Genomic DNA, 144,179 nt, shown 5'->3' on the forward strand with positions numbered 1-144,179 from the left:
CCAAGGGCTTCGAACAGTATTATAGAACATGCCCTTACCAGAGATTCTATGATGAACTGGTTTCCTGCCCCCCCCTGGCAGGGAAGTCCTGGTAGACAATAGGAACATCTCGAAGCGATCATTGAAGAACTACTCACCCGGTGGAGAGATCATGCTGGACTTCGAGACAAGACAAAGGTTAATATTCGAGTAGGAATATTATTAAGCATAAGTAAGTATATAACATAATTAGGGAGGAGAGATCATGTTAGTCTCAGAGACAGGACAAGGGTTAATATTCGAGTAGGAATTTTATCAAGGCATAAGTGAGTATATAACATAATTACTTATATTATTCTTTTAGATCATCATTAAAGAGGTAAATGAAACTATAACAATCGTATATTTCTTGATAAGAAATAGGAGCAAAAAGAGGCGCACATGGAAATAAAATACATTTTATTTTTTGGATTGCAGATCATTATGGAAGTAATTACATTAATGATTATAGAATTTATTTACAATAATAAGAATAATGTACATAGAAATGAAAGACGGTAATCTTGATTCTAAAAAGAAAAGTTTACTTCTTAAGAACACAAGTTCCCAGAGGAACGCCAGTCTTTTAAAATTCAAAGAAAACACTCCATGCCCAAGGGCATGTGGCACTCGTGTAAAGTCTATGACATTTCACCTTGGTAAAGAACAGTCTATTAGAAACACTCAAATGTCCATTAAATCAATATGTATCACAATAAGGTCAACACAGGCACCCGTAGAGTTAGAGTCCCAAGTAACTCACTGTTCCTTGCAGATTTAAGCAGCAGGTTTCATAACACTACCTGCAGCTACCACGAAATGCTTCACTTCGTGCACTTGTTTTGCGTAGTGCTTGAAGAAAACGCGCGATGATTTCCAGCCTGTAAAGCTCTTGAGGCTTTCGAAATCCATACTCTGGAAGAAGTTCAGAGAAGAAGCGACTTTTCTAGGATCGTGACCTGCGGGTGTACTGTCAGGATCCGCTCTGCGAATGAAGTAGGTGATTTTCGCTCTTAGTTGTTTCAGTGACAGGTCGCTACCCGATGTTTCTCCTTTGAAGAGTTGTCCTCCACCGAAGTCTGAAGTTCTTCGAAGATAGACCTTAAGACTCCCCACTGGGCATAGAGAGACATCTTCCTTCAGGGGGCAGATTCTCCAAGGGCCCCATCTCTTGGTGGGTAGTTTGCGAGAAACGTCGGATCGGGGAAGAGGGTAAGATCTCCTGTCTCGGTGAACAGGATATGACCCACTTCTCTTGATAATGCCACTATTTCACTGACTCGGGCTCCCGAGGCGAGAGCAAAAAAGAAGATAACTTTTTGAGTCAGGTCTTTCAGAGGGCACGAATCGTTGTCCAGGCTAGAAGCAAAATGGAGCACCTTGTCCAGGGACCAGGAGATAGGTTTTGGTGGGGGTGCTGGGCGTAGTCTAGCGCATGCCTTTGGCAATTTATTGAAGATATCGCTGGACAGATCAATCGGGAATGTGTATAGGAGTGGTCTAGTCAAAGCCGATTTACAAGTGGAAATCGTGTTGGCCGCTAATCCTTGTCCATGAAGGTGAATGAAGGAGGACATGCAAAAATCAATGGCGATTTCCGTAGGATTTTTTCCCTTGACGAAGGAAACCCACTTTCTCCAGGAAGATTCGTACTGCCGTCTGGTAGACTCGGTCTTGTACTCCTCGAGGAAGTTTAAGCTTTTCTTCGAGATCCCAAACCTTTTCTTTGCGGCTAAGGAGAGAAAATTGAGATGAAGATCCCTGACTTTCAGTGATGAAGCGAAGACAGTCTACTTCTGTACTTGTTGAGAGAGAACTGGGCCCGGTAGGGGGATCAGCGTGGGCTGCAGCTCCAGGACCAGGGGATACCAATTGCTCCGGGGCCACTTGGGAGCCACTAGGGCCGCTGTCCCTTTGAAGGTTCTCAGTTTGGATAGGACTTTCAGCAGAAGGTTGGGAGGAGGGAACAGGTATATCCTGGACCATCTGTTCCAATCCAGGGACATGGCGTCCACCACTTCTGCCTTGGGGTCCTCGAACGGGGCCACATATCGAGGAAGTTGATTGTTGTCGCTCGTTGCGAAGAGATCGATCTGAAGTTCCGGGACTTGGTGAGAGATGAAGGAGAATGATCTTGCGTCTAGAGACCATTCCGCGTCTATTGGGCTTGTCCTCGATAGAGCGTCCCCCGTCACGTTGCGGAATCCTTGTAGGTGAACTGCAGACAGGTGCCATTTTTTCCTCTCTGCCAAACGAAAGATCGGGAGAAGCACCTGATTTATTTGGGGCGATCTCAAGCCCCGACGATTGAGACATCTGACTACCACCGAGTTGTCCAGAGTCAGACGGATGTGGATCGAGGGAGGCGGAGAGAGTTTCTTCAGGGTGAGAAGAACCGCCATGGCCTCACAGATGTTGATGTGGAACGTCTTGAATAGGGGAGACCATGTTCCTTGAACCTGTTGTTGGTGGGAGTGACCTCCCCAACCCTCCACTGAAGCGTCCGTGTGGATGTTGATCAATGGAGGCGGGTGTTGAAGAGGGATGGACCTTTTCAGGGCCTTTGCTTCTGACCACGGCTTTAAAAGTAAGCGAAGTCTGTTTGGAAGCCGTCTCTTGAGGTCTCTTCTAGCGATGGATGCGAATCGTCTCCAGACTCCCGCGGCATCCTTTAGCTGTGCGCGAAGCACTGGGTTTGTCACAGAGGCGAACTGTAGAGTCGAGAACTTGTTCCTGTTGTCGTCTTGAGATTTGTTTGGATTTTAGAAGCCTTCTGACAGACCCTGCTATTTCCTTCCTTTTCTTCTGTGGAATGGAAAGGCGGTGTGACTGAAGGTCCCAGTGGATTCCCAACCATTGGAACTTCTGAGCTGGAGAGAGGCGAGATTTTTCTGCGTTTGTCTTGAAGCCCAGATGCTCTAGGAACTGGGTGACTTTGTTGCAGGCTCTCACACAATCTTCGGGCGATGTCGACCAGACTAGCCAGTCGTCTGGGTAGGCCATCACTTGGACGCCCTGAAGACGTAGCTGTTGGACGATTGCGTCTGCCAGCTTGGTGAAGATCCGTGGAGCTACGTTGAGCCCGAAGGGCATGGCCCTGAAGGCGTAACTTTTTCTTTGGAGTCTAAATCCTAGGTAGGAGGAAGCATAGTGATTCATTGGAATGTGCCAGTAGGCATCCGCCAGGTCTATGAAGACCGTGTAGGCCTTGTGAGGCAGAAGGGTCCTTATTTGTTACAGAGTCAGCATCTTGAATTTGTTGTTCGCAATGAACTTGTTGAGGGGGGACAAGTCTAGAATGATTCTGAGTTTGTCTGAGACTTTCTTGGGAACACAAAAGAGTCTCCCTTGGAATCTGATTGACTTTACCCTCCTGATCACCTTCTTGTTCAAGAGTTCTAGGACATATTCTTCCAGGAGGGGGGTTGACTGTTGGAAGAATTGCTGGAAGGATGGGGGTAGTTGAACCCAGCTCCAGCCTAGTCCTTTCTTGACGATGCTGTGTGCCCAGGGATCGAAGGACCAACGATCCTGGAATTGGCAGTGTCTTCCTCCCACCGGAAGCACTTCATTGCTTCTGGTGTCCCGAGGGTTTGCCACCTCGGCCGCTAGCTCCCCTTCCTCCTCTGCCTCTGGAGGAGGCGAGAAGAATCTCTGCCGGAGCCTCTGCCTGAGCCCCTACCTTTGGGACGAAAGGTAGTAGAGTGTTGCTCATAGGCAGGGGTGAAGACCGGTGACTGCGACACCACCGGCTGGGGGACCAATTGAAAGGTCTGTTGTGGCTGCGTAGCCACTTGGAGAGTAGCGGGTCCCGGAAACTGTCGTCTCGGCTGACGTTGCTGGGGTCTGGGTTTCGAGGATTTTTTCTTAGGCTGAGGGCCATCATCCTGAGAGGACTTCCTCTTTCGGGACATGCCCCACTTATGGAGAAGGTTCCTGTTCTCCGTAGCAGCTTTGTCCACTATCTCTTTCATCAAGGTAGACAGGAAGAGATGTTTGCTCCAGATATTGGAGGAATTCAGTCTCCGGGGTTCGTGTTTCACCGTTGCACTGGCGAATACGAACTCCCTACAGGCTCTATGAGCCCTAGCGAAACTGTTTAGGTCCTTATTCACGGTCGCCAGGTGCGACTTAGCAAGGACCATGTAAAAGTACGGGACTCTGGTGTCCCCGGTCATGAGTTCTAGCTGTACCTGATGGGACAGTGAAGCGGCGAGTCTCTCCTCCGCATTCTGTTCCCTACGAAGGAGGTGATCGTTCAGCCGTGGGACCCTCTTAATGAGAGAATGCCTTGATGAAGTCATTGAGCTTCAGCACGGCATTTCATTCCCGTGCTGAATCTTGGTGACGGGCAAGAGGGCTCTCGAACTTGGGGAAATTGCTCCCCCAGTTCGAATCTAAATTTCTCTTTCATCTTTTTCTTCCTCTTTATATGGCTTCAACCTTCTCCTAATATTATAAACTTTCCTTCATGTTGCTGTCCCAACCCTATGAGTAAAATTTCCCATATGTATGTGTATATATTTACATATATATGTGTTTATTATTTTTTTTTTCTCTTTTTTATGGCATGGATGTTTCTACATCTGTTATTGCCACTTGGGCGGATGTTTATACATCCGGTATTGCTGCCTGCTTTGATGAATGGGAAAGGTGTCACGGTTGGGAGGTGTTTGTGCTCAAAGCTATATGTGAGAGTATTGGATGATCTCAGCCATCCCGAAGATGGTCTGGACCTTTTTGGCGGAACTATTCTCAAGTGTTGGGTCTTCGGAATCCAGGGGGATCCAACGCTTGGGGCAGGACTCTCGGCTTTTGGCCGGAAGCCCGTCATTACAGATAGGGGGAGGATGATTCCATAGTTTCTTGGTCTCAGTCCTAACAGGCGGGTTCAGCTTACACCTGTGCCTCTATATCTGTTTTGATGCTATCCTTCGGGTAGGGTATGGAGTGGACCATCTGGGAAGTATACTCTCACTGTGCCGGTAGTGGAGAGTGTAAATTTCCTTCCCAACATGTGATGCCTTAATGTTCTCAAGCAGGTAAATCAAACTTCAAAAAATCACTCTTCTCTCGTCTTTTTTATGATGGATTCTTGTGAAAATGACCCCACCTCCCCTGGATATGCTGACTCGCCCCCGGCACTGTTGACGACCTCTGGCAATTCATTTAAAGAAAACTCCGTTGACGACGTTGGAACTAAAAAGGACTATTCTTTAAACACTCGGAAAAAGGGTAATTTGGGCAACACAGAAAAATTGAATGTCCTGCACATTACCCAAATCCCATTAGAAACTAATTATGATATGCTACATAAAATATTTGAGTGTTATGGATTAATAAAAGAAATTAGAATGAAACTTCAAGATGATAATTGGGAATCTTGGTTTTCATTTAATTGTCATGAGGAAGCATTTAATGCAAGCCGTAATATTGTTGATATTAAAGTAGGTAATATGAGTGTTAAGGGTGCTCTGTGTGATGGGGCACCTAAAGATCTGGATGTCTACAGACCAGCAGACTGGGCTGATAAAGATATAGAGGCAGATATGCCATCCCAAAGAAAGCCAAAACCACCAATGTGGCTTCTTGCTCAATCTGTAGGAGGTACGGAAAATTATTTCAAGGTCTGCAAATTTCTTCAGAGGAAGGTAGGTACGATCGCACCTGGAGATATATCTCGATTCAGTAAGAAAAGTTACCTGATAAAGGCCAAGTCATATACACAGTCTGTTATACTGTCCAATTTGAAGACAGTAAATGATGATATAAAATTGGACATCAAACCCCATCTAAACTTTAGCTATGGAAGGGGAGTGGTTTTTAATAGGGATCTGTATGAATTTACTGAAGAAGAGATATTGACTATGTGTCCTCTATCAGTGTGGAAAGTACATAAAGTACCTGGAACATCAATGATTGTTCTTACTTTCCAGGATGCCGATGTACCTTCCCCCATAGACATAGAAAATGAAAGGATCAGAGTTCAACCTTTCAAGCAAAAGCCACTGCAATGTTATAATTGCTTTAAATTTGGACATCCTTCCAAAGTTTGCAATAGTGAAAGAATTTGTAATACTTGCTCCAATATTTACCATGGGGAATGTACATTTGAGGCAAGGTGCTTAAACTGCAACTCTAATCATAAATCTAATGATAGGAGCTGCCAGTTTTATAAGTTAGAAGAGGCTGCCCTCAATAAATCAATTATTGAACATGTAAGCGTGGGGAATGCCAAGAGATTATTAAATAAATCTAACACTTATGCAAAGACATTAAAAACAGGAGAAAAAGTTCCTCGGGAATCATCTCGCCCACCTACTACTGTAGGTAGTTCTCGAAAAAGGAATTCACCATCTATTGATAAAGTGCTGCATAAGACAAGAATATCTCCTCCTAAAGATTTATCATTGAGTATCAACCAAAAGACATTGCCCACCACTATCAAACCTTTGTCCCCCATTACAAAGGATAGTACTAACCTCTCCCAGGCCATATCCTTGCCTGATTTAATGGAGATTCCACCTGACACCAAGTTATCAGGTGTACCTATAGTGGGGAAGGTACAAAAACCTGGTAACTCACAACCTACTAATCGTAAAAGAGAGAGACCTCCATCTCTCTCACCCCCTTCCATAAGAAATACTAGAATTATGACATCAAATAAATATGATGTTTTGTCTGTTGATGTTGCCGATCAACCAGAAGATAATTTAAATAAATCAGAAATTCAAGTTAGGTCCACCATCCCCCTCAACAAATAGATAAAAAAGATACAAAGAAAAACACCAACGTAAAACCCAACATAACAAGACCACCTTTGAAGAAACCTACAGGTAATAATGTTAGATTAAAAACTGCTAATGGGAAGACCTCATCCAAGATGTCTTCCAGAAATAATCCATAGTTTTCTCCTCCATTTTGCAATGGAACTGTCAGGATTTGAGGGCAAAATATGAAGAACTTAAGCTCCTAATTCATGAACATTCCCCCATAATTGTATGTCTACAGGAAAGTATGCTTGATTCTAACACTCCTAGTCCTCGAGAGTATGTTAGCTATAGAACACCATATAATCAACAAGCAGGGAGCCATGGCGGAAGTCTCATGTACATTCGTCGAGATGTTCCCCAAATACCCATGTCTATACGTACAACCCTGCAGGCAGTTGTTGTACAAATTGATATAGGGAGAAAATATACAATATGCTCTCTGTACTTACCTCCAAATGATAATATTTTATATGATGATTTAGTAGAGGTCATTCAACAACTCCCTCAACCTTTTCTCTTACTGGGAGATATGAATGGTAGACATCCTTTATGGGGTGATATTTTAGCAAACACAAGGGGCAATATCTCATCAATTGTGGAGAATGAGGATGTGGGACTCCTTAATACAGGAGAGCCCACACACTTCCATGTTCAGACAGGTACTTTGTCATGCATTGACCTTTCAATTGCAAGCTCTAACTGCCTTCTTGATTTTGATTGGAGGACATTAGATGATTGGCATACTAGTGATCATGCACCAATCATTATAAACACCAACAAGGGTCCGCCTTTGCAAAGATCGCCACGTTGGAATCTAGACAAGGCAGACTGGGTTAAATTTTCCGAGCTAAGTGAAATCGAAGGGAGAGCAGAACAGTTTGAAAGTGTTGATGATGCCATAGACCTACTGAATGGAACTCTTCATACAGCAGGAGTCAATTCAATTCCCAAAACAACAGGGTTATTCAAACGACGACCAGTCCCGTGGTGGTCTTCAGAACTAACTGCACTCCACAGAGCCACAAGAAGATCTCTAACACGATTGCGTAGACGCAGAACTGATGAGAATTTAACTATGTACAAGAAATGTAGAGCACAGTTCCGTCGTGCCATGAAAGAAGCAAGACGCCAGTCATGGATGTCTTTTGTTTCCTCCATTAACAGTAGAACACCACCATCTTCTGTGTGGAGGAAAGTAAAAAAGATAGCTGGCAAATTCACCCCCAACCCACCACCAGTGTTGAAGGTGAATGGCCAGTATGTAACTGAAGCAAATGAAGTTAGCAATGCCCTGGCTAATCATTTTTCAAATGTATCCAGCAAGTGTGAAGGAGCCCCTGGTCACCAGTATAGGAGCACTGAAGAAAAAAAAATTTTAAATTTTGCAACAAGAAGGGAAGAGTCGTATAATTCTCCTTTCACTGAAAGAGAATTTGATTCCGCACTTGCTCATTGCAACGATACAGCCCCTGGACCCGATGGAATTCCATATGCAATGATTAAACATGTACATTTTAATACAAAGCTATTTATTTTAAGCATTATTAATAGAATATGGCATGATCATAGTTACCCAAGTGTTTGGGAACTAGCCATTATTTTAGCCTTTTTAAAACCCGGTAAAGACAAGTTTTTAGCAGCAACTATCGTCCTATTGCATTGACATCTTGTTTATGTAAAATCATGGAGAAGATGGTCAATGCAAGGCTTGGTACCTTGAAAAGAAAGGTATTTTATCACCGATTCAATGTGGATTCCGAAAAATGCACTCAACGACTGATGTGTTGATACGACTTGAGTCTTCTATTTGTGAAGCCTTTGCTTCCAAACAGCACCATGTTACAGTATTTTTTGACCTTGAAAAGGCATATGATACCACATGGAGATATGGTATTCTTAAAACCATTCATGAATTGGGATTGAGAGGAGAGCTGCCACTATTTATTCAGGCATTTCTTTCACGTAGAGTTTTTCAAGTGAGTGGGGGAAACTCTATCAGAGAGTAAGTGCCAGGAAGGAGGAGTTCCTCAGGGTAGTGTGCTGAGTGTAACCCTTTTTGCACTAGCAATTAATGGGATATCCTCAGCCATTCCCCAGGATGTTCTCTCAACATTATTTGTGGATGATCTCTCAATATCATTTGCTGGCTCTAGAATGGCAATGGTTGAGAGAAAAATCCAACTCTCTATTGATAAAATTATCCAGTGGGCTGACATGAATGGATTTAAGTTCTCGACAAGTAAAACTACCATTGTCCGTTTTTGTCGTATCCGGGGAGTACATCCAGACCCGGATATATACATTAAAGGTCAACGGATACCATGTGTATCGGAAACCAAATTTTTAGGTTTGATATTTGACTGTAAACTTACATGGGTTTCTCACCTAAAAGCGCTAAAAGCTAAATGTGTTGAAGCTCTGAATAACTTTGTCCCATATACATCATGGGGGGCAGACCGCAATACTATTTTAAAATTATACAAGGCCTTGATTTTTTCCAAAATTAGTTATGGTTGTGAGGTATATTCTTCAGCCACCCCAAGCCGGTTAAAAATATTAGATTCGATACATCATGCAGGTATTAGATTGTCTACTGGAGCTTTTAAAACCTCGCCTATCCCAAGTCTCCTTGTTGATGATGGAGAGTTACCTCTAGACCTTTACCGAATGTCTTCCATTCTTCGGTATTGGTTTAGATTGCAAAGACTCCCTAACTCTCTAGCCTTTCAGACTGCAAGCCTTGTAAGACACGCATCATACTTTGAGTTGCACCCAAAATCTCCTCAACCTTATGGCTTTCGGGTGAAACGATTATTAAATAGTCTGGATATAATTAGAAATAAGGTACTTCCATTCAAGGTATCATCAACGCCTCCATGGAAGTTACCAGAGATATCTTTTTGTAAATATTTTATTGGAGATAAGAAGAATATGTCAGACATAGAAGCCAGGTCTCTTTTTAATGAACATGTTAAAGAACATAGAGGATCAACTTTTATCTATACTGATGGCTCCAAATCTGATGCTGGCGTTGGATTTGGAGTACATAGTAATGGTTTTAATTGTAGAGGTGCACTTCCTCTGACCGCTTCCATATTTACTGCCGAACTGTATGGCATATTAACCGCTATTGAGAAAATAGCGTTGGAGAAGGAGGGTAATTTTACAATTTTTAGTGATGCAAGGAGTGTCCTTCAAGCTATGGAAGTTTTTAATTCTAATAACCCTCTAGTTTTAAAGATTTTAGAATGGCTTTTCATTATTGGACGGAGAGGTATAACAGTTGAACTTTGTTGGGTTCCAGCACATGTAGGTGTGTCCGGGAATGAGAAGGCAGATTCACTGGCTAAGGAGGCTGCATCCGAGTTGCTGCCAAGAAGGTATCCCATTCCCTGTAATGATTTCTTACCTGACATCAAGAAATTGGTTTGCAATAAATGGCAACAGCAATGGGATAGTCAAGATGGCAATAAAATGAGGGAAGTAACAAATGACATATCTCCTTGGAGGTATAATATGATGCCCCGAAAATGGGAGACGTCTCTTTGTCGTCTCCGTATTGGTCACACTCGGTTGACCCATGAGTTTCTGCTGAAGGGCCAACACCAACCGTATTGTGACAACTGTTTAGTACCTCTAACAGTAAGGCATTTGTTGACCGAATGCCCCAATTACAACATCTTGCGGAATAGATATTTGTTTGAGGCTCGAGGTGAGGGTGGCAGGTTCATCCTTACCAAGATTCTTGGAAATGATGTGTTCTACCATGCAAGTGGCATTTTTAGATTTCTTTCAGAAGCAGGTCTTCTGAAAAATATTTAACTTTTATGACATTCAATATTTATGATTTTAATTGAATACTCTTTAATCTTTTATTTTATTTAATTTTTTACTTTTGTATACATAAATTAAATGTTACCGGCGTCAATGACCTTAGATGTCAGGATGCCTGAAAACTTTAAATCAATCAATCAATCAATCAGCCGTGGGAGGTCCTTGTTGAATTGACGACCGGCCACATCAGGTTCAAGTTTTCCTACCGTGAAGGTCGACTGGATGTCTTTCCAGTGCCTATCATCGGGGGGAAGAGTAAGGGAGAAGGGTCTGCACTCCTCCAGTGCAGGGCAAGGCTTCCCTTCCTCCACAGCCTTCATGACCGCTTGGAAGGCCTTTTCAATGAAGGGGAAGGTCGCAGTAGCTGGAGCAACAAAGGTTGGATGCTTCTTACTCAGCGCTGGCATCTTGGAGTTTGTGAAACCTCGGCTCTTCACTGCCTGAGCTAGCATAGCTTGGGCCTTCGAGAGAGCGATCACAATCACTTCTTTCGGTTCAGTCTCTTCTTTTGAGGCTGGTTCGGACCTGAGCCGGACATAACAGTCCGGATAAGCCTCGAAATTCGGGAAGAACTCCACTTCTTCCAACGAAATAGAGCCAACCCTTTCACTAATGTAGATCTGGCCAGTAGTGATTGGCATATGCTCGGCGTATCTCCAAGGGTTAGCTTCCGAGCAGGTGGGGAGGTCCTTAACCGAAATCTTCTTCGGTTGTTTGAAGCCGACAAGAGTCGTCCGGAATTGTTCCCGAGTCTCGCGCAGCTTCTTGTCTATGAGGGCTTCAAGCATTCTGAAGACCTCTTGAGAAGCCGATGGAAGAGGGTCCGGGGTGGCAGAAGTCGAAGGAACAGGTTCCTCGGATGGTGCTGGGGGAGCAGGAGTGACCTCGTTCTCCGAGTAAGGGTATTCCACCTGATCTTCCTCGTAGTCGAGTTCCTCGCCCATGAGGTTCTTCTCCGTCTCTTCGGACACCTCCGACATGCGTTCCACGTTGTCGGAATCAAGATGGTACTCGCGCATGGACTGTGCCATGACGATGTCGGGTTCGACCACAATCTGGACGGTGGGAATTTGTTCTCGAGGGACCACCGAGTCCTTGGATGCTTTTGGACAAAGCAAGGCCCTCAAGTCTTCAGTGGGAAGATACGGTCCAGTGGCGTTCATTTGGAAGCCACGCACCCATTTGCGTAGCTTCTCTCTAGCGATGTCCCTTACCTCCGTGGTAGGAGGATCGTTGAACGCCTCGTCAAGAAGACTCTTGCAGACTGAACAGTTCTGCGGGTCCCAAAATTTAAGGTCGCCTTTCTTGGCGGCGCAGGGGGCGTGGGTCCGGCACGCCTTGTGCCCGTAGAAGTCCAGGCGCTTCACTCCACAGAAGTTGCTTTCGCACTTCATGTACTCCTCCTGTAAAAGAAAGAGATCATGAGTACATGGAAGGCATAAGAATGACTTACATTACTATAAAATTAAAAATAACTTAATCTATAATAGCATAGTAATGTTCGAGATTGATGAGCGGGAAAGGATGTAGATAGACACATACTTGTGAATCCCGCCCAGCCGGTTACCGTAACCTTATCCGTAAACAATTCCTTTGGGCCCGAGGGTCACAAATGAGGGAAATCCGTATGGATGAGCCAAGCTAGGGTTTTAAAAGGAATTGTCCGCTGAGTGTACCAGGATCTGAGACCACTCAGAGCCTTGGGTGAGGGGGGAAAATAGGATAGACCCCTTAGTAAAAGTAGGTTCCGGCAATCGACTGCACTGAGATACACAGAATATGCTGGAATTGTTGTAATGTGCAATCAAACAGCATAGCCACTATTTTAGTTGGTATAACAATACCTATATGGAGGTGGCCAGGCTATCTGGCTGCATCATATTGACCGAGCCAGGGAAGGGGTACATGTCCCTTAGCGTCTCATGAGGGGCCACCGGCAGACCGACGGCACACCGGAGTCCGGTCCTGCAGGGTGGAAAACATCAAGGCAGACACTGAGCAACCGAGATGGATAATACCACAGTGACGACCGTCGGCAAAGCGGCGGATCGCCGGCATAGGCAGCGGGCTTCGGCAGCCGAAGGCTGACGGCATGGCGAGCCTTAGTTCAATTCATAAGAGGTATATATATAAGGGTGGATACCTAGTTTGCCGGCAATCAACGCTGGCATGTGGGCGGCAGACTCCGAAAGTCGGTCGGCTGTTGCTAGGTAAATATAAGGGGTGGGACGTCGGCGGTATGTCGACGGAAGGCGGCATCCTCCGGCACTCGGTAGGCTGACGACTTAGAGGGGGAAGGCATCTTATGAATAAAGGTCACCTGAGGTAGTGGCGGTTATCGCCGGCAGTAGAGACGGCAAGGGACCGGCACCAAGATAGAGAGAGAAAGAGGTAAGGAGGGATGGGAGGGGTAATATCCTATACCCCTCCGGCATCCCCCCGGAGAGAGTGCACTCATGATAGGAGTAGATACTCCTAACATCCGGCGGCAGTGGGCCGGGAGCCTAAGGTAACCCAAGGGAGGGATAGGGGGCACTCAAAGAGGGGGAATCCCCCGCCGGCAACCACCCTTATAGAACGCCATGAAGGGTATGTGTACCAGGGCGGCCAGCTCAGTAGGAGAACAAGGTCCCTACCACTCCACCCAAGGGAGGAGTTGTAGGACCAAGGACAGGGGTGTGTAGGCAGGCCTACACCAAAGGGATAGAGTGGGGAGGGAGAAGTAGGGGTCTTTCTAAATGGGTAGACTCTGTATGAGAGCGGCCACCAAGGCAAGGGAGAACGCTCCCTAACCTAGAATAGGTAGACCAGATCAAGTACAGTACTAATGTACTGTCCCAAACTATAATAAGACAGAGTGTGCCACCAGAGCTTAACCTAGAGTAGGAGGACCAACAACTAGGCTAGGAAAGCCTGAAAGACACATCGCTAGTTGCAGGGAGGAAGGGTAACCCAACCAAGTGCCACTGGGGAAGGGCAGAGCCCTTCCTCATGTCTCAGGGGGGTTCATTCCCTTAGGGTAGGCAGAGAAGCGATAAATACTCCGGGTGTAGACAAGATCTCCCTATAGAGAAGGGAAAGCAAGTCTACCCGGAGGGAATTACCCGCAGGCAAGGGGAATAGGGAGCATACAAGGGTTCCTACATTAGGTTAGGAGGGGATGATACGCAACCAACTCAGTCCCTTGTATGGTCCCCGAAGGCTAAAACACTTACATCACAGTAACTAGTATATTTAATAATGCCAAATTCTTCATAACTTAACTTAGGAACACTATATATCATGCAGTAATATGAGCACTAGGCTGTCAAGCCTAGGGGCTAAGCTAGCGATCTAGTATGGGGTCGAACAGCGACCGTGGTCTGATGAGTGCTAAAACACGATATAATGATTTCCTAGCTATGAAGACTAAATAACTAATAATATTAATTAGTTAAAGAACCGGAGAAGGCTGTTCTGGCTAACTAAATAAGGCATGCAACATGAACAGCGACGCCGTCATGGCGCGTCCGGTATCGGCACAGCTCCGCCACAAAACACAATATTTTAAGAAAAGTAGAAGTTACTTTACAGCCAGAGCTTATTTAAACAATACTGGGACCTGGTACTCAACTTTCCAGAAGAAGGGGAGGCTGAAGGCTGCGACATTACGGCGATGTAAGCAGATAAAGAAGTCACTTGGGAAAAATCCGACTTAGCGTAGAAGCTACAGGTGAAAGGATAAGGACGGACGTGACGTCATTTAGCAATGGCGCCCGTTTGTTTATGTCTCGAGTACCAAAAGTAGCCATGTATGAGAGTAACTTTCGAACGGCTCCTCAGTTACTCAGCCACTTTTCCATATCGAAGTGTTAACTCTATATGGGGTGCAGATAGCTATGTGGCGTGTTAATACATGCGTCTCCTGTTAATATACGATATCCTAGAGGGAAATCTTTAGGGTACTCGCACCAGAAGTTGGAATTCTGTGATAACCTTTAGTTTAATTCTCTGGGAATATCCACTGTAGTTATATATACCCTAGGAAGCTACTCAAGGAACCTTCCATCAGGACGTCATGGCTTGAGCCCAAAAATAATTTTAAAGTATAATTGTATAAAAAACATTCAACATAACATACATTACATTTAGTTTCCCTTAATATTTCTAAGCTATCACTATATAATTACCACCAGACACACATCGTTTTCTACTTTACTAACTCATTATTAACAGTTTAATCTTTACCATTTAGGAACTAACGGTAGAGTACAACTTACAGGATACAGAACTTTATTTTATGGTAGAGTACAAACTTACAGGATACAGAACTTTATTTTATGAAACTTTTGGCCAAGTCAATTAGTGCAATCATGAAGTATTTTCTGAATATTACCAGAGTATAGTAATTGAAAAAAATATCCATGTATTTTAAGTACTGTGAAAGTATACTAGATTTATCAAGTATGAAGACTTAGACTATCTTTAGAATGTAATTAATTTGAAAATCCAAATGATTTAAATTTTAATTTTGTTTCGTTTCAAATTATTCAAGTACACAACTATATACAGCACTCATGAAGAAAATATATTTCAACATTAAATATAGATGTTTATAATACAAAGACTTAGTCTAATTTTTACAACAGTAAATAAGCTATTAATTCAATAACTTTTTGAAAACAAAAGTATTGTAGGCCAGTGGTTCAAAGCTTATGTATTTTTCACAAATATACAGAGAACTTTATTAAACTTGGCTTTAGAAATGTAGTACTTGAGAATTATTAAGCATTTGCAAACAACTTTTTTATTTTTTAAATGCTACTAAAAGTATTTGAAAATAATCGAAAAATATCTTAATACTGATTGGAAATTAATTTCTTTTTTATTATATTTAGTGCAAGAAAGTCTCTAAAAGTACACAACATACATTGAAACTTTTGACATTTTAAATGAATCTCCTTTATAACCAGCAGGCAATTAATTTAACATTTTTTTCAGATAATTATGGAGAATATAAGGCTGCCAGCTGGAAAACGAGAAAAGAGGACGAGGGAATGTGCTGGAAGAGAAGGACAGGACAGAGAATGGAGATGACTAAAAGAGAAAGAAGGTGAAGTCAGAAGTGGAGTAGCCCTTTGGCTAAAAGAAGATAATGGAGCAGATTAGAAGAGGACAATGGAGAGTAGAAGTGGATGAGAATGTCAGCTAGACAGGACAATAGTAGCAGCTTAAAGAAAATTATGATGACTAGAACAAAAAGAAAGAGGACTAGAGGAGGAGAAGAGAGGACAAACCCACCTGTTAGAAGGGAAGGGATAGGATGAGACTGCTACTTCAAATAAGAGGGGGAGGAGAATAAAACAGACTAGAAGAGGAGAAGGGAGAGGATAAAAGAGCCTTGCTAGCTAAAAGAAGAGGGAGAGAACTAAAAGAGAAGGGAGACTACAAGCCCACCATTTAGAATAGAAGGTAGAGGATGAGCAACAAAGTTAAAAAGGAGGAGGAGGAGATCAAAGAGGATAAGCTTACTAGTTAGAAGATAATAGCGCAGACCAGAAGATTAGAAGTGGATGAGAACGGCAGCTAGAAGAAGAGAAGTGAGGACAAGAGTGCTAGCTCGAAGCGGACAAGGGAGGGTATAAAACTGTCAGCTACAAGAGAATCAAGATGACTAGAGGAGGAGAAGGGAGAAGTCAAAGGTCAAACCCACCAGTTAAAAGAGAAGGGATAGTATGTGCCTGCTACCTCAAATAAGAGGGGTGGGGGGAGATAAATACTACTGGAGCAGAAGAGCCTGCCAGCTTAAAAAAAGTAGAGGATTAGAAGTTAAAAGAGGATTAGAAATTAAAGGATGAAGACAAGCCCATCATTTAGAAGAGAAGGTAGAGGAAGAACTATCAAGTAAATAGTTTTGGACAATCTCACCAGCTAAAAGAAGAGAAGTGAAGATAACTGGAACAGAATAGATTGCAGCAGTGAAGGAAGAAGTCTCACATGACGAGAAGGAAGAGGACTATGGAGAGGAGGAGCCCACCATCTGGAAGAGGAACGAGTCAAGGGATCTAAAAAAAAGAAAATTCTGTTAGAGAAAGCATAAACTTTAAACTCAAGATACTTCTTATTGAGATGATAAACCAGTGTCTCCATCTTCTGTTCCAGGAAGGTATATGGGGGAACTACTACCAGTTTTCATCCCTTGTACCAGACAGAAACATCGTGCAATTATTCCTCCTGGTGTACAAATGTCATTGGTACATGTTCTGAAATAACATTAAATAATTTAGTTTTGTTTGTTATTACAGAAACAGTAGTATAGGTTTTTTTTTTATTAATTAAAACCCCGTGAAATATTACCACCGTATGATTTCAACACACCTTATCAATCAACCTTATAATACTTGCTAAATGAAATCGTTTAATAAATCAAATTAAGCAGTTAATAATGGAAAAAGTACAAGGTACTTAACTGTTTGAGCTAGAAATTCATGATAGTGAAACAGTTGTTATACCAGAGGTGGATACCAGATTTATATATATACTGTACAAAAAGCCAATGCAAGTTATACACTTAGTCTAACGAATCTACAGCACTACTTAAAAACCTGCTGGCACTACTGTACCTCCACAAACAGACTTGCAGTTGAAAATTCAATGACAGCAAAATTAGTGGAAAAATATAACCAAACTATTTTGAAGTGTATGCAAAAAGGTCAAAAGATTTTTCACACATCAATCAGTCTGTTTACAACCATACACTAAAAAAAAAAATCAAAATTTCTGGCAAATATACCAGCCTAATTATACCAAATCCCCTCAAAAAGTTACACAACCTAAATTGCCGGGACATTAGCCAGGCTGGTAAAAAAAAATCTCCAAAACCCAAATGCTGAAAAAGGGAGACTGGTATCAAATTACTTATTGCCTAGTTATACAAGAGATTTTTAACAAGTACTTAAACGACAAGTGGGAGCGAGCGAAGGCGAAGAATTCTGGTCCCTTACCAGGCAAAATATCTTCACGTATGACCTTTAAGCACTGGTTTGAAAGTGTTGATTGAGAAGGATAATTTAACCTAGAGGGGAAACTCACTACTTGATTGGTTGAAAGTTCCACTAGAACTGAACTAGTTACTTCTATTTTATTCCCTGGAAATGTCAATCTACCCTATCCCATAGATACAATTGGGGACTATGACTGTCCCGATCCCTTACAGAAGCAACTGGAGACTATGGCCAGAGTCTAAACCCCTGTCTACATGATCAAGCATGCCTGACAGGCAAACAGTGATACCAGACCTCAACAGGTAGTGAGAATGAGGGTTGATGACGTCAGAAGCGGTAAAACCACAGGCGACCAATAGTGTTGCCAGATCCTTGCTGTGGTTTTCCCGCTTTTGACGTCATCAACCCTCATTCTCACTACCTACTGTGGCCTGGTATCACTGTTTGCCCGTCAGGCATGCTCGATCGTGTGGACAGGGCTTAAGGCTCCATCCAGAGTGAAAACTTTGTGCAATCTGAAACAGCAATAGAAGCAAAAGGAGACATCTCTTGCAACCTCCTATCTGTCTATCATTTGGATGAAAGGCTGACAGGGCCTGGCCTAGCCTGTCCTGTCCATGATGATTGGTATGTGATCAAAGGAGGGATCCCTTCACCCGAAGGGGATAACAGTCCGGGATAATATACCTGGCGCATGATGATCAACAGGATGGTATATATTTCACCATTCTCCTCCTCATCTAAGGAGGATTTCTCTTAAGTTCTAAAGAATGGTCCTCAGTAGTGTAGTTAACCAACATCAAGTCACATCCAGCAATTAACGCCTCAACTGTTTCGTCCCTAAGGGATGGACAGAAAGAATGGAGGTGCAGAGCCAGCCATTCTGCCTCTATTTCAGATTTACATCTAACCATTACAATAGACAAGATGCTTACCATAATGTAAGTGATCTGGGCTTGTTACCCAACTACTTGAAGAGCCACCATAAGACCAAGCACAAAGGTGTCAACTGTCTTGTAGGTACTCCTCTAAAATGGTCTAGTGCACATACATTCAAACCTTCAACAACTAAGACTGCAAGATTCCTCTTAAAGGCAGGGGTGGAGCCTAGCCCCTGACTTTAGAAGTTCCAGTCCTTGCTGGTATCTCAACCCTCTAAACAGTTGAGGCATGTATATTACAGATTAATTCACAAAGTCCAAAAGAAAACGTTTCAGAAAACTCTTTCCTGGTTCTGCCAGTGCTAAGGAAGCGTCGCTGACATTCAGGTCCGAGGTGTCGAGGTCTCCTTCAGAGAGCAAGACAGAGCCCTCACGGGATTACAAAAGGTAGTAAGTTGGCCAAGGCACCATCCACCTGTTGAACTACCGCTAGAGTGTTATTGAGTCCTTTGACTTGCCAAACAGTACATAGGATCCCTCTCTCTGGTTACAGCTCATTTCATCTTTGCCTACACGTGCACAGAATAGTCTGGCCTATTCTTAACACATTCTCCTCTTAAATCATACACTTGACAACACTGAAATTATCAAACAATTCTTCTCTCAAGAGATTAACTACTGCACTGTAATTGTTCAGTGGATACTTTCCTCTTAGTAAGGGTAGAAGGGACTCTTTAGCTATGGAAAGCAGCTCTTCTAAGAGAAGGACACTCCAAAATCAAACCATTGTTCTCTAGTCTTGGATAGTTCCACAGCCTCTGTACCATGGTCTTCCACTGTCTTGGGTTATAGATCTCTTGCTTGAAGGTACACTTGAGCACACTATTCTATCTTGTTTCTCTTCCTTTTGTTATTTTGAAGCTTTTATCCTCTTGTTATTTTGTAGCTTTTTATCCTATTGTTATTTTCAAGTTTTTATAGTTTATATATGATAAACTTATTTTAATGGTATTATTGTTCTTAAACTTGTTGTAGTTTTCCTTATTTCCTTTCCTCATTGAGCTATTTTTCCTGTTGGAGCGCTTGGGCTTAACGCATCCTGCTTTTAGTTGTAGCTTAGCAAGTAATAATAATAAATCCTAATAAATGATAATAGATAAATAAATAAATAAATAAATAAATAAATGATAAATAAACAATAAATAAATAACAACAATAATAATAATAATAATAATAATAATAATAATAATAATAATAATAATAATGCCACTCGACGCTCCATGTAGAAAGGGGATGAAGAAGGGCTCGAACACAGGGTTGTGCCCTGGGAAGTTACAAGCTAGGCCATGTGCCCTTAGTACCAAACTAAGGAGGTCCCTCCCCCTCTCAAAGTGGGAGACTAAGGGAGATACCATGTAAATCGCCTATCACTTTACCAATACTACAGCAGCAGAGACAGTGTTGAGAGTCAGAACCTTGACTGAGGCCTTCTCAAAGGCTTGGACATGAGGTACCTACATCAGAAAGACTGTTCAAAGCTATTCCTAAACATAGGCAACTCTTATGAGAAGGAAAGGTCCCTTCCGTCAAAAGACAAAGCTAATGTATGAGCAGTAGCTCTGACAGTAGAGACCGAGAGGGTCTTCTCCCGGCAAGGAAGATGAAGAAATTCATAGTCTGGACTACAGATGATACAATTGGAGAAGAACCGCTTCTATCACCTTAACTGTAGAGAATGGCCCACTAATCCTGAGCGAGTGAGATCCAAAGGAATTCTCTTGGTATCACATCAAGGCAAAATGGGATAACATTTGGCATGTAGAGCCACCAGGGTCAATCACATGGAAGATTAGCAGACAAAACAGGTTTAATGGAGTTAGAACGTAACCATCCAAGTGATCCAATGGGTGTTGGAATGAAACTGTGAAATCTCTCCTATTTAGCCATATGGCAAACTCCCCAAAACCAGAAGCCTCTCTATTACACCGATATGAAGGAACAACTATGACACTGCAACCTACCTTGGGCAACAAAGCATGTCAACTAGTCCATTTCTGTTGTTTGGAATATCGGCTGACAAATCTACCGAGTATAATGCCGTCCAGAAATGCATCCATTTTGTCAGTTCTCAGAGCTACACAAATCACTATGTAGGGTGGTGTCACCATGACCGACTGCTACACTTTCTTAGAATGCCTGAAGTGCAAGAAAGGCTGCTAGCCTCAAGACACACGAGAGTAGATGTTTGTCATCTGACCACACCCCTGAGACGACTAAGTCATTCAGGTGTACGCCCCTTCCCTCTCGATGTATCTGACCATAGTTGCATGTTAGGAGGCAGAGATTCAAGTGGAACTCCTCTGTGAGGGTTCCTCGTTCACCCCTCATTCAGCCAACATGCAAGACCTACCCAAGCCTCCCATTCCGCTGACATGACGAGGGATAGAGATCCTAGGAGACTGACTAACGATTCTTCAAACACCACTAAAGACATCTCTGGCAAAGGTGCCTGCTTGATGAACAAGCTTCTTCAGAGAGGAAAAACTGGCCAAGAAGACTGCCGATGCCGAGAGGGTAGTCCTCATTTTTGATAGATCGGACGGGCTTCTCTTGTAATTACCACCATATCCAAGTGCTTCAACCTCGACTTTTGTAAGAGATTAGACTTTTTCTCAATTAGCACAATCCCCAGATCACAACAAAAGTGAGAATTCGAACTCGATCCTGTAGAAACTGTCACACGAAGGAGGCCAGGATTAGCTACCTCAAAGATACATCCTACATCTTATCCCTTGCTAGTGGAACCAAACTAATATCAAAGCAAACATTTGAATGAACACTTAAGGGGTAGTATTGTACTTAGTTTGGAGGCCATAAAGGTTAAAGGTGTCGAGTTTGTTTCATCAGAATAGGTACTCACCAGAATGTCAGCCTGGTAAGCCCAACCCCAAATGTGGTGTCCAACCACAGCATTGGCCTCCCCAGCAAACAGCTTAAACTTGAAAGTCCCGGGCAGGGATCTATCTGACGCCATGCGAATGCTAGGCAAATATGTTGCCACTGTACTAACCAGGAGGGTAGTACACAGGTACATCGTACCGCACAAGGAGAAGGGAGGTACTTTTAAATGGATTGATGCACTGGCACTAAAAGTATGCATCCTTTAGATCTACTGAAAGCATGAAGACTTCCTCCCTGTTGGAACTCGAAATAAGTCACACTGTTTCCATCCTGAACTTAGTTTGAGCACAAACTCATTCAGTGGTGGGAGGTTGATGACTGGCCTCCAGTCCCCAGTTAACTTTTTCCTCTGTAAGAGTCTACTGTAGAAGCCCTGAGATTTGTATCTAACAACATCGAGCGCTTTCCTTTCCAACATCCCTAGGGTTCTTGACTTTGTTGGAATAACGGGTGAGTACCCTCAGAAAAAAAGTAAGGCCTGAAGAGGGTATTAGGGTAGAAAGTAATCGTCCTGAAAGACTCGCAATACCCAAGGTTCACCCTTATGCCTGTGCTGGCTTGCCTAAAGGCATGACATGCCATACCCTACTCTCAGACGTAACAAGGGGGGTTGATTATTGACAACAACGTAAACTCCTTCATACCTTCTTCCGCTGCCCACTGCCTGAAAGAAACAGGTTGGGTAGCCCGCAAGAACTGCATGTACCGGTTCCTTCCGTGAAGTTCAAGGTGGTCTTATCAGGGTCTACTTAAGACCTAGAAGGCCCTCTTGCCAAACTCCACAAATGCGAGTTCCAAAGTAACAGCTACCTCTGAGCTAACTTGTTTTAAGAATATCAAGACAGCCCTAATGATGGCTCAGACCCTTAAGGGGCACAAAAGTGCCGCTCAATAACCAAGGCCCCCCATGTAGGCAGATCCCTGGTAGCCTCCTTCCAAACACTGCACCCACAAATGTGTGCATGGACATCCACCAGAAGCATTCTGAAATGGGATTGTACGGCTCCGTCAGCACCAGTCCAAGGTCAAGTGTCTTAGGGGCAGCAAATTCCATGTATCCTTACACCCAGCAAGGGAATGGGGTACAGTAAGTTACCCTAATATTTCATCAACCCTTCATCAACCCCCAAGAATACAATTGCGTCCCAAGGACAGAATTTTCCAGGTAATCCGGGCCAAATATGGCCTAGCAAGACCGATAATAGCAGGGGAAGGATCCCTGGCACTGAAAATGACAAGACATGGAAGGAGTATTCTTATTCTTCCCTTTGTGGAAGGAGCAAAGGGAGGCGCACTAGGAGAAAATCCCCCGACCACAATTCTTTGTCTTACTTTGCATGCAAACATGCAATGAAAGATGCTAATTATGCTATCCTCTCAACTTGTTCACTGAAGTATTGCAGGTTGAGGGAGAAGCAGGAATTCGTTGTCCCGGGAGAAAATGAGACGGAGAATGAATAAGCTCTTTCATTAACGTGGGGGGGGAAGCGTATGGGGACGTAATCTACTGTTCCTCCTGGCTATGAACTCTAGGCGAGGGCCGTGACACATGGCCAAACAAACCTTTCCCACCTGGAAACTGGGAACTCCAGCCCGAGGCATGGAATATAACGCTTTTATCAAACCAGGGGGACCCAAACACGAGTACAACACCAGTCACTCCAGCCACAAGGGTAGCCAGGGAAACAACCCAAGCCGTGGCCATGGGGTTCCCGAGGCCACGGGCTCACACATTAGCCTCTGGGTGCTAAAAATCATGACTGAAACACCTGTCTTGCTTGGCTACCGAAGTAAATGGGGACCCGCAGGCAGTGCGGAGCTGTGACACTGGGCCACGGACCCAGTCCTGTGCATTAGCCCTGGAGGAGTCGGAACATGAGGCCGACACCAGTCAACTTGGCCACAAGAGTAGCCGTGGACCCAGAGGGCACCAAGGCTTCTGTGCATCAGCCCTGAGGGCCTGGGGACATTTCCAATTTGATTACTAGGATATCCTGGGGGGGTGTGGAGCCATGAAACTGGGTTACAATTCTGCCCTGATGCATTGCCCTTGGGGGGCTGAAACACAGGGCCATAACTTTCTTGCTTTGTTCCCAGGGTAGCCCGTGGGGATAAGGCATGGACCTGCAACACAGGGTCACGGCTTTCGGGGTCTTAACACAGCGTCATGACTACTCAGGTGCTGCCCACCTGGACTTCCTAGAAGCAGCAAACAGAATCAAAAGCTAAGAGAAAAGTGAAGATGAGGAATAGGAAGAGAAGAAGAACGAGCAAGTTTCTTCCTTTTTCCTTCCCTCTCCTCAGGCTCTGCAAGCACAGGAGTCAAAACCTGAGACACACAATGATGCTTCCCCCAAGGAAAGAAACCATAGGGGTTGCTCCAACAGGAACCCCACCCCTATCATAGGGAGGGGTAACACTTACAGGGGAGTGGAAGCCCCAGATCCCAAGGCACCCAGGAAAGGGGGAACAGGTACAATGAGTGATCGAGTCAGAGGAGATGCACAGGGAAACTCCCTAGCATTGAGGAAACTTTCTTCCAGCCAGGGGCCACACTACGCTCAGGGTGGAGGTATCACTGCAGACATCACAGGATTCACCGAAACCTGGGACACACTTATCCACTGGGAAGCCTACCTTTGCCTCCATAGGTCACACTTGTCTGCAGAAGCATAAACAAAAGAGCCCCCAACCTTTAATGGAGTCCACTGAACATGGCCGGAACTCTCCACACCACCATAACCTGAAAGCCCACCAACGTAGCTCTGAGAGCTCTTTGCTCTGATGCATACTCCCCACTGGACAAAGCCAAGGATGTAGGACGAGGAGGGGCAGTAACAGACATCCAATTAAGCGGACGCAAAGTTTTCTTCTTCCCTCTCAAAGCATATACAGTATCGGCACATGAGGATGATTGCAAACAATCATGTGAATCTACACAGCCAGTTTAACAAAAACTAGATGTAAAGTCCATCCTCCCACATGAGTGTCTTGCTCACATCGTATCAATCAACAAACAGCATACTCCGGATAGCAAGGTTGGTAGAGTCGCGGATTTCCGGAGTTCGGTCCCCGCTAGGGACGCGAATACCGTGAGACCTTCTACCGGGTGGTATTCCCAGGGTGGCGCCGGGGGGGGGGGGGGGGGGGGGGGGAAGTTAGAGGGGACTAGTGATAGTCCCTGCTGGCTAATGGTTGCCCGAGGAGAACGATGTAAATCGTCTCAGTGGAGACCTAAAACCCGCAACTTTAACTTTTAACTTCCTGAAAGAAAATTAAAATAAGTATGATTAATGGCGCACCAGTACATCTGTGTGTGATGCGTCCAAATACATAAGTGGAAACATTTTGACAGGTAGGGGGCAAGGCTCCTGGCCTCACTGCCACATGTCGCTTAACTGCTTGTTAAAACATTTCATGCCTGACCAGCTCACGTTTAAAACATTCCCTACCTAAAGGACGATGGTTTGTATTTTGCGTGGGAACAAAATTTCAAGGAGTCCAAAAAAAGGAAGAAAAGGGTAATAAGAGGAAGAAAAGACTAACAAAAGGAAGAAAAGAGTAACAAAAGGAAGAAAAGAGTAACAAAAGGAAGAAAAGAGTAACAAAAGGAAGAAAAGAGTAACAAAAAGAAGAAAAGAGTAATAAAAGGAAGAAAAGAGTTAATAACAAGAAAAGAGTCCACTATAAGAAAAGTCCCTTAAGAGATGGAAATAGCAACCCATTACAAGAAGACAGTTCCCCCTAGAAGAAGTAAAAGAGTCCCCTAGAAGAACACACGAGTTCCATAGAAGAAAAAGGAGAGCCTAAAATAAACCCCAATAGAAGAGAATGAGGACTTGTCCATAGAAAAGAAAGACTCCCAGTACAAGAGATAGAGACTGACGATGATGTCATATAAGGATTCTCAGCATAATATGAATACACAGTGGACATTGGGATATATGCAAATGAAGTTAATGCAGGTCACCTTATAACATGTTCCTGGGGAGTACGTAGTGAGTGAAAGCACCAATTTGGTTCAGTTTGCAGTGAATGATTTTCAGATGAGGGACAATGCATGTGAGGCTTACATAATTCTGTGTTATGTATTTCTGAGTTTATCTCTTGTTCCAGGGGGGTCTGTGGTTGAAGTAATCCCTCTGTGGTCATGGAAGGAATATGGTTGGTAAAATATCCTGTCAGAGAAATAATGAATTAAAAGTTTTCATAAATTTCATGTTAAATCTATGGCGAATGGTCTTTAAAAAGTTATAATTCAATCTAACTTTATGATTTCAACACATACCTTATCAATTAAACTGTGGTATTTACATGATTACAGATTACTGTTCAATTATACAGTTATGATTATACCAAATAAAGTAGTTTATCAGGGGTAAAATTATAATTACAAGCTACCATTTGATTTGTGTATGTAATACTTGACTACACTGGCATTGACATGTTACAATATCATCCATCCCCATATTCAGAAGAGATTGAATTTATGAATTTGGACCCCGGGCCTAGGAGACCACTCGGGCCCCATGTGCAACAGGTTAGACCTCTCATTTTCTTACTCAAGTTCAGAGAGATTGGACAGCAGGATAGGAGTGGGAAAAGAAGTTTAAAGCCTGTTAATACTAAATCATGAAAACAGCTTTACAACCTAGATTGCTGATAAAAACCCTTGCTATATAAAACCTAACCCTGAAAAAGGTATACAACATAGACTGTTGCTACAGTGTCTGCTAGTAAAATCAATACCTGGGAAAATTTATAATCCCTGCAACTCGACGATAGACATAATATTTGCTGTTCCCACAAATAAATAAGCTACGAGACCAACCTTAATATGACCATGACCACCTGCATCAGTGTTTTGATTATGGTTTCAAATTAATCCTTAGGCCTCTTGAGAACCACTATTATAGGGTATAGTACAACAACATAGTATAGGGTATAGTACAACAACAAAGGACAAACTCAACTCAAATCTCTCCCACTTCAACCAAGTCAGCTTCTCAAAAAAACATAACCAAAATCAATGACATTCTAGGTTCAGTAAGAAGATAAATCACAATACTAGGAAACAAGGAAAAATGGATAGGGAAGACTGTAAGAAAGCCCTCCCTAATTCCATTCACAGCAATCACATAGGTGTGTTATTATCATTTTCATTATTATTAATTGCTAAGTTACAACCATAGGGCTACAACAGGGAAAATAGCCCAGTAGGGAAAAAAAATAAGGAAATAAAATAAACTACAAGGGAAGTAATTAACAATTAAAATAAAATATTATAAAGGACAGTAACATTAAAATAAATCTTTCATATATAAACTATAAAAAAAACAAGAGGAGAAGAAATAAAACAATAGTGCACTCGAGTGTACTCTCAAGCAAGACAACTCTACCCCCAAGAAGAGCATGGTACAGAGGATATAGCAGTATATTTAGATTTCAGCTTTCACTGGATTTTCGTGGAGTAAAATTTATTCACTTTGAAAAACTTATAGTATAAGCAATAAAAAAAACCAAAGTTTCCACTTGCTCATAGTCCATATGGATTTTACAAAATGGCTAACATCAATTTTTTTTTTTTTTTTTTTGTCAATATCAAGTGTTTTTATATAATCTATATCTTTTATTTTGACAACGAAACTACCATCTTCAATGCCAAGAAATCCAAAGCTCAGTTTCAGATGTGATGAGAAATTTGTTACAGCATTTTTTTACAAATACTAATTCCATAAGACAAACTAGACATTCCTAAATATCAGGTGTTTTTAAATAATCTAAATCTTTCATTTAGACAACTAAATTACAGTACCATCTTCAAGGCCAAGGAATCCAATGCTCGTGTTTTCAGATGTGTTGACTCATTTGTTACAGCATTTAAAAAAATACTAATTTCATATGACAAATTGGTCATAAGGCCATACTAAGCACCTGCCACAAGGACATGTTCATCTAGTAGTCTGGGAGGATGGAATGTAGCCATGACTGGTGATCTTACTTTTGGTGCCTCCATGGAGAACTCTAATACTGATGATGCCTGGCTAGAAGCTGATGTCTATGGGTCAGCAATATGACAAATCTTGAAATGTACCCATAACAAGTGTCCTCTTCATGCCCACACCTATTCATTTGTAGCTCTCTTTGAAATGGATCTGGAGGAGTTCTTCAATGACAACCCACGCCTGAAAAAGGTCTGTCTGAAAGCAACAGAGAACTGTGAAACTGCCTGTTCAGAGGGGAGCAAGCGGACAAAAGCCAAGTTTGTGAAACAGGCAAACACCACCCTACTTGAGGCCTTGACCACTGATGATGTAATCAGGTCACTATGAATGGGAGAAAGAAATCCAAGAACAACGTTCAAAGCAATGATGAACAACCTCCTTCAAGTGGAAGCAGTCCTCTCCTTGTAACCTGGAATGCTGACCTGGAACTTCATCTTCAAGCCAGAGAGCCAGCTCTTCTTCACATTTATCCATATCAAATACAAGCAATTGGCCTACATACATCAAAGACATGCATAATCTGAGAACCCGTCACCCTGAAACCTGGTAAGAGCTGCAAGCAGGCAACAATACAGTCACTAAGAATGACATTCCCTTTGTATCTAGACCCAGCATGAGAGCATCTTAACAAGCTTATGAAAATTCATTCTGGACTCGTCTGCATCTGCAAAAATGCAAATGCTAGACAAGTTTTTCATGGTTATACCAGAACTCTACCGTGTTGCAAAAATGTTCGAGAGTAACATTGACTTGGAACCTGACAAAGCCTGAGAGCATCCTGACATTGGGCAAAGTGGTGTCAAGGAGCATTATGTTATCAAAAAGATCAAGGTAGTCATACTGAAATACTGTATAGAAACACATTTTCTGCTGAAGATGACAAGCTGGACTTATGTTTACCTCCTGATAAGTATGTACCAATGACCTTGAATGTAATGTGATGGATGAAAACCTGTATGAAGACTGTGTCCGGGCAAATCGATGGAGATATTAGCATACGGGCACCAGTAAAGAAAGATAAGTTATTCATGTCTGCAAGCAAGAAAACCACTGTAAAATTCCGAGACATGACTGTAGATCTAAAGGAGACCAAGGACTCGTATGGCAGACTGATGATCCTAGCTAGGTCCAGCGCATCAGTCCAGTATCATGTCAGATGACACACACACAAAACATCCCAATAACCAGGTTCCTTCCACTTAAGAAGAAGGCTGACCTGACCTACTTTCTTGCATTTTTCCTGACTATACAAGCCTGAATCCTTTAATGGGAAATAAAGGACTCAGATTTGTATAGTTAGGAAAATACAAATCATTCTTAAATTTTTTTAGTAGTTCCTACACGCGTACAAAATTTGTCCTTTAATAGGAGACTGATTTAAGCGCAGCTGAAACTTGGCAGTAGCCGGTGGTGGAGAAACTCTGGCTCCCTTGCTGATACACTAAATAGTAACTTTGATTGCATCTGGGACTTCTGAGGAAGGTGATGGCCAGAACTCGAGTTAAAGGACTTAAACTTCTTCTAATGTGCTGGGTGATCTAGGGCTACACATTTTTATACTCTGCCAGTGCTTACAAACAGGTTTTGTAACCTGGGTCTGACAGCTTGGGTTCTTTTAATGTAGCACCTACGTCAAAATCCCTTTTCTGGGCTCCGACCCGTGCCGCCCAGTGAAATCGTACCAGAGAAAGGGGACCCAATATGGCTAACTACCTGGAGAGGGAATAACACAAAAATAACATAGCTGATGAGTTTTAATATAAAAAAAGAGGGATGTGGAAACCCGTAAAAATAGATCAACATGTATATGACAGTGATAAATAGACATGGTAAACAATCAATAATGAAACCCGTAGGTAAAATTCAACAGATATGAATAGTGGTAATCCAGCTTGGTAATCAAAAATGCAAAGGTAAAAATTCAATCATAGATATGAATATGAGCATGGTACAAAATCCCATCAGGGGATGATAGAGAGAACCAAGCAAAAGTAAATCCATAACAAAGATTTAAAATAAAATAAAATCAGCTCGGGGATTTCAAGAACAAGTGAAATCAAAACAATTTGTGAAATTGAACAATTGAATAATAAAATAATACATCATAAGGGTGTATGGTAAACAAAACAGGTAGGAACAACAGGTAAGCCAGGCAGGAGGGAAAGAGGACAGAGCAAGATGTTGTGATTAGGACTCAGTACCTTCAGGAGGAACTATATTCCCTGCAGCTACTGTGGCAAATCTAAGAGCTTCTAAAGGTTTTAGGTAGTGGCGCTTGAAAACTTTAGGGGACTTCCAACCCGTATAATTTGAGAGCTCATTAAATTTCATATGGTGGAAAAATTTAATTGAGGTAGCCACAGCTCGAATATCATGGACATGTGGGAATGATTCAGGATTAGCTTGTTTAATAAAATAAAGAATTTGTTGCCTGATTCCCTTAAGGGTAATAGTTCCTCCATGTTCTCTAATAAATAAGGGCCCTGTGGTTGTAGTGGAAGTTCTACTTAAGTAGGATTTCAGAGTGGTAACTGGACACAGGGATGGATCCCGAGGAAGTGGAACAATCTTCCAGGGAGACCACCTGTTTTGGGGGTCCTCATTTTTAGCCAGGAAAACTTTGTTAGGGGAGAGAAGGACCTCACCGGAAGAGAGAAACTCTATATGACCTGGGTCTCTAGATAAGGCTGACAATTCTGAAATTCTGGAGCCAGAGGCGAGGCTCAAAAGAAAAAGGGACTTTCTTAATAATGCCATATAGTTACTGGATTCATTTGGGGTGTCAGAGACAAGCTTAAGAACATCGTTCAAAAACCAGGAAACTGCGCTAGGGCGAGTTGAAGGTTTTAGCCTGGCACAAGCTCTCGGAATGGATGAGAAATATGAATCCGTTAGATCAATGTCAAAACCAATATGGAAGATCTTTTTCAAGGCTGACTTGATTGTAGTAATTGTATTGGCTGCCAGGCCTGATTCGAAGAGAGTTCTAAAGAATGTCACAGTTAGGTTCATCGTCATTTTCTCAACTTGGGAATCTTTCAAGAACTTAGCTAATTTCTTGACAGCTAAGTCATATTGACGGAGAGTAGATTCCCTTTTGTCAGATTCCAAGAAAATAGTATTCAAAGGATCGATGTTTGCACCTCGTTGGGCTGTGAACTTCATGAAGTCCATAAAGTTAGGGCATTCAGAATCCTTGAGGAAGCGAACACATTGCGAGTTTGTACTGTCTGTATTAGCACCGGATTGGGGATCCTCCGGGGGCGGAGACCTAGTTCTAGCAACAAGGGGAACCAATTGCTCTTGGGCCAGTTGGGGGCTACGAGAGCCACTTGACCTTTGAAGGATCTGAGTTTGTGCAGAACTTTCAGCAGGAGATTCTCCGGAGGAAACAGATAAATCGTCTTCCAGGTATTCCAATCTAGAATCATAGAGTCCGTGGCATAAGCCTGAGGGTCCAGGTTGGGGGCTACGTAACAATCTAGTTTGCGATTGGATTCTGTCGCAAACAGATCCACCTGGAGACCCGGGACTTGAGATAGTATCCACTGGAAAGATCGATTGTCTAGTGACCATTCCGACTCTAGCGGAGTCGTCCGGGAAAGTGAGTCCGCTACCACATTCCGGACTCCTGCTAGATGGACTGTTGACAGGTGCCACTTGTGCATTGCCGCCATGGAGAAAATCTTCAACATGATGTGGTTTATTTGGGGTGATCTGGAGCCTCCTCTGTTGAGGTAGTGTACTATGACTGCACTGTCGAGAACCAGTCTGATATGGAGATTCCTGGCTGGATTGAGACGTTTTAAAGTGAGGAAGACTGCCATGGCCTCTAGGACGTTGATGTGCATTTGTTGGAAGACCGGTGACCATAACCCTTGGACTTTCTTGTGTTGGGAGTAACCTCCCCACCCAGTTAAGGAGGCGTCTGTGTGAACGACGAGTCCCAGGACCGGATGTTGTAAGGGAACCGACTTGGAAAGATTCTTGATCTTCGTCCAAGGCTGCAGACTTTTTCTCAGGATTGGGGGAAGGTGAGCACGTCTGTCTTGGCGTTTTGCGGTTGCTCTGGAGCACCCCACTCTGTTTATGTCCTCGAGTTTGGACCTTAATACGATGTCTGTCACGGGGGCAAACTGTAAGGAACCTAGGATCCTCTCTTGGTTCCTTCTGGAGGTCAACTTTTCCTTGAGAAATTGTTTTGTATTCCTCGCTATCTCCTTCCTTTTGGCTTTGGGGAGGCACAGCGTATGGGAGCACAGGTCCCATTGTAGTCCCAGCCATTGAAACTTGGTCTCCGGGACCAGGCGGGATTTCTCGAGGTTGACTTGGAATCCCAGTTGTCGAAGGAAGGTGAGGACTTTGTTCGTTGCTATGCGGCAATTCTGGGCATTGTCTGACTAGATTAGCCAATCGTCTAGATAGGCCACTACCTGTATCTCCTGAGTTTGAAGCTCTTGAATTACTGTCTCAGCTAGTTAGGTGAAGATTCTGGGTGCTATGTTGAGCCCGAATGGCATCACTTTGAATGCATAAGCTTGTTTGCCTAGCTTGAAGCCCAGAAAAGGACGAAAATGCCTTGCTATTGGAATGTGATAGTAGGCAGCTGTAAGATTGATGGAGGTGGTGACGGCCCCACGGGGAAGTAAGGTCCGCACCTGCTTGACGGTAAGCATATGGAATTTGTCGCAACGAATGAAGGAATTTAAACGAGACAGGTCCAGGATTACTCTCCGTTTGTCTGAGCCTTTCTTTGGCACGCTGAACAAGCGTCCTTGAAATCTTAAGCGACGTATGCTTTGGATTGCATTCTTTAGTAGCAGATCTTTTGTGAAGGAACGTAGTTCTTCCGTTGGTAGTTGGTAAAAGCTGTTTGGTGGAGGAGGTCCCTGTATCCAGCTCCACCCTAGGCCTTTTAAGATGATGCTGGAAGCCCAATCGCTGAACTTCCAATGGTCCCAAAATTTGTACAATCTCCCTCCTACCTGCAGTTTCTCAATGGTTGGAGGATGATTTGCCTCCTCTGCTTCCGCGGGAAGACTTGCCTCGGTGGTAACCCCTTCCGCCACCTCGGGCACGAAAGGCACCCCTGGAACCCCTGTGACGCTGGTAGCCACGGAAAGAGCCCTGAGACTTATAAGTGGGGTTAAAGGCGGGGGAGAAGGAAGTCGAGGCAATCTGAGACTGAGGGTCCAGGACGTATTGTTCTTGTTGTTGGCCCTTTGAGGTAGAAGGCTGGGGACCTTGAGGAGCAGGTTGGACTGAGACCGGTTGAACCACTTGCAGAGGTTGTCTGAATTGGGAAGATTGGAAGGGCCTCAATCTCTTCCTACCTCGAATTGGGGTACTAGTAGGATCATATTTCCTCTTTGAAACCAGGCCCCACCTAACCTTGAGGTTTTGGTTGGCTCTAGCTGCCTCGCTAAGGACAGAGTTAACTAAATCCTCTGGGAAAAGATCCGAGCCCCAGACTGGAGCTTTGATGAGCCTATTAGGTTCATGCCTAATCGTGGCTTCAGATAGGATGTGTCGTCGACAACAGGTCCTGGCGTTTGCAAAATCATAGGCGTCAGCCATAAAGTTTTGCAAAAGCGACTTAGTGAGGACCTTAAGGAGGTCCTCCTCGTTGTAAGTGGCGACGGTCAATTAAGAAAGAGCAACTGAATTAAGGGATCTGCTGAATCTACACCTCGACTCATATTCCAATTTAATGAGAGACTCCGGGAGTTTGGGAAGCCGTTCGCTGAACTGGGTCGAGGCACAGTCCGGGCTCAACTTACCTACCGAGAAGGTAGCTGGGGCGTTCCGCCAACATTCATTGTCTCCCGGAAAGAGAAGGGAGGTTAAGTCGGTCTCCCTGAGTTGAGGTAAAGGTTTCTCTTCCTTGATAGCCTGAAAGACCGTCTCTATGATCTTGGTCGCACATGGGGTAGGGGTCTGGTCGTCGGCCACAAACATAGTATAAGAACTTTTGTAGGCCGTAATCATTGTGTTTAAGCAGTCGCACTCATTGAACACGCGGACCAAGACAGACTGTGCCTGTTCTTTAGGAAAAATAACAGTTTCCTTTGGGACCTTATCCAATCAAATCAGAGCCTCTTCCGTGAGGCGAGCGTAGCCGGGGAAGGGGAATTCAAGACCCGGCGGGTAGAATTCATAATCCGCAAGAGGCCGGGTACCGAAACCTTCGATTGACAACATACCCTTCGAGAAGGGGGCATGCAATGCTCCAAGGGTTATTCTTATTGAAAGGAGGAAGCTTGAAGGCGTCGGGGATGGGGTATTGCTGTTGTGGCGGTGGCAGCCCCGAGCGCATGAGTCCCTGAACTAGGCTCTCCATAGAAGCTATTCTCTCTTGTGATTGCTGCGTATGAGACGATAGCATCGACTCAAAACGAGCAAACATCTTCTGGGAAAAATCCACCGGGTTAAATGATTCCGCCGGGGGGGGGGGGGGGGGGGACAGGTGCCGGAACGGAGGCTACTCCGTGAGAGGTTGAGGGCACAGCTATTGGGTCTTGAGAGACTCTGGTGGAGGAAGATTTAGCCTTCGAAGCTGATGATTTCGTCTTTGGAAGACTTGTGGGTCTTATATACAGTAGGTCCTCGGGTTACGACGGTCCCGACTTACGCGGTTTCGCCGTTACGAACGCGCCCCATAAAAATATAAAAATAATATTAAGCGTCGTTCCGTCTTACACCGTTAGCGTCGTAAGCGACGTAAACAATTGCGAACTAGTTTCTAGCGCGCGGTGGATGAATACGCTTTGCGGTGGTTGTGGGCGAGGAAGACGGCGTCGCTCAGTTCCACTCATATGCCATTTTTGGTTGTGATTGCCTGTTCTTTCTCTCACGTGTTTGATCGTTTTTTTTAACTTTTTGCCCTTCATTATGGCTCCAAAGCGCAAGGCAGATTCTTCTGATGGTAGTGCATCGAAGAAAAGGAAGGCCATCACCATGGAAGTGAAATTAGACATTATTAAGCGGTCTAAAAACGGTGAAACGCCAACGAACATTGGCCGATCGCTTGGCCTTAGCCGTTCGACCGTGGCTACTATCCTTAAAGATAAGGAGCGCATTGTTGAACACGTAAAAGGATCTGATCCAATGAAAGCAACAGTGATAACGAAACAGCGTAGTGGTTTAATTATCGAAATGGAAAGGTTATTAGTGCTTTGGTTGGAAGATCAAAATCAACGGCGTATTCCAGTGAGCTTAATGGTTATTCAAGAGAAGGCTAAAAGGTTGTTTGAAGCGTTGAAAAAAGAAAGGGGGGGAGAAAGTGAAAGTGAAGAGTTTTCGGCTAGTAGGGGTTGGTTTATGCGATTTAAGGCTCGGGCCAATTACCATAATCTTAAAGTGCAAGGTGAAGCTGCTAGTGGGGATGAGAAAGCAGCAAGTGAATTTCCTAAAGCGTTGGCTGAGATAATTAGGGAGGGGGGTTATTCTGCTTATCAGGTGTTCAATGCGGATGAGACAGGTTTATTCTGGAAGCGCATGCCTAACCGCACGTACATAGCAAAGGAGGAGAAGTCAGCACCCGGTCATAAAGCAGGCAAGGAGAGGCTAACTTTGCTTCTTGGGGGAAATGGTGCTGGCGACTTCAAACTGAAGCCCATGCTGGTCTATCAGGCTGAAAATCCAAGGGCACTCAAGGGAATTTGGAAGAGTCAACTCCCAGTCATTTGGAAGGCAAATAAGAAGGCATGGGTGACACTTGCAGTGTTTGAAGACTGGTTTATCAACCATTTTGTACCTAGTGTGGAGCGGTATTGCGCCCAAAAGGGTATCCCCTTTAAGGTGTTGCTATTGCTGGACAATGCCCCTGGACACCCTGCCCAGCTGGGAGACTTTCACCCTAATGTGAAGGTGGTTTACCTTCCACCTAATACCACGGCCCTTTTACAGCCTATGGACCAGGGAGTGATTGCTTCATTCAAGGCCTACTACCTCCGAAGAACAATTGCTATGGCATTACAGGCAACTGAAACGAAGAAGGACTTGACTCTGAAGGACTTTTGGAAGTCCTACAACATCCTTGATGCTATTAAGAACATTGCTGATTCCTGGGAGGAGGTGAAGGTTACAAACATGAATGGTGTTTGGAGGAAGCTATGTCCTCAATTTGTTAATGATTTTCATGGGTTTGAGGACACAGTTGACCATGTTATCAAGAACATTGTTGCCCTGAGTAAGGAAACCGATTTGGAGATGGAGGTTGATGATGTTACAGAGCTGCTAGAATCTCATGGAGAGGAGTTATCTGCTGGGGACTTGATACAACTGGAGAAGCAGATCATAGAGGAAGAGGAAGAAGCCCCCACCCCAGACCCTAAGGCTTTCACAAGGCAGGGCTTGTCAAAAGGTTGCAACCCTAAGGCTTTCACAAGGCAGGGCTTGTCAAAAGGTTTTGCCGAGATACAACAAGCATTGGCAACTTTCGAGGCTCAAGATCCCAACATGGACAGGTTCACCAGGGTTTCCAGAGGTGTCATGGACTTACTGCAGTGTTATAAGGAGATTTTGGATGAGAAGAGGATCCTCTCTGTCCAGTCTAACCTGGAGCGGTATTTTAAGAAAGTAGAGAGAACTGCACCCTCTACATCAGCTGCCTCTACTACTCCAGATTTGCCAGCAACAGAGCCTCTACCATCAACCTCAGCTGCCTCTATTGCTACAGAGCCTCTGCCATCAACCTCAGCTGCCTCTGCTTCTCCAGCTTCTCCACCACCTCTTGTAGGCTCTTCACCTCCAGACTCGCCTGCCCCAGCTTCTCCAGCATCTTCTGTCTCACTTCCAGAGAATCCTGATTCACCTGCCCCAGTTTCTCCAGCATCTTCTGCACCTTCCTCTCCACAATAAACCAGTCTCTCCGTCCCTTGCAACATCCCTTCCAGTGTGCAAGCCAACCATAGGAATAAGGTAAGGAATTGTTCTCTTTTTTTTTTTATTGATATTTACTTTAATTCATGTGGTAAGGAATTGTTTTCTTTTTTTTTTATTGATATTTACTTTAATTCATGTGGTAAGGAATTGTTTTCTTTTTTTATTGATATTTACTTTAATTCATGTGGTAAGGAATTGTTTTCTTTTTTTTTATTGATATTTACTTCAATTCATGTGGTAAGGAATTGTTTTCTTTTTTTATTGATATTTACTTTAATTCATGTGGTAAGGAATTGTTTTTTTTTTTTTTTATTGATATTTACTTTAATTCATGTGGTAAGGAATTGTTTTCTTTTTTCATTGATATTTACTTTAATTCATGTGGTAAGGAATTGTTTTCTTTTTTTATTGATATTTACTTTAATTCATGTGGTAAGGAATTGTTTTCTCTTTTTCTAATATTGTTTTTATGTCATTTGATACATTTTATTATAGTACAGTATACAGTAATACTTTACAGTACAGTACAGTACGTATATTTATGGTGTTCCGACTTACACGGAAATTCAGGTTACACCGCGTCTTAAGAACGGATCTGCGTCGTAACCCGAGGACCCCCTGTACAGGCTTACGATGAGCCTTCACCTTGGGGATAACAGGCCGGGGACTGATATCAGTCCCGGTTGTCCCCGGAAAACCTCGAAAAGAAAAGTGTTCTTAAGTAGAAGAGAAAGCCGGGCTAGGGAGAGGAATCTTAGCCCGGGAACCACCTGACTCACCTACGTCCCTACCTGCGTCGGGATCATCCAGAGCCATGGGTTCCACATCGAGGTTGAGGGTAGCGACGTCCTCAGTTAGGGTGCCGCCCGTCTCTTCTTGGTCCGGGGCCAGAAGAAGGGATTCGATCCTCTCGATGATAGGATCCGCCAACTCTTTGGGGACCGCAGCTGAAGTTTTAGCATGGGGGTAGAGACGGGAACACCATTCCTCAGAGAGGATATACAGTAAGGCTGTTTGGCATTCTCGTTGCGGGCGAACCCGCCAATCCAGATCTTGAGGGTAGCCTGAGCTGTATCTTTTTCAAGTTGGGAGCTCTGAAAGAGAACAGACTATTAGCGAGGGATATTTGTGCCAAAGAAAAGTGGAGAAGTCCAAGGACTTCGTAGACACGAAGTGAAAGGCATGCGGGAAGTCCAGAGGACTTGTGGCCTTAATAATTTTAATTAATGTAAACCATTGAAATTAATCCTAACTCCCTACAAGTCTGTATCTATGAAAATGCACTCACCGAGTCAGATGTTAGAGTGGAGGTCATTGTGTAGCAGACTACACAATTGTCCGGATGCCAAACAGCTAAGTCATCCACTTGGACAGAACAGTGGGCATGCGAACGACACACGTCATGGCCGCAGGGTTGATGGAAGACAGCAGCACATGCCGTCATCGCACAGCATACAGTCTGTAAGATAAAAGATACACGAGTATCTTAAAGGAAAGCAAATTAGGGGCCCGGAGGCCCCGGTGCTTAAAATATATATATATCTCAATATCATGATAAAATTGTTTTATATATATACATCAAGTATCTTGAATGAAAGCAAATTAGAGGCCCAGGGGCCCCGGGTGCTTAAATTATATCAATATCATGATAAAGGATTTTATTATGACTGTATTATGAATAAGAATAAATCAGTCCGTAACAGTAATCATATCAAAAGAGGGAAGGGAAGGTCGAAAACTAGGATCGTATATAAATATATAAATGTGACTAATATATAAAGTTAATCCAAGTAATAATGGGTAACGTTGGCTCTGGAGGCTCAACTAAACAACTCAACCAGATGGTAATGAATAAAAGCTACGTTCGGGGATCCCGTAATGAAAGTCTTTATATACACTATGTATCTATATGAGGTCCGTGAGGTGCGGGACATCAGAGGGGGAAGGAATCTTTAATGGGTCCGTGAAGTGCGGGACCGAGAGGGAGTAGCACGTACAAAACAAAATAAAATAATATAATCATGACAAGGTACCACGGACCGAGCAGAAAACTTCCCGTCAACCGTTGGCCAAACGAGCGACGGAAAGAAAACGACTACGACCGGGTAGAGTAGTACAAAAAGTGTAAGTAATGTACGTTAATGTATAATAATAGCAAGCCTCACAGATTAACGGGAACCGCCTGTGCAAAGAGAGCGAAAGGCCCCGGGAGGGGAACATAACGCAACATAGTGACTCTAACTCGGCATGGGAGAGAGAGAGGGAAGGTAACCCTGGGGTGGTATGATCACGCGGAAAGACTAATAACACTATAATAAACATAACACATGGTAAAAATGATATTTTGATTATAAAATAAATTTTTGAATATACTTACCCGGTGAATATATAATAGCTGACGTCTCGGACGGCTCGACAGATACCAAAAACTCGCGAGCGATCGCCATGAAGGTTGCGGGTGTGACCACCAGCGCCGACTATCGGCCAGATACCGCATATACTTGTCAACATCTCCAGTTCTTCTCATTCCGCTGGGTCTCTATCGGGGAGGAAGGGAGGGCCTTTAATTTATATATTCACCGGGTAAGTATATTCAAAAATTTATTTTATAATCAAAATATCATTTTTAAATATTAAACTTAGCCGGTGAATATATAATAGCTGATTCACACCCATGGTGGTGGGTAGAGACCAGTATTAATACAATAAAGGCGTATATGCTCATGAGTTTTTGACAATTATATCATAACAAAACCCACTTAAATATAGGTACCTGGTAAGGAAGCTGACTCTGACGATTACTCTGCCTTATTAGTCCGCTTTCCTCACGAAGCCCAGCCATCCTCTCAGGATGCTGAAAGACTCCCAGGAGCTGTTATATCTAGGGCGACCACCCATACAACAGGACCTCATCAAAACCCTTAATCTGGGCGCTCTCAAGAAACGACATTTGACCACCCGCCAAATCAAAAAGGATGCGAAAGACTTCTCAGTCTTCCGTACAACCCAAGACAAGATTAAAAACATTTCAAGAGAAGATTAAAAGGATATTGGGATTAAGGGAATGTAGTGGTAGAACCCTCACCCACTACTGCACTCGCTGCAACGAATGGACCCAGTGTGTAGCAGTCCTCATAAAGAGTCTTGACGTCTTTCAAGTAAAATGAAGCGAACACCGACTTGCTCCTCCAAAAGGTCGCGTCCATAATACTTCGCAGAGATCTGTTTTGCTTAAAAGCCACGGACGTTGCTATCGCTCTTACTTCGTGCGTCTTGACCTTAAGTAAACAACGATCTTTTTCACTTAAGTGAGAATGTGCCTCTCGGATTAAAAATCTTATAAAATACGATAAAGCATTTTTAGACATAGGCAATGAGGGCTTCTTAACGGAGCACCATAAGGCCTCAGACCCACCTCGTAAAGATCTGGTACGAGCTAAATAAAACTTAAGAGCTCTAACTGGGCACAGTACTCTTTCAACCTCGTTGCCTACGATCTCTGATAGGCAAGGTATATCAAAAGATTTAGGCCAAGGACGAGAAGGCAGTTCATTTTTGGCCAAGAAACCAAGCTGAAGCGAACATGTGGCTTTATCTGTAGAGAAGCCGATGTTTTTACTAAAGGCATGGATCTCACTGACCCTTTTAGCCGAAGCCAAGCACACCAAAAAAAGCGTCTTGAGGGTGAGATCCTTCAGGGAGGCTGAATGCAATGGCTCAAACCTGTCGGACATTAGGAACCTTAGGACCACGTCTAAGTTCCAAGTAGGAGTTGACATACGACGCTCCTTAGAGGTCTCGAAGGACTTAAGGAGATCTTGGAGATCTTTATTATTGGACAGATCCAAGCTTCTATGTCTGAACACAGAAGCCAACATGCTCCTGTATCCCTTAATAGTGGGAGCAGAGAGGGAGCGAACATTTCTCAGATGCAGGAGAAAGTCTGCAATTTGGGCTACAGAGGTACTGGAAGAGGAAATGGATGATGACTTGCACCAATCTCTAAAGACCTCCCACTTCGACTGGTAGACCTTGATGGTAGATGTTTTCCTAGCCCTCGCGATCGCTCTGGCTGCCTCCTTCGAAAATCCTCGAGCTCTTGAGAGTCTTTCGATAGTCTGAAGGCAGTCAGACGAAGCGCGGGGAGGCTTTGATGAAGACTCCTTACGAGGGGCTGCCGTAAGAGATCCATCCTTAAAGGCAGACTCCTTGGAACGTCTACCAGCCATTGAAGTACCTCTGTGAACCACTCTCTCGCGGGCCAGAGGGGAGCAACCAACGTCAACCTTGTCCCTTCGTGAGAGGCGAACTTCTGCAGCACCCTGTTGATGATCTTGAACGGCGGGAATGCGTACGCGTCCAGGTGAGACCAGTCCAGCAGAAAAGCATCTATGTGGGCCGCCTCTGGATCTGGGACTGTAGAGCAATAGGTCGGGAGCCTTTTGGTCAAAGAGGTCGCAAAGAGGTCTATGGTGGGTTGACCCCAAGTCATCCAAAGACTCTTGCACACGTCCTTGTGGAGGGTCCATTCTGTGGGGATCACCTGACCTCTCCGACTGAGACAGTCCGCCAAGACGTTCAATTCCCCCTGGATGAATCTTGTCAACAGTGAGATGCCTCGATCTTTTGACCAGATGAGGAGGTCCCTTGCGATGACGAACAGTGTGTGGGAGTGAGTGCCTCCTTGCTTGGAGATGTACGCCAAGGCTGTGGTGTTGTCCGAATTCACTTCTACCACTTTGTTTTGTAAAAGACTCTCGAAACTCGTCAAGGCCAAGTGAACAGCCAACAGCTCCTTGCAGTTGATGTGCAGGCTCCTCTGATCCGACGTCCAAAGACCCGAACATTCCAGACCGTCCAGAGTCGCTCCCCAACCCAAATCCGACGCGTCTGAGAATAACACGTAGTTTGGGTTCTTGACCGCCAGGGACAGACCCTCTCGAAGACTTATGTTGCTGTCCCACCAGTTCAGGCACGTCTTTACTGGCTCGGAGATCGGGATTGAAACAGCTTCCAAAGTCTTGCCCTTGTCCCAATGGGAGTCTAGATGGAACTGGAGAGGGCGAAGGTGAAGTCTCCCTAGTGAGATAATTTGTTCCAGGGATGACAGAGTCCCTAGGAGGCTCATCCAACTTCTCACTGAGCAACGGTCTTTTCTCAGCATGAGGCGGACTTTAAGCAAGGCTTGATCTATCCTGGTGGCAGACGGAAAAGCCCGAAAAGCTAGACTGCGAATCTCCATCCCCAAATAGAGGGAGGGATTCAGTTGAGACTTTTCTAAGTTCACTAACAGTCCCAACTCCTTTGCAAGATCCAACGTCCATTGAAGGTCCTGCAGACAGCGATGACGGGACGACGCTCTGAGTAGCCAGTCGTCCAGGTACAGGGAGGCTCGAATTCCCGATAAATGAAGAAATTTAGCCACATTCCTCATGAGCCTCGTAAAAACAAGAGAAGCAGGGCTGAGGCCGAAGCACAGTGCTCGGAACTGGTACACCACATTCTTGTATACAAACCTTAGATACGGTTGAGAATCCGGGTGTATAGGAATGTGGAAGTACGCATCCTGCAGGTCGAGAGAGACCATCCAGTCTCCCTCTCTGACCGCTGCTAGGACGGACTTCGTGGTCTCCATCGTAAATTTTGTTTTTACAACAAAAACGTTGAGCGCACTGACATCCAGCACTGGCCTCCAACCTCCTGTATGCTTTGGGACTAGGAAGAGACGGTTGTAAAATCCCGGTGATTGAAGGTCCGAGACTTTCACCACCGCTCTCTTCTCTAGCAACTGAGACACCTGCTGATGTAGAGCTTGTCTCCTTGACTCCTCTCGATACCTGGGAGAGAGGTCTAAAGGAACTGTTACTAGAGGAGGTCTCCGTACAAAAGGTATTTTGTACCCCTCCTTGAGCAACAACACAGACTCTCGGTCTGCACCCCTCTTCTCCCAGGCCTGCCAGAAGTTGTTCAGTCTGGCCCCTACCGCTGTCTGAGGACGTGGGCAGTCAGACTCTGCCACGGGAGGACTTGGATCCTCTCCTCTTGCCTCTTTTACTGTCGGCACGAGCGCCTCCCCTACTGGGGGCTCTGCCACGAAAGGGCGGGATAAACCTCGTCGCTGGGGTATCGATCTTGGGTCTTACGAAATAAGACGATGAAGGAGCAGCCTTGCGCGCCGACGTAGCCATCAGGTCGTGGGTATCCTTCTGCACCAGAGAATCCGCAATATCCTTGATCAACTGCTGAGGAAACAAGGCAGATGACAACGAGGCAAAGAGAAGCTCCGACCTTTGGCAGGGAGTTACTCCTGCCGAAAGGAACGAGCAAAGAGTCTCCCTCTTCTTCAGGACTCCTGCCGTAAAGGTAGCGGCGAGCTCATTAGAGCCATCACGGATGGCTTTGTCCATGCAGGACATAATAAGCACGGAAACATCACGGTCGGCCGAAGAGATCTTCCTGCTTAAGGCTCCTAGCGACCAATCTAAGAAGTTAAAAACTTCGAAGGCCCTGTAAACCCCTTTGAGGAGATGGTCAAGTTCCGAGGAGGACCAGTAAACTTTAGAGCGTCTCATGGCCAGGCGATGGGGAGAGTCTACGAGGCTTGAGAAGTCTCCCTGGGCAGAGGCAGGAACTCCCAAGCCGAGAACTTCTCCTGTGTCATACCAGACGCTCGCTCTAGAAGCCAGTTTAAAAGGAGGGAAAGCAAAGGCTGTCTTCCCCAAACTCCTCCCGGTGATCAACCAGTCGCCTAGCAAACGTAAAGCTCTCTTAGAAGAGCGAGAGAGCACTAGCTTAGTAAACGAAGGCTTCGAAGTAGCTAGGCCTAGCGTAAACTCTGACGGAGGCGAACGAGGAGCAGCAGTTACAAAATGGTCCGGAAAAAGATCCTTAAAAATCAGCATGATTTTTTTAAAGTCCATAGAGGGCTGAGCAGCTTTAGACTCCTCTCCGTCTGACAAAGTCCCCAAAGGAATATCAGTTGGAGGGGGATCAGCAACTTCCTCATCTGAAGGAACCTCGTCCGACAATTGCCGAGTCTCATGAAAAGGAGAGACCTGCCGCGGCGGCAACGCTTGACAGGCAATGTCAACAAGCAAAGGAGCAGCAGTAGCAGTAGAGGAAGCGACGTCACGCCGCTGCTGAAAGGACTGAAATCCTTGTGACTGACCAACAACAACAACTGAAGTTGATTGACGCTCGACGTCACGTCGGAACTGCCTCGACTGCATAGACTGAGCAGGCAAAACAACCTCCGACTGCAGTGATTGACGCTCAACGTCAAGTCGAGGCAACGGAGCCGGTCGGCGAACGTCAGGTCGGGGCTGCGGCGGCAGCGGCTGAACGTCAACACGAGACTGCGGCAGCGGCTGAACGTCAACACGAGACTGCGGCAGCGGCTGAAAGTCAACACGAGACTGCAGCGAGGGAGGATCCATGTCACGTGACTGACGTGAAAAACTACTGACATCACGTTTCAAAGTACAAGAAACGTCAGCACTAATGTCAAACGGACGAGTAAATACTCGTTTGGGCGGCTGACGGCCAGAGTCTCGTTCAGCGTAAAGGCGACTCGAAAGCAAAGGATCATCGCGAACCTGCTCAACGTCATACTCCACCATAAGGGAGGCAAGCTTAGTCTGCATGTCCCGCAGGACAACCCATTTCGGATCAACGGGAGTCGGAACGGGCCGAGACGACGGAAACGTCTGTGTTGGCAAAACATTGCCTTTACCGCGACCCTCGGACCCCGTGTTACGCTTGCGTTTAATAGGCGAACAGTCTTCCGACGACTGCAAAGGGTCAGAGCTGTCCCAATGGCTACAGCCAGGACGCTGGACCTGTCCTGAAGGGACTGACTTTGGCTTCAAGGGTCTAGAAACCTTGCGCCAAGGTTTCTTTTGCGAAAAGTCTTCGGATGACGAGGAGAACACAGTCTCACCCGTCTTATGGTAAGGGCGATCTTGACGAGAAACGTCCGATACCAAAGAGGGAACGTCTGTACGTTGGTTAAAGCCTCTCGTCCCCTTAAGTCCTACGACATTACTTCTCCCTAGTGCAGGGGAGCCTGAAAGAGGTCTCGGACTAGGGGAGCGACAAGCACGAACAGACGAACCCTCGGTCGCAACACTAAATACACTTTGCGCACTTATCACTTTATCACTAAAATTTTCTGATTTACCACTCTGACACTTCAATAACTTCACATCTGACATGAGTTGGTTACGGTCCGATGCTAAGGACTCAACTTTTTCGCCTACAGCTTGAATCGCAAGAAACATATCCCGCATGGACGGTTCATGAGTGCTAGTAGGGGGTTCAGGAACAACTACTACAGGGGAAGGATTAGGTTCAGGGGCATGGGACGAGTATATTTATCATATTCAAGCCAGTCGAATTCCGACAAGACCACGCACTCATCACACCGATCTCCTAATTGGCAGGATTTACCCCGGCAATTAGAACAAACGGTATGTGGGTCGATAGAGGCCTTGGGAAGACGTTTGTTGCAATCCCTCGCACACTTGTGAAATTTAGGTCCAGGGATAGGAGAAGGGTCAGCCATATTGAACAATCAGAGAAAATCCAAAACAAAACCAAAGTCATCAACAATAAACACTAGCCAAAAAAGGGTTTCAAGAGTTTTAATTGAAGAAAAAACACCCGTCACAGCGAAAGCTCAAAAACAACCAAAATAAATTACTTCACCAAAAAGGACGAAAACTCAAGGTCATCAGCGAGCGGAATCAACTTGTCGATAAGACCGACAGAGAAGAACTGGAGATGTTGACAAGTATATGCGGTATCTGGCCGATATTCGGCGCTGGTGGTCACACCCGCAACCTTCATGGCGATCGCTCGCGAGTTTTTGGTATCTGTCGAGCCGTCCGAGACGTCAGCTATTATATATTCACCGGCTAAGTTTAATATTTAAAATAAGATAGGAAGGCATGCTGGATGATAATAATAAAATAACGATACACCAATCGTAAAACAAACGAGGGAACGAACATGAGACAGGAGATTGATTGATTGATTTAAAGTTTTCAGGCATCCTGACATCTGAGGTCATTGATGCCGGTAACATTTAATTTATGTATACAAAAATAAAAAGATAAAATAAAATAAAAAATAAAAAATAAAAGAGTATTAATTAAAATCATAAAAGTTGAATGTCATAAAAGTTAAATATTTTTCAGAAGACCTGCTTCTGAAATAAATCTAAAAATGCCACTTGCATGGTAGGACACATCATTTCCAAGAGTCTTGGCAAGGATGAACCTGCCACCCTCACCTCGAGCCTCAAACAAATATCTATTCCGCAAGTTGTTATAATTGGGGCATTCGGTCAACAAATGCCTTACTGTTAGAGGTACTAAACAGTCGTCACAATACGGTTGGTGTTGGCCCTTCAGCAGAAACTCGTGTGTCAACCGAGTGTGACCAATACGGAGACGACAAAGAGACTTCTCCCATTTTCGGGGCATCATATTATACCTCCAAGGAGATATGTCATTTGTTATCTCTCGCATTTTATTGCCATCTTGACTATCCCATTGCTGTTGCCATTTATTGCAAACCAATTTCTTGATGTCAGGTAAGAAATCATTACAGGGAATGGGATACCTTCTTGGCAGCAACTCGGATGCAGCCTCCTTAGCTAGTGAATCTGCCTTCTCATTCCCAGACACACCTATATGTGCTGGAACCCAACAAAATTGAACTGTTATACCTCTCCGTCCAATAATGAAAAGCCATTCTAAAATCTTTAAAACTAGAGGGTTATTAGAATTAAAAACTTCCATAGCTTGAAGGACACTCCTTGCATCACTAAAAATTGTAAAATTACCCTCCTTCTCCAACGCTATTTTCTCAATAGCGGTTAATATGCCATACAGTTCGGCAGTAAATATGGAAGCGGTCAGAGGAAATGCACCTCTACAATTAAAACCATTACCATGTACTCCAAATCCAACGCCAGCATCAGATTTGGAGCCATCAGTATAGATAAAAGTTTATCCTCTATGTTCTTTAACATGTTCATTAAAAAGAGACCTGGCTTCTAGGTCTCACATATTCTTCTTATCTCCAATAAAATATTTACAAAAAGATATCTCTGGTAACTTCCATGGAGGCGTTGATGATACCTTGAATGGAAGTACCTTATTTCTAATTATATCCAGACTATTTAATAATCGTTTCACCCGAAAGCCATAAGGTTGAGGAGATTTTGGGTGCAACTCAAAGTATGATGCGTGTCTTACAAGGCTTGCAGTCTGAAAGGCTGGAGAGTTAGGGAGTCTTTGCAATCTAAACCAATACCGAAGAATGGAAGACATTCGGTAAAGGTCTAGAGGTAACTCTCCAGCATCAACAAGGAGACTTGGGATAGGCGAGGTTTTAAAAGCTCCAGTAGACAATCTAATACCTGCATGATGTATCGAGTCTAATATTTTTAACCGGCTTGGGGTGGCTGAAGAATATACCTCGCAACCATAACTAATTTTGGAAAAAATCAAGGCCTTGTATAATTTTAAAATAGTATTGCGGTCTGCCCCCCATGATGTATGGGACAATACTTTTAAGATATTCAGAGCTTCAACACATTTAGCTTTTAATGCTTTTAAGTGAGAAACCCATGTAAGCCTACAATCAAATATCAAACCTAAAAATTTAGCCTCTCTTGCACATGGTATCCGTTGACCTTTCATGTATATATCCGGGTCTGGATGTACTCCCCGGATACGACAAAAATGGACAATGGTAGTTTTACTTGTCGAGAACTTAAATCCATTCATGTCAGCCCACTGGATAATTTTATCAATAGAGAGTTGGATTTTTCTCTCAACCATTGCCATTCTAGTGCCAGCAAATGATATCGAGAGATCATCCACAAATAATGTTGAGAGAACATCCTGGGGAATGGCTGAGGATATCCCATTAATTGCTAGTGCAAAAAGGGTTACACTCAGCTCACTACCCTGAGGAACTCCTCCTTCCTGGCACTTACTCTCTGATAGAGTTTTCCCCACTCTCACTTGAAAAACTCTATGTGAAAGAAATGCCTGAATAAATAGTGGCAGCTCTCCTCTCAATCCCAATTCATGAATGGTTTTAAGAATACCATATCTCCATGTGGGGTTTGCTACGTTTCGGCGTAGCCCATTTGGCGTCGCCGTTTTGGCGTAGCCGATTCTCCATCAGAAAACTAGCAGCACTATTCGGCGTAGCCGTTTAGGCGTCAGATTGTTTCGGCGTCTTTGTTTTTGAAATCACTCAATGACTTATTTATTTATTTACGTATGGAAATTCAGATAAAAAATCAAGGAATAATTTAAATAAAGGCATGAATGGTAGCTTGGTCAAAATCACAAATTATTGAAAATGGTCTCAAATTTGGTTCGATAGTTTTAAGTAACTCAAATAAAGGAGAATAATTTAATTTTTGCTTGTTAGAAAGAAGAGCATAAACTATAGGAATAACTCCATCATGCTTCTTGGCCCATATAATATATAATTGGTAAACAAGACTAGGCGCAATGGTGAAAGTTCCGTCGGCAAACCAAACTTCTAGGAATACTAAATGTTGAAGCCAGCTTATTCTTCCAAATATTAAAATTCTATTATTGCCTTCTACTGTGTCTCCCAATAGGAATTTCTCTTCTACACCCAGTTGGGGAACACATAATGTATAGGACTTGGGTATAACTAATTGCTCTAAATTGGTTGGGTTAGGTGGTGCTTTGTTTAGAAATTTTCGTTTCCTTGCGATAGCTTTTGGCATTGCAGACAGGCCAGGCAATACGGCTAAAACTGATTGAGAGGCGCCAGTTAAGCATTCATTTACCACAACGGTTGGTGGCTCCAGAGTTTCAGCATATCTTTTCTTAATATTTGTTTTCAATTTTTCTACTACCATTGCAGCAGATGGTTCATGGGTATGTTAATTCAACTGTCGAATCACTTATCCATCCTTCATATGTAGTCTTACTTTACACCGATCTTTCTGTTCACATCGCCAGAATTTTAATTCAGAATCACTTTTGCTCGTTGCATCAAAAATAAAAAGGTATCCTTCGTGAATCACTTTGTTTCACCCACGTTTTGTTAGAATATCTCCTTCCATGTCGTGAAATAGGGCTTAGACAACTGAAACAAGTAAATCTAAACAAAAGAAGGAAATAACAAAAAAAATCTTAAATTGATTAAAGTGAGTGAGAACTAATTACAACATAACATCGAAGTAGTTATTTTATATAAACAGAAGAAAAAACATAAACAAATTTAATTTCTTAGAATGGTTAAAGTAAGTGAGATCTAATTATACTTTAACAAAAAAGTTATTTATGATTAGCGATATATATATATATATATATATATATATATATATATATATATATATTTTTTTTTTTTTTTTTACAAAGTAATAGTTGACGGCCAACAGTCTCTCCGCCGAAAAATTCTGATGCCGAATCGGCTACGCCTAACTGGCCACGCCGAAACGGCGACGCCAAATGGGCCACGCTGAAACGTCTCATTCCCCTCCATGTGGTATCATATGCCTTTTCAAGGTCAAAAAATACTGTAACATGGTGCTGTTTGGAAGCAAAGGCTTCACAAATAGAAGACACTAGTCGTATCAACACATCAGTCGTTGAGTGCATTTTTCGGAATCCACATTGAATCGGTGATAAAATACCTTTCTTTTCAACGTACCACATCAGCCTTGCATTGACCATCTTCTCCATGATTTTACACAAACAAGATGTCAATGCAATAAGACGATAGTTTGCTGCTAAAAACTTGTCTTTACCGGGTTTTAAAAAGGCTAAAATAATGGCTAGTTCCCAAACACTTGGGTAACTATGATCATGCCATATTCTATTAATAATACTTAAAATAAATAGCTTTGTATTAAAATGTACATGTTTAATCACTGCATATGTAATTCCATCGGGTCCAGGGGCTGTATCATTGCAATGAGCAAGTGCGGAATCAAATTCTCTTTCAGTGAAAGGAGAATTATACGACTCTTCCCTTCTTGTTGCAAAATTTAAAATTTTCTTTTCTTCAGTGCTCCTATACTGGTGACCAGGGGCTCCTTCACACTTGCTGGATACATTTGAAAAATGATTAGCCAGGGCATTGCTAACATCATTTGCTTCAGTTACATACTGGCCATTCACCTTCAACACTGGTGGTGGGTTGGGGGTGAATTTGCCAGCTATCTTTTTTACTTTCCTCCACACAGAAGATGGTGGTGTTCTACTGTTAATGGAAGAAACAAAAGACATCCATGACTGGCGCCTTGCTTCTTTCATGGCACGACGGAACTGTGCTCTACATTTCTTGTATATAATTAAATTCTCATCAGTTCTGCGTCGACGCAATCGTGTTAGAGATCTTCTTGTGGCTCTGTGGAGGGCAGTTAGTTCTGAGGACCACCACGGGACTGGTCGTCGTTTGAATAACCCTGTTGTTTTTGGGAATTGAATTGACTCCTGCTGTATGGAGAGTTCCATTCAGTAAGTCTATGGCATCATCGATATTTTCAACTTGTCCTGCATCCCCCTCAATTTCACTTAGCTCACGAAATTTATCCCAGTCCGCCTTGTCAAGATTCCATTGTGGCGATCCCTGTAAAGGTGGACCATTGTTGGTGTTTATAATGATTGGTGCATGATCACTAGTATGCCAATCATCTAATGTTCTCCAATCGAAGTCGAGAAGACAATTAGAGCTTTCGATTGATAGGTCAATACATGACAAGGTACCTGTCTGGACATGAAAGTGTGTGGGCTCTCCTGTATTAAGGAGTCCCACATCTTCATTTTCCACAATTGATGATATGATATTTCCCTTCGTGTTTGCTAAAACATCACCCCACAAAGGATGTCTACCATTCAAATCTCCAAGTAAAAGAAAAGGTTGAGGGAGTTGTTGAATCACCTCCACTAAGTTATCATACAAAATGTTATCATTTGGAGGGAAGTACAGAGAACAAATTGTATATTTTCGCCCTATGTCAATCTGTACAACCACTGCCTGCAGAGGTGTACGAATAGACAGAGAAACTTGGGGAACATCTCGACGAACGTATATGAGACTTCCGCCATGGCTCCCCACTTGGTGATCATATGGGGTCCTATAACTAATATATTCGCGAGGACAGGGGGTATTATGATCAAGTTTGCTCTCCTGTAGACAAATAATTATGGGGGAATGCTCATGAATAAGGAGCTTAAGTTCTTCATATTTGGCCCTTAAACCCTGACAATTCCATTGCAAAATGGAGGAAAAAACTATGGTTTATAATTTGGTAGACCCCTTGGATGGAGTCTTCCCATTAGCAGTTTTTGATCTAACACCATTTTTAGGTGGTTTTATTAAAGAAGGTCTTGATAGATTGGGTTTAGCATTTATGATTTTCTTTTTGTCTTTTTGATCTGATTGTTGAGGAGGTTGGTGGACCTCCACTTGAATTTCCGATTTATTTAAATTGACTTCCAGATCAGAAATATCAACAGACAAATCATCATATTCATTTGACGTCGTAATTTTGATATTTCTTATGGAAGGGGGCGAGAGAGATGGAGGTCTCTCTCTTTTCCGATTAGTAGGTTTTGAGCTACCAGGTTTTTGCACCTTCCCCAATACAGGTGCACCTGGTAACTTGGTGTCAGGTAGCATCTCCATCAAATCAGGCAAGGACATGGCCTGGGAGAGGTTAGTACTATTGTTGGTAATGGGGGACGAAGGCTGTACAGAAATGGGCAATGACCCATTTTTAATACGCTGTGGCAGAGCCTCAGAAGGCAATATGATTACCTTGTCATGCAATACTTTATTATTAGAGGTTGTATTTCTTTTCTTAGGATTACTGGCAGTGCTAGGTGGGGTTGCTGTCTCCTGTGGTAAATTTACCTTTGATTTTAAGGCCTTTGCATAGCTGGTTCATTTATTCAACAGTCTTTTTGCATGTCCCACACTTATGTGTTCTAAACTTGATTTGTTTAGGGCACCTTCCTCCAACTTATACAGTTCGCATCTCCTATCAGTTGATTTATGATTCAAATTGCAATTTGAACACCTGGCCTCAAGTGTACATTCTCCATGATAAGTTTTGGAGCAAATACCACACATTTTTCCATTTTTGCAAACTTTGGATGGGTGTCCAAATTTAAAACAATTAAAACATTGCAGGGGCTTTTGTTTGAAAGGCCGAACTTTAATCCTTTCATTTTCAATAAAAATATGGAAAGGTACATCAGCATCCTGGAAAGTAAGTATAATCATTGAAGTTCCAGGAACCTTATGCACTTTCCATACATTTAATGGACACATAGAAAGTATCTCCTCCTCTGTAAATTTGTACAGGTCCTTATTAAAGACCACTCCCCTTCCATAACTAAAATTTAGATGAGGTTTCATTTCCAATGTAATTTCATCACTGCCTGTCTGTAAGTTAGACAGTATTGCAGACTGAGTCGAAGATTTGGCATGGATGAGATAACTATTCTTCCCAAAACGAGATATATCTCCAGGTGCCATGGTTCCTACTTTTTTTGGATAAACTTACATATCTTGAAATAATTTCCTATTATCCCTTTAGGTTCAGCTAAGAGCCACATTGGTGGTTTGGGTTTTCTCTGTGAAGGCATGGGTACATTTCTATCTTTTTCAAACCAATCAGCAGGTTTGTACACATCCAATTCCTTTGGGACCTTATCACAAAGAGCTCCCATGATGTTCAATTCGTTAATTTTGATACTACTAATATTACTTATGGCATTAAACGCTTCATCATGACTTTCAAAAGATATCCAAGAGTCCCATTTTTCATCTCCAAGTCTCATCCTTATTTCCTTTATCAATCCATAGCACTCAAATGCTCTATATATATCATCATAATTTGTCTCTAATGGGATTTGGGAAACATGAAGGAATCGTAGTTTCCCTGTGTTACCCAAATTGCTAGATTTTTTTAACATCAGTTGAGTGGTCCTTTTTAGTTCGAAGGTCGTCAACAGAATTTTCCTTAATTACAGTAGCAGAAGTCGTCAACAGTGCCGGGGGGGGGGGGGGGGGGGGGGGGGGGGAGAGTCAGCAAATCCAGGGGATGGGGAGTCAGCATTTGAAGGGTCCATATTTAAGGGTGGGATTTTCATGTTTTTTGTTGTTGTTTTGTTGGGGTACCTGCTAGAGAATTATAAGAAAGTATCATACGTTGGAAAGGAAATTTGTATTCTCCACTATCGGCACAATGAGAGTATACTTCCCAGATGGTCCACTCCATACCCTACCCGAAGGATAGCATCAAAACAGATATAGAGGCACAGGTGTAAGCTAAACCCGCCTGTTAGGACTGAGACCAAGGTAATATGGAATCATCCTCCCCATATCTGTAATGATGGGCTTCCGGCCAAAAGCCAAGAGTCCCACCTCAAGGATTGGATCCCCCTGGATTCCGATGACCCAACCCTTGAGAGTAGTTCCGCCAAAAAGGTCCAAACCATCTTTGGGATGGCTGAGATCATCCAATACTCTCATATATAGCTTTGAATGCGAATACCTCCCAACCGTGATCCCTTTTCTCATTCATCTAAGCAGGCAGTAATAACGAATGTGGAAATATCCACACCATTTAAATAAAATAGAAAAAAAATTAGATAAATAAATGAACAAATAAAATAAATAAATATATATATGCATACATCTACATATATATATATAAGTAAGAAAGATAATAATCATAGAGATAGGCCAGCAAGATGAAAGAAAGTTGATAAAATTAGGAGAAGGTCGAAGTAATATCAAGCAGAAGAAAAAGATGAAAGAGAGAAATTTAGATTCGAACTGGGGGAGCAATTTCCCAAGTTCGAGAGCCCTCTTGCCCGTCACCAAGATTCAGCACGGGAATGAAATGCCGTGCTGAAGCTCAATGACTTCATCAAGGCATTCTCTCATTAAGAGGGTGAGACAGGAGAAAACCAAGCCTAACCGCGCTGGGAGTTAGGCAGGGCTACCAACATAACACAGAGTCAGTGAAGTGCTAACAAAATGAAAAACTAATATCTGACTCATGAAAGTCCCTCGAGCTAATGCAAGAAAAACAAATAACGTTAATAATGAGAAGCATGTCTGTGGCGTGCGAACGTAAAACAAAATAATGGAAATAGGAACGCCCGAAGGCGACCAGGCATGCCAACCTAACGAGAATACGCTAACGTATCGTAATAACTGTTATCGTAATAACAGGACATCAATATAATAAATTAATACGATGTGTGAACCGTGGATACCCATAAAGTTCATAACGAGAAACAATCAGTATGGAGGACTCATTGTAAAGCGTTAAGAACGACGAGAGAGAGATAGGAGGAGGCCGAGCGCCATGAAAGACTCACGCGGGGTCATGAAATATATAACTGTCATAATATAAGCAAAAAAGGGCAAGGCCCCCTCCAAAATCTCAAAACTCATAGATCTGGTACTTAACTTAGATGGAGTGACAGTAGAGTCCGACATCTTGAGGTAAATCCACGTAAAACCAGCAAAATTCACACACCGAGGCAAAATAAGTGTTGATAGCGCGTGCTATGAAAAGGAGTGACGTCACTGGCGTGGAATCGCTAGTAGTAGTAGGATGTTAAACGGCACCTCGCTGTTCGGAGATATTGACAGGAGATATCTAAATGGTGCGAGGCCTCTGGTTGTGATTTATTCAGCGCCCCAGTATTATACAGACACCTTATTAAGGTGAGCGAGCTGGGTTCAACCTAGCATTCCTATACAAATTTTTCTCTGGTAAATTCATAGCAGTTTTTACCTTAGAAATGATGCAAAAGGAACATTTCACGGGGCGGCACGGGTCGGACCCCATAAAGTAATTATTGGATCCCTTTCTCTGGCTCATTTCATCTTTGCCGACACATAAACAGAATAGTCTGGCCTATTCTTTACACATTCTCCTCTTTCCTCATTCACTTGACAATGAAATTACCAAATCTTCTTTTCACAAGAGGTTAACTACTGCACTGTAATTATTCAGTGGCTACTTTCCTCATGGCCAGGGTACAAGAGACTCTTTAGCTTTGGTAAGCATCTCTTCTAGAAGGACACTCCAAAATCAAACCATTGTTCTCTAGTCGAGTAGTGCCATAGCCTCTGCACCATGGTCTTCCACTGTCTTTGTTTAAAGATGTCTTTGTTTAAAGATGTCTTGCTTAAAGATACACTCGGGCACACTATTCTATCTTGTTTCTCTTCCTCTTGTTATTTTCAAGTTTTGATAGTTTATATATGGAAGATTTATTTAAAAGTTATTGTTGTTCTTAAACTTATCTTCTAGTTTTCCCTATTTCCTTTCCTCATTGGGCTATTTTCCTTGTTGGCGCCCTTGGGATTGTAGCATCCTGCTTTCCCATTAGGGTTTTAGCTTAATAAATAATAATAATAAAAATAATAATAATAATAATAATAATAATAATCCGTATTGTTGGTTACTTCCCTAAGTGAAGATCAGAATGTCCGTTCCTAATTTTGTACGCACGAATCCTTAGGCAATCCGTTCGATGATACAATTCTCAAGACACTGTAAAGAAAACCTGGAATCCAGGATCGATGGATTCTAAGTTTATGTTATGAAGTCAGGAATAAAAGATAAAAAGATCTGCCTCCAGTGCTCAGAACGAGAATGAATACGAGAGTCCATGTCATTTTCCCATATGCATCATCAAAGCCAAGGCAAGCAGGAAAAAAGTTTTCAGGTAAGGTCTCTATTACTTTCCTCAACAGTTCATAATGAGCTCTCTTCAAAAGACCACAACACACCTTGGTTACAGTCCAAGCTGGAGGCCGAATTTCATGGAGAGAACAGGTCTGTTCAACAATCCTGATAAGTAAAGATAATTCCCTTGACAATGAAATATCAATTCCACTCAGTCTCAGTACCTGGATCAAGGCAAAACAATGCCCTTTAACTGCTGAGATGGAGAGGCGTCTTCCCTTTCATAGGTAAGTTAAAATGTCTGCTACTGGCGGAATAAAAGCTGAGAGAGAAGTATTCCTTTGATGGCATCAACCACAGAAGATGGCCCACTTGCTTAATACATGTCAGTGGAGGATTTCCTGAGGACTCGTGACTTGTCTCGTGCTGTCTTGCTCGAAAATCCTTTCAATCGGAAGAGGTGCTGGATAACCTCAACTCATGAAGTGATAGGGATTCCACAGTTGTGGATCCTCTGAAGTGAGGCTGACTGAGAAAGTTGTGCCACATGAAAAGCTCCCTTGGAACCTCCATTAGCAGAAGCCATTTTGCAGCTACTAGAGCCAGCTTCATGTTTTGGATGCAAACCCCATTTATCACCTTTTGGATAAGTCAAAAGGGCAGAAAAACATAGATGTCGAAGCAGTTCCATGGATGCTGGGACACTTCTTAAGTGCTGCTGTCAGGTCTGGCACTGGTGAGCAGTAGACTGGCAGCTTTCTGTTGAGGCTTGTAGCAAACATATCTATTGTTGAGGAACCCCAAAAAGTAAGCAGCTTTATTGCTGCTTGGGGATGTAAAAACTATACTGACCAAACTGTCTGACCTTACCAACTTAACATGTCCACTATGACATTACTCTTGCCAAGGTGTCATTTTCAAGGTTAAATATCTTTCAGAGGACCTGCTTCTGAAATACGAGTTAAAAATACCACTAGCATGTAGGACACATCATTGTGGAAAAAATTAATAATAGTTAGGAAAAATACAAACCATTTTCACATATAACAAGCTTGGGTTATATATGTTTTAAAGTAACTCTCATTATCAATTCCCTTTTGTCATAATGTCTGATATTCTGCCCCAGTACTGCACTATAACATTTTATTCAATGTAAAGATTTCAATTTTTCTTAAATAGGTTTAAATGTTTTGCAAGCATAATGTATATGTTTAAGGGGTATGTATATATTTTTGTTTGGTCCTACCAACTGTCTTAACAACATTTGTTTTTGCAGCACGCCCTACTCTCTGTAGGGTTTGAATGTGTAACCAGAGTTTGAGTAAATAGAAGTACTGTACTTTACAAGAATAGGTTCCTTCATCAAGAAAAGAAAAAAGAACAGATACGGCAGACATTTATGTTGACAGAAGTTCCCAATTGTAAGGGAAATTTACTCGAGACCACTGTATGTATAGTATATAGGAACAGAGTATCTGTCTAGTACTGCTCATAACAATTATGAATGTGGTTGATGGCTTGTTACCAGTGTGTAGTGGTGGGTGTGTCTGCTCTGTATTCATTTTTCACTGCCTGTGAACTGTAAGTACCATCATGTGTTTGAATGAATAACACCACAACCAATGTATTATAACGCCATTGGCGATTGCTCGTGTTGTTGACAAAATTTTTGAGACATTGTTATTGTGGGCCTGCAGAGACCTGCACGGCATCGTATGCAGCCTTACCGTTTAGAGTATGATAATTTTAAGTGACTTTGCAGTTTAGTGGTGAACTGGATATTGAAAGGACAGTAGTGATTCAGGGGAAAGTATTGTAGTTCAGTAGTCTCACAGATTTATATATTTCTTATGGGTGGTTGGTTTGAGATGGCTTAGTAAACGTGAGTGACCAGTATGTGAATAATTATTTTATTCTTTTTCGAAATTTGTTTATCTGGTTATCCTGTGGCTGAAGCTTGATGTAAAGGGATGCTAATTTTGCCTTTAATTTTCTATTTGGATTGATGGGTCAATGAAATTGTAATCCTAACAGTTTTGGTTAAATAAATATTTTTTTTTTTGTTTTTTATAATACAGCATCTCATTCCAGTTCCTTAAACCACTGAGTTCCCCTACTCAGCCACTGTTTTTTTAATCTTTCAAGTAACTTATAATAATCCCTTTCACCTAATGTTCTTATACCTTTATTTATAATCCAGCTAGCCTAATGAAAGGTATGATAAAAATCAAGATTCAAGCTGGGTCCCCTTGCCCAGTATAAATCAAGGGGTGGTGCCCAGAGCTCCGTTCTCTTGACCTGTTACTTAGGTTTTTTTGGGTATTACACCATTGTATATTTGTTGTGTAGTGAACGTCGGGTTGTGGTCGGCATTCGGACACTAGGCAGTTCGGGTGCTACCTCTGGCCACAGTCCGCAAATCACTACATAATTTTTGGTGCCCAGACCCGGGAATACACCAACCTTTAGAGATGGCATCATCCAGTAAATGCCGAAAGGCTAAGAAGAGCCTGAGCCGGGATGTGGCAAGTCTGGTCCAGATTGTCAGTGACCTGGCAACTCAGGTCAAGTCCCTGACACTTCAAGTGGCGGCCCTGAAGACCGTTGAGCCGTCACCAACGTGCCACGTTGCCACTGGGGTCACAACCACAGTGACCACCAGTGCTCCATCTACGTCCCCTGCTTGGCCAAATTACAATGGTCTGGCAATTCCAGTGACTGGAGCAGAGCCACTGATTGGAGGTCTCCAACCCCCTCCAGGGTTCTAACCATTAATCTCCCCTGTACCAGGCTTTTGGGAGTCTCCTGTGCCAAGTGGACTGCTTGCTTCCTCACCGGTTCTGGCAACTAATTCTGTTAGTCCACCAGAGCCTGCAGCCAGTAGACTAGGGGAGCAGTTCCTGGACAATCCGGCTGAAGCCAGTAGGCCAGAAAAGGCTCAAGCAGCTACCGCTGAGGCAGTTCTTGCCCAGACAGGAGCTATCCCAAAGCGGAGATGCCAGGCCAAGGAAAGAGCCAGACCAGCCATACCCGAAATGACATCTTCATCACAGGAGTCTGCCAGTGAAGATTCTGGTAGTGACACTTCCAGCTCCTGTCTCAGTGTCAGCTCAGAAGACACTGTCTCCACCGACCATGTCCAGTCCCTCCAGACAGAATGTAGTCTGTCTGATCTTATCAAGGTCCTTGACTCCAGGAGGAACCTCAAGCCTGGAATCTTCCAGCTGGAAACTGGTCAGAGTTTTGCCCGATTCCTGAGGGATTTCGAGGCCTACTGTGCCAGTAAGTATACCGCAGGAAGCGCTGGTCGGTGGACTGTTGATCTCGGAAGAGTTCTGAAGGGAGAAATTCACGAGGCATTCTCAGCCATGGGGGGTCCCGAGATCTCATACCCCATCAGGAAGGAACGCCTCCTTGACTGGTGCCGTGAAGCCCGAGAGAGGCGTGATGCGGGTAAAAAGGCCCGGTTCAGCAGTGCTACCTGTGGCGAGAGCGAACTGCTGAAAATCTACGCTGTCCGGTTAGCCTCCCTGTACAAGTCTGCCTATCCTCGCCGTAGTTTGGACCGGAGGGAGCTTAGGCGGAAGCTCCTCAGAACTGTTCCAAGCAAAGCTGCGAGCTGGCTGGAACAGTCTCTGGCCACCATTAATGTCTCCGCTGGCCGTCAGGCCACTTGGCAGGATGTTTTGCACCTGTTGAGTGTTCTCGACGAGGCATCCCGTCAGCGAAGCCAGAAGGCAGAGGATTTGGCCATCAGTCGTGTGGGACAGTCATGGCACGGCTCGTATGCTGACAGGGTTGCCATGGCTGCCCCCAGCCATTCACCTGGACCTGACAGAGCGTATTTACGCACTCCTCCTCGACCGGTCCCCAAACCTGCACCTGTGGAAGTGCGCCTGCCACCATCGCGCACCCCGGATATATCTCTTCAGTTCCAGAGGAGGTACTGTGCCTGGTGCCGAAAACCAGGGCACTTTGTGGATGAGTGTCGCAGACGCCTCAACCTCTGCCTACGTTGTGCCTCGTCCAACCATCATGTGGCAGTGTGGACGACAGGCTCCGGTTATAAACAGATCACCTGTCCAGAACACAGCTAATGCTCGCAGCCCTGGGAGGGAGACTACCCCTGTCCAGACTCCTTCAAGGTGGAGAGCAGTACCGGTGAATGCTACTCCGACCCCGTCGTCCTATTCTGGATCAACCAGTAGCCGGAAGACCCGAAGTGGGAGCGAGTCCAGTGCTCCTTCTCGGACTGTGCAGAAGAAGAAGAAGAGCAGCAAGAAGGCAAAGCCCAGGAAGTCAAGAACTGAGGAGTATCATAGGGCTTTAAACAGCAGGCCTTCGGTGTAGAAGATGGGGCTACATTGAAGGAGGGTGTGAGTGCTAGGGTGCATGCTCCTAGTATTCCGGCAGCAGCCTCGGAAATCTCGATTTCCAAGGTTACCCCTCAACCTGAAAAAGTCATTGCACCTCCAATGGCTCTTTCAGGATTGGCCTGTGATAACCTGTCGTCGACACAGTCCAGAGCTTCTCCAACTGACTCCTCCAGGGAGAAAGCAGAAACTGAGGCTGTGTTGAAAACCCTTCGTAGGGTTAACCTGGCGCAGTTGGCTCCTGTACCACTCATGGTTGTCCCAGTGACCATGTTTGAGTTTCCATCGGGAGCGTTGGATGCTCTCATTGACTCCGGAGCTGAGGTCAACCTCCTGTCATCGAGAGTAGTACAGGATTACCAGCTGCAGATGGTACCCAATACCATTGGACTGAAGTGTTTAGGGCAAACAGGACCTAAGACCCTAGGTACTGTACTGTTGACCCCTATGCTGCATGGAATGACATTCGCCCCGGGTGTGTTCCATGTAGTGCCTTCAGGAACTATGGTTGAGCACGTAGTGCTTGGTTACCAGTTCTTGAGAGCAAATGGGGTGATAGTTGACGGAGCCCGAAATCGGCTGAGCGTTGGCAGTACTCCCCAAGAGCCTCTTTGAGAGTATTATGTCCCGATACGTGGAGCCTGTTGTCAGCAAGTGCTTTATGCACTTGATGTCCACGCAACCGATTCAATGAGGATTGCCAGTATTGAGCCAGTACTTGTTCCAGTTAGTGTCAAGTTTCCTAAGGGACCTGACACGTCTTTTAGGTGCCCTACTTGTCCGACCAACTGTTGGCCGGAAATGTATTATGATGGCGACATCATAACCCCCAGTCTGTCAAGGAAAGTTACAGCAATTCCTGGCATCCTCGAACTGAAAGATGGAAAAGCCTCAGTTTTAATCAAGGGTTCATCTGAAGAAACTGCCAAGATCAAGAAGGGCGATCTCTTGGGGAAAGTGTTCACCATGACAATGGTGGATGCTTCTCTATCCTGCCTAATAGCGCAGAGTGTGACCTGACTCCTGAACCGAGCGTATTGGAAGAGATAGACAATCTGTCTATCTCCGACGAACTGGACTCTTCTCAGAAGGACCAGTTTTGTCAAATGCTTCGACGTCATCTTCCAGTCATCAGTACTGGTGATGATGATGTGGGAGAGTGCTCAAGCACACCAATACGCATCCACCTGTATGACGAGACGCCCATTTATCAGAGAGTTCGACGGTTTGCCAAACCCGTCGCTGACGCCATCGAGGAACAGTGCAAGGAGTTGCATGAACTGGGTATTATTGAACCCAGCATCTCTCCTTGGGCTTCACCCATTGTTCCAGTCCGAAAAAAGGACAATAGTATACGGTTGTGTGTGGACTACAGTAGACTGAATAAGGTGACTGTCTCTGATAAGTTCCCGATGCCTAACATGGCCGATTCCGTATTTGGACTTCAAGGAGTCAAATACTTTACAACCCTTGACCTGGTTTGTGGATACTACCAGTTACCGTTGACAGAGGACAGTAAGGAATACACGGCTTTCTCTACCGCCTTTGGACACTGGCAGTTCAGACGCTTATCGTTTGGACTGAAGAATACACCTGCAGTGTTCCAGAGAGAAAGGCATTAAAGCATTCTAAAAGGGTTCTTGAAAGCCAAGCTGATTGTCTACATTGGTGACATCTTGATCCTTGGGACTAGTTTCGAGGAACAGCTAAAACTAGTAGAATGAGTTTTGGCTACTCTCCAAAAGCACGGGCTCAAGATAAAATTCGGGAAGTGTTCTTGGGTTCAAGGCGAAGTCAAGTATATTGGTCATCTGGGTGGACATTTTGGTATGCGTAAGCTACCAGAGTACATCCAGATAGTGGAGGACTTCCCTAAACCTACCACTGTGTGCGAGCTACGGGGATTCGTGGAACTGGTATCCACATAAATAACGAAAGGTTTGTTAGTATGGGAACAATATTCATTTATTCCATTTTTACTAATTTTATTAATTATATCTTTTTCTTATTCTTGGTATGCTTGTGTGCACTGTATTGTAATTTAATAATATAATGTGTCAAATTAGCCCTTAATAGGAGCATCCTTGGGTAGAATGAATGAATTAATGATTTGAAGTTCTCTGGCTTCTTGACACTGAAGATCATTGACGCCAATATCGTTTACTATAAATAATGATTAAAAGAATATTCAATTAAAACAAGAAAAGTAAATATGCTATAAAAGTTATATAGCATTAAGACCTGCTTCTGATATAAATTTAAAAATTCCTTGGGTAGAAGGCTTTCATTCATTCTTCAGGGGAATATTAATTCGATGCTAAAAATTTAGTTTTCGAACTTTTGAATGATTTATGTTTGGTCCCCAAGAGCTACACAGTAAACAATTATAATCAGCAACTAACTACTCTGATGTTTCTATATCTAAAGTATGAACTCTTTTAAACTTACCTATTCTTTACAAATTTCACCCTTTTCTCGATTCTTTATAAAAAGGAATCTTCGTCCTTTGGCTTGACGACACTTGCAATATTTCTTCCCAGACCTGTATTAACCGTTCTGATGATAAAACATTTGTAGTACCGATTTCTCTCCTTAGTCTATCAACTTCCACATCTGGCAGAACAAAGTCATCACTTGAATCTGAGGAAGACGAGTAAATACTGAAACTGATATGAGTTTCCAAAGATTCATTAGAAGCTGTACTGTCAAATAACTCGGGGGATCCACATGTAAATCTGTTAAATTCACTAATATCAGAGTTAACACTGGGCCCTACAGCAAACATAGCACTTCTTTGAGTTGCTTGACCCCCTTCTGTCTTCAAATTTTTCAGCTTCCCTGATCGAAGTAATTCCTCCTTTTCACTCAATTTATTTGGAGATTTAGCATTATCTGAAAGTTTTTATTCTTTTCTTCAAGCATTACACTGCCTTTCTGATAACGGAGTTGGAGTATAAAAACTTGATGAATCACAGATGAATCTTGAGAAACTCTGAAAAAAAAAATACAATACAATGTTCTCAGTCATTAAGATGATAAACTACTTTATCTAATCAAATACTTAAGAATATACAGTAGCAGTATCGAATGGTCAAGTGTATAAAGTAACATAACCACAATAATCGAAGAACAAATAAAATAATTAAGATTCATAAAAATAAAATAAAATGAAAAATTTGTAGATAATTTGTATTTTTCCTAACTATACAAACCTTAGCTATTTATTATGGGTATTACTTTCAGCGTAGCTGAAATGACGAGCCATTAAAATTTAGCGGGGGTTAACTACCCATACCGTTAGTTTGCGGGGGTAGGGGGAGAGGGAGGGTAGCTTGCTACCGCCCCCCTTACCTCACACACCTACGTTTGAGCTCACTTTGCTTGGAGGTAGGACTTCAAGGAGGATAGGGCTGGCGGGCAAATTTGTATAAATAGCTAAGGTTTGTATAGTATATATATATATATATATATATATATATATATATATATATATATATATATATATATATATATATATACATATATACATATATATATATATATATATATATATATATATATATATATATATATATATATATATATATATATATATATATATATATATACATATATAATATATATATATATATATATATATATATATATATACATATATAATATATATATATATATATATATATATATATATATATATATATACATATATAATATATATATATATATATATATATATATATATACATATATAATATATATATATATATATATATATATATATATATATATATATATATATATATATATATATATATAGCTTAGTCTCTGACGTTCGGCAGAATTTTTCAAAACCGCCTTGTGGTGGTTGTGCGGTTAGGTGGTTAAAAACCCTTACAGGGTGGTACTTGGAATCATTCCCGTTTTCTGTTCTTCAGATCATCTATGCCTGACCTGTCTCCTGAGGGGAGGTGGGTGGGCCTTAAAATATATATATAACTGCCAGGTAAGTATTCATAAAATGACAAATTCGTAGATAATTTGTATTTTTCCTAACTATACAAACCTTAGCTATTTAATAGGGGTTATTACTTTCGGCGTAGGTGAAATGACGAGCCATTAGAATTTTAACAAAGCTTTACTACCCCACCGCTAGTGGTTGAGCTCACTTTGCTTGGAGGTAGGACTTCAAGGGGGATACGGCTGGCGGGCAAGTTTGATTAAATAGCTAAGGTTTGTATTGTTAGGAAAAGTACAAATTATCTACGAATTTGTCATTTGTTCCGTAACTGACATACAAACCACGCTATTTAATAGGGGTGACTCACCCATTAGGAAGGGTGGAAAGTCCCTGCCAGTACTGGCTTTTGGCTTTGCCCGGGGACTCAATATTTGATTGTGTTCGCACTCAGTAATAAGGAGTCCCTGCACCTCACTAGAACCTTGCTACGCAAGGACTGCGGCCTACGCAAGCTGTGTGTGAAGGTATACTAAAGTGTGACTCGTCCTAGGAAGTTGACCTGTAGTCCTTTAGATGGAAACTTTAGGCTAAGACTCTCCCAATACCACCTCATCAGGGTATGGGGACGTGACAGTATTATCTTAATACTAGTAACACAAGAAAACATGGTTTACCTGCAGTGGTTTGAGGTCAGCTATGCAGAGAACCCAGGATGCTGCTTTCCCCAGGAGAGGGGAGATGAAGAAAAGAATAAGGGCCAGACAAACCTTTTCATTCATGCAGACTAAGACCGGGTAACAATGCCTTCAACCTTCTGCTACTTGTCCACTAAGGGGCCTGAGGTTTTAAACCAGCTGTTGTGCAGCCACCACAGGGCCGATAGAAAACGTATCGAGCCTCCTGTGGGTCACGTCTTGCAGGTAGTGGGCTGTGAAGGTCGTCTGACGCTTCCACACCCCAGCTTGAAGAACCTGTGTCACTGAGAAATTTTTCTTGAAGGCCAGGGATGTAGCTACGCCCGACATCATGTGCTCTAGGGTGACGTGATGAAGGAGGGTCTGGATTCAGGGACGGGTGGATCACTCTACGAATCCATGCCGAGATGATGTTCTTGGTGACCCTCCTCTCAGTCCTCCCAGTGCTAACAAACAATGCTTGCACATGGGGACGGACTGCAGCCGTTCTTTTAAGATATAGCCTCAAACTCCTTACTGGGCACAGTAGGAGATGGTCTGGGTCATCTGTTACAGAACGAAGACTCGAAATCTGGAAGAAGTCGAACCGAGGGTCCAGCACCCGCGGATTTTGAGTCTTAGCAATAAACTCAGGGACGAATTTGAACGTCACCTACCCCCATCCCTTTGAATGGGCGATGTCTTATGAGAGACCATGAAGTTCACTGACTCGCTTGGCCGAAGCCAATGGTAGCAGGAACACCGTCTTCCAAGTTAGGTGGCGATCTGAAGCCTGGCGTAATGGTTCATAGGGAGGTCTCTTAAGAGACCTGAGAACTCGAACCACGTTCCATGGAGGAGGTCTCACTTACGACTGAGGGCAGGTAAGTTCATAACTTCGTATGAGTAGGGAAAGTTCCAGCAAGGAAGAAATGTCCATTCATTTGAGCCTGAAGGCTAGACTTAAGGCTGAGCGATAGCCTTTCACCGCCGAGACTGAAAGGCGCATTTCCTCCCGCAAATACACGAGGAACTTCGCTATTGCTGGAATAGTGACATCAAGTGGAGAGATACCCCTTCAATGACACCAACCACAAAAGACTTTCCACTTTGCCTGGTAGACAGATGCAGATGATTTTTGCAGATGTCAAGACATCCTAATCGCAACTTGTTGCAAAAATCCTCATCGTAGCGAAGCTACGGCTTTGTGGAAGATGTTGGCATGTGGTTATCTGAGTAAATCGTGTCGCGGAGGGAGTTCTCTCAGAAGTTCCGTTAGGAGCTGCAGAAGGTCCGGAAACCATTCTGCGTGATGCCATAGCGGAGCTATGAGGGTCATTGAAAGATTGACCGATATTTTGGTCTTGTTGAGCACCCTCATCATCAGACAGAACGGGGGAAAGGCGTAAACGTCAATGTTGTCCCACCGTTGTTGGAAGGCATCTTGCCAGAGAGCCTTGGGATCCGGGACTGGGGAGCAGTACGGCGGAAGCTTGAAGTTCAGCGCTGTCGCGAACAGATCCACAGTCGGGGAACCCCACAAAGTCAGGACTTTGTTGGCTACTAGATGATCCAAAGACCACTCGGTACTCACTATCTGAGACGCTCTGCTCAGATTGTCGGCGAGCACATTCCTCTTGCCTGGAATGAAACGTACCGATAGTGGAATCCAGTGACTTCGGTCCATCTCAGTATCTCTACTGCAAGATGGGATAGCTGCTTCGAAAAGGTACCTCCTTGCTTGTTGATGTAAGCCACTACTCTGGTGTTGTCGCTCATCACCACCATAGAGTGACCCGCCAGGTATTGTTGGAACTGTTGAAGGGCCAAAAAGACGGCCTTCATCTCGAAGATTTATATGGAGGCACTTTTCTGATTCTGACTATAGGCCTGAGGTCCTGTGGTGCAGAACATGGGCTCCCCACCCTTTCTTTGAGGCGTCAGAAAACAGCATCAAATCCGGGGGAAGGACGAGAAGATTCACTCCTCTTCGTAGGTTCTCATCTGCCACCCACCACTGGAGGTCCGTCCGTTCCGCAGGTCCCATCGGGATCATGACATCCGGGGAATCCCAACCTTGATTCCACCGGGACTTGAGTCGCCACTGGAGGGATCTCATCCTGAGGCGACCGTTGGGAACTAGACGAGCCAAGGATGAGAGGTGACCGAGGAGACGTAACCACGATTGGGCTGGAAGCTCTTCTCGTCTGAGGAAAGGGCTTGCGACCCTCCTCAGCCTTGCTATCCTGTCGTCTGATGGAAAGGCTTTGTGGAGATTGGTGTCTATAATCATGTCTAGGTAAACCAGTCTTTGAGTGGGAAGCAGAGAGGACTTCTCGAGATTAACCATGATCCCCAGATCCTGGCAAAGTCCCAGAAGTTTGTCTCAGTGTCGAAGAAGGGATGACTCTGAGTCTGCTAGGATCAGCCAGTCGTCCAGATAACGGAGGAGACGGATACCGATCCTCTGTGCCCACGACGATATTATGGTGAACACACTGGTGAAAACCTGTGGTGCTGTGGAGAGACCAAAACACAGCACCTTGAACTGGTACACCTTGTTGTCTAGACTAAATCTTAAGTACTCCCTTGAAGATGGATGGACTGGGATCTGGAAGTACGCGTACTTCAGATCCAGTGTACACATGAAGTCTTGCGGTCTCACTGCAAGTCTGACCTTGTCTGTGGTCTCCATGCTGAACGGAGTTTGCTTGACAAACTTGTTAAGAGCCGAGAGGTCGATGACTGGTCTCCAGCCTCCAGACGTCTTCTTTACAAGAAAGCTTCAACTGAAGAAGCCTGGAGACCCGGTGAGGACATCCTGGAGAGCGCCCTTCTTCAACATTGTCTGGACTTCTGCCCGAAGGGCTTGCCCCCTTGCTGATCCCATGGAAAGGGAGCTCAATGACACAGGATTCGTTGTTAGGCGAGGTAGAGATGTTGTGAACAGGACGCGATATCCCTGACTGATTACGGAAATCGTCCAGGAATCGGCCCCGAGTTGCTGCCACTTGTCTGTGCAACTTTGTAGGCGGCATCCCCCCATTGGTCGACATGCAGGGGGACTGCCAATCCTAGCGATTGCGGCCTCAGCTGCTCCCTCTAGGATTCTTCCCTCCCCTGGAGGACTTCTTGCCTTTCCTGTCCTTGGCAGGAAAGGGGTTAGACACCACTGTCTTCGCTGCCGGTGTCGGTTTCGTGGTCTTGGTAAGACGTGGCTGTTGGGGTGCTGGAGGTTTATAGGGCTTGGATGTCAAAGCCCTATGTAGGAGGGAGTCTTGGTGGGACTTCCTCCACCTCTCAGCAGCATGCTCCACATCCTTAGGCTCAAACAGGTTCGTTCCCATCCAGGAAGAACGTCTGAGCCTGCTGATCTCGGTGCTAGGGACCTTCTGGTGGAACCTCTCAGACACCGCATCCCGATGTTTCAGGATGGTGTTTGTCCACAAGTTTGAGACTTGGTGGGTCAGAAACTCGATCGTGCGAGTGCCTGAGAGTAAAAAGGTCTCCATAGCTTTCCTGGTACGTTCCTTGGATAAATCCTCCGAACGTAACAGGATACCTAAGGTCCCTAGCCAGATATCTAGCCACGAAGTGGCCTGCATGGCACACTTTGCAACCTTCTCTTGACTAAGGATCTCAGTCGCCAAGAACGCGACCTGCCAGTTGGAGAGTCTCTCAAGAGGGACTCCCCTGGTAAGCTCTTCCAAAGAATGCTGAAGGGGAAGAGCTAAACAAGGCTCCTCTACGATCTCAAAGTACCTCCTCTGCAGTACACGAGGAGGTGGGAGAAGCTTGTTGCCGGCACTGGATCGGCTGGAGGCGGCAAGCTCGGAGAGCTGGACTGTGATCTTGTCCCTGGCACTCTTAACCCCTTGAGACCAGGGCAAAGCTGCACTGGCCTTAGAGGGTTTTCGAGTCCCAAAAACTCGGTCCAAGACCGTGTCTTTGCCCTCCCGAGGAGGAATCTCTGGGTCCGCAAACCCATTGGGAGTCCTCATAAGAGTCAGAACCTGCCAGAATGCATGTTCTGACTCCTGCAACTCTCCTCCGGAAGGACTAGCAGCGAAGTCTCCTGTCCCCAAAGGCTCTTCCTGGGGAGACTCGCGGACGTTCTCCGAGTGACTGGCTGGCTCTGGTCTAAGTCTTGCTGAGGACTTCGTTACAGTCTTGGAGTCCTTCGACTGCCTCCTGGGAGGGATGCAGGACTCCAACAACAACGGAGGTAGACTCTTCTCCACCCCTACCCGAGAAGACTTTTCAGCGCGAGGTGGGGTTTCCCTCAATGGTGCGATGGGGGAACGTCTCACCTTACGTGACTCCCCTGAGGACGGGAAGTCCTCGTCCGAAGGGGAGGGAGAAAAAGTCTGGAGGGGAGAGGGCCTGCCTCAAAGACTTACGAGGAGACAGCTTGTCCTCGGAGAAGTCACCGCGTCCGAAACTCCTCTCTTCCTCTTCAGGGGGTTAGATGCAGCCAAGGATTTGTGGCCCAACTCAGAGAGAACAGGGTTGAAAGCCTGTGCTACCGCTCTGATTAGAGCCCTAAACCAGGGCTGCTGGCTGACGGCTGCGCTGTCAGTCTCTCCCCCTGGAGGGACAGGGATCGACAGATCCCTAGGAGGAGTTTCCATAGGGGGGGTTGCCTGAAAAGAAAGAGAGGATAAAGAAGAAATGTCCCTGGACCTTTCTGGAACCTTCCCCCCTACCGGCGAGCGCGCTGTTCTGCACTTGCGAGGTGGGGGGGGGAATACGGCGATGGGCCCTTACCGCGCGTTGTCCTGCAGCCTCACGCATGGGAGTGTATTGGCGATCGCGTGCGGGAGACTGCTGGTGTGCGCGCGCGGAGACTGATGGCGCGCACACAAGGGCGATAGCGAGGGCACGCGCGGGCGAGTGATGGCGCGTAGGGTCGCGCACAGGAGACTTCATAGAGTGCGCAGGAATCAGATTGCGCGCTCGCGCGCGAAGCTGAATGTCCGCGCGGGCGCGCAGGATCGAGGTGAAGAGTCCGTGCGGGCGAGAGACCGTGTGCTCTAGAAGTCGATGGGCGCGCGCACAGGATAGATGTCTCTTGCGCGCGGGCCCGCAGCTGGAACCTGCGTGCGTTGGCGCGCCTCTTGTGGGCGCACATCGGGAGGAGATGGGCGTGGGCGCTTGTAGGTGACTGCGCGCGATTGCGCGCTGGCGAGGGATGGCGCGCAGGTAAAGGTAGACGGTGCGTCGGTGAGCGCTGGCGAGTAAGGGAAGTTCTAACCTTCCCTACTGCGCCCAGATCCGAAGATCGTTGGCGCGGAGAGTGCTGGCGCGCAGGCGAGCGCTGGCACGTCGGTGAATGCTGGCGCGTTGGTGAATGCTGGCGCACATGAGAACGATGGCGCATTGGTGAATGATGGCGCACATGAGAACGATGGCGCACAGAAGGTTGAGGGCACGCAGTGGCGCGTTGGCGAGCAGGTGAGCGCTGACGCGCAGGTGATCGCTTTATCAGGAACCTCGGCAGCAGGTGCGTGCTGGCACGCTATATCGGCAACAGTGCGCTAACTCCAAAACCTCAGAGAGGTCAGCTGAACGTTGGCGCGCATGTTTTGCATGGCGCATAAGGGACGTATGCGCTAATTTGCGCGTACGCCCTTGTTACCCCGAAGGAACCGATGCCTGTTTTATAAAAACAGGTGTCGTTGGCGCCCATAGCGCATCAGCAGCCAGGAACGGCAGGTCAGCAGGTCTGACGGGTGGAAGGTCGGCGTGTCCTTTGTAAGAACGACCTTCCACCGAAGGGGATCGCGAACGATCCGCAGAGAGGTCTAGGGTTGTAGCAGGAACAGTCGGAGATCGTTGACGAGGCTCCTCTGTGGCGGACTGCGGAGATGACGAGGAACCGAAGAGGCGCCTCCTCACACCCTTGTGAGGTGAAGGAAGACCTCTCCGGCAAAGAGGAAGGCGAGCCTTCCGGCGTATGCGCCCTCTGGAGGCCGTTGGGTCAGCAAGCTGACCATCAGCAGTCCTCCGAAGAGGAGTCTCTGTGAGTGAACTCCCCCGAGGGGGAGAATCACCGGCAGGAGAGACTGTTGGACTTAGTTCCTCCCTCGAAGGTTGAGCAGAGGGAGAAACTAAGCCTTCAGCTACAGCAGATTGAGCAGTTGCAGAGGCATTAGGAGATACCGCATCAGATACCGGTGACGCCACAACGTCGACGATAGACAGGATCTACCTCTGCAAACGTCGGCGATTGCTTGAGAGCGGCACCCAACCGGATGATGTCAAACAAGGCTTCCTTGGAGGGCAAACCCTTGAGCCCCAAGGAAGACAAAAGCTGAAATATGTTATTTTGATAATAAAATAAATTTTTGAATATACTTACCCGGTGATTATAATAGCTGCAACTCTGTTGCTCGACAGAAAACTCTAAGGTAAAATTCGCCAGCGATCGCTACACAGGTTGCGGGTGTGCCCAACAGCGCCATCTGTCGTCCAGATACCCAGTACTCAATGTAAACAAAGAACTCAATTTTCTCCTCGTCCCACTGCGTCTCTATTGGGGAGGAAGGGAGGGTCCTTTAATTTATAATCACCGGGTAAGTATATTCAAAAATTTATTTTATTATCAAAATAACATTTTTCAATATTTAACTTAGCCGGTGATTATAATAGCTGATTCACACCCAGGGGGGTGGGTAGAGACCAGCAAAATATGTTTACATTATTATGAGCTAAGAATTTTTATTTCATTTTAGAAGTTATCAAAATAACAAAAACAAAATAAATAGGTACCTGGTAAGGAAGTCGACTTGAACAATTACTCTGCCTTTTTAAGTACGTCTTCCTTACGGAGCCTCGCGATCCTCTTAGGATGCTGATCGACCCCTAGGATCTGAAGTATCAAGGGTTGCAACCCATACAACAGGACCTCATCAAAACCCCTAATCTAGGCGCTTCTCAAGAAATGACTTTGACCACCCGCCAAATCAACCGGGATGCGAAAGGCTTCTTAGCCTTCCGGACAACCCAAAAACAACAATAAAAACATTTCAAGACAAAGATTAAAAAGGTTATGGAATTAGGGAATTGTAGTGGTTGAGCCCTCACCCACTACTGCACTCGCTGCTACGAATGGTCCCAGAGTGTAGCAGTCCTCGTAAAGAGACTGGACATCCTTAAGATAAAAAGACGCGAACACTGACTTGCTTCTCCAATAGGTTGCGTCCATTATACTTCGCAGAGATCTATTTTGTTTAAAGGCCACGGAAGTTGCGACAGCTCTAACTTCGTGTGTCCTTACCTTCAGCAAAGCTTGGTCTTCCTCACTCAGATGGGAATGAGCTTCTCGTATTAACAGTCTGATAAAATAGGATAAAGCATTCTTTGACATAGGCAAAGATGGTTTCTTAACTGAACACCATAAAGCTTCAGACAGGCCTCGTAAAGGTTTAGTTCGTTTTAAATAGAACTTAAGAGCTCTCACAGGGCATAAGACTCTTTCTAGTTCATTTCCAACCATATTCGATAAGCTTGGAATATCGAACGATTTCGGCCAAGGTCGAGAAGGCAGCTCGTTTTGGCTAGAAAACCAAGTTGTAGAGAACATGTAGCCGTTTCAGATGAAAATCCGATGTTCTTGCTGAAGGCATGAATCTCACTGACTCTTTTAGCTGTGGCTAAGCATACCAGGAAAAGAGTCTTTAAGGTGAGATCTTTTAGGGAGGCTGATTGTAGCAGCTCGAACCTGTTTGACATGAGGAATCTTAGTACCACGTCTAAATTCCAACCAGGTGTAACCAAACGACGCTCCTTCGTGGTCTCAAAAGACTTAAGGAGGTCCTGTAGATCTTTATTGTTGGACAGATCTAAGCCTCTGTGACGGAAGACTGATGCCAACATGCTTCTGTAACCCTTGATAGTGGGAGCTGAAAGAGATCGTTCTTTCCTCAGGTATAAGAGGAAGTCAGCTATTTGGGTTACAGAGGTACTGGTCGAGGATACAGATACTGACTTGCACCAGTTTCGGAAGACTTCCCACTTCGATTGGTAGACTCTAAGGGTGGATGTTCTCCTTACTCTAGCAATCGCTCTGGCTGCCTCCTTCGAAAAGCCTCTAGCTCTCGAGAGTCTTTCGATAGTCTGAAGGCAGTCAGACGAAGAGCGTGGAGGCTTTGGTGTACCTTCTTTACGTGTGGCTGACGTAGAAGGTCCACCCTTAGAGGAAGAGTTCTGGGAACGTCTACTAGCCATCAAAGTACCTCGGTGAACCATTCTCTCGCGGGCCAGAGGGGAGCAACTAGCGTCAACCTTGTCCCTTCGTGAGAGGCGAACTTCTGCAATACCTTGTTGACAATCTTGAACGGAGGGAATGCATATAGGTCTAGATGTGACCAATCTAGGAGAAAGGCATCTATATGAACTGTTGCTGGGTCCGGGATTGGTGAGCAATATATTGGGAGCCTCTTGGTCATCGAGGTTGCGAAGAGATCTATGGTTGGCTGGCCCCAGGTGGCCCAAAGTCTCTTGCATACATCCTTGTGGAGGGTCCATTCTGTTGGAATGATTTGTCCCTTCCGACTGAGACAATCTGCCATGACATTCAAGTTGCCTTGGATGAACCTCGTTACTAGCGAAATGTTTAGACCTTTTGACCAGGTGAGGAGGTCCCTTGCGATCTCGTACAACGTCAGTGAGTGGGTCCCTCCTTGCTTGGAGATGTACGCCAAAGCCGTGGTGTTGTCCGAGTTCACCTCCACCACTTTGCCTTGAAGGAGAGACTTGAAGCTTTTCAAGGCCAGATGAACTGCCAGTAGCTCCTTGCAGTTGATATGCATTGTCCTTTGACTCGAGTTCCATATTCCCGAGCATTCCCGACCGTCTAATGTCGCGCCCCAGCCTACGTCCGATGCGTCCCCGAGAAGAGAACGTGGTTGGGAGTCTGAACAGCCAGGGGAAGACCCTCTCTGAGGCTGATACTGTCCTTCCACCATGTCAGGCAAGACTTCATCTTCTCGGAAAAGGGGATCGAGACCGCTTCTAGCGTCTTGTCCTTTTTCCAGTGAAATGCTAGGTGATATTGAAGAGGACGGAGGTGTAGTCTTCCTAATGACACGAACTGTTCCAGGGATGATAGCGTCCCTATCAGACTCATCCACTTCCTGACTGAACATCGTTCCTTCTTCAGCATCTTCTGGATGGATAGCAGGGCTTGATCTATTCTGGGGGCTGATCGTCTTGTTGTTCAGCAACGTCCTCATCAGAGGGTTCCTCATCCGAAAACTGATGAGGAAACGGCAACGGAGTGGGCAACGTCTGACTCGCTGAGTCCGGTCGCACTGGTGGATGCGTGACGGAGCCGGACGCAATATCATGGAACTGCTGCACAGTCTGTGAACTGTCAACAACCATGGGTGCGCGAGGAAGCACAGCGTCAACCCGAGACTGTCTAGACCGTCTGGGTTGTGCAGTCAACACCCTACCGGGTTGCTGAGGTTGACGCACTGCGTCAAAACAAGTCACCTCTGCTGGTTGTTGAACGTCCTGAACGTCAACAACCACCTCCGAGCGTCGCTTAACGTCAACGTGCGGCTGGCAACCCACAATGGGTCGCATCGGTGGAGGAACCACCTCAACTGGCAGACGCGAGTAGGTTACCTCAGCGTCAACAGGGCGCACAACCGACCGGTTGGAAGGTTGTTGGCCAGAAGGTTCGGTAGCAACCTTCTCCGCATTAAAGTCCTCTATCAAGGACGCAAGCTTGGACTGCATGTCTTGCAGCAAAGCCCATTTAGGGTCTACGGGAGCAGGTGTGGCAACAGACGGGGTTAGCGACTGAGGCGGTACCGTTTACCATCCCTGAAAGCCTTGTTATGCGTGACCTAATTGTACAGCAAAACTTCAAAGGCTCGAAAACAGCTGAGAAGTTGACCTGTAAACAACTTGGAGCGTCTCCTGGCCAGGCGCCAGGGAGAGTCTACGAGAATTGAGAAGTCTATCTGGGCAGAGGCATGAACTCCCAAGCCGAGAACTTCTCTCGTGTCATATCAGACTCTCGCTCTATAAACCAGTTTAAAAGAAGGGAAAGCAAAGGCTGTATCCCCCAAACTCCTCCTGGTGAAAAACCAGTCGCCTAGCCAACGTAACGCTCTCTAGGAGAGCGAGAGAGCACTAGCTTAAAAACAACGGCTTCGAAGTAGCTAGGCCTAGTGTAAGCTCTGACGTTTAGGCGAACGAGGAGCAGCAGTTACAAAAAGATCCGGACAAAGATCCTTAAAAAAATCATCATGATTTAATTAAAGTCCATAGGAGGCTAAGCAGCTTTAGGCTCCTCTCCATCTGACAGAGTCCTTAAGGGAATATCAGTAGGAGGGAGAACAGCAACTTCCTCATCTACAGGAACCTTGTCCGATAAAAGCCGAGTCTCAAGCAAGGGAGAGACCTACCGTGGTGGCAATGCTTTACAAGCAGAGTCCACACTCACTGGTGCATTAGTAGCGGACCAGAACGCAACGTCATGTAACTGCTTGACAGTCTGTGAACTGTCAACAACTGAACTGTCAACCACAACAGGTGCGTGAGGACGCACAGCGTCCACTCGAGACTGCTTTGACTGCCTAGACTGAGCAGTCAAAACAACTCTAGAATGCGGAGGTTGACGCACAGCGTCAAAACAAGTCAACTCCGATTGTTAGTGAACGTCTTGAACGTCAACAGGAGCATCAGCAAGTGGCCTAACGTCCAAATGCGGCTGAAAAACCACACGAGACCGCATCGAGTGTGGTTCTAAACAACCTGACTGACGTGACTAAGCTACGCCAACGTCAACAGTAAGCACAAAGGAACGTTAGGTTGGCTGAAAGCCAGGATATCGATGAGATAAACGGCTAGACTCAACGGACTAATCGGCAGAATAGTCTTCCATTGGGGAGGCAAGCATATACTGCATGTCTTGCCACACAACCCATTAAGGATCAACGGAAATGGTTGTGGTAAGAGACGAGGGTAACGTCTGTGACCGCAACACTTTGCCTACAAAAAAAGACTCTCGGAGTCTGTGTTACGCTTTTGTTAGGCGGCGAGCAGTTATCCGATGACTGCATAGGGTCAGAGCTGTCCTAATGGTTGTAACCAGGACGCTGGACCTGTCCTGAAAGGACTGACTTTCGCTTAAGGGCTTCGAAACCTTGTGACAGGTTTCTTATGCGAAAAGCCTTCGGATGACGAGGAGAAGCAACGTCTCTCTCGTCTTATGGTAGGGGAGATCTTGGTAAGATACACCCGATACCATAGAGGGAAAACGTCTGTTCGTTGGTCAAGGCCTCTCGAACCCATAAGTCGTTTGACATTACTTCTCCCCTGGGCTTGGGAGCATGTAAGAGGTCCCGGACTAGGTGAACGACAGGCACGAACAGACGAACCCTCGGACGCAACACTGTAACACTTTGCGCCTCGGACGCAACACTGTAACACTTTGCGCATATCACTTTATCACTTCGATTTTCTGTTTTGCACTTATTTCTACCTGAAACACGCAATTCTACCCTTCATTAAAAGGTAGTAATTGCGAAATCAATCGTATAATGCAAGCTCATTAATACCAGCAAAAAACAGAAAACATATTTTAAGATAAAAAAATCAGTGGCTGGGAAAGAGACTAAACACTAGTTCATATAACTACGTTTTCAATCTCTCACCGCACATAGCCTGGGGACGAGAATAAAAAACTAAAAACGTTTTATCCTTCCTCCCCGTACAGCGACTAGGGACGAGAGTAACTCGAGAACAACGTTACCCGCTTGAACGGAACGTTTTCTCTCCTCTCTCTCCCTCCGTCTCTATCTCTCTCTCTCTTTCTCTCTTGATTTCGCACCTAAGAGAAGAGCCCAATTATATTTCGTCAAAAAAACATGTTATTTGACTAAAGGAAAAAACTGAAAGGTTTTTCAAATAAAAAGTTCCTTTAAAATAGAATTTAAAACATTTAAGCTAAGAAAGAATGAACAAAACGTCAGAATCGATTTACTCTTACTGCAAAGTGAAACCGTGATACACTCTCTCTCTATCGTAACGATAGAGCGCATGTTGAACGTCCTGAACGTCAACAACTGCGTAGCATAAATAAACTAAACGTTAGTTCATCTTTGAAAACAGTACGAAGACTATCAAAGAAATTCTTTCATAAAATATTACATTTAAAAAGTTTTAAATCCTTAGCTCTTTAAAAGCTAATTACGATATAAAGGGCTCAACGTTGATTAACTTCGGTTTCCAAGTTAGGACCGCCTACTCTCAGGAAAGGTCTATATAAACAAAACATTAAAATTATTTTTATATGTTTATAATAAATGGAAAGTTAATCGAAGAGGCCTAATAAAGGCGGAGAGATATAAAATATATAGAGGAAAATCTATAACGTGATATAATTACTAAAAGCCTAAACACACTTCCTCTAAGGGAAGGGTCGGCCATTTAAAAGTGAAAGAAAGTTCATACTCTCTTTGTCACCATAATTAAATCTATCCAAAACGAGTTCAAGATTTAAGATGAAGATAAAACACCTGCATAGCGAAAGCTCAAAACTAGAATAGTGTACTTCACCAATTAGTTGTGAAAACAAAACCAGTTTAGCAACAGCGAATAAGCATGTCTTGTCGGGAGCACGACAGAGAGAAAATTGAGTTCTTTGTTTACATTGAGTACTGGGTATCTGGACGACAGATGGCGCTGTTGGGCACACCCGCAACCTGTGTAGCGATCGCTGGCGAATTTTACCTTAGAGTTTTCTGTCGAGCAACAGAGTTGCAGCTATTATAATCACCGGCTAAGTTAAATATTGAAAAAAATCAGTTACATTTACATTTAAATTTAACTCCTCCCCCGGGGGAAGAGGTGGAGCTGCCTCGTTAGGGGAGGCAACGCCATCTCTCGAACCTCGAGGTCGGGAAACAGAACCATGGTCTACGCTACCACTCGACAGTTTCTCGGAAGAAACCGATCGAGTGGGAGCTTCGGAGGAGGTTTGGGCAACGGAAATAGAGTCCTTGGGTTTTTCTCCTTTCAAAGAAATCTTCGAAGGAGAAATATCCCGCCTGGACTTTTTCTTCCGTCGCCGAGAAAACCTCTCCCACTGGGAGGTAGACCACTCCCTGCACTCACCACATTTATTAGTTCTATCACACCGTTGGCCCCTACAGTAAGGACAAAGGGTGTGAGGGTCCGTCTCGACGGTCGGGTAATCCAGGACATTTGCGCACGATCGCAGAGGCCAACTTTACAAACAAACCTGTAGGAGAGAAAGCAAAAAGACATCAATGGCTGTCAGAGAGGCGAGGGTGAGAGCGGACACGTCCGACTACCACCCGAGCCGAGAGCAAAGTGAGCTCAAGCACAGGTGTGTGTGAAGGGGGTGGTAGCAGGCTACCCTCCCTACCCCCTGCTAACAAGTGGTGGGGTAGTAAACCCTCGTTAAAATTCTAATGGCTCGTCATTTCAGCTACGCCGAAAGTAATAACCCCTATTAAATAGCGTGGTTTGTATATTAGTTATGGAACAAACTTTGTTTTATCATAAAAACTCCATTTTTATGAACAGAACTTACCTGGCAGTTATATATATATAGCTGATTCACACATTTGGAGGAGGGTGACAGACAGTAAACATCGTTGGGGAAACAACAAAAAGTTGTAGGAGAAAAAACACCATAATTCCTTACCTGCTAAGGTAGCTGACTTCAAAGGTTCCTGCCTCTTGAGTTGCTTTCCCTTAGGAGTGTCAGCCAGGAGTGGACCTGTCATGCTGAAAACAACTCAATCGAGTCTGTCAACGGGGTGAGACCAACAATTTGACTAGACTTCAGAACTACCTTCGACCCTTATATTAAAAACTGCAACCTTACTAAAACTAACCACCTAACCTTGCAGAACAGATATAAACTATCTATCTATCTAGACTGAGGGAACTGTACCACAAGTAGACGTCCTCAGACAACCATTAAAAACACCAACCCACATACAGGTATACAAAAACTAAGGTTGAGGGGAGGTAGTAACTCCTTTGCCTAATACAGAAGCCGTAGCTACGTATGGGCCCAAGGTATAACATCTCTCATAATCCACTCTCACCTCTCTGAGGTAATGAGAGGCGAACACAGAGTTGCTTCTCCAGAACATTGCTTCCATAATTTGCCTAACTGACATATTCTTACGATATGCCAGCGAAGTAGCAATGGCTCTCACTTCATGAGCCCGTACTTTCAAAAGGCCGAAGTGCTCTTCCTCACACAAGAGGTGAGCTTCCCTTATAGTCTCCCTCAGGAAGAAAGACAAAGCGGTCTTTGAAAGGGGTTTTTGCCGATCTTTCACTGAGCACCATAAGGAGCTAGATGCGCCTCTTACATTCTTAGTGTGAGACAAATAAGCTTTAAGGGCTCTAACTGGACAGAGGAGCCTCTCCTGCTCTTGACTCACTAGATTAGTGAGGCTAGGGACCTCAAAAGTCCTCGGCCAAGGCTTTGATGGGTTCTCGTTCTTGGCGAGGAAGTCCATCCTTAAAGCACAAACCGCTCCATTCTGATTGAAGCCCAGTTGTTTTTCAATAGCATGAACCTCACTGACCCTTTTAGCTGTGGCTAGGGCCATCAGGAAGAGGGTTTTCTTCGTTACGTCTCTAAGAGAAGCTTGCTAGATGGGTTCGAACTTCTTGGTGCAAAGAAACTTCAGAACTACATCCAGGTTCAAGAAGGGGGCTTTAACTGAACCTGTTTAGTTGTCTCAAAAGACTTCACGAGGTCTTGCAAGTCCTTATTTTGAGACAAATCTAAGCCTCTATGCCTACAGACCATCGAGAGCATAATTCTATACCCTTTGATCGTGGATACTGCCAGATTAGCATCCTGTCTGAGGTATAACAAAAAATCTGCAATTTGACTCACAGAGGTAATGGATGAAGAAAACTTGTGCTGCCTACACCAAGCTCTAAAAGTCTCCCACTTAGATAGGTAGACCCTCTGTGAAGAGACCCTCCTCGCTCTAGCGATAGCTTTTGCAGATTGCGCCGAAAATCCTCTCACTCTGACAAGCTTCTCGGTAGTCTGAAGGCAGTCAGTTTGAGCGAGGGGGTTTTGATGATATCTTTCGAAGTGGGGTTGTTTGAGAAGCTTTGGACTTGCAGGAAGGCTTCTTGGGAAGTCCATCAACATGTCTACCATTCCGTGAACCATTCTCTCGTTGGCCAGAATGGAGCTACTAGGATCATTCGTCCCGAATCAAGGAGAGCAAATTTCCTGACGACCAGATTGATGATCTTGAACGGGGGAAACGCATATGTGTCCATCCCTGTCCAATCCATCATATTTACCTATTTATTTAACATGCATATTCAGACTTTTAAAACCTTCCCTTGTGCGTAGTACTGTTAACAAACTACCCTTTAATGTACAGAACACTTAATGCATGTACTACAGTACCCTAAACTAAAACAGGCACAAATATTGAAGGCGATTTTATATCATGCGTTTCCTAAACACGCCAAAAAGCATGATAAAAAATGGCAACCAATGTTTTGTTTAAGTTTATCTCTGATCATAATGAAGAAACAAACGCATTTACACATCTGTGTATAGGTTAGTTTTTGCATCGATTATATTGATTATTCAGTACAGCATGTTGATTTTGTTATTAGCAATGTTTTACTTAATTTTTTTTAGGACTTCCAAATGAAATGTTTTTCTTTATGACGCCCCCTGAAACGACGGCGTCATAAAGTACGCTCAGTAAACAAACGAAGGCATTTCATGCGCATGATGAAAGTGATAAATAATGATATTACAGTAAAAGCTTTTAGAAAATATGTTATTACAAATATTATTTACCGTATCTACAGTATATAAAATCATACATACGTAGCAAAGCAAGAAAACAATTTACGAGAGAGAGAGAGAGAGAGAGAGAGAGAGAGAGAGAGAGAGAGAGAGAGAGAGAGAGAGAGAGATTGTATTAAGTACGTAAATGTAAATTTTAAACAAAAAAAATAGCCCCATTTCATATAAAATAGGCTATTACAAATATTTTACTTTATCATATTACAGTAGTCTGTATAATACTGTAAAGTTCAGTACAGTATGTTGTTGTTATAGTCGTGGCGATGAAATTCTCACGAAACAAAAAAACGGCATTCGATTACAACAGCTGATTCATTCTCTCTCTCTCTCTCTCTCTCTCTCTCTCTCTCTCTCTCTCTCTCTCTCTCTCTCTCTCTCTCTCTCTCTCTCTCTTCGTGTTATACAATACTTACATATATATGAAGAAACTAAAATTAGTTTTCTTAGTGTCAATTAAATACGAAACGAAAAAATTATGCCGAGTTTACATCCATTTCAATCGTTGCTAAAAATACGGCATCCGATTTCATCAGCAAACCACTATTTTTTGGGAAACATCATTTTATTCTAGAAAATTGCTACTCTTTAAATACTGTAGTTAATTGCACATTAAGAAAGCGTGTACTTTTGTTTTTAAATTTCGGGTGTTTTAAAAATCGAGTATTGTTGACTTCTTTTTGTTTTACTTTTGGCTGTGATTAGATCAGTTGACGTCTAGCTGCCGCTCTTGAGAGTGTACGAATACACTAACAAAGTATCGTTTATACCATTTCTTAACTTATTCAAACCGTCTACAGTATACAGTTGATATTACATAAGCACCAATGTGTTATAACCTATCAAATTTTTTTGTTTATTACATTTAAAACAACACTCTCTCTCTCTCTCTCTCTCTCTCTCTCTCTCTCTCTCTCTCTCTCTCTCTCTCTCTCGTGTTATACAATACTTACATATAGATGAAGAAACTAAAATTAGTTTTCTTAGTGTCAATTAAATACGAAACGAAAAAATTATGCCGAGTCTACATCCATTTCAATCGTAGCTAAAAATACGGCATCCGATTTCATCAGCAAACCACTATTTTTTGGGAAACATCATTTTATTCTAGAAAATTGCAACTCTTTAAATACTGTAGTTAATTACACATCAAGAAAGCATGTACTTTTGTTTTTAAATTTCAGGTGTGTTTTAAAAATCGAGTATTGTTGACTTCTTTTTGTTTTACTTTTGGCTGTGATTAGATCAGCTGACGTCTAGCTGCCGCTCTTGAGAGTGTACGAATACACTAACAAAGTATCGTTTATAACATTTCTTAACTTATTCAAACCGTCTACAGTATACAGTTGATATTACATAAGCACCAATGTGTTATAACCTATCAAATTTTTTTGTTTATTACATTTAAAACAACACACACACACACACACACACACACACACTCTCACTCTCTCTCTCTCTCTCTCTCTCTCTTTCTGGGCTACTTTTCACTACCTCCCATTCCTTACCTCTCTCTATCTCTCTAACAAATGATATCTTTGTTGCTCCTCAAAGTTTCATTTATATTGAAAATCAATCATGATTCAATTTTCCTTACTTTCTCCAATCTCGCACCATCGGTCACATCGCGGTATTTTCGAAAATTCCGGAAAATTCGCGATATATGTATATACATGCGTTATGAAAAAAATCCACGAAGTGGTGAATCCGCGATGGTCGAACCGCGAAGTCGCGAGGCATCACTGTATCTCTGACAAGGGCCTCAGGAAAGAGATGTTGCGACAGGGGGGCATAAAGGAGCTCATACTTCTGCGCAACAGTCACAGATCTCGACACAAAGGAGCATAGCAGGGCCCTCTTCTTCAAGACTCCTGCTGAAAAAATGGAAGCCAACTCATTAGCTCCAGCCCTAAGAGCTTTATCCATGCAAGACATGATACTCGTTAGGTCTTGTGTTCCCTCCATTTGCTCTGTCTTTCTGACCAGAGTCCCTAGAGACCAGTCCAAAAAACTAAAAACCTCAAAGGCTCTAAAAATTCCTTTGACGAGGTGATCAAGTTCCGACATCGACCACATAACTTTGGCCGAGTTGAGAGCATGCCTTCTGGCAGAGTCCACAATGCCAGAGAAGTCACCCTGGGAGGAGGCAGGCACTCCCAGACCCAGAGGCTCCCCAGTCTCGTACCACATGCCAGCCTTCGAAGCAAGACGAGCTGGTGGAAAAGAGAAGGTGGTCTTAACCGCTTGTCTCCGTTCCTTCATCCAATCGTCTATTTTAGCAAGAGCCTTCTTAGCAGAAATAGAGAGCTTCATCTTGATAAAGACCGACTGTTTCTTGGCCTTCTTCCTGCTAAACTGAGATTGAGGAGAACGAGGAGCAGAAGGTAGAAACTCCTCCTAATACAGTTCAAGGAGGGAGCGAGAGAGAACCTTGTAGTCGCCAGCAACATCAGCAGGTTTGTCTTCGTCCTCTGAGACATCATTGAGATCCTGTCCCACCTCTAATACAGCCTTGGTTCGGGAAGAAGGCTCACCTGAATCCGAAATAGGAAAATCGTAGGATTCGTCCTGTAGGAGAGGGCTGCAAGCAGCCTGACGCCGAGAACCGCTTGCGTCCTGGCGCCGAGCGCTAGAAGTCCTTGAGGCAGTAGGAGGAAGCGTCCTGGCGGAGAGAGAAGGAGGCGTCCTTACGCCGAGAGCTGCCATCGTCCTTGCGGCGAGAAGCAGTATCGTCCTGAAGAACAAGGCTGGAATCGTCCTGGTGCCGAGAGCGAGAAGCGGAAGAGTCTTGGCGTCGAGAGCGAGAGCTGTAATCGTCCTGGCGACGAGAAGCGGCATCGTCCTGGAGAAGCAGGCTGGAATCGTCCTGGCGTCCAGAGAGAGAGGCGGAATCGTCCTGGCCCCGAGAGCGAGAGGCAGAATCTTCCTGGCGCCGAGAGCGAGAGACAGAATCGTCCTGGAGGCGGGCAGATGAGGAAGCAGTGCGGTGTCGAGTCTTTGACGAAGCGTGCAAAGGTTCCTTTGGAAAGGCACTCCGTTTCCTCTTAGAAGCTGACTTCTTTACGGGTAACGAGTCGTCTTTACGTCTGTCGGACTGGGAGTGAGGGCGGCTAAAAGCTTGTACTAAAGAGAAAATCTGCTCCTGCATAACAGACATGAATGATTTAGCGACTTCTGCTGGATCCTGCGGTTCCGAAGGAGACGGCTGTCGAATAACACTGGTAGAAGGAGAAAGATCCTTTGCTGGTCTATCCTGGCTTTCGGCTCTTGATTTCGTCCTCTTCACAGGCACGGTATCCAAATCGTCCTCCGAAGGACAAGGTTTGTGGCTACTACAACCGGGAGAGTGAGAACGAGACTGTTCCTCTCGGTTCCACCTCCTCTTCGTCGGTCTCGAAGCCTCATACTTCCATTTGCGTCTGGGAGAGGGATTCGGGGAAGACACCATCACATCCGACACACTTTTTCCGTGGCGGTCAAGAGCAGCCTCGGAATTTGCAACAGGACTGTCCGAGGCGACGGCTGACCGAGGGTACGTACCTCTCACACCCTTTCGGTCGTCGACGTACCTTCTCCCTTGGTCCTGGGAGCTTGGTAGAGGTCTAGACCTAGGGTAATGATAGGTTCGGTCAGTCGCCACCTCCACTGCACTTTCACAAGCATTAACTTCACTCTCACTCTTACCTTTTAAGGCCGCAAGTATATCTTTAATGGCCTTCAACTTGGCAGCCATCCTGGCGTACCGAGGGTCATCCGCAGATACGGATCCTGTAGAAGGGGCAGGAGTTACTACCTCAGGGGAAGGATCAACTTCCAAAGAGGAATTAATTAAAGGTTCAATAGATAAATCAAGACTAGGTTCGCTAGCAGACTTAGATTTAGATTTAGAGGCTCTCCTTACTCTATCAAGCTCTGATTTGCACACATAGCGCTTCATAGCTAACCAATCCTTCTCATTCAAAACCTCACATTCTTTGCACCTATTATTCAGTGCACACTCAAAACCCCTGCAACCCAAACAAACAGTGTGAGGGGTTACCGACACTTTCGGTAACCTCACCCTGCATTCCTCATTCACACACACACGAAAATGAAGTTTCTCACTCATATTAAACAAAAACAAAAATCACAGAATAAACAGAAACACGATTGCCAAATCCCCAAATCAATGTACTCCACCAAAAAGAAGTCCGGTACAGCGACACAGGGAAAGCGAAAAGAAAAACTCTAATGGCAGACCAACGGTGTTGTTGATCCGGCCGGCAGAGATGATCTGAAGAACAGAAAATGGGAATGATTCCAAGTACCACCCTGTAAGGGTTGTTAACCACCTAACCGCACAACCACCACAAGGTGGTTGCCGCGATTTTTGAAAAATTCTGCCGAACGTCAGAGACTAAGCTATATATATATATAACTGCCAGGTAAGTTCTATTCATAAAAATACAAATTATCAACGAATTTGTCATTTGTTCCGTAACTGGAATACAAACCACGCTATTTATTAGGGGTGACTCACCCATTAGGAAGGGTGGACGTCGCTGCCAATCTGGCTTTTTGGCTTTACCCGGGGGCTCCTTATCTGAGTATGTCAGTACTCAAAAATAAGGAGTCCCTACACCTCCCTAAAACCTTTCTACGCAAGGTCTGTGGCCTACGCAAGCTGTGTTGAGGTATATAGGTGTGACCGTCCAGGTAAAGTTATTCCGAGTAGAAGTTAAATCTGTGTAACCAAGACTTTCCCAATACCACCTCGCTAGGGTATGGGGACGCAACAGTATTAGTCTTAATACTAGATACACAAGGGAACATGGTTTACCTGCAGTGGTTTGAGGTCAGCTGTGCAGAAAACCCAGGTTGCTGCTTTTCCCAAGAGAGGGGAGGATGAAGAAAAGAATAAGAGCCAGTCAAACCTTTTCATTCACGCAGACTAAAACCGGGTAACAATGCCCTTAACCTTCTGCTACTTGTCCAATAAAGAGCTTGAGGTTTTAAACTAGCTGTTGTGCAGCCACCACAGGACTGATAGATAACGTATCGAGTCTCCTGTGGGTCACGTCTTGCAGGTAGTGGGATGTGAATGTGGTCTGACGATTCCACAACCCAGCTTGAAGAAACTGCATCACTGAGAAGTTTCCCTTGAATGCCAGGGATGTAGCTATGCCCAACATCATGAGCTCTGGGGCGACGTGAAGGAGGAGGGTCATGTTTCAATGCATGGTCAATGACCTTGCGAAATCATGCCGAGATGGTATTCTTGGTAACCCTCCTCTTGGTCCTTCCTGTGCTGACGAATAGTGCAGGCACACGGGGATGGGCTGTGGCTGTTCTCTTAAGTTACAGCCTCAAACTCCTCACTGGGCATAATAAGAGATGGTCTGGGTCATCTGTTACAGAACGGAGACTAGAAATCCGGAAGGAGTCGAATCGTGGATCCGCTACTCTTGTGTTCTAAGTCTTACCAATAAACTCAGGGACGAAGCGGAACGTTACCTCTCCCCATCCCCTTGAATGGGCAATGTCGTATGAGAGACCATGAGGTTCACTGACTCGTTTGGCCGGAGCCAAAGCTAGCAGGAACACCGTCTTCCAAGTCAGGTGGCGATCTGTTGCCTGGCGTAATGGTTCATAGGGAGGTCTCTTAAGAGACCTGAGAAATCGAACCACGTTCCATGGGGGAGGTCTCACTTCAGACTGAGGACAGGTAAGTTCATAACTCCGTATGAGTAAGGAAAGTTCTAGTGATGAGGAAATGTCCATTCCTTTCAGTCTAAAGGCAAGGCTTAAGGCTTGAGCGACAGCCTTTTACCGCCGAGACTGACAGGCGCATTTCTTCACGCAAATACACGAGGAACTCCGCTGTCGCTGGAATACTGTAGTGGTATCGACAGGAGAGCTACCCCTCACATGACACCAACCACAGAAGACTTTCCCCTTTGCCTGGTAGACTGCTGCTGATGACTTTCGCAGGTATCCAGACATCCTGATCGCAAATTGTTGCGAAAACCCTCTCTGAGAGAGGAGGTGCTGGATAGTCTCCAGGCGTGAAGTCGTAGCGAAGGTACGGCTTTGTGGAATATGTTAGCATACGGTTGTTTGAGTAGATTCTGTCGTGGAGATAGTTCTCTTGGGGGCTCCGTTAGGAGTTGCAGAAGGTCTGGAAACCATTCTGCGTGATGCCATAGCGGAGCTATGAGGGTCATTGAAAGATTGACCGGCCTTGATGAGAACTCTTCTCATCAGACAGAACGGGGGAGAGGCGTAAACGTCAATGTTGTCCCACCGTTGTTGGAATGCATCTTGCCAGAGAGCCTTGGAGTCTGGGACTGGGGAACAATACAACGGGAGCCTAAAGTTCAGGGCCGTTGCAAAGAGGTCCACTGTCGGAGAACCCATAAAGTCAGGACTTTGTTGGCTACTAGATAATCCAAAGACCAATCGTTACTCACTATCTGAGATGCTCTGCTCAGGTTGTCGGCGAGCACATTCCTTTTGCCCGGAATGAAGCGTGCCTATAGTGGTATCGAGTGGATCTCGGCCCATCTCAGTACAGTATCTCTACTACTAGATAGGATAGGTGCTGCAAAAAAGTACCTCCTTGCTTGTTGATGTAAGCCACTACTGTGGTGTTGTCGTTTATCACCACCACTGAGTGGCCAGCCAGGATCCCTTGGAACTGTTGAAGGGCCAGAAAGACGGCCTTTATCTCTAGGAGATTTATGTGGAGGTACCCTTCTGAATCTGACCAGAGGACTGAGGTCGTGCAGTGAAGCACTTCCCGTTTTTTGAAGCGTCTGAAAACAGCATCAAATCTGAGGGGAGGACGAGAAGATCCCCTCCCTTTCGTAGAATCTCGTCTGCCACCCACCACTCGAGGTTCGTCAGTTCCGCTGACCCCATGGGGATCCAGAAGTTCCGGGAATCGCGAGTCTGATTCCATCGGGACTCGAATCGCCACTGGAGGGATCTCATCCTGAAGCGAACATTGGGAACTAGACGGGGCAGTGATGAAATTTGACCGAGAAGACCTAACCACGTTTGGGCTGGAAGTGCTTCTTGTCTGAGAAAACGTTTTGCGACCCTTCTCAGCCTTGTTATCCTGTCGTCTGATGGGAAGGCTTTGTGGAGATTGGTGTCTATAATCATGCCTCGGTTTACCAGTCTCTGTGTAGGAAGCATGGATGACTTCTCGAGATTTACCATGATCCCCAGATCTTGGCAAAGTCTCAGATGTTTGTCTCGGTGTTGAAGAAGGGTTGACAGCGAGTCTGCTAGGATTAGCCAGTCGTCCAGATAGCAGAGGAGACAGATGGCAATCCTGTGTGCCCAAGATAACACTAGGGCAAACACTCTGATGAAAACTTGATGTGCTGTGGAAAGACCAAAACAGAACACCTGGAACTGGTACTTCCTGTTGTCTGGGCTGAATCTTAAGTACTTCCTTGAAGACGGATAGACTGGGATCTGGAAGTACGCTTCCTTTAGGTCCAGTGTACACATGAAGTCCTGAGGTCTTACCGCTAGTCTGACCGTGTCTGCGGTCTCCATAATGAACGGAGTTTGTTTGACAAACTTGTTCAGGGCTGAGAGGTTGACGACTGGTCTCCAGCCTCCAGACGCCTTTCTTACAAGAAAGAGTCGACTGAAGAAGCCTGGGGACCCGTCAAGGACCTCTTGGAGAGCGCCCTTCTTCAACAGGGTCTGGACTTCTGCCAGAAGGACCTGCCCCCTTGCCGATCCCATGTCAAGGGATCGGCAAGGGAGTCTATTGACACTGGATTCCTGGTCAGGGGAGGGAGAGATGTTATGAACGGGACGCGATACCCTTAACGAATCACGGAGATTGTCCAGGGATCGACCCCGAGTTGCTCCCACCTGTCTGAGAAACTTTGAAGGCATCCCTCCACTGGTGGAGACACAAGGGGAGTGCTTATCCTAGCGTTTGCGGCCTCGGCTGCTCCCTCTAGGATTCTTTCCTCCCCTGGAGGCAAGGGCTTATTAGACACTACTGTCTCCGCTGCTGAGTTCGTCGTTGTGGTCTTGGTTGGACGGAACTGCTGAGGTGCTGGAGGTTTATAGGGCTTGGATGTTAAAGCCCTTTGGAGGAGGGAGTCTTGACGAGACTTCCTCCACCTCGCAGCAGCAAGTTCCACATCCTTAGGCTCAAACAGGTGCGCATCTCGACATTTCAAGATGGTGTTTGCCCACAAGTTCGAAACTTGGTGGGCAAGAAACTTGATCGTACGAGTGCCTGAGAGGAGGAAGGTCTGCATTGCCTTCCTGGTACGCTCCTTGGAGAAATCCTTGGATCGTACCAGGATTCCCAAGGTCCCTAACCAGACATCCAGCCACAAAGTAGCCTGCATCGCATACTTTGTGACCTTTTCCTGGTTAAGGACTTCGGCCGCCGAGAAAGAGACCTGCCCGGCTGGAGTCTCTCAAGAGAGATCCCCCTGGTTAGTTCTTCCAGAGTGGTGAAGTGAAAGAGCTGGACTGGGCTCCTCCAGGATCTAAAAGTACCTCCTCTGTTGTACACGAGGTGGGAGGAGCTTGTTTGTAGAGCCGGAACGGTTGGAGGAGGCAAACTTGGAGAGCTGTTGGGCGATCTTAGCCCTGGCACTCTTCAACCCCTGAGACCAGGGCAGGGCTGCACTGGTCTTTGAGGGTTTCTCAGTGCTGAAGACACGGTCTAAGACCATGTCCATGCCCTCCCAAGGGGGTATCTCTGGGTCGGAAAACCCGTTGAGAACCCTCATAAGAGTCAGGACCTGCCAGAATGCATGTTCTGACTCTTGTTGCTCTCCTTCTGATGTCGGACTTGCAGTGGTCTCCATCTTCCATCCCCAAGAGCTCTTCTCGGGGTGGATCGCGGACATCCCTCTAGTGGCTGGCTGTCTCCGTGCTTGTAGTCCTGGCAGAGGACTTTGGCAGGGTAAGAGTCTTTGGACTCCTTCCGAAGAAGGAGGTAAGACTCCAACATCGAAGGCCTGGATGTTGTGTCCCTCCTGATCTCTGACTGCGGGGAACTCTCAGTGTGAAGGAGGTTTCCTCCAACGATGGAACGGAGGAGAGCCTTTCCTCACGTGACTCCCTTGGTAAAGGGAGGGTGGGAGAGTATCCCTCGGGAGTTACTGGAGGGACTAGCCTTGATGGCCTGCGCGGAGTCAGTTTCACCCTCGGGGAAGTGCCCGCATCGGAAACTCCTCTTTTCCTCTTCAGTGGGGTAGAGGAAGCCATGGTTCTGTGTCGCGAGTCCAGAACTATAGGCTGCTTTGACGAGTGGCCGGACAGGGCAGGATTGAATGCCTGTGTTACGTCTCTGACTAGGGCACTAAACCAAGGCTGCTGACTGACTGAAGCACTGTCAGACATATCCCCTGAAGGGAAAGGGACCGAAGGTTCCTTACGAGGAGTCACCGTAATACGTGGGCCTGCCTTAGAAGAAGGCAATTTCGGGATCCCGAACCCCTCCGCTGGTGCCTGTTTCCCTTTTCCCGAAGGACGCGCTGAAAAGCATTTGCAGGGAGGGGAATGGGGCGACGGTGACCTGACCAGGTGTAGTTCCTGTGCACGTGCCTGTTGGCGCACACGCGTGCGCAGGAGAAAATTGTCGCGTGCGCAGGAGAAAATTGTCGCGTGCACGGGAGAGTATTGGCGTGCATGGGCAAAAGTTGGCATGCAGGTGATAGCTGGCGCGTAGGTGAGGGATGGTGCATGGGCGAGCGTTGGCTTGCGCGCACAAATGAGTGGTGGCGTGTGGGCGAGAGCTGGCCCTCTGACGAGTGCTGGCTTGTGTTGGCGCGTGCGTACGGGCGATTGCCGGAATCGCATGTCCTGGTGTATGCGCGCGAGAGATTTGGCGCGCAGGAAAGCGCTGATGCTTAGGAGAGCGTTGGCGCGCAGGTGAGCGTTGGATTGCGCGTGTTGCTTGCACGCACGTAGGGGTGGGATGGCGCATGCGCGTATGGGTGTGATGGCGCGTGCACGCAGGAGAGTGATGGCGCTTCGGTGAGGGCTGGCGCGCAGGAGAATATTGGCGTGCACGAGCTCGCTGACGTGCAGACGAGTGCTGGTGCGCGGGAGAGCGCTGGTGCACAGGAGAGATTTAGCGCGCAGGAGAGCACTAGTGTGTAGGTGAGTGTTGGCGTGCGGGAGAGCGCAAGCGCGCAGGAGGGCGCTGGCGAGTGGGCGACTGTGGACACGTGGCCACAGGGCACGCAGGAGTGTGTTGGCACGTAGGCGCATATTGTAGCTGCCATCTATGAGGGCGAGCAGGTGACGGGGCGCCGAAGCGTAGCAGCATGCTGAGGAGCAGGCTGGTGATGACGTGCTGCTGGTGAGCGCTAATGTCCTGTAGGAGGTTGGCGAGCAGCAGGGCGATGGCGTGCGGCTGTGCACTTCGGTAGGGCCTCAAGAGGCTTTACCGGGAACAGGAACGGTGATGGAAGGTCGGCAAGTCTGATGGGTGGAAGGTCAGGAACTGGGATGTGCCATTTGTAAGGGCGAGCATCCACTGATGCCGCAAAGAGGTCCAGGACCGAAGTCGGAAGACTAGTAGCAGGTTCAGGGACGGACGAAGGTCGAGGGTCAGATGACTGCAACGGAAGCTCCTCTTCAAAGAAAAGGCTGCGGCGACGAAGCAGAAGCGTCGAAAAGGCGTCTCTTCACCACTGGTAAAGGGAGACCTCTGAGGCGAAGTGGAGGGTGAGCCTTCCGACGAAGGCGCCCTCTAGGGGCCGTTAGATCAGCAAGCTGACCGTAGGCTGCAGCAGTCCTCCGAAGAGGAGTCTCTATGAGTGAACTCCCCTGAGGGAGAGAAACACTCGCAGGAGAGACAGACGTTGGACTTAAGCTTCCCTTTTTGAAGGATGTTCAGGAACGGGGGAAACTAAGTCGGCAGCAACTGCCGAGAGAGTCTGGAGGAGCAAAGGAGTCAGATGACATCAAGGATGACACCTCTGACACTACAACGTCGACGAGGGCCAGAGGATCTACCTCTGATGGCGACGATGACTGCTGAACAGTAGCACCCTTACGGATGACCTGCAGCAATGCATCCTAGGAGGGTGGACCCGAGAGCCCCAAGGACGACCAAATCTGCAACAAAGGGGTTAGTGACAAGGCCTCACCCAGGGTGATTGATTGATTGATTGATTTAAAGTTTTCAGGCATCCTGACATCTGAGGTCATTGACGCCGGTAACATTTAATTTATGTATACAAAAATAAAAGATAAAATAAAATAAAAAATAAAAGAGTATTCAATTAAAATCATAAAAGTTGAATGTCATAAAAGTTAAATATTTTTCAGAAGACCTGCTTCTGAAATAAATCTAAAAATGCCACTTGCATGGTAGGACACATCATTTCCAAGAATCTTGGCAAGGATAAACCTGCCACCCTCACCTCGAGCCTCAAACAAATATCTATTCCTTAAGTTGTTATACTTGGGGCATTCAGTCAACAAATGCCTTACTGTTAGAGGTACTAAACAGTCGTCACAATACGGTTGGTGTTGGCCCTTCAGCAGAAACTCGTGTGTCAACCGAGAGTGACCAATACGGAGACGACAGAGAGACGTCTCCCATTTTCGGGGCATCATATTATACCTCCAAGGAGATATGTCATTTGTTACCTCTCGCATTTTATTCCCATCTAGGCTATCCCATTGCTGTTGCCATTTATTGCAAACCAATTTCATGATGTCAGGTAAGAAATCATTACAGGGAATGGGATACCTTCTTGGCAGCAACTCAGATGCAGCCTTCTTAGCCAGTGAATCTGCCTTCTCATTCCCAGACACACCTACATGTGCTGGAACCCAACCGTCCAATAATAAAAAGCCATTCTAAAATCTTTAAAACTAGAGGGTTATTAGAATTAAAAACTTCTATAGCTTGAAGGACACTCCTTGCATCACTAAAAATTGTAAAATTACCCTCCTTCTCCAACGCTATTTTCTCAATAGCGGTTAATATGCCATACAGTTTGGCAGTAAATATGGAAGCGGTCAGAGGAAGTGCACTTCTACAATTAAAACCATTACTATGTACTCCAAATCCAACGCCAGCATCAGATTTGTAGCCATCAGTATAGATAAAAGTTGATCCTCTATGTTCTTTAACATGTTCATTAAAAAGAGACCTGGCTTCTAGGTCTGACATATTCTTCTTATCTCCAATAAAATATTTACAAAAAGATATCTCTGGTAACTTCCATGGAGGCGTTGATGATGCCTTGAATGGAAGTACCTTATTTCTAATTATATCCAGACTATTTAATAATCGTTTCACCCGAAAGCCATAAGGTTGAGGAGATTTTGGGTGCAACTCAAAGTATGATGTGTGTCTTACAAGGCTTGCAGTCTGAAAGGCTAGAGAGTTAGGGAGTCTTTGCAATCTAAACCAATACCGAAGAATAGAAGACATTCGGTAAAGGTCTAGAGGTAACTCTCCAGCATCAACAAGGAGACTTGGGATAGGCGAGGTTTTAAAAGCTCCTGTAGACAATCTAATACCTGCATGATGTATCGAGTCTAATATTTTTAACCCGCTTGGGGTAGCTGAAGAATATATTTCACATCCATAACTAATTTTGGAAAAAATCAAGGCCTTGTATAATTTTAAAATAGTATTGCGGTCTGCCCCCCATGATGTATGGGACAATACTTTTAAGATATTCAGAGCTTCAACACATTTAGCTTTTAACGCTTTTAAGTGAGGAACCCATGTAAGCCTACAATCAAATATCAAACCTAAAAATCTAGCTTCACTTGCACATGGTATCCGTTGACCTTTAATGTATATATCCGGGTCTGGATGTACTCCCCGGATACGACAAAAATGGACAATGGTAGTTTTACTTGTCGAGAACTTAAATCCATTCATGTCAGCCCACTGGATAATTTTATCGATAGAGAGTTGGATTTTTCTCTCAACCATTACCATTCTGGCTCCAGCAAATGAAATGGAGAGATCATCCACAAATAATGTTGAGAGAACATCCTGGGGAATTGCTGAGGATATCCCATTAATCGCTAGTGCAAAAAGGGTTACACTCAGCACACTACCCTGAGGAACTCCTTCCTGGCACTTACTCTCTGATAGAGCTTCCCCAACTCTCACTTGAAAAACTCTATGTGAAAGAAATGCCTGAATAATTATTGGCAGCTCTCCTCTCAATCCGATTTCATGAATGGTTTTAAGTATACCATATCTCCATGTGGTATCATATGCCTTTTCAAGGTCAAAAAATACTGTACCATGGTGCTGTTTGGAAGCAAAGGCTTCACAAATAGAAGACTCAAGTCGTATCAACACATCAGTCGTTGAGTGCATTTTTCTGAATCCACATTGAGTCGGTGATAAAATACCTTTCTTTTCAAGGTACCATATCATCCTTGCATTGACCATCTTCTCCACGATTTTACATAAACAAGATGTCAATGCAATAGGACGATAGTTTGCTGCTAAAAACTTGTCTTTACCGGGTTTTAAAAAGGCTAAAATAATGGCTATGGCTAGTTCCCAAACAATTGGGTAACTATGATCATGCCATATTCTATTAATAATGCTTAAAATAAATAGCTTTGTATTAAAATGTACAAGTTTAATCATTGCATATGGAATTCCATCAGGTCCAGGGGCTGTATCACTGCAATGAGCAAATGCGGAATCAAATTCTCTTTCAGTGAAAGGAGAATTATACGACTCTTCCCTTCTTGTTGCAAAATTTAAAATCTTCTTTTCCTCAACGCTCCTATACTGGTGACCAGGGGCTCCTACACACTTGCTGGATACATTTGAAAAATGATTAGCCAGGGCATTGCTAACATCATTTGCTTCAGTTACATACTGACCATTCACCCTCAACACTGGTGGTGGGTTGGGGGTGAATTTGCCAGCTATCTTTTTTACTTTCCTCCACACAGCAGATGGTGGTGTTCTACTGTTAATGGAGGAAACAAAAGACATCCATGACTGGCGCCTTGCTTCTTTCATGGCACGACGGAACTGTGCTCTACATTTCTTGTACATAATTAAATTCTCATCAGTTCGGAGTCTACGCAATCGTGTTAGAGATCTTCTTGTGGCTCTGTGGAGGGCAGTTAGTTCTGAAGACCACCACGGGACTGGTCGTTGTTTAAATAACCCTGTTGTTTTGGGAATTGAATTGACTCCTGCTGTATGGAGAGTTCCATTCAGTGAGTCTATGGCATCATCGATATTTTCAACCTGTTCAGCGTCCCGCTCAATTTCGCTTAGCTCACGAAATTTTTCACAGTCCGCCTTCTCAAGATTCCATCGTGGCGATCTCTGTATAGGTGGACCATTGTTGGTGTTTATAATGATTGGTGCATGATCACTAGTATGCCAATCATCTAATGTCCTCCAATCGAAGTCGAGAAGGCAATTAGAGCTTACGATTGATAGGTCAATACATGACAAGGTATCTGTCTAGACATGAAAGTGTGTGGGCTCTCCTGTATTAAGGAGTCCCACATCTTCATTTTCCACAATTGATGATATGATATTTCCCCTGTGTTTGCTAAACCATCACCCCACAAAGGATGTCTACCATTCAAATCTCCAAGTAAAAGAAAAGGTTGAGGGAGTTGTTGAATCATCTCCACTAAGTTATCATACAAAATGTTATCATTTGGAGGCAAGTACAGAGAACAAATTGTATATTTTCGCCCTATGTCAATCTGTACAACCACTGCCTGCAGAGGTGTACGAATAGACAGAGAAACTTGGGGAACATCTCGACGAACGTATATGAGACTTCTGCCATGGCTCCCCACTTGGTGATCATATGGTGTCCTATAACTAATATATTCGCGAGGACAAGGGGTATTATGATCAAGTTTGCTCTCCTGTAGACAAATAATTATGGGGGAATGCTCATGAATAAGGAGCTTAAGTTCTTCATATTTGGCCCTTAAACCCTGACAATTCCATTGCAAAATGGAGGAAAAAACTATGGTTTATAGTTTGATAGACCCCTTGGATGGAGTCTTCCCATTAGCAGTTTTTGATCTAACACTATTTTTAAGTGGTTTTATTAAAGAGGGTCTTGATAGATTGGGTTTGGCATTTATGATTTTCTTTTAGTCTTTTTGATCTGATTGTTGAGGAAGTTGGTGGACCTCCACTTGAATTTCTGATTTATTTAAATTGACTTCCAGATCAGAAATATCAACAGACAAATCATCATATTAATTGACGTCGTAATTTTGATATTTCTTATGGAAGGGGGCGAGAGAGATGGAGGTCTCTCTCTTTTCCGATTAGTAGGTTTTGAGCTACCAGGTTTTTGCACCTTCCCCAATACAGGTGCACCTGGTAACTTGGTGTCAGGTGGCATCTCCATCAAATCAGGCAAGGACATGGCCTGAGAGAGGTTAGTACTATTGTTGGTAATGGGGAACGAAGGCTGTACAGAACTGGGCAATGACCCATTTTTAATACACTGTGGCAGAGCCTCAGAAGACAATATGATTACCTTGTCATGCAGTACTTTATTATCAGAGGTTGTATTTCTTTTCTTAGGATTACTGGCAGTGCTAGGTGGGGTTGATGTCTCCTGTGGTAAATTTACCTTTGATTTTAAGGCCTTTGCATAGCTGGTTGATTTATTCAACAGTCTTTTTGCATGTCCCACACTTATGTGTTCTAAACTTGATTTGTTTAGGGCAGCTTCCTCTAACTTATACAGTTCGCATATCCTATCAGTTGATTTATGATTCAAATTGCAATTTGAACACCTGGCCTCAAGTGTACATTCTCCATGATAAGTTTTGGAGCAAATACCACACATTTTTCCATTTTTGCAAACTTTGGATGGGTGTCCAAATTTAAAACAATTAAAACATTGCAGGGGCTTTTGTTTTAAAGGCCGAACTTTAATCCTTTCATTTTCAATAAAAATATGGAAAGGTACATCAGCATCCTGGAAAGTAAGTATAATCATTGAAGTTCCAGGAACCTTATGCACTTTCCATACATTTAATGGACACATAGAAAGTATCTCCTCCTCTGTAAATTCATACAGGTCCTTATTAAAGACCACTCCCCTTCCATAACTAAAATTTAGATGAGGTTTCATTTCCAATGTAATTTCATCACTGCCTGTCTGTAAGTTAGATAGTATTGCAGACTGAGTCGAAGATTTGGCATGGATGAGATAACTATTCTTCCCAAAACGAGATATATCTCCAGGTGCTATGGTTCCTACTTTTTTTTTGGATAAACTTACATATCTTAAAATAATTCCCTATTATCCCTTTAGGTTCAGCTAAGAGCCACATTGGTGGTTTGGGTTTTCTCTGTGAAGGCATGGGTACATTTCTATCTTTTTCAAACCAATCAGCAGGTTTGTACACATCCAATTCCTTTGGGACCTTATCACAAAGAGCTCCCATGATGTTCAATTCGTTAATTTTGATACTACTAATATTACTTATGGCATTAAACGCTTCATCATGACTTTCAAAAGATATCCAAGAGTCCCATTTTTCATCTCCGAGTCTCATCCTTATTTCCTTTATCAATCCATAGCACTCAAATGCTCTATATATATCATCATAATTTGTCTTTAATGGGATTTGGGAAACATGAAGGAATCGTAGTTTCCCTGTGTTACCCAAATTACTAGATTTTTTAACATCAGTAGAGTGGTCCTTTTTAGTTCGAAGGTTGTCAACAGAATTTTCCTTAATTACAGTAGCAGAAGTCGTCAACAGTGCCAAGGGGGAGTCAGCAAATCCAGGGGATGGGGAGTCAGTATTTGAAGGGTCCATATTTAAGGGTGGGATTTTCATGTTTTTTGTTGTTGTTTTGTTGGTTTACCTGCTTGAGAATTATAAGAAAGTATCATACGTTGGAAAGGAAATTTGTATTCTCCACTATCGGCACAATGAGAGTATACTTCCCAGATGGTCCACTCTATACCCTACCCGAAGGATAGCATCAAAACAGATATAGAGGCACAGGTGTAAGCTAAACCCGCCTGTTAGGACTGAGACCAGGGAAATATGGAATCATCCTCCCCATATCTGTAATGATGGGCTTCCGGCCAAAAGCCAAGAGTCCCACCTCAAGGATTGGATCCCCCTGGATTCCGATGACCCAACCCTTGAGAGTAGTTCCGCCAAAAAGGTCCAAACCATCTTTGGGATGGCTGAGATCATCCAATACTCTCATATATAGCTTTGAATGCGAATACCTTCCAACCGTGATCCCTTCTCCCATTCATCTAAGCAGGCAGTAATAACGAATGTGGAAATATCCACGCCATTTAAATAAAATAGAAAAAAAAAATAGATAAATAAATAAATGAACAAATAAAATAAATAAATATATATATATATATATATGCATACATCTACATATATATATATATATATATATATATATATATATATATATATATATATATATATATATATATATATATATATATATATAACTTAAGAAAAATAATAATCATAGAGATAGGACAGCAAGATGAAAGAAAGTTGATAAAATTAGGAGAAGGTCAAAGTAATATTAAGCAGAAGAAAAAGATGAAAGAGAGAAATTTAGATTCGAACTGGGGGAGTAATTTCCCGAAGTTCGAGAGCCCTCTTGCCCGTCACCAAGATTCAGCACGGGAATGAAATGCCGTGCTGAAGCTAAATGACTTCATCAAGGCATTCTCTCATTAAGAGGGTCACCCAGGGTGAGAGGTGGGGCCGCTTCGCTAGGGGAAGCAACACCATTTCTCGAGGACCGGGGTTGGCCGACATTAACTTGGTCTACGCTACTACTCGACGGTCTCTCGTAAGAGGCTGAACGAGTAGGAGCCTTGGAGGAGGGTCGGGAGATGGTAGAAGAGGCCTTGGGTTTTCCTCCCTTCGAAGGAAACTTTGAAGGAGAAATATCCCGCTTAGACTTCTTCTGCTGTCGCCCAAACCTCTCCCACTGGGAGGAAGACCACTCCCTACACTCATTACACTGATTTTCACTATCACACCGTTGACCTCTGCATATAGGACAAAGGGTGTGAGGATCTGTCTCCACCACCGACATAAATGTTCCACGCGAGAGTACAAGGCAGGTGCGCATGGTAGCAGAAGTCAACTTCACAAACACACAATAGAAAAGAGAAAAAGTAAAAAAAAAAAAAAAAAGATTAATGGCTGTCCAAATAAGGCGCAGGATGAAGAACAGCAACGTATGTTCACCATCCGAGCCAAAAGCAAAGTGAGCTCAATCACAGGTGTGTGAGGGGGGGGGGGGGGGGGGGTAGCAAGCTACCCCCCCTACCCCCACTAATTAGCGGTGTGGGTAGTTACCCCTCCCTAAATTTTAATGGGTCGTCATTTCAGCTATGCCGAAAGTAATACCCCTAATAAATAGCGTGGTTTGTATTCCAGTTACGGAACAAAGACAGTTTCTGAATATGACCTTGAAAAAACTATCTTACTGTTAATTGAGTGCATTTTAACCAAGTTAGCAGAAAAGTGACCAAACCTAGAATTCATACATTCATTAGCAAAAGTATTCAACCTGGAGAAATTTCTAGACTTTTTTTTCATCGATCATTAATTTTGGGTGAAAATGTGCAGGCTAAATGAGGAATTTGGGAAATATGATATTTTAATTATAAAATAAATTTTTGAATATACTTACCCGGTGAATATATATAGCTGCAACTCTGTTGCTCGACACACAAAAAACAGTAAAAACTCGCCAGCGATCGCTATACAGGTTGCGGGTGTGCCCACCAGCGCCAACTGTCGGCCAGATACCATACTCGATGTAAACAAAGACTCAATTTCTTCTCATCCCACTGCGTCTCTATTGGGGAGGAAGGGAGGGTCATTTAATTTATATATTCACCGGGTAAGTATATTCAAAAATTTATTTTATAATTAAAATATCATTTTTAAATATTTAACTTAGCCGGTGAATATATATAGCTGATTCACACCCAGGGTGGTGGGTAGAGACCAGTTAAATATGTTTACATCGTATAAGCTAAGAGTTTTTATTTCATTTTGGAAGTTATCAATATAACAAAAACAAAATAAATAGGTACCTGGTAAGGAAGTCGACTTAGACGATTACTCTGCCTTGTAAGTCTGTCTTCCTTACAGAGCCCAGCGATCCTCTTAGGATGCTGACAGACTCCCAGGAGCTGAAGTATCAAGGGCTGCAACCCATACAACAGGACCTCATCAAACCCCTAATCTGGGCGCTCTCAAGAAATGACTTTGACCACCCGCCAAATCAACCAGGATGCGAAAGGCTTCTTAGCCTTCCGGACAACCCATAAAAAACAACATTAAAAACATTTCAAGAGACAGATTAAAAGGATATGGAATTAGGGAATTGTAGTGGTTGAGCCCTCACCCACTACTGCACTCGCTGCTACGAATGGTCCCAGTGTGTAGCAGTTCTCGTAAAGAGACTGGACATCTTTTAAGTAAAATGACGCGAACACTGACTTGCTTCTCCAATAGGTTGCGTCCATTATACTTTGCAGAGATCTATTTTGCTTAAAGGCCACGGAAGTTGCTACAGCTCTAACTTCGTGCGTCTTAACCTTAAGCAAAGCTCGGTCTTCCTCACTCAGATGTGAATGAGCTTCTCGTATTAACAATCTGATAAAGTATGACAAAGCATTCTTTGACATAGGCAAGGATGGTTTCTTAACTGAACACCATAAAGCTTCAGATTGGCCTCGTAAAGGTTTAGTACGATTTAAATAGAACTTAAGAGCTCTAACAGGGCATAAGACTCTTTCTAGTTCATTGCCTACGATCTCCGATAAGCTGGGAATATCGAAAGATTTAGGCCAAGGCCGAGAAGGTACCTCATTTTTGGCTAGAAAACCAAGTTGCAGCGAACAAGTAGCTTTTTCCGACGAAAATCCGATGTTCTTGCTGAAGGCATGAATCTCACCGACTCTTTTAGCCGAGGCTAAGCATACCAGGAAAAGAGTCTTAAGAGTGAGATCCTTCAGGGAGGCTGACTGTAAAGGCTCAAACCTGTCTGACATGAGGAATCTTAGTACCACGTCTAAATTCCACCCAGGAGTAGCCAAACGACGCTCCTTAGTGGTCTCAAAAGACTTAAGGAGGTCTTGCAGATCTTTATTGTTGGAAAGATCTAAGCCTCTATGCCGGAAGACCGATGCCAACATGCTTCTGTAGCCCTTGATAGTGGGAGCTGAAAGGGATCGTCCTTTTCTCAGGTATAAGAGAAAATCAGCTATTTGGGCTACAGAGGTACTGGTCGAGGATACAGAAACTGACTTGCACCAGTCTCGGAAGACTTCCCACTTCGATTGGTAGACTCTAATGGTAGACGCTCTCCTTGCTCTAGCAATCGCACTGGCTGCCTCCTTCGAAAAGCCTCTAGCTCTCGAGAGTCTCTCGATAGTCTGAAGGCAGTCAGACGAAGAGCGTGGAGGCTTTGGTGTACCTTCTTTACGTGTGGCTGACGTAGAAGGTCTACTCTTAGAGGCAGACTTCTGGGAACGTCTACTAACCATCGAAGTACCTCGGTGAACCATTCTCTCGCGGGCCAGAGGGGAGCAACTAACGTCAACCTTGTCCCTTCGTGAGAGGCGAACTTCTGCAGTACCTTGTTGACAATCTTGAACGGAGGGAATGCGTAGAGATCCAGATGTGACCAATCTAGGAGGAAGGCATCTATATGTATTGCTGCTGGGTCCGGGACTGGAGAGCAATAGATTGGAAGCCTCTTGGTCAGCGAGGTTGCAAAGAGATCTATGGTTGGTTGACCCCAAGTGGCCCAAAGTCTCTTGCACACATCCTTGTGGAGGGTCCATTCGGTTGGAATTACTTGCCCTTTCCGACTGAGACAATCTGCTATGACGTTCAAGTCACCCTGGATGAACCTCGTAACTAGGGAGATGTCTCGATCTTTTGACCAGATGAGCAGGTCCCTTGCGATCTCGTACAACGTCAGTGAGTGGGTACCTCCTTGTTTGGAGATGTACGCCAAGGCCGTGGTGTTGTCCGAGTTTACTTCCACCACTTTGCCTCGAAGGAGATACTCAAAGCTTTTCAAGGCCAGATGAACTGCCAACAGCTCCTTGCAGTTGATATGCATGCTCCTCTGACTCGAGTTCCACAGACCTGAGCATTCCCGACCGTCCAGCGTCGCGCCCCAGCCCAAGTCCGATGCGTCCGAGAAGAGAACGTGGTTGGGTATCTGAACAGCCAGGGGAAGACCCTCTCTTAGGTTGATATTGTCCTTCCACCAAGTCAGACAAGACTTCATCTTTCCGGAAATCAGGATCGAGACCGCCTCTAGCGTCTTGTCCTTTTTCCAGTGGAAAGCCAGATGGAATTGAAGAGGACGGAGGTGTAGTCTTCCTAGTGATACAAATTGCTCCAGGGATGACAGCGTCCCTACCAGACTCATCCACAGCCTGACTGAGCAGCGTTCTTTCTTCAGCATCTTCTGGATGGAAAACAGGGCTTGATCTATTCTGGGGGCCGACGGAAAAGCCTGAAAAGCTTGACTGTGAATCTCCATCCCTAAATACAGAATAGTTTCGGATGGGACCAGCTGCGACTTTTCCAAATTGACTAGGAGTCCCAATTCCTTGGTCAGATCTAGAGTCCACTTGAGATCCTTCAGACAGCGACGACTGGAAGAGGCTCTGAGAAGCCAGTCGTCCAAATAAAGGGAGGCTCGGATGTCCGATAAGTGGAGGAATTTGGCCACATTCCTGATCAGCCTCATAAATACGAGAGGAGCTGTGCTTAGGCCAAAGCACAGGGCCCGAAACTGGTAAACCACATCTTCGAAGACGAATCTCAGAAAAGGTTGGGAGTCTGAGTGAATGGGGATGTGGAAGTAGGCGTCCCTTAGGTCTAGCGAGACCATCCAGTCTTCCTTTCTGACCGCTGCTAAGACTGACTTTGTGGTCTCCATGGAAAACTTCGTCTTTGTGACAAAGACATTCAGAGCACTGACGTCTAGCACCGGTCTCCACCCTCCTGTCTTCTTTGATACTAGGAAGAGACGGTTGTAAAACCCCGGTGATTGAAGGTCCGAGACTTTGACCACCGCTCCCTTCTCTAGCAAAAGAGACACTTCCAGTTTCAGGGCTTGTCTCTTTTCTACCTCTCTGTACCTGGGAGAGAGATCGATGGGGGACGTCGCTAGAGGGGGTTTGCGTACAAAAGGGATCTTGTACCCCTCTCTGAGTAACTTCACAGATTGTTGATCTGCGCCTCTCTTCTCCCAGGCTTGCCAGAAGTTCTTGAGTCTGGCTCCTACTGCTGTCTGAAGTTGCGGGCAGTCAGACTGTGCCCTTAGAGGACTTGGATCCTTTCCTCTTCCCTCGCTTCCCTTCGGCACGAGCACCTCCTCTGCTGGAGGCTCTGCCACGAAAGGGCGGAATAAAGCGAGACGCTGGAGTGTCTAACCTCGGTCTAGCAGACAATGTAGGCAAAGGGGGAGCTTTGCGAGCCGAGGACGCAACTAGATCGTGGGTGTCCTTCTGAACTTTGGCATGGCGTCACTCCAGCAGACAGGAAGGAACATAGAGACTCTCGCTTCTTCAGGACTCCGGACGTGAATGAGGCGGCTAGCTCGTTGGACCCATCACGGACGGCCTTGTCCATGCAGGACATAATGAGCAAGGAAACATCCTTATCTGCAGAAGAGATTTTCCTGCTCAGGGCTCCTAGGCACCAGTCTAGGAAGTTAAAGACTTCGAAAGCCCTAAAAATACCTTTAAGAAGGTGGTCCAGGTCCGATGGTGACCAACAAATCTTCGAGCGTCTCATGGCAAGGCGGCGGGGAGAGTCTACAAGACTTGAGAAGTCGCCCTGGGCAGAGGCAGGAACACCCAAGCCGAGAACTTCTCCCGTGGCATACCAGACGCTCGATCTAGACGAGAGTTTAGATGGGGGAAAGGCAAATGCTGTCTTTCCTAAACTCTTCTTAGTCTCTAACCAATCTCCCAACAGCCGCAAAGCTCTCTTGGATGAACGAGAGAGAACGAGTCTAGTAAAGGCAGGTGTGGTAGCAGGCACGCCTAACACAAACTCTGACGGCGGCGAACGAGGAGCCACAGAAACAAAGTGGTCAGGGAACAACTCCTTAAATACAGCCATGACTTTTCTAAAGTCCAATGATGGTTGAGTTGCCTTAGGTTCGTCAAGTTCTGAAGGTTGATCCTCTTGTGGTTCAGCAACGTCCTCATCTGATAGTTCCTCATCCGAAAACTGATGAGGAAACGGCAACGGAGTGGGCAACGTTTGGCTCGCTGAGTCCGGTCGCACTGGTGCATGCGTGACGGATCCGGACGCAACGTCATGGAACTGCTGCACAGTCTGTGAACTGTCAACAACCATGGGTGCACGAGGACGCACAGCGTCCACCCGAGACTGTTTAGACCGTCTGGGTTGTGCAGTCAACACCATACTGGGTTGCGGAGGTTGACGCACCGCGTCAAAACAAGTCACCTCTGATGGTTGTTGAACGTCCTGAACGTCAACAACCACCTCCGTGCGTCGCCTAACGTCAACGTGCGGCTGGCAAGCCACACTGGGTCGCATCGGTGGGGGTACAACCTCAACTGGTAGACGCGAGAAAGTTACCTCAGCGTCAACAGGACGCACAACAGACCGCTTGGATGGTTGTTGGCCAGAAGGTTCAGCAGCAACCTTCTCCGCATTGAAGTCCTCCATCAAGGACGCAAGCTTGGACTGCATGTCCTGTAGCAATACCCATTTAGGGTCTACGGCAGCAGGTGCGGCAACAGACGGGGTGAGCGACTGAGGCGGTACCGCTTTGCCTCTCTTAGGCGGCGAGCAGTCATCGGATGACGGCAACGAGTCTGAACTGACCCAGTGGCTACAACCGGGACGTTGGACTTGTCCTGAAGGGACCGACTTACGCTTCAAAGGTCGTGAGACCTTGGTCCAAAGTTTCTTACGAGAAACACCTTCGGACGACGAGGTAAAAACGGGCTCTCTCGTCTTACGTTGGTAGGGGCGATCTTGGGGAGATACGCCTGGTACCATAGAGGGAACGTCTGTTCGCTGATCAAGGCCTCTCGAACTCATGAGTCGTACGACATTGCTTCTCCCCTGGGCTTGGGAGCTTGCAAGAGGTCCCGGACTAGGAGGACGACAGGCACGAACAGACGAACCCTCAAGCGCAACACTGTTCACAACACTTTGAGAAACACTAGGCACTTTATCACTTCCCGCGGCACTTTGGCACTTTAGTTCCTTAACATCCGCCATGAGTTGATTGCGGTCACTTGCAAGGGACTCAACTCTCTCCCCCAAGGCATGGATAGCACGCATCATGTCAGCCATCGATGGTTCCTGAGTGCTAGGAGGGGGGTTAGGAACAACCACTACAGGGGAAGGATTAGGTTGAGGGGCATGAGGAGAGGAAAAATCTACCGACCTAGAAGAACTTCTCCTTACCCTATCTCTCTCTAGTCTGCGTGTATACTTCTCAAATTCGATAAAATCGAATTCCGAAAGGCCCACGCATTCCTCACACCGATCTTCCAATTGACAGGTTTTACCCCGACAATTGGAACAAACAGTGTGAGGGTCGAGAGAAGCCTTTGGAAGACGCCTATGACAGTCCCTAGCATTGCATTTTCTAAACTTGGGAACTTGTGAAAGGTCAGCCATTTTGAATTGGTCAAGGGAAAATTCCAAAAAAACGATCTAAGTCATCAACAATGAATCCGATACAAAAAAGAGTTCAAGGATTTATTTGAAGAAAAACCCTGTACTGCGAAAGCTCATAACCAAATTAAAGTACTTCACCAAAAATGATGGGAAAAACTCCAGGTTTCAACAGCGAGTAAAGTACGTCTTGTCGACACGTCGACAGAGAAGAAATTGAGTCTTTGTTTACATCGAGTATGGTATCTGGCCGACAGTTGGCGCTGGTGGGCACACCCGCAACCTGTATAGCGATCGCTGGCGAGTTTTTACTGTTTTTTGTCTGTCGAGCAACAGAGTTGCAGCTATATATATTCACCGGCTAAGTTAAATATTTAAAAATTACTTCTTTACCAAAATTTGATTAAGAACATTTGGCAACACTGCTTTCATGTAAACAGCACTTGAAACGCCAAACGTAGTTGTGGTGGCAACTACAACTGCTTTAATGGTTTCCTATATACAAGGTCTATAGAATACATATGGATATGTCATAAAAATTGGGATAACAGGCATGCAGATTATTAATAACAACTTGAACATTTCATAATATGAAAAATTTTCTGTGCCAGAGTCACTGACTAGGAATTACTGCTAAGATACCTGGTAAAATCCTCAATTATTTTCCAAAAACTCTTATGACACGGGAAATACGGGACTTTGATTTCCGTCGCAAAGAAATAGCGAGATAAACACTAATACTGTATATTCTCTGGCAATGGGGGCCACCCAGTGGGAACGGGTTTATTTGGAGGGAAAAATTTACTGGGGGAATGGATAAATAATGGTATAACTAAAATTTTCATCTCTATACATTAATCTCTGAGATGCATAATAAATTCATGAAAGATTAAACAAATTATCAACATCATAGGATCTTAAAATAGTTTTCTTTTTCATTTGTTTGCTGACATTCTACGATTCGCACATTCGCCCCTCTTTATTTGTATGACCTGGGTAGGGAGGTTATGGGCACTTGGTCCTCGGTTAGGTCAGTGACCTGATAAGGGGAGTCCAAGGGAGCTAAGCCCACAGCTACGTCTGTGACCTGGGAACTACTAGGTTAGGTTAGGTGGGGGGGGTGTTAGATTATGAACCCCTTTGGATGTACTGCTATACTTATATAACTCTGGACGAGGCAACATTTTCTAAACAAAAAAAAATTTTCTCAATAATAAGTATTGCATTCATTTGGATTTTACCTTTATTTCAGTAGTAAATAATTAAATCTTTTCTCCGTTTTCCCATCCAAAACCACTGGTTCTAACCTGTGACCATTGAGAAAGGGGGGGGAGGTTTAATTGCGACGGAATAAAGGTAAAATCCGTTGAAAACACACCATTTCCTATAGGAAAAATGACAAATTCGTAGATAATTTGTATTTTTCCTAACTATACAAACCTTAGCTATTTAATAAGCGTATTGCTTTCAGCGTAGCTGAAATGACGAGCCATTAGAATTTTAACGAGGGTTTACTACTCCATCGCTAGTTAGCGGGGGTAGGGGAGGGTAGCTTACAAACCCCCCACCTCCCCCTCACACACACCTGTGCTTGAGCTCACTTTGCTTGGAGGTAGGACATCAAGGGGGATAGGGCTGGCGGGCAAGTTTGATTAAATAGCCAAGGTTTGTATAGTTAGGAAAATTAGAAATTATCTACGAATGTCATTTGTTCCGTAACTGACATACAAACCACGCTATTTAATAGGGGTGACTCACCCATTAGGAAGGGTGGACGTCCAAGCCAGTACTGTACTGGTTTTTTTTGGCTTTGCCCAGGGGCTCATTATTTGAGTGTGTCAGCACTCAAAAATAAGGAGTCCCTGCACCCCGCAGAAACTTTGCTACACAAGGACTGTGGCCTACGCAAGCTGTGTGTGTGAAGGTATAAAGAAGTGTGACTCGTCCTAGGAAGTTGACCTGAAGTTCTTTAGATGGAAACTTTAGGCTAGGACTCTCCAAATACCACCTCGTCAGGGTATGGGGACGTGACAGTATTAGCTTAATACTAGGAACACAAGGAAACATGGTTTACCTGCAGTGGTTTGAGGTCAGCTATGCAGAGAACCCAGGAGGCTGCTTTCCCCAAGGGAGGGGAAGATGAAGAAAAGAATAAGGGCCAAACTTTTTCATTCATGCAGACTAAAACCGGGTAACAATGCCCTCAACCTTCTGCTACTTGTCCAATAAGGAGCTTGAGGTTTAAACCAGCTGTTGTGCAGCCACCACAGGGCCGATAGAGTATGTATCGGGCCTCCTGTGGGTCACGTCTTGTAGGTGGTGGGCTGTGAAGGTCGTCTGACGCTTCCACACCCTAGCTTGAAGAACCTGCGTCACTGAGAAATTCTTTTTGAAGGCCAGGGACGTAGCTATGCCCCTGACGTCATGTGCTCTAGGGCGACGTGACGGAGGGGGGTCTGGATTCAGGTACAGATGAATCACCCTACGAATCCATGCCGAGATGGTGTTCTTGGTGACCCTCCTCTTAGTCCTCCTTGTACTAACAAATAACACTGGCACCTGAGGACGGACTGCAGCCGTTATTTTGAGATATAGCCTCAAACTCCTTACTGGTCTGCTACTCCCGGATTCTGAGTCTAATCAATAAACACGGGGACGAATCTGAACGTTACCTCCCCCCATCCCCTTGAATGGGCGATGTCATACGAGAGACCATGAAGTTCACTAACAGGCTTGGCCGAAGCCAAAGCTAGTAGGAACACCGTCTTCCAAGATAGGTGGCGGTCTGAAGCCTGGCGTAATGGTTCATAGGGAGGTCTCTTCAGAAACCTGAGAACTCGAACCACGTTCCATGGAGGTGGTCTCACTTCCGACTGAGGGCAGGTAAGTTCATAACTTCGTATGAGTAGGGAAAGTTCCAACGAAGAAGAAATGTCCAATTCTTTGAGCCTAAAGGCTAGACTTAAGGCTGAGGGATAGCCTTTCACCGCCGAGACTGAAAGGCGCATTTCTTCCCGCAAATACACGAGGAACTCCGCTATTGTTGGAATAGTGGCATTGAGTGGAGAGATACCCCTTCCACGACACCAACCACAAAAGACTTTCCACTTTGCCTGGTAGACAACTGCGGATGACTTTCGCAGATGTCCAGACATCCTGATCACAACTTGCTGCGAAAATACTCTCTCAGCGAGATGCTGGATAGTCTCCAGGCATGAAGTCGTAGCGAAGCTACGGCTTTGTGGAAGATGTTGGCATGTGGTTGTCTAAGTATATTGTGTCGTGGAGGGAGTTCTCTCGGTAGTTCCGTTAGGAGTTGCAGAAGGTTCGAAAACCATAGCGGAGCTATGAGGGTCATTGAAAGATTGACCGATATTCTGGTCTTGTTGAGCACCCTCATCATCAGACAGAACAGGGGAAAGGCGTAAACGTCGATGTTGTCCCACCCTTGTTGGAAGGCATCTTGCCAAAGCGCCTTGAGATCCGGGACTGGGGAGCAGTACAGCGGAAGCTTGAAGATCAGAGCTGTTGCGAACAGATCCACAGTCAGGGAACCCCACAAAGTCAGGACTTTGTTGGCTACTAGATGATCCAAAGACCACTCGGTACTCACTATCTGAGACGCTCTGCTCAGACTGTCGGCGAGCACATTCCTCTTGCCTGGAATGAAACATGCCGATAGTGGAATCCAGTGACTTCGGTCCATCTCAGTATCTCTACTGCAAGATGGGATAGCTGCTTGGAAAAGGTGCCTCCTTGTTTGTTGATGTAAGCCACTACTGTGGTGTTGTCGCTCATCACCACCCCAGAGTGACCCGACAGGTATTGTTGGAACTGTTGAAGGGCCAAAAAGACAGCCTTCATCTCTAGAAGGTTTATATGGAGGCACTTTTCTGATTCTGACCACAGGCCTGAGGTCGTGTGGTGCAGTACGTAGGCCCCCCCACCCTTTCTTTGAGGCGTCCGAAAACAACATCAAATCCGGGGGGAGGACGAGAAGATCCCCTCCTCTTCGTAGGTTCTCGTCTGTCACCCACCACTGGAGATCCGTCCGTTCCGCAGGTCCCATAGGGATCATGACGTCCGGGGAATCGTAGCCTTGATTCCACCGGGACTTGAGTCGCCACTGGAGGGATCTCATCCTGAGGCGACCGTTGGGAATTAGACAAGCCAAAGATGAGAGGTGACCGAGGAGACATAACCACGATTGGGCTGGAAGTTCTTCTCGTCTGAGAAAGGGGCTTGCGACCCTCCTCAGTCTTGCTATCCTGTCGTCTGATGGAAAGGCTTTGTGGAGATTGGTGTCTATAATCATGTCTAGGTATACCCGTCTTTGAGTGGGAAGCAGAAAGGACTTCTCGAGATTTACCATGATCCCCAGATCCTAGCAAAGTCCCAGAAGTTTGTCTCGGTGTTGAAGAAGGGATGACACCGAGCCTGCTAGGATCAGCCAGTCGTCTAGATATCGGAGGAGACGGATGCCGATCCTGTGTGCGCACGAAGATATTAGGGTGAACACTGGTGAAAACCTGTGGTGCTGTGGAGAGACCGAAACACAGCACCTTTAACTGGTACACCTTGTTGTCTAGGCTGAATCTTAAGTACTTCCTTGAAGACGGATGGACTGGGATCTGGAAGTACGCGTCCTTCAGATCCAGTGTACACATGAAGTCCTGCGGTCTCACTGCTAGTCTGACTGTGTCTGCGGTCTCCATGCTGAACGGAGTTTGTTTGACAAACTTGTTAAGAGCCGAGAGGTCGATGACCGGTCTCCAGCCTCCAGATGCCTTCTTTACAAGAAAGAGTCAACTGAAGAAGCCTGAGGATCCGTCGAGGACCTCTTGGAGAGCGCCCTTCTTCAACATTGTCTGGACTTCTGCCCGAAGGGCTTGTCCCCTTGCTGATCCCATAGCAAGGGAGCTGAATGACACTGGATTCGTCGTCAGGGGAGGTAGAGATGATGTGAACGGGACACGATATCCCTGACTGATTACGGAAATCGTCCAGGAATCGGCCCCGAGTTGCTGCCACCTGTCTGCGCAACTTTGTAGGCATCCCCCCACTGGTGGAAATGCAGGGGGACTGCCAATCCTAGCGTTTGCGGCCTCGGCTGCTCCCTCTAGGATTTTTACCTCCCCTGGAGAACTTTTTGCCTTTTCTGTCCTTGACAGGAAAGGGCTTAGACACCACAGTCTTCGCTGCCATTGTCGGTTTCTAGTCTTGGTAGGACGGGACTGCTGGGGTGCTGGAAGCTTATAGGGCTTGGATGTCAAAGCCCTATGCAGGAGGGAGTCTTGGTGGGACTTCCTCCACCTCTCAGCAGCATGTTCCACGTCTTTAGGCTCAAACAGAATCGTTCCTTCCAAGGAAGAATGCCTGAACCTATTTATCTCGGTGCTAGGGACCTTCTGATGGAACCTCTCAGCCACCGCATCCCGACGTTTCAGGATGGTGTTCGCTCACAAGTTCGAGACTTGGTGGGCCAGAAACTCGATCGTGCGAGTGCCTGAGAGGAGGAACGTCTCCATAGCTTTCCTGGTACGTTCTTAGGAGAAATCCTCAGAGCGTATCAGGATACCTAAGGTCCCTAACCAGATATCCAGCCAAGAAGTGGCTTGCATAGCACACTTCGCAACCTTCTCCTGATTAAGGATCTCAGTTGCCGAGAATGAGACCTGCCGGTTGGAGTCTCTCAAGAGGGACTCCCCTGGTAAGCTCTTCCAAGGAATGGTGAAGAGGAAGAGCAAAACAAGGCTCCTCCAAGATTTCGAAGTACCTCCTCTGCTGTACGCGAGGAGGTGGGAGAAGCTTGTTGCCGGCACTGGAGCGGTTGGAGGAGGCTAACTCAAGAGAGCTGGACCGCGATCTTGTCCCTGGTACTCTTAACCCCGAGACCAGGGCAGAGCCACACTGGCCTTAGAAGGTTTTTGAGTTCCAAATACTCGGTCCAAGACCGTGTCTTTGCCCTCTCGAGGGGGGATCTCTGGGTCGGCAAACCCATTGAGAGTCCTCATAAGAGTCAGAACCTGCCAAAATGCATGCTCTGACTCTTGTAGTGCTCCTCCGGATGTCGGACTTGCAGCGAAGTCTCCTGTCCCCAAAGGCTCTTCTTGGGGAGAATCGCGGACGTTCTCCGAATGACTAGCTGGCTCCGTCCTAAGTCTCGTCGAGGATTTTGGCACGTCTTCGAGTCCTTCGACTCCTTCCTGGGAAGGATGCAGGACTCTAACAAAGACGGAGACAAGTTCTTCTCCGCCCCTACCCTGGAAGACTTTTCAACGCGAGGTGGGGTTTCCCTCATTGGTGCGATGGGGGAATGTCTCACCTCACGTGACTCCCCTGAGGACGGAAAATCCTTGTCCGACAGGGAGGGAGAAAAAGTCTGGGGGGGGGGAGAGGGAACCTACCTCGAGGGTTTACGAGGAGACAGCTTAGCTCTTGGAGAAGTCACCGCGTCTGAAACTCCTCTTTTTCTCTTCAGAGGCGTAGATGCAGCCAAGGATCTGTGGCCTAACTCAGAGAGCACAGGTTTGAAAGCCTGTGTAACCGCTCTGATTAGTGCTCCGAATCATGGCTGTTGACTGACAACTGCGCTGTCAGACACTCCCTCTGGAGGGACAGGAATCGACAGATCCCTGGGAGGAGTTTCCATAGGGGGGTTCGCCTGAAAAAAAGAAAACGTGTTCCTGGACCTTTCTGGATGCTTCCCTTCCACCGCCGTGCGCGCTGTTCTGCGCTTGCGGGGAGGGGAATGTGGCGATGGCGACCTTGCCGTGCGTTGTCCTGCAACCTTGCCGTGCGTTGTCCTGCAACCTTGCCGTGCGTTGTCCTGCAACCTTGCCGTGCGTTGTCCTGCAACCTTGCCGTGCGTTGTCCTGCAACCTTGCCGTGCGTTGTCCTGCAACCTTGCCGTGCGTTGTCCTGCAACCTTGCCGTGCGTTGTCCTGCAACCTTGCCGTGCGTTGTCCTGCAGCCTCGCGCGAGGGAGGGTGTCGGCGCTCCGCCCTGGGCGGGGGAGCGTGTCGGCGCTCCGCCCTGGGCGGGGGAGCGTGTCGGCGCTCCGCCCTGGGCGGGGGAGCCTGTCGGCGCTCCGCCCTGGGCGGGGGAGCCTGTCGGTGCTCCGCCCTGGGCGGGGGAGCCTGTCGGCGCTCCGCCCTGGGCGGGGGAGCCTGTCGGCGCTCCGCCCTGGGCGGGGGAGCCTGTCGGCGCTCCGCCCTGGGCGGGGGAGCCTGTCGGCGCTCCGCCCTGGGCGGGGGAGCGTGTCGGCGCTCCGCCCTGGGCGGGGGAGCGTGTTGGCGCTCCGCGCGGGGGAGCGTGGTGGTGCTCGCGCGATTGGGGAACATCCGGGATCGCGCGCGGGGGACTGCTGATGCACATGCGGGTGTGCGCGGGCGATTGCGAGGGCGCACAGGCGAGTGATGGCGCGTAGGAGCGCGCGCGCGCGGGAGACTGTGGGACCACAGGAGAGTGTGTGGGAGGCTGATTGTGCGCTCGCGCGCGCGGGTGAATGTTCGCGTACTCGCGGGCGCACAGGATCAGGAGGTTGGACCCGTGGGCGTGCGGGCGAGAGTTCGCGCGCCCCAGAAGATGACGTAGGGCGCGTACGCGCAGGAGAGATATCCCTTGCGGGCGGGCGCGCATCTTGCGGGCGCGCGGCATGATGGCGGTGCATAACTGCTGGAGAGGATGGGCGCGAACGCGCGCGCGTATGCTCGTGGGCGCGAGCAGGTGAACGCGCGCGATTGCGCGATGGCGAGGGATGGCGCACTGGAGACAGCAGGTGGCGCGTTGGCGAGCGCTGCTGTGTAGGCAAAGTCCTTGACTTCTCTACAGCTCCCAGATCCGAAGATCGTGGGCGCGTAGGAGAGATAGATGCACGTGGGCGCTGGTGGGCGGGAGAGCGTTGGCCTGTAGGAGATCGCTGGCATGTTGGAGCGCGCTGGCGCGCAGGAGAGCACTGGCGCATTGGCGAGCGCTGACGCGTAGGAGAGTGCTGGCGCGTTGGTGAGCGCTGACGCGTAGGAGAGTGCTGGCGCGCAGGGGGTTACTAGCGCGCATGCTGGCGTGCAGGGGGTTACTAGCGCGCATGCTGGCGTGCAGGGGGTTACTAGCGCGCAAGAGGTTGATGGCGCGCAGGTGAGCGCTGGTGCGCAGGTGAGCACTGGCGCGCTACCTCAGGCAAAGCCTTGCGCACAGGAGAACATTGGCGCGCATGACCATCATGGCGCGTAAGGGACGTATGCGCGTACGCCCTTGTTGCCCCGTAATAGGGATCGGTGCCTCCTGACTAGCATGATAGTCAGGATTCGTTGGCGCATAAAGCGCATCAGCTGCCAGGAACGACGACGACAGGTCAGCCGGTCTATCGGGTGGAAGGTCCGCGAGCCCTTCGAAAGGACGACCTTCCACCGAAGGGGATCGCGAACGATCCGTTGAGAGGTCCAGGACCATAGCAGGATGAGCGCTGACGAGACTCCTCTGCAGCGGACTGCAGCGACGATGATGAACCGAAGAGACGCCTCCTCACCGATTTATAAGGTGAAGGAAGGCCTCTCCCGCAAAAAGGAAGGCGAGCCTTGCGACGGATGCGTCCTCTGGGGGCCGTCGGATCAGCAAGCTGACCTTCTGCAGTCCTCCGAAGAGGAGTCTCTGTAAATGAACTCCCCCGAGGGGGAGAATCACCGGCAGGAGAGACTGTTGGACTTAGTTTCTCCCTCGAAGGTTGTGCAGGAACGGGAGAAACTAAGCCTTCAGCTACTGCGGGATGAGAAGAGGCCGAGGTATTAAGAGATACCGCATTGGATACCTCTGACACCACAACGTCGACAATTGACAGAGGATCAACCTCTGCCAAAGTCGGCGATTGCTTGACAGCGGCACCCTATCGGACGATGTCAAGTAGAGCTTCCTTGGAGGGCGAACCCTCGAGCCCCAAGGAAGACCAAAGCTGAAACAAATTAGTTAGTGATATATCCTCCCCCGGGGGGAGAGGTGGAGCTGCCTCGCTTGGGGAGGCAACGCCATCTCTCGAACCCCGAGTTTGGGAACAGAACCACGGTCTACGCTACAACTCGCTGGTCTCTCGAAAGAGACCGATCGAGTGGGAGCTTCGGAGGAGGTTTGGGCAACGGAAGAAGAGTCCTTGGGATTTTCTCCTTTCAAAGAAACCTTCGAAGGAGAAATATCACGCCTGGACTTCTTTCGTGGCCGAGAAAACCTCTCCCACTGGGAGGTAGACCACTCCCTACACTCACCACATTTATTACCACTATCACACCGTCGGCCTCTACAGTAAGGGCAAAGGGTGTGAAGGTCCGTCTCAACCGCAGACATGAATGTTCCGCAGGGGCGGTCGGGTAATCCAGGACAGGTGCGCATAATCGCAGAGGCCAACTTCACACTCAAACCTGTCAAAGAAAAAGCAGAAAAACATTAATGGCTGCCAAGAGAGAGGCGAGGATGAGAGAGGACATGTCCGTCTACCATCCGAGCCGAGAGCAAAGTGAGCTCAAGCACAGGTGTGTGAGAGGGGGGGTAGCAAGCTACCCTCCCCTACCCCCTAACTAGCGATGAGGTAGTAAACCCTCGTTAAAATTCTAATGGCTCGTCATTTCAGCTACGCCGAAAGTAATACCCCTATTAAATAGCGTGGTTTGTATGTCAGTTACGGAACAAACTTATTTTCCTATAACAAAATGTTGTCCCAACCGGAACTATAATTTTACCCATCTCTCCATGGAAGATGGGCCCCCATTCCTCCAAGAGTATTAACATTTTCAAAATTCTTAAAAATGAAAAAAAAGGGTTAATATATGATATTCTAATTTCTAGCGAAACTGGAATTCGCTATAAAAAATAGACGAGTGGTGGCTAGTTTGGTATTTTTCTCTATTTGTTTAATTGGGGCTGGGGCATAATAACTTACATATCAGTCTATTAAAATGTGAAGTATGTTTTTCACTCTAAGTACATTGTTTACATCTGAGAGACTGGAGGGGACTTAGTGCACATGCATTTATTCCCATGGGTTATGGAGCTTTCTGTGCATTTACAATGACGTATATGTCAGGTGGATTTTTAAACCAATTAACAGCTTACAAGTACTTCTTTAAAAGTACCCAGATGTTATTCTACAATAGCCATTTTTTTTCCCACCTTCGCCTTCAGTTTTAAGTTGGCTATCATCTCCTAAAGACGTCTCCTACAGTAAACTTGAGGGAAGCACATCAATCTATTTCAAAATTGTGTAATTTCATTTCTGTCAGCAATTGATTATGATAGAAATGGTCTCCGTTCAGTGTAAAGCTATTGTTACTAGTGTGAAATTAAAAAAATAACAGCGAAACAAGGCCTCTAATGTCCGATTCTGACTTAATTTTCAGAGGAAGGCTAGAACATTTTCAACTACAAAACTATTGTAAAGATTGCCAAGGAAAAAAAGGTGATGATATCAATCATAACATAAGGAATTATTTGTGATTTACTTTTTCATAATGGAAAGATTTATTTGATTTACTTTAACAAAATCTAGTGATTTATTTGATTTACTTTTAGTTTGTGACCTGGGAAGGTGGGGGTTCCGGCTAGCAGTTGTGACCTGGGAAGGTTTGTACCTTGGAAGGGGGGTCCGGGGGGCTTGGCCCCCGACTAGGGGTTGTGACTTAGGAAGGGGGTCTGGGGGGGCTTGACCCCCAGCTAGGGGTTGTGACCTGGGAACTACTAGGTTAGGTTAGGTTGGTTTGTTAGGTTCTGTACCCTTTTACAAACCTCAAAAGTTAAATAATCATGTTTTGGTCTATTTCCAGCAATTTACTTGAACAATAATATCCAATATTGTTTTCCTACTGGTTATCGTGGGCTTATTTTACATCTCTGACCATTATTATTGCTGCAAATCGCTCGTTTATGACATTTCCCCTCCCAAAAAAGCCCCGGTTTCACAGTGAGGTCCCCCATAATTGTCTTTAAATAAGGGGGTCCAAAAACTCATGAACGGGTGGTTTTCCCCAATAACCATAGTCAGAAATGCATAAAACACAAGAGAACGAGTAGGAAAAATATATGGTTCACGTATTTGGCTAGAAATTAAAGTATCATATATATACCAAAGAAAGTCCTTACACTTGCTAAATTGTAAACTTGACCATTGCCATTATAGATTAATAGGCTTGTTATTTAAAATAACTTCCTGTAGCTTCTTTTTTTTGTCTGTTTAAATACAATGAAGGTTGACGTTATGGTTATTTTAGCATAAAAAGATAACAGTAGCCTAGCTATGGCCATTTTCTAGGCTTTGGGATACTTACCTTTATCGATACTAGCATTATGAATTTACTCATGTCATCAGGATGAACAGATTTTGAAAACTGAAATAGGGACACCTAAATTGGCGAGGTAGTTGAACAATATAGAGACAACTTACGTGAGGACACGAATTTATGCAGGAAAGGACGCAGAATCGCAGACGCAGAGTGAAGTCCGGCCTCAAGGATCAACTGAATCCTGGACAGAGTAAGGGTTATTCACAGTCACAGTCTGTGAGTACTGAGTAACTGTGGCGCCGTCTGGCGGGGCCCGGCCCATCACCACATGGAACCCAAAGTGGAACCAAATACTATATACTAAAGGAAGATAGGAAGGCTCAAAATAGAATGTTAATACGCTAGTTGGCAACTCCAAAGTGAACAAAATAGTTGATCGCTCCGATTTCAGATGGCGTTGTAGGTATACATCGTTTGTCGTCTGTTTGTTTATATTCAGAATTTGACAGTTGACTCAAACGAAATCATGGCGCCGACAGTAAAGAAGTCACACAAGTGTGTTGTGTGCCATAAACAAAAAGAAACCGATCCTCATTTGGTATTTCACAGGTTCCCTAAGGACAAAGAACGGTGAGTACAAACAGTATAATACATGCAGTATGTGCTGCTAATGAGTAAGCCCCACTGATATTGGATATAAGATTAAGGCAAGGCATCCACAGTAAATCTCTTTTATTTTTCATTTTTTGTTGGCTTGTATGCTACCCTATTTCTATTTCCAACCCCCTTTTGATTATTTTTGTGTGTGATACAATTTTGTGTTATTTTGATCCTTTTGAATGTACATTTATACATTTATTAGTTTATAATACTAAACTATACATGAGTGCATCATGCTTTTCATTTCAATAAAAAATATAATACAATTGTGTTTTTATACACCCAATATCTCTCCATCTTACAGTGGCCTACAAACTTTAATTAAATGTATGCCAACACATAAGCATTTGTGGCTAAGTTTAACAAATCAGATATACAGTATGTTTTGATTTATTCGAATGTGGTATTGTATAGAACATTTAAAAATGGTTGTAATATACTGTACAATACTTAAATTTGCAAGAAAATTAACTAAATCATAAGAGATATAGCTATTGAATTTCTGAAAAATAGACTGAGAAACATAATTTGCAATTTAGTTACCTAAAATTTAAGAATATCATGAATATATGAGTAAAATATACTGACATAGTAATGCAAATTATGAACAAATATGTCGCAAAATTTACAATCGAATTCCATCCTACATACCCGTAAGCATTACCTCTCTGAATGTTTGGCTGCTCGCTCAACAGATGGAGCCATTCGTTTTGCATGGGAGTATCTGGCATCTTTTCATAGCACACTCATTTGTGTGTTAAAAGCCTGACCCTTCCTATCTTCCTTCAGTATATAGTCTTTGCATGGAACTTGGACTAAATTTCCCTGTTTGCAGGGTGCCAGGTTTTCTAAATGAGAAAAGGCCAACGTTTGATCAACAGCTTTAAAAGGCCAACCTAATAGTAGAAAAGGCCGAAATTATCGAAATATAGCATTAAAGGCTAACCAATTTCAAAAAGACAAAATTTAGGTGTCTAGCATGAATAAAGGTCAAATTTGGATTTTTTTAGCCCGAAAAAGGCCAACCTAGCGACCCTGATGTTTTGGTCTTCAAAAATACCCTTTCTCAAGAAAAATTCCCGTCTTGTGATATATACTGTATATATATATATATATATATATATATATATATATATATATATATATATATATATATATATATATGTGTGTGTGTGTGTGTATATATATATATATATATATATATATATATATATATATATATATATATATATATATATATATATATATATATATATATATATATATGTGTGTGTGTGTGTGTATATATATATATATATATATATATATATATATATATATATGTGTGTGTGTGTGTGTGTGTGTATATAAATTTATATATATGTATTTATATATATATATATATAGAGAGAGAGAGAGAGAGGGGAGGGGGGGGGGTTCAAACCCCAAGCTCTTATGGCAAAGACCATAGCAACAACATAAAGAGCCTAAGCCTAACCGAAGTTATCCTGCAACTAAGCCCAGACACAGCGCAGGGTGCACAGCACATTCCACCTTGGAAGGAACAAGTAGCAAGCTACAGATACACCAAGCTCCCAAGGACAAAGGAAGACTGCACAATGGAGGAACTAAGAGATTCAGCTCAAGCAGCAATCCGCTCAGCAGAGACAACTGGGGCACAGATCTACTATACTGATGGTACAGTAGACCCTGGAACCCAAACAGCGGGAGCTGCAGTTCACTCCAGCAACTTCACTGCATGTTGGAGGACATCCAACAATGTCTCCACCATGCAGACAGAGCTTGTTGCAATACAACAAGCACTAAAATACTCTATTGAAAATGACGAAGGACCAGTAGTCATACATACTGATTCACAGTCCTCAATGCAAGACTTGCAACAGGAAAAAAATAAAGAAAACAAGGCCCTGATAGCTGATATCAAATCACTCCTATATCAGCACAATGAAAGAGATAGACAAGTAACTCTAAACTGGATCCCCAGTCACATCGGGATACCAGGGAACGAGAAGGCTGATGAACTAGCCAAAAGCACCAGACACATCCGAAGTGTACAGGTGCACATACAGCCTGCACTGCAACAAATAAAAACAAAGTAAAAAGACAGCTCAAAGACAACCTAATGAAGGTACTACACAAGTGGATAGAGAATGGCTCTTCCTCTGCCACATGGTACAAATGGACCACGGAGCTAGAACCTCCATCCATAGACAGATACACCCCAAGAAAACAGGCTGTTTGTATACGCAGGCTCAGACTGGGATACAAGGCAAACTGGGAAATCCTGGATAACAATCAGAGACTGTGTGGACAGTGTGATCACTGTGATGTCACACCACAACAGACCCTACTGCACTACTTACTAGAGTGTAGAGAAACAGCACAGCTGAGAGGTGATCTACAGATAGACACCAACTCACCACAGGCCTAGCAAGCCGCGGCCACACTGGGAAAAGCAATTGTCGAGAACATAAACACTAACACACAAGTGCTTTCAAGACTACCTCCACCAAGGTAATGACCTCAAAAATTGCATCAAACCATCTCATCCCCTCACCGTAAGGCCCTATTCCCACCATCCTCTGTAATTTCTAAACTTAACCTACTACTAAAAAATTTCCGCAGGGACCATAGGGAGTAAAGGATTGAACAACCCCACCTGAATCCTTTACCCTACTATTCAAAGGCCTTACACCCCCAACCTTCAAACTACTGCTATCCGTGAAATGATGGCCCTCTACTACTACTGTCCACAACTATCTCTACCACTGAAAACTTTTCAGTGTCTAAGACAGTGGCCAGTGTTGGCCACGAAGGAGTTCTGAGCAATATTGAGAATTAGCGTTGTTGTTTGAAAACTAGTTAAAGTTTCTATGCATTACATTCAATCGCTCCAGCTACTGGGGACGGAGCTGACGATTGTCTTTGCTTCATAAGGAATTAGTTGCATTTTTTTTTCTAATTATAAAGAGGCAGTCCCTTGTGAGATGTTTTATAAGTCTATCAACGAAATAAATTCTGATTACCAAAAAATTATTTTTTCATTAAGAATAATGTCTTTACGACATTATGAAGAGTAGTATAAAGCTTTGTTTAAATTACAATAATTCTCTTTGTGGTTTGAGCGACTATCACGTGGCTAATGTTTAATATTCAAATAGATATTCTTATTGTATAGAGCTTAGTGAAGGAACTGAATGACTTTAATTCGTGTTTTGTTGCATTTCATCATCATCTCCTCCTACAACATTTGACGCGAAGGGCCCCGGTTAGATTTTGCCATTCGTCTCTAACTTCAGCTTTTAGTTCAATACTTCTCCATTCATCATCTCCTACTTCATGCTTCATAGTCCTCAGCCACGTAGGCCTGGGTCTTCCAAACCTTCTAGTGCCTTGTGGGGCCCAGCTGAACGTTTGGTGAACTAATCTCTCTCGGGGAGTGCGAAGAGCATGCCCAACCCATCTCCATCTAGCCTACCCTCATCATGATCTCATCCACATATTTCATATGAGTAATCTCTCTTATAATTTCATTGCTAATCCTGTCCTGCCACTTGATCCCAAATATCCTTCTGAGGGCTTTGTTCTCAAATCTACTAAATCTATTGGAGTTTGTTTCATTGTCATACTATGACTCATACCCATAGAGTAACACTGATCTCACTAAACTGATACATCGTCTTATTTCTACTGTATATATAATTTTAGGCGATTTGATTTCCAGATTTTACTTAACCTAGCCATTATCTTTGGGTTTTTTTTTCAATCTTTCACTAAACTCTAATTCTAAAGACCCTGTATTGGAGATCATAGCTCCTAAATAGTGTAAATACTTAAATGATTCTACCTCACCGATCCTCTCTCCTTTCAATTTCATCTTTCATTGCATGGTTATGTAAGAAAATACATTTATATGTATTACAAACAATTATGAAATAAAGGTGTGCATTTATATTCCCAATAATGAATTATCACCTATATTTACTCCGTTCTCATCATCTTTGTCTTTCTTCTATTTATCTTCAGCCCAACTCAGTGTGATATTTCATGCATTCTGGTAAGCAAGCATGGCAAAGCCTGTGGTCTTCCGCTAACAAGATCATCATCAGCATACTCTAGGTATGCTAAATTCCTATCACAAATCCAATTCAATCCTTCCCCACCATCTCTGCCTGTTCTACGCATTACAAAATCCATGAGGAGGATAAGCAACATAGGTGAAAACACAGAAATAGTATTGCCTGACATAACTAATGATCCGAAATGCCTAGCAAATGATTTTATTGATTATTGTGAAGAAAAAAATAAATCAAATTTGCTCCAATTTTCGCAACATCGGCACAACAGAACGAAGGAATACATCATCAACAGGTGTAAATAAGCTAAGGGTATTCAAAGAGTTAAGTCAGAGTAATTATATGAGAATAATAAAGAAAGTAAAAACAACCTACTGCGGAAATGACCCATTTCCAATTGTCGATATAAAAGATGCAGAAAATTTCACCAGACTACAAGAGACTTACCGAAACATGGTAAATATGAGTCTAACACAGGCAGTTCTCCATGATTGTGAGAAAGTTGCATGTATCAAGCCTGTCTATAAAGGAAAATGTGATATAGACAATTTAAGTTCATATAGGCCAATATCAAATCTGTCATATTTTTCGAAAATTATTGAAACTGCTGTACACGAACAAACATGGAAATATCTGAAACAATCTAATGCCATAACTGATGATCAATCTGCATACAGAGAAAATTACTCCACAGAAACAACAGTGTTAGCGATTAAAAATGACATAACAGAAATTATAACAAATGGCAAGTGTTGCATTCTTGTGATGCTCGATCTAAGTGCAGCATTTGATACTGTAGAACATACATATCTGATGGAAGACCTTAAAGCTGTGGGCATCGTAGAACGAGCATATGACTGGTTTGTGAGTTATCTTGAAAACCGCAAAGTTAAAGTAGTAATATCAAATGTTGAATATGAGACAAGAAAACTAACTAAAGGGATCCTTCAAGGCAGTGTACTGGGTCCTCTCCTGTTTGAAATTTACACGATTGAACTGGCAAATATACTTGAAACTCACAGAGTTAAGTTTAAAATATACGCTGATGATACACAATTCTATTTCCCAATAGCATCAGTTGATGAAGCTAAAAGAAAGATACATGAAATAATGAATGACATTAAGGCTTGGATGTTAACAAAAAAGCTCAAGCTCAATGAAATAAAAGTGAATGTATTATTTTTGGAAATGAAAAAGATATAGAAAGAATCGAATGCTTCCAAAGAATTGAAATAGGTCAATCGATTATTGACCTAAAGAAATCCGTCAGAAATCTTGGAGTAATCATGGATGATAGACTGACAATGAATGAACATATAAATAATATGGCAAGAAACTGTAACTATCACATTAAAAACATAGCATTTATTAGTAAATACTTAAATGAAAAATCTATGGCCATACTCATTAAGCACCACATATTTTCAAGAATTGATTATTGCAACTCACTGTTCTATGGCTTACCAAATTATCAGCTGAAGAAAATTCAGAGAGTACAAAACAGAGCCGCTAGATTAATAAAAGGACTACACAATAGGGATAGAATTACCCCTGCGCTAATTAAATTACACTGGCTGCCGGTAAAGGCGAGAATGGAATACAAGCTACTCTTACTAACGTTTAAGATACTGAATCGAAATATCTAAAAGAATGTCTGAACAAACTAGAACTAGAAACAAATGTTACCATAAGACACACGAGTGACAAACATAGACTATCTGAACCAAGAACAAATTGTAAATTTGGTGAAAGGGCTTTTAGCTACTGTGCGCCTGGACATTATAATAAACTGGCAACTGAAATGAAGGACCTAAATGGAGCAATTGAATTTAAGAAGAAACTAAAGAAATTACTTTTCACAAGGTCGTATGATTTGGAAGACGCGACAATCAAGGAATTGTATGTTATAATGAAAATGTTTCGTTAGATGATTGATAGGGACCCGCCCGAGAAGTAGTTCACTCGACTTCAGTGGAGGGTTGGATTTAAATCCAAAACAAGTAAGGAGTACTCGACTGTTCACAAGAAATTCATTTGATAAGACTCCATTAACATTGATTTCGCACTTGCTATGCTAATTTCAAGTATAATGTAATTATTTGAATGAATGATAGAATGTTTTGGCAAGGGTGGCCAGATTCTTAAAATTTGAAATGAGGGACACCCACATTTGGGAGGTAGTTGAAATATATACACACACAACTTACGTTGGGCAGGTAGCAACGCAGCTCAAGGTACTTTTCAGGTGGGTCCAGTTGCCAAGGCCCTACTTCATTAAACAGTAAAGTAGTGAAGGGCTACTTAATTTCTTTTGTTTTAAAGTAGCGTTCATTGTAGATTTTGTCACAAGCAGCTGTTCATTTCACGTGTCAAAGCATTACAATATTGCAATCAAACATGTCTTGCAGCTATTTTGTTTTCTAAGAATTCTAGAAATTTATTATTAACTAGTTCTTAATCGCTATATAGCTATGTAGTCTTCTTTTTATTCACATGTCACATTACACCATTTCGGCGACGATAATATTTGTTCTAGTCTGTTGCGGTTGCGTGGATTTTTTTTAATAGTAATCAGCGTTTTTCCTCAATAGTTTTAAATTGACCCTTTACAGTTTTGTAGTCTCCCTATGTACTTGGTTTTTAACAGACTCCACTTTTATTTTTTTCTTTGCGTACGTTTCTTTCCTGTTATCTAGTCTCCCCCATTGAACCAACGAGATCTATTCTTAACAGTTAGATTTTTCCATCAGTGGCATGGTATCATAATATATTAATTTTTGCTTACCTTGTTACATATATAGTAGTTACTATGCAATCTACACACTCAGCCTAACAAAAGTTGGTTGTCATGACATCATTTTTCTTTGCAAGTTCATCAACAAATATACATGGAGAGATAATTTATTTCTAAAGCTTATTTTCTTTAACACTGCCTGTTTCTGTAAAATTAATCTAAAATTTATGAGCTTCTGCATTGGAGAAATTGTGCACCGTTCTTTCACATTAATATTTGGTACAATATTATTCATCCCATCACTTAAAACTAAGTCCAAAGTATGTGCAGTCAAAGCACGTTAGTAACCAACATAATGTTACTAACCAATTGATCGAATTTCAATAACTCACTAAAGGCTGAAGCATTACGATTTGATGCTATCGATCCAAAAGGGTGGAAATTTCCTAATAACTAATTTTGCTTTTTCAATATCAATCATCGCAATAATCTAAATGAACTTAAAAAAGATACAGTATCAATATTTTTTTCTCGGCGGTGTGCAAGTTATTGAGATAGATGTTAATTTGTTTTGTTTTATATGTAAAGTTTATTTTCATATATTCAAAAATTTTTACCCTAGTTCTTATAATTATCTTCAGATTAGAATAGCCTTTGAGACCGAAAAGCCTAACTCGACTTTTCCCTAATTAATTTGTGCATTGGGGGTCATTTCAGATAGTCTAGCCTTGTCGAGGTAATTTATTTATGCGTCAGGTAATGCTAATATGTCAAAAACCTAAGTAGTTGATCTTTACGTTGATTTAATTACTACTGTAGGCATATACTTGATGCATGTTAAGCTGAAGCTGGAGCTGAAACCCAGAAAATATATAATAAGGTAATAAAAAATTGTAATAGTATCATCTCATGCATAAATATTTGTAATATACTGTAACCATTAACATTAAAGATGAAAGAAAACAGTTTCGTTACATTATCAGACGAAGTATATTCTTTACTTTACTTATACTTTTACGGGGTTATTTCTCGCCCTCCATCAGACAATAAACTCTGTTCAGGCGGGCCCTGGTGTGTGAAAATAATTTCTTTCCAGTTAATATTTTGCTCTGTATCTTATCACTTATTTCGCTAGCATTTATATTCAGGCTTAATAGTTTTCAGGTCACTATTATATCACTTTCTAAAAAGATAAGTCTTCAGGTTTTTCTTGAAAGCTACCACATTTTTGCTATTCTTGACATCAAGTTGAAGGTCATTGAAGAGTCTCGGTGCAGCATAACTAAACGTTCTTCCTCCTATTGCATGATTTCACACTGATTTCGAATAGTCTATTTGGGTCATTGCCATGTCCAACTCTTACAGCAGTCAGCAGCGCTGGTAGCTTGAGGGTAGGGGACCAAGCAATCACGAAGATATTTAGGCTTATCACTCATAAGTGCTTTGAGTCAACAAGCAAATCTTAAATTCAATTCTAGCCTTAACAGGTAACCAATGTAGATCGATCAATGCAGGAGTTATTCTCTCCCGTAGTTTAATGCCTTTTATCAGTCTAGCTGCCCGGTTTTGCACATTTTGAAGCTTTCTTAGTAGTGTATTGGACAATTTATAGTGCAGAGAATTGCAATAATCAAGCCTTGATATTACGTGACTCAACACTAAAATTCTTGTACTGCCCACTGTTAAATATTTTCTAATAAATGCTGTTTCTCAGGTGATAGTTACACACTTTCACTGTGTTCACGATTTGGTCCCTCATTGACAAATTACAATCTATCAGTACACCCAAATTTTTCACAACAGGTACAATCCCAACATCAGCGTCACCAATTTTTATACTTTGAATTAACTGGTAATTCTTCAAAGCCACCTTTGTGCCAAAAAACATATTCTTTTTATCATCATTTAATTTAAGCTTTTTCCTCTGCATCCATGTTTTTATTTCAGTCATTGTCTCATCAATTTTCTTCTTTGTATCTTGTGTTGTTGAAATTGAAAGGTAGAACCGAGTATCATCTGCATATTCAATACTTTTAAACTTCTGTGGGACCCCACGTAAATAGACACACATTAAACCCAACATCATGCACCACGGATAAAGAAAACTGATTTTGAGCGACACGAAAAATCTATTTTTGGGCTCAAGCCATGTCGTCCTGATGGACGGTTCCTTCAGTAGCTTCCTAAAGGTATATTTGACTACAGTGGATATTCCCAGAGAATTAAACTAAAGGTTATCACAGAATTCTAACTTCTGGTGCGAGTACCTATAATATATGGATGCTTAGGTAGGAAGTTCTATTAACCATAATAATTACCTGGAACAGAGATGAATAATCGTTAGTAATTATTTCTCAGCTGATCCCATCTTCGTCGATGTGTGCTTGATGGATAATAATACGTTGGTATTATAAAATACGTTTAATGTATAAAAGACTACATTATGAACTTCACTTTGTGACAGCTGACTCTCAAGTGCTTATGAGATTTGTGTAAGACGCTCCGTCTTACACAAATCTCATAAACCAAAACATTGCTAAACAAAAGAGCATCGCTCTGAAAAGATTCAAATCCTACTCCAGTACAAATCATAAAGAATCCTATCTTATCTGAGGTAATCAACAAATGTTTGAATCCTAATACCAAAACAAATCATTACTCTTATGCATAAAGCATAACATGTCTTATTCATGCAATATGATGCAATGTTGCGCAATACCTGAAACACTTGAAATAATATAGTACATTGTTACAATAATACATAACAGTCTCCTCCCCCTTAACTTGACATTGTAAAAATATTCATAAATCTAGTCTCTCAGGGGGCTTTCCTCTGTTAATCCTATTAGGAAGCACTTTAACCTCATCTTGTACTGGTACATGAATTGGTTCTGAATCTACATCGGATGTTGGACCATCTTGGTTAATACTTGACTCATTTGATCTAACTACTTCTTTAAGTTTCTCATCTCTAACACTCACATGCTCTACTGTCTTTCTGTTTAACGGCTGTAATTGATCAACATGACGTTTTACAACATTATCACCAACACGAACATCATAATGTAAATTTCCCATCTCTCTTACAATCTCTCCTGGTACCCACTTCTCTGGAGTGTTGTACGATCTTACCATGACATCAGACAAAGGTAAAAAATGTCTTACAATAGGAAGCTTTGCTACTTGTTTATACCCTTTATCTTCTAAATCACTTTGCAAACTTGGATACAATAAATCTAACTTACACCTTATCCTCCTTCCCATTAACAAATTTGAGGGTGCCACGCCTGTTGTGCTGTGCGGCGTTGTTCTATAAGACAATAAAAATTTTGACACATGCAAAAATATATTACTTGAATTGGCTTTTCTACACTTCATATTGTGTTTAAACGTTTGAACAAATCTTTCAGCCTCTCCATTAGTGGATGGATGATATGTAGCTGAAAATGTATGCTTTATACCATTGACATTACAAAATTCTTTAAACTCTTGTGAGGTAAATTGTGGACCATTATCTGTAACAATTCTTTCTGGAATACCATGCGTTGAAAAAATTTGCATTAACTCTTTTATTGTGGCATAAGACGTTGTCGTCTTCATTGGGATAATTTCTGGCCACTTACTGTAAGCATCTACTACTATCAAAAACAAATAATTCAAAAAAGGACCTGCAAAATCTATATGCACTCTTTGCCATGGATACCTGGGTAACTCCCACGGGTGCATTCTAGCAATTTGAGGATTGTTTTGTTGCATAACACAATTCATACAATTCTTTATATTCTACATCTTTATCTACACCTGGCCACCATACAAAAGTTCTTGCAATTGACTTTGATCTTACAATACCTTGGTGATCAGCATGTATTTCAGACAAAACCTTATTTCTCAGTGAATTAGGAATAACTACCCTGGAACCTCTCATCACTATTCCTTGTGTCACACTCAGTTCATACCATATATCCTTATACGGTTTACAATTTTCCTCCTTTCCACATAAGTCCCTACCTGTCATTAAACTCTCCAAAACCTTACTAAGTACTGGGTCTTGCTTGGTACTGTGTGCTACATCTTTCGCAGTTATTGGTACATTACATACTGAAATTAATAGAACACTGTCATCATACTCTTCTGGAGCTTTGTCTACGGGTAATCTGGATAAAGCATCTGCATTACCCATATTTGATGTTGGACGGTATTCTATATCATAGTGGTACGCTGCTAACGTAACTGCCCAACGTTGTAGTCTTGCAGCCACCAACGTAGGTAAACTTGCTTTTGGACCCAATATTGCTAATAAAGGTTTATGATCTGTAACAAGTGTGAACTTTTTCCTACCATAAAGATACATATGGAATTTTTTAACTCCATAAACTAATGCTAAACCTTCCTTTTCTATTTGAGAGTAATTCCTTTCTGCTTTGTTCAATACTCTAGAAGTGAATGCAATTGGTTTTTCTGTTCCATCTGGCATTACATGAGATAATACTGCACCTAAACCTATGTTTGATGCATCACAAACTAATTTAACTGGTAAATCCATTTGATAATGTACTAAGAATGTAGGTGATGTTATTTCCTGCTTGATTCTTTCAAAAGATTCCTGACACTCTTTTGTCCACTTCCATTCTACACCCTTATTCAACAGATTATACAATGGATGTGCAATTGTAGACAAATTCTGAATGAAATTCCCATAAAATGTTACTAAACCTAGAAATGATTGTAATTCCTTAACATTTTCTGGCACTTTTGTTGATTGTACAGCTTTAATCTTCTCTTTAGTTTTGTGAATACCCTTGCCATTTATTACAAAACCTAAGTATTCCACTGAATCAACTTCTAAAATACATTTGTTCTTATTTACTCTATTATGTTCCTTCAACTTCTTCAAAACTGTTCGCAATCTTTCTCTATGTTCTCTTGTGTCTTTACCCGCAATTAAAATATCATCTATAAAAATGAATACTCCTTGCATTCCTGAAAAAATCTTATCCATAGTTTGTTGCCATATAGCTGGACTACTTGCAACTCCATAAGGTAATCTCTTTGGCCTAAACAAACCTAAGGATGTATTTACTGTACATAATTCTTGTGAAGTTTCATCCATGGGAAGCTGTTGAAATGCTTGTCTTAAATCTAATTTAGAAAAAACACTGCATCCTGACATAGTTGCAAACATGTCTTTCGGATTTGGTAAGGGATGTTGAGCTACTTGCAGTTGTGGATTTAACGTTACTTTGTAATCTCCACATAACCTAACCTGTCCACTTTCCTTCACAATAGGAACTAATGGTGTAGCCCAATCTGAATATGTGACCTTTTCCCAAGAACCTTCACTTTCTAATCTCTTGATTTCTGTTTCAACTGCACTTTTCAATGCATACGGTACTGGTCTCGGAGCAAAAAATCTAGGAGAACTGTCAGGTTTCAAAACTAAAATTGCCTTTGCGTTCCTTACTGTACCTATTTTATCTTCAAATACGTCTTGAAACTCTGATATGATATCATCCATAGACATTTCATTTTTGTTTTCATCTTGTCTACCTGCAACCTTCAAAATACTAGGCCAATCTAACTTCAAATACTGTAGCCAATCTAAACCTAGCAAAGTTTGTCCATTACCTTTTACTACTGTTAATGGCATTCTCTCTAATTTCTGTTCTTTGTACTGTACTTCTACGTTTGAAGCACCTATTACCTGAATATCAAAACCATTATAACTTTTCAAAACTCTATTTGTACCTTCTAATAACAAATTAGGAATGCTTTTAGCCATTTTCTCAGACATAATTGATACATCGGCTGCTGTGTCAACTTGCATCAAAATTGGTTTACCATTTATGATTACTTCTACCATGATATGTTTCTTTGCACCTTTGTTGACTGAGTTTATGTGAAACGCAAAATCAGTTTCTGAACTAACCTGATTATCATGAACATTTTCCTCATTATTCTCTTGACCCATAGTATCAACTGTAGCATTTATTTTCTTTGCGTACTGTTTAGGAAATCTACAAGCAGTTGCAAAATGACCCAGCTTTCTGCAATTCTGGCATGTCTGTCCAGTAGCAGGGCATTTCTTTGCTTCGTATGCAAGATGATCAGTTTTACCACACCTAAAACACTTGGGTTTTTCCTGTTGTTTCTGTGTATAACCCTGATTCTGATATTTATGAACATTAGTGTTAGGCACTTTTCTATGACTAGGCTTTGTCATATTCCTTCTCTGATTCTCATTGGTTTTCCACTTAGAACCTACTGTATTAATTTTAGAATGTTCCATTCTATTGCTTGTAGAACTACCTATTATGTGACTTTGCCTATTGGATGTTTCTAAAGCTCTGCCTGTTATCAATACCTTTTCTAATGTTAAATCTTTATCTTGCAATAATTTCTTTCTTAGCTCTTCTGACGTGCAATGTGCAATTACTTGATCTATGATAACATTCTCTAACTCTAGAAATTCACATGAAACGGCTAAATTCTATAGTCTAGTCACAAATGCATCTAAACTTTCATTTTCTTTCTGATAAGCTTGCGCTGAAAACTGGTATCTTTCAAAAAATTTATTGACTTGAGGAGCAAAATATGTGGTAAGAGCCTTAATTGCAGCTTCACTTGTGTCATCTGTAGGCTGCAAAGTCTTAAACACTTCCCGAACTTCCCTACCTGCTGTATGAAGTAATAATGCCTTCTTTTGTGCATCCTTCATGTTCCCTAATGCTTCTAAATAAATCTTAAATTCCTCACACCACTGTTGCCATCGTGTTGCAACAGAATTAGGCTCAGCAGTGACGCTGAAAGCTTGAGGTGGTTCAATATTAAAAGGCATTTTGTTTGCTTACCTTAATAACTGTGGTAGGTTAAGCTACTATTCTGCAGTCACAAGTATACTTCCTACCTACCCAATTTAAATTTCACCCCTTTGTGTATTTGATGAAATTCCTATTCTGCTGCTGGTAAAATCTTCATTGGGCGATTTTACTCTTGTTTTCCGACGTATAAAGACCTTCTCTTGTGCTGGCCGTCTTTGTGCATAGGCTCCAATGCTTCTCCCTGCTTGCTTGTCCGTCGTCCTCAAACGTCGCCAAATATAATATATGGATGCTTAGGTAGGAAGTTCTATTAACCATAATAATTACCTGGAACAGAGATGAATAATCGTTAGTAATTATTTCTCAGCTGATCCCATCCTCGTCGCCAAATATAATATATGGATGCTTAGGTAGGAAGTTCTATTAACCATAATAATTACCTGGAACAGAGATGAATAATCGTTAGTAATTATTTCTCAGCTGATCCCATCTTCGTCGATGTGTGCTTGATGGATAATAATACGTTGGTATTATAAAATACGTTTAATGTATAAAAGACTACATTATGAACTTCACTTTGTGACAGCTGACTCTCAAGTGCTTATGGAGTGTCTTACACAAATCTCATAAACCAAAACATTGCTAAACAAAAGAGCATCGCTCTGAAAAGATTCAAATCCTACTCCAGTACAAATCATAAAGAATCCTATCTTATCTGAGGTAATCAACAAATGTTTGAATCCTAATACCAAAACAAATCATTACTCTTATGCATAAAGCATAACATGTCTTTTTTGGGCTCAAGCCATGGCGTCCTGATGGAAGGTTCCTTTTTGGTAGCTTCCTTGGGTAAATAACTACTAAGATATTCCCAGAGAATTTAACCACAGGTTATCACAGAATTCTAACTTCTGGAGCGAGTATCCTAAAGGTTTCCCTTTTAAGACATCGTTTATCAACAGGGGACGCATGTATAAACGCGCCACATAGCTATCTACACCCCGAACAGAGTTAATGCTTCAGTGTGTAAGGGTTGAGAATAGCTGGGAGCCGTTCCATAGCTAATCTCATTCGTGGCTACTACTGATACTCGAGACGTAAACAAACGGGCGCCATTGCTTAAATGACGTCACGTCCGTCTTCATCCTTTGTTCAGTAGCTCGCCCTACTTAGACGGATTTTCCCTGTGCTTTACTTATCGCTTTGCATCTTCGTAATGTCGGTACCTTCAGCCTCGCCTTCTTCTGGAAAGTTGAGTACAAGGTTCCAGTATTGTTTAGTTAAGCTCTGACCGTAAAGTAAATATTACTTTCCGAGATAATTGTTGTTTTGTGGCAGAGCTGTGCCTCTACCGGACCCGCCATTTTATGGCGTCGTTGTTGTTATGCATGCCTTATTTAGTTAGCCACAACAACGCTTCCGGCCTTATTTACTAATCGAATACATTAGTTTATTTAGTCTTCATAGCTAGGAACTTTTATATCGTGTTTCGACGCTTTTTATCGGTCATCGATTGACCTCATACCAGTCGGCTACTATAGCCCCCAGGCCCGAGCGCCTGTATGTAAGTGTTCATGCATGATTTTATTAGTGATCCTAGGCTAAGTTATGAAGATAGTGGCATTATTTTACAATACTTTCGACAGTGATGCAAGTGTTTTTTCGCCTTCAGGGACCATATAGGGGATAGGTTAGTTAGTGTCCCTAACTAACCTAACCTCCTCGTAGAACCCCTATATGCTTCCTTCATCCCCTGCCTTGGCACTCCCTCTGTTTAGCCTTGATTTCCTTTCTGAGTAAGGGGATCAAGTGTCTAATGGAGTATTCATCGCCTCTCAGTCCTCCCTAAGGGAATGACCCCCCCTTAAGGTTGCGTCCGAGAGTGAGGTTAGGCTAGCCCTTCCTCTATGGCTAGGAATAGTCTATGACCATCCTGCCATAGCGATATGTCTTCTATCCTTCCTAGTTCAGGGCTTCTAGCCCTGTTCTAGGTTAGGTTTTGGAAGGTTACTCTGTCCCCTGCTGAAACTGTACCCATGCACCGTTTCAGCCTGGCGGCCTTATCTTAGGTTAGGGAGTGTCCTCCCTTTCCCTAGTGTCCGCTCTGGTACAGAACCCCTTCCTTGGAAGACCCTTCTCTTCTCCCCTCCCCACCTATCTCTTGTATAGCCTAGCCTACACTTAGGTTAGTCTATACCCATCTGTCCCCTGTCCTACAACTCCTCCTTAGGGTGGAGTGATAGGGCTACCTTGAGCTTCCTTGTGCAGTCCGCTCTGGTACATATACCCTTCATAGTGTCCTATGGGGTTAGCCACTGGATGCGTTCTGCATGTGGAGGTCTCTCCTCTCTTGGGTGTCCCCTAGCCCTCCCTTGGGCTACCCTGCCCCCGGTCCTCTGCGACCCCAGCTCCTGGGTGATAGAGCTTGCCTCTATCATGGGTACACCCTCTCAGGGGGGGATGTTTGGATTCCATGACTGGACTTCTTACATCCCTCCCCCTGTCTCTCTCTCTATCCGGGTGCCGGTCCCTTGCCGCCTCCACTGTCGGCGATACCTGCCTCCTACCTTGGTGACTCTCCCCTACCCTCATGCCGTCAGCCCCTCGGCTTGCCGGGGGACTGTCGACCGCCGACGGCCTTCCTCCTTCCTCCTACCTCACCGTCCGCTTGCCGGTCGGCCACCGGTGTGCCGGCATTCACTGCCGGCAACCGGGTTCAGCTATAACCATCCTTATCCCGGTCACCAATCCGGCATCCTCCGACCGCCGGAGCCGCCGCTCCCCTGCCGGCGTGCCGCCGTTGTACCGGCGGCCGCCACCCTGGCTTTACTCTTGACTTACATTTTGTCTGTCCTAATGCCAGAAACTCTGCTGGAGCGGCCTCCGGCGTGCCGGAGGTCTGCCGGAACCTCCCGGAGGCGTCAAGGATACTTGCACCCCCTTCTCCTAGCTATCACTTGTATACTGATAGCCCTACACTGCAAACAAATAGCCTGTTACACTCTTTAGACCAGTGCCTTGGTACTGTTCTATTAGTAAGCATGCTGTCCCTTTGCATTCGTCAATATTCCAGCATGCTGCGTGCATCTTAGCGCGGCTGGTTGCCGGAAGCAGTTACCTTAAGGGACCTGTTAACTCCCTAATCTGGGACTGAGTGATCTCAGTCCCAAACTTATCCTTGGTTTTCCACGGAATTCCATTGCCCTGTGGAATTTCAGGGAATACTATCCTGTGCCTTTGGCCATCTCAGATTACCCATGGATAAAGCTTGCGGTAGCCAGACGGGCGAGATGCATGGAGTATGTTTTCTTTACTACTTCAATCTCTATGCATCACTCCCTTCATTAAGTTAAAATTAATGATTAATGTTAACTTAGCTTAAGAGCCATTCTTATGACTCCCCCCATACTCATTTTCTCTTTCTTCCACAGGAGGAGCAGACGAAGTGTGACTTCGACTTCTGCGCTGTGAAACGCCCGCACTTCTACGGGCATACGGCTTGCAGGACTCACGCCCCTTGTGCTGACAAGAAAGGGGATCTGAAATTCTGGAACCCACTGAATTGTACGGTCTGCCAGGCTCACCTAGTTGATGCCTTCCATAACCCTCCCTCAGCGGAGGTCAGGGACATCTCTCGGGAGAAGTTACGCAAGTGGGTGCGTGGCTTCCAGAAGAATGCCACCGGACCGTACCTGGCCACTGAAGAATTGAGGTCACTCCTGTTCCCTAAGGCCTCCCCTGATTCTGTGGTTCCCAAGGATGCGATTCCCACTGTCCAAATTACAGTGGAACCTGATGTTGTCATGGCTCAGTCCATGCACGAGTGCCGCCTGGATTCTGAAGATGACGAACATATGTCGGACGTCTCGGAAGACACGGAGAAGACTCTTATGGCTCAAGGAGCTGAAGATGACGAAGACCAGGTGGAATACGCCGAGTCGGAGCAAGAGGTCGCTCCTCCTTCCATCTCCGCTCCTACTCCTACACCGACGGAAGTATCTATCCCGTCTACCTCCACAACCCCGGATCCCTCTTCTTCCACTCAAGAAATGATCCGGCTGATTAGAGCCGTCATGGACGACAGGTTAAAGGAGAATCAGGAGTTCATCAGGTCTATGATGGGATCCAGAGAACCGAAGAGGATTTCGGTTAAGGATCTCCCCGCTTGCTCACATGCCAACCCGTGGAGGTATGCTGAGCATATGGTTATCGCGACCGGCAGGATCTTTATCAGCGACAAGATCGGCACGGTCCCTTTGGAAGACGTGGAGTTCTTCCCAAACTTTGAGGCCTACCCGGACTGTTACGTCCGACTTCGTTCCGAACCCGCCTCTAAGGAAGAGACCGAACCCAAGGAAGAGATAGTGTTCGATCTCGCGAAGGCCCAGGCTATACTAGCCAACACATTCAAGAGTAGGGGTTTTACCTGCTCCAAGCTTCCGGCCCTGAGCAAGAAGCACCCTACTTATGTCGCACCTGAAAATGCGGTTCTTCCATTCTTGGAAAAGGCCTTCACTGCGTGCCTTAAAGCTGTGGAAGAGGGGAAAGCCTGCCCTGCACTGGAGGAGTGCAGACCCTTCTCCATAGTCACTCCCCCTGACGCTCGACACTGGAAAGATATCCAGCACACTTTCGTCGTGGGAAAGCTAGATCCTGACGTCGCCGGACGTCAGTTTAACGAAGACCTCCCTAAGCTCAACGATCACCTCCTTCGTCGGGAACAAGACACGAAGGAGAGGCTCGCAGCATCTATGTCTCACCAAGTCCAACTTGAAATTATGGCCTGTGACACCAGAGTACCAGACCACTACATGGTACTCTCAAAATCCCACATGACAACCGTGATGAAGGACTTGTACCACTTCATAAAGGCTCGGAGAGCCTGTCGTGAATTCGTGTTCGCAGGTGCCACTGTGAAACACGAACTCCGGAGGCTGATTTCCTCCAACATCTGGGGCAAACACCTCTTTCCTTCTGACCTTGTGAAGGAAATCACCGACAAAGCCGCCACGGAGAATAGGAACCTTCTCCACAAGTGGGGCATGTCAAGAAAAAGGAAACCCTCTCAGGACGAAGGACCTCAACCTAAGAGGAAATCCCAAAAACAGAAACCCCAGCAACGTCAACCAAGACGTCAGTTTCCGGGACCCGCTACCTCCCAAGTGGCAGCTCAGCCACAACAGACCTTTCAATTGGTCCCCCAACCGGTGTTGTCACAGTCACCGGTCTTCACCCCTGCTTTCGAACAACAGACAACTACCTTTCGTCCCAAAGGTAGAGGCTCGAACAGAGGTGCAAGCAGAGACGCATCTCGCCGTCCCTCCAGAGGCAGAGGAGGAAAGGGAGCTAGCGGCCGAGGCAGCAAGCCCTCGGGACACCAGAAGCAATGAAGTGCTTCCGGTGGGAGGAAGACTCCGCCAATTCCAGGATCGTTGGACCTTCGATCCCTGGGCACACAGCATCGTCAAGAAGGGTCTAGGCTGGAGTTGGACTCAACCACCCCCAACCTTCCAGCAATTCTTCCAACAATCAACCCCCCTTCTGGAAGAATATGTCCTAGATCTCTTGAACAAGAAGGTGATAAGGAAGGTAAAGTCCACCAGGTTCCAAGGGAGACTGTTTTGTGTCCCCAAGAAAGACTCCGACAAACTCAGAGTCATTCTGGACTTATCCCCCCTCAACAAGTTCATAGTGAACGACAAGTTCAAGATGCTGACTCTTCATCAGATAAGGACCCTTCTGCCTCGAGGTTCCTACACGGTCTCCATAGACCTGGCGGATGCCTACTGGCACGTTCCAATGAACCATCACGCTTCCTCCTACCTAGGATTTCGACTCCAAAGGAAAAGCTACGCCTTCCGGGCCATGCCCTTCGGCCTCAACGTGGCCCCTCGGATCTTCACAAAGCTGGCGGACGCCATAGTACAACAGCTCCGCCTCCGAAACGTCCAGGTGATGGCCTACCTCGACGACTGGCTAGTCTGGACTCCATCGCCCGAAGATTGTGTAAAATCTTGCAACAAAGTCACCCAGTACCTAGAACACCTGGGATTCAAGATCAACGAGAAGAAATCTCGCCTCTCTCCAGCTCAGAAGTTCCAGTGGTTGGGGATCCAATGGAACCTTCAGTCACACCGCCTTTCCATCCCCCAGAAGAAAAGGAAGGAAATAGCAGGGTCTGTCAAGCGACTGCTGAAATCCAAACGAATTTCAAGACGCCAGCAGGAACGAGTTCTAGGCTCTCTACAGTTCGCCTCAGTGACAAACCCAGTGCTTCGTGCACAGCTAAAGGATGCCGCGGGAGTCTGGAGACGTTCTGCATCCATCGCTCGAAGAGACCTCAAGAGACGGCTTCCAAACAGACTTCGACTTCTCCTAAAGCCGTGGTCAGAAGCAAAGGCCCTGAAAAGGTCCATGCCTCTCCAACACCCTCCTCCATCACTCAACATCCACACGGACGCTTCGCTGGAGGGTTGGGGAGGTCACTCCCACCAAAAACAGGCTCAAGGCACCTGGTCTCCCCTGTTCAAGACGTTCCATATAAACATCTTGGAGGCCATGGCGGTTCTTCTAACTCTGAAGAAATTATCCCCGCCGCCCTCGATCCACATTCGTCTAACCCTAGACAACTCGGTGGTAGTTCGTTGTCTCAATCGCCAGGGCTCAAGATCGCCCCAGATAAATCAGGTGCTTCTCCCAATCTTCCGTCTGGCGGAGAAGAAGAAGTGGCACCTGTCTGCAGTTCACCTACAAGGATTCCGCAACGTGACAGCGGATGCTCTATCGCGGACAAACCCGATAGAGTCGGAATGGTCTCTAGACGCAAGATCATTCTCCTTCATCTCTCACCAAGTCCCAGAACTTCAGATAGATCTCTTTGCAACGAGCGACAACAATCAACTTCCTCGGTATGTGGCCCCGTACGAGGACCCCAAGGCAGAAGCAGTGGATGCCATGTCACTGGACTGGAACAGATGGTCCAAGATCTACCTGTTCCCTCCCACCAACCTTCTGTTGAAAGTCCTCTCCAAACTGAGAACCTTCAAAGGGACAGTGGCCCTAGTGGCTCCCAAGTGGCCCCGGAGCAACTGGTACCCCCTGGTCCTGGAGCTGCAGCCCAAGCTGATCCCTCTCCCGGGCCCAGTTCTCTCCCAACAAGTACAGAAGTCGACTGTCTTCGCTTCATCATCGAAAATCAAGGACCTTCATCTCATGATTTTCTCTCCCTAGCCGCAAAGAAGAGGTTTGGGATCTCGAAGAAAAGTCTGGACTTCCTAGAGGAGTACAAGACCGAATCCACAAGACGGCAATACGAATCATCCTGGAGGAAATGGGTCTCCTTCGTCAAGACAAAAAATCCTAAAGAAATCACGATTGATTTCTGCATGTCCTTCTTTATTCACCTTCATGGACAGGGATTAGCAGCTAATACGATTTCAACCTGCAAATCAGCCTTGACCAGACCAATCCTATATGCTTTCCAAATTGATCTGTCCAGCGACATCTTCAACAAACTACCGAAAGCATGTGCTCGCCTACGCCCAGCACCCCCACCGAAACCGATCTCCTGGTCACTAGACAAGGTGCTCCATTTCGCCTCCAACTTGGATAATGATTCATGCCCTCTCAAGGATCTGACTCAGAAAGTTATATTTCTCTTTGCTCTTGCTTCGGGAGCTCGAGTCAGCGAAATAGTGGCATTATCAAGAGAAGACGGACACATCCTGTTTACCGATACAGGAGACGTTACCCTCTCCCCTGATCCGACGTTTCTCGCCAAAAATGAATTACCCACCAAAAGATGGGGCCCCTGGAGAATATGCCCCCTGAAGGAAGATGCCTCTCTATGCCCAGTAGAGAGCCTCAAGGTCTATCTTCGCAGAACTTCGAACTTTGGTGGAGGCCAACTCTTCAAAGGAGAAACATCGGGCAGCGACCTGTCACTGAAACAATTAAGAGCGAAAATCACCTACTTCATTCGCAGAGCAGATCCTGACAGTACACCCGCTGGTCATGATCCTAGGAAAGTTGCATCATCTCTGAATTTCTTTCAGAGTATGGACTTTGAAAGCCTTAAGAACTTCACAGGCTGGAAGTCCTCGCGCGTTTTCTTTAAACATTATGCGAAACAAGTGCACGAAGTCAAACATTTTGTGGTAGCCGCAGGTAGTGTTATGAAACCTGCACCTAACTCTGCGTAGAACAGTGAGTTACTTGGGACTCTAACTCTTCGGGTGCCTATGTTGACCCTCGAGCGATACATAGTGATGTTGAAAACACTTAGTGCTTTTATATAACTGTTCTTATCCCAGGTGAAATGTCATAGTTGTTACACAAGTGCCGCATGCCCTGAGCATGATGTGTTTTATTCAAAGACTTGCGTTCCTCGAGAACGAGTACCTACTAATAAACTTGAAATTCCCTTTCAGATTCAAGAGCAAGTCTTTATTACTATGTACATTTTAATTACTGTAAATGAACTTTACTTATTGCTGTAATTTATTTAATTTCTGCATTTGTGAAATAAAATTTCTATTTTATTATCTGTGCGTCTCAATCAGCTCCTACTTACTATGAAATACATGCCTGTCATAGTTTTATTATCCCCTTTTTCCTTACGGTTATGGAGAAATTAAGATACTAACTCTTAATTTATATTCACTCTGATTATGTAATGTTCCAATACGAATACTTACTCTTCATACCCTGGAGATGATTCATCTTTCTCAACATACAGTGCCCAACCACCACTGGTCTGCTTTTCAGAATGTTCCTATACAAATACCAAACATTCAGCTTCATCTCCAAGTTCTTCAAGTTCTTCTATCAGGATGAATAGCCCTTCAATACCACTTTGACGTCGGCATGGCCCGTGGGAACTTCACTGCCAAGGGGGGCAGGATGCTTCTTCCCTACGGTTCTTTACCAAGATTACTATGCTAATTTGTCAATGCCTTGGCACTTACTATTAGGGGAAAATCTACCACGATACATTGATTCTCTGGTATTCTTCCATCAGGACGCCATGGCTTGAGCCCAAAAAACGGATTTTGAGCGAAGCGAAAAATCTATTTTTGGGTGAGATAGCCATGGCGTCCTGATGGACCCTCCCTGCTACTTCGTCCAGTTTTAGGTCCCACCCTGCTCTGCTGTATCATGGTGATGGGCAAGCAACTGGCTTCAGGATAAAGACGGACGTGACGTCATTTAAGCAATGGCGCCCGTTTGTTTACGTCTCGAGTATCAGTAGTAGCCACGAATGAGATTAGCTATGGAACGGCTCCCAGCTATTCTCAACCCTTACACACCGAAGCATTAACTCTGTTCGGGGTGTAGATAGCTATGTGGCGCGTTTATACATGCGTCCCCTGTTGATATACGATGTCTTAAAAGGGAAACCTTTAGGATACTCGCTCCAGAAGTTAGAATTCTGTGATAACCTGTGGTTAAATTCTCTGGGAATATCTTAGTAGTTATTTACCCAAGGAAGCTACCAAAAAGGAACCTTCCATCAGGACGCCATGGCTATCTCACCCAAAAATAGATTTTTCGCTTCGCTCAAAATCCGTTATTCATGCAATATGATGCAATGTTGCGCAATACCTGAAACACTTGAAATAATATAGTACATTGTTACAATAATACATAACAGTACCCTAAAGGTTTCCCTCTAGGATATCGTATATCAACAGGGGACGCATGTACTAACACGCCACATAGCTATCTGCACCCCATATAGAGTTAACGCTTCAATATGGAAAGGTGGCTGAGTAACTGAGGAGCCGTTCCAAAGTTACTCTCATACGTGGCTACTTTTGGTACTCGAGACGTAAACAAACGGGCGCCATTGTTAAATGACGTCACGTCCGTCTTATTCCGGCGTTCAGCTCCTACCAATCTCCGCAATACAGTATGTCAGGGAGGGGCCTGGAAGGCTGAACTGGAACAGACGGGTGGGTCCATCAAGACGACATGGCTATCTCACCCAAAAATAGATTTTTCGCTTGGCTCAAAATCCATTTTTTGGGCTCAAGCCATGTCGTCCTGATGGAAGTGTACCAGAGAATTAATGTATTGTGGATTTTTTCCCAATCCAAGTGCCTAGGTCTTCGAACAATATTCCTATGGTCTGGCGACCGTGGAGACTGTGACATTCTTAGTAGATGTCCTTACCAGAGGTTCTACGATGTTCTGGCTTCCTGCCCCCCCTGGCAGGGGAGTCCTGGTGGACAAGAGGGATATCTCGAAGTGATCGGTTAAAGAAATACTCACCTGGTAGAGAGATCGTGCCGGTCTCGGAGACAGGTTGAAGGTTCATATTCGTGTAGGAACATTATAAGTCATTAGGTGAGTATACAATATAAGATACTTATATCATTCTCATTAGAGGAAAGGGGGTAAATGAAACTATAACAATCATATATTTCTTAATAAAGAATAGGAGCGAAAGGAGACGCACATGGTAAATAAAATAGACATTTTATTTCCAAGTTTGCAAGTAATTATAGAAATTAATTACAATAATGATTATAGAATTTATTTACAATAATAATAAATAATGCACATAGAATTACTGAAGAGATGGTGATCTTGAGTCTGGAAAGGAAAAAATTTTGCCTTTAAACACAAGTTCCCGGGGGGAACGCCAGTCTTTTAGAGTTCAATTAACACCTGGCACACGTGCAAAAATTCTATGACATTTCACCTTGATGAAAAACAGTCTATTAGAAACACTAAGTGTCCATTGAATCACTATGTATCACGATAGGGTCAACACAGCCACCGGTAGAGTTAGAGTCCCGAAATAACTCTCTGTTCTATGCAGATTTAAGCAGCAGGTTTCATTACACTACCTGCGGCTACCACAAATCGTTTCATTTCGTGCACCTGTTTCGCATAGTGCTTGAAGAACACGCGCGATGATTTCCAGCCCGTAAAACTCCTGAGGCTTTCAAAATCCATTCCTTGAAAGAAATTCAAGGAAAAGGAGACTTTCCTAGGATCATGACCTGCGGGTGTACTGTCAGGATCCGCTCTCCGAATGAAGTAGGTGATTTTCGCTCGTAGTTGTTTCAGTGACAGGTTTCTCCTTTGAAGAGTTGTCCTCCACCAAAGTCTGAAGTTCTTCGAAGATAGACCTTAAGACTCTCCACTGGGCATAGAGAGACATCTTCCTTCAGGGGGCAGATTCTCCAAGGGCCCCATCTCTTGGTGGGTAGTTAATTCTTTGCGAGAAACGTTCGGTTGGGGAAGAGGGTAAGTTCCCCCGTGTCGGCGAACTGTATTTGGCCCTCTTCTCTTGATAATGCCACTATTTCACTGACTCGGGCTCCCGAGGCGACAGCAAAAAGGAAAATAACGTTTTGAGTCGGGTCTTTCAGAGGGCAAGAATCGTTGTCCAGACTAGAGGCAAAATGGAGCACCTTATCCAAGTACCAGGAGATAGGTTTTGGTGGAGGTGCTGGACGTAGTCTAGCGCTTGCCTTTGGTAGTTTATTGAAGATTTCGCTGGACAAATCAATCTGGAAGGCGTATAGGAGTGGTCTAGTCAAAGCCGATTTACAAGTGGAAATCGTATTGGCCGCTAAGCCTTGTCCATGAAGGTGAATGAAGAAGGACATGCAAAAATAATTGGTGATTTCAGTAGGATTTTTTGCTTTGACGAAAGAAACCCATTTTCTCCAGGAAGATTCGTATTGCCTTCTGGTAGACTCTGTTTTGTACTCCTCGAGGAAGTCTAAACGATTCTTCGAGATCCCAAATCTTTTCTTCACGGCTAGGTAGAGAAAATCATGAGATGAAGGTCCTTGACTTTCAGTGATGAAGCGAAGACAGTCGACTTCTGTACCTGTTGGGAGAGAACTGGGCCCGGCAGGGGGATCAGCTTGGGCTGCAGCTCCAGGACCAGGGGATACCAATTGCTCCTTGGCCACTTGGGAGCCACTAGGGCCGCTGTCCCTTTGAAGGTAGATCTTGGACCATCTGTTCCAGTCCAGGGATATGGTGTCCACTGCTTCTGCATTAGGGTTCTCGTAAGGGGCCACATATCGAGGAAGTTGATTGTTGTCGCTCGTCGCAAAGAGGTCGATCTGAAGTCCCGGGACTTGGCGAGAGATGAAGAAGAATAATCTTGCGTCTAGGGACCATTCCGACTCTATGGGGCTTGTCCTTGATAGAGCGTCCGCCGTCACGTTGGTGAATCCTTGTAGGTGAGCTGCAGACAAGTGCCATTTCTTCCTGTCCTCCAGACGGAAGATGGGTAGAAGCACCTGATTTATCTGGGGCGATCTCGAGCCCTGACGATTGAGACATCTGACTACCACCGAGCTGTCCAGAGTCAGACGGATGTGGATCGAGGGAGGCGGGGAAAGTTTCTTCAGGGTGAGAAGAACCGCCATGGCCTCCAAGATGTTGATGTGAAACGTCTTGAACAGGGGAGACCATGTTCCTTGAACCTGCTGTTGGTGGGAGTGACCTCCCCAACCCTCCAGAGGCGTCCGTGTGGATGTTGATCGATGGAGGCGGGTGTTGAAGAGGGATGGACCTTTTCAGGGCCTTTGCTTCCGACCACGGCTTTAGAAGTGAGCGAAGTCTGTTTGGAAGCCGTCTCTTGAGGTCTCTTCGAGCGATGGATGCGAAACGTCTCCAGACTCCCGCGGCATCCTTTAGCTGTGCGCGTAGCACTGGGTTTGTCACTGAGGCGAACTGTAGGGAGCCGAGAACTTGTTCCTGTTGGCGTCTTGAGATCTGTTTGGATTTTAGAAGCCTCCTGACAGACCCTGCTATTTCCTTCCTTTTCTTCAGTGGGATGGAAAGGCAGTGTGACTGAAGGTCCCAATGAATTCCTAACCATTGGAACTTCTGAGCTGGAGCGAGGCGAGATTTCTCGGTGTTTATCTTGAAACCCAGATGTTCCAGGAACTGGGTGACTTTGTTGCAGGCTCGCAGACAATCTTCGGGCGATGTCGACCAGACTAGCCAGTTGTCTAGGTGGGCCATCACTTGGAGGTCCTGAAGACGTAGCTGTTGGACGATTGCGTCTGCCAGCTTGGTGAAGATTTTTGGAGCCACATTGAGGCCGAAGGGCATGGCCATAAAGGCGTAACTTTTCCTTTGGAGTTGAAATCCTAGGTAGGAGGAAGCGTAGTGGTTCATTGGAACGTGACAGTAGGCATCCGCCAGGTCTATGGAGACCGTGTAGGCCTTGTGAGGCAGTAGGGCCCTTATTTGTTGAAGAGTCAGCATCTTGAATTTGTTGTTCGCAATGAACTTGTTGAGAGGGGACAAGTCGAGAATGACTGAGTTTGTCTGAGTCTTTCTTGGGAACACAAAAGTCTTCATTGGAACCTGGTTGACTTTACCCTCTTGATCACCTTCTTGTTCAAGAGTTCTAGGACATATTCTTCCAAGAGGAGGGTCGACGGTTGGAAGAATTGCTGGAAGGATGGGGGTGGTTTGAGTCCAGCTCCAGCCCAGTCCGTTCTTGATGATGCTGTGTCCAAGGATCGAAGGTCCAACGATCCTGGAATTGGCGGAGTCTTCCTCCCACCGGAAGCACTTCATTGCTTCTGGTGTCCCGAGGGGCTGCGAGAAGAATCTCTGCCGGAGCCTCTACCTCTGGGACGAAAGGTAGTGGAATGTTGCTCGTAGGCAGGGGTGAAGACCGGTGACTGCGACACCACCAGCTGAGGGACCAGTTGAAAGGTCTGCTGTGGTTGTGCAACCACTTGGGGAGCAGCGGGAGCCGGAAACTGGCGTCTTGGTTGACGTTGCTGGGGCCTAGGATTGGAGGATTTCCTCTTAGGCCGAGGGCCTTCGTCCTGAGAGGACTTCCTCTTTCGGGACATGCCCCACTTGTGGAGAAGGTTCCGGTTCTCCCTGGCGGCTTTGTCCTCTATCTCTTTCACCAAGGCTGACGAGAAGAGATGTTTACCCCAGATGTTGGAGGAAATCAGTCTCCGGGGTTCGTGTTTCACCGTCGCATTGGCGAACACGAACTCTCTACAGGCTCTGCAAGCCT

At 44.6% G+C, this 144,179-nt stretch overlaps 1 long non-coding RNA gene across 1 annotated transcript; it reads right to left on the reverse strand.

Moving 5' to 3' along the window:
* Positions 1–14,880: 14,880 nt before the first annotated feature.
* Positions 14,881–116,222, reverse strand: LOC137657779 (uncharacterized). Its single transcript, XR_011047203.1, has 4 exons — positions 116,033–116,222; positions 61,890–62,433; positions 25,421–25,628; positions 14,881–16,867 (listed from the first exon to the last, which is right to left on the reverse strand). It is a non-coding gene; the product is annotated as an uncharacterized lncRNA (long non-coding RNA).
* Between the last annotated feature and the right edge of the window lie 27,957 nt (positions 116,223–144,179).

Source organism: Palaemon carinicauda, chromosome 18 (assembly GCF_036898095.1).
Source record: "Palaemon carinicauda isolate YSFRI2023 chromosome 18, ASM3689809v2, whole genome shotgun sequence".
NCBI lineage: Eukaryota > Metazoa > Arthropoda > Malacostraca > Decapoda > Palaemonidae > Palaemon > Palaemon carinicauda.